At 38.0% G+C, this 144,179-nt stretch overlaps 3 protein-coding genes across 4 annotated transcripts in view; 2 read left to right on the forward strand and 1 right to left on the reverse strand.

Annotated features, from left to right (window-relative positions):
• Window positions 1-4,446, reverse strand: part of LOC139723205 (adipocyte plasma membrane-associated protein-like) — a 19,022-nt gene extending 14,576 nt beyond the window's left edge. For both annotated transcript variants that reach the window (XM_071634465.1, XM_071634464.1), the window contains exons 1-3: window positions 4,314-4,446; window positions 2,305-2,440; window positions 760-864 (exon numbers count right to left, since the gene is read on the reverse strand). In XM_071634465.1, the coding sequence (XP_071490566.1) occupies window positions 760-864; window positions 2,305-2,414 (215 nt within the window). In that variant the 5' untranslated portion in view covers window positions 2,415-2,440; window positions 4,314-4,446. The remainder of the gene's footprint in view (window positions 1-759; window positions 865-2,304; window positions 2,441-4,313) is intronic.
• A 3,139-nt stretch (window positions 4,447-7,585) lies between these two features.
• Window positions 7,586-17,093, forward strand: LOC139723206 (transmembrane emp24 domain-containing protein 10-like). Its single transcript, XM_071634466.1, has 5 exons — window positions 7,586-7,805; window positions 11,475-11,595; window positions 12,377-12,447; window positions 13,050-13,176; window positions 15,921-17,093. Exons 1-5 carry the CDS (start codon window positions 7,623-7,625, stop codon window positions 16,040-16,042), a joined length of 624 nt encoding a protein of 207 aa, XP_071490567.1. The 5' UTR covers window positions 7,586-7,622; the 3' UTR covers window positions 16,043-17,093.
• A 10,032-nt stretch (window positions 17,094-27,125) lies between these two features.
• Window positions 27,126-64,733, forward strand: LOC139723252 (serine/threonine-protein kinase Nek9-like). The gene is made up of 22 exons (XM_071634510.1): window positions 27,126-27,212; window positions 31,431-31,608; window positions 37,435-37,490; window positions 39,325-39,395; window positions 39,875-39,980; window positions 41,756-41,805; window positions 42,882-42,963; window positions 45,160-45,264; window positions 46,270-46,334; window positions 47,625-47,733; window positions 48,209-48,346; window positions 49,597-49,741; window positions 50,645-50,875; window positions 51,572-51,618; window positions 53,341-53,502; window positions 54,027-54,135; window positions 54,898-55,059; window positions 56,195-56,362; window positions 57,509-57,568; window positions 58,045-58,364; window positions 58,980-59,282; window positions 59,962-64,733. Exons 1-22 carry the CDS (start codon window positions 27,144-27,146, stop codon window positions 60,049-60,051), a joined length of 2,826 nt encoding a protein of 941 aa, XP_071490611.1. The 5' UTR covers window positions 27,126-27,143; the 3' UTR covers window positions 60,052-64,733.
• The last annotated feature ends 79,446 nt before the right edge of the window (window positions 64,734-144,179 follow it).

Below are 144,179 nucleotides of genomic sequence, written 5' to 3' on the forward strand. Positions count from 1 at the left end.
AAGGAAAGCAATGCTACATCAAGACATTACATTGTATTTTACCTTATAGATATAATCTTTTCAAATGGAAAATCGTAAGTGACAATTTATGTATATACATTTTGTTATGAAACAGAAACTTTTAGTCATGTTCTCTTGGAGTGTCCTAAAAGTGTCTATGTTTTGGAAAATATCACTGATTTTATTCAGGTCGCTTTTAGAGAAACAAGTTTATCAAATGAGAAACTATTGATTATTGGAGTGGAATCAAAGAGTCCAAATGCAATGAATATAAACAAAATATTGATAATATATGCCCAGTATGCAATCTATAAACAATGCATGATGCATTTATTTCAAGGTCATTCATAAATACAATAGTTTGAAAATATGGATTAGTTTTAGAAATTAAATACTGTTAAATAATGTTTCTGAGATTACACCAAACATGATGAGATCATTTAACCAATGAAGAATGTGTATTTGTCTGAGTATGTGCCCATTCAAATTTATTGTTTAAAAATTTCGCTTGATGTATAGTTTTGGAAATGAATGCAATAAAGTGCCTCTGTATAGGAACAAAAAAATAATTGCAATAAATTGTTATATATTTTGCTATGGTTTCTCTGCCTCTTCTCTAAACTTCGAACCGATAACTATAATCACTCTGCCTTCCACTCAGAGGATGGGGCATTGTCGTAAATGTATTCATGTGAGGTTGTGAGGGTCTGGTAATTGGTAATTCCTACCACATGACTTTTTTTTCGAGACTCTTCATACCTGAATGCTTCCGGGTCAACAGGTGAAGACTTGAGAGTAAGAAAGAAGACCAAGCTAAGACCAGCGATGGCTGACATGTAGAGCAACTTGTTGCAACATCCTGCTCTGCATGAGAATGTTAATCAGGGAACGGGTATTATAATTGTGACATTGAATGGTCTATATAAACTGCATGGTCGATGGTTGGCCATTAATATATGCAATCACGTGACTAATGCAGCGAGGATCAAAATCGTTATACGAGTACTATAACTGACATCACGTCAGGTAATTCAAACATTTGACTGGCTACCGACGGGGCTAGGATGAAAATATATATGTATTTGATGTGTATTTATGTAGAGCATAACATGTCTTGTCTATCATTGTAATAAAACACTTGAAAGTCCCTTATTGGGAGTCATATATCCCCCGACAATATACATATATATATATATATATATATATATATATATATAATTATATATATATTATCTCAGCGCTGCACGCTTCACAAAAAATATAACTCCCACGGTCAGGTCAGGTGTTACAATATACTCCTCTATAAAGGCAATAATTATCTGCATGATATTATACAGATATTACCTTTTTAGATGTGTGAAAGAACATTTGACATGTCTTGTCTATCATTGTAATAAAACACTTGAAAGTCCCTTATTGGGAGTTATATATCCCCCGACAATATATGTATATATATATATAATTCTCTCTCTCTCTCTCTCTCTCTCTCTCTATATATATATATATATATATATATATATATATATAATTATATATATATATATATATATAATTATATATATATATATATATATATATATATATATATATAATTATATATATATATATATATATATATATATATATATATATATATCAGCGCTGCACGCTTCAGAAAAAAATATAACTCCCGCGGTCATGTCAGGTGTTAAATACTCCTCTATAAAGGCAATATCTGCAGATGATCTTAAACAGATATGTTACCTTTGTAGATGTGTGAAAGAACATTTTGATATCCCGCGTGAGTGATATTTTCCCCGAGCGCTAAAGAAAGAGAAAATAATTGTCTCAAGGAAGAAACATAACTCCCAAGGGAGCTGTCAAGTCTGATACTAAAGGGTCTATCGATAGACAAGGTAATACTCTTTGTTTATTGTATGATCTACGTGAATACGAGTCTAATACTATATAGGGCCTATCGATAGACAAGGTAATACTCTTTGTTTATTGTATGATCTACATGAGTACACATCATTTCATCCTAACATCGTTGGCAGCTAGTCAAATTCTCGAATTATATTGCCTGACGTGACGTCACTTCCAGCAACATAAGTCACGTTATTGCATTGATATTATGACCAATCAACGTACCAGTATTTATGTAATATGGGACATTTATCACTATCATTAACTGTTATCATCGGCATTGTTCACTGGCATGTTGTATGTCTTTTAAAGTGATTATCCTCATCACGCTTATACTTTCTTGAATTATAAATTCCTAAAAGAAATAAACGTAGAACTATACTTCTGTGGAGGACTAACATGACGCCTGTACGTTGTCCTTTATCTTCACGGACGCTCTTCTCGACCTTCTGTTCCCCTCGTCCACCTTCCCGCCTTCCCCTGTGACGGGTCCCTTGTTGGCGTTGCATCTTGGTCCGGATGTGGGTCTATAACACTGAAAGATGATGAGAGCAATGAAAAGAGATAATACAATTTGTGATTTTAAACAAAATATGAACTTTCTGCAGGTATAATGTATCAATAGCTCTCTCCGCGAGCATGTGACATGTATGGGAAGGAAAATATGCATGAGGGGGGAAAAGCACTACATTAAAAACACTGACGTCACGGATGATTATGTTACAAAAAGTTTTCTTTATGTATAGATGACGACATAAGATAACCAAAAACATGGACCGAAATGGCCATTTTATTTCTTGCAATGATGATGATAATGATAATAATAATAATAATAATAATAATAATAATAATAATAATAATAATAATAAAACGAGTCTGCGTATATATCACAGTTCACTAGTTCATTTCTGATGTGATGTCGGGGCCCCGTTTGTGCGTTCGTGCGTGTGTATTAGTGCGTGGGGGAGGGGGGGGGGACTCCCACTAAGGCATACTTGTAAACTAAAAAGCCTTGGATTGGTATATTATCGGTCCTGGCAACTTCGTTTAGTTAAAAAACGGAAATCTTACATAATCAGATAAAAATACATTATCAGATTACTACAATAAATACCAAGGAGGAAATTAAGCGAAAAAGAGCTTTAAAAGCTTCGCAGCGAGTGGCCCTTTAAGTCCATGTTTCCGGTCCTCATTGTGACATGGTGGTACGGGCAGAATTGTATAAATTTGTTATCATAGTTACATTGCCACAAGAGGGGGCACTTGCCTTGTCCATGGTTCAATCCACTCACTTCGCATCGCAATCTGTACACAATATGCAGACGTCATTATCTATCATAAGACTATCATGACTATGATCTCCAATACGACTACATTATTACGATCAATTGATACCTGCATCAACTTCTAAATTTTTATTGGCGCGTACGAAATGGGATGTAGCCACCCCCCCCCCCCTAAAAAAAAAAAAAAATAAATAAATAAATAAACAGCGAGGATGAGCAAAATGATCTATACACGATGTGATTATAAAGACACCGGCCGAAGGAAACAATGACCATTCCCCACGTCAATTAAATTATGAAAAGTTGTCTAAAGATAGAAGCATTACAAACAAATACAAATACACGCATACACACAAATATTATTCATATACCTGTACAGTCATATCTGCCCTGTAGTGATCATCTGTCTATAACGACCACTTGCTGCTAGCGACAACATGGAAAAACTGCCCATAACGACGATATCTTTCAGAGATGCCATAATTATTACCCACTCACATTGTCCCCGGATATCTATTTTTCTTAATTTTTATTAAACATTTTCCGAATAGTCCATCCAAAGCGCGAAATTCAATTCAAGGCAAAATCCCTCGTCTGAGAGGGGGAGTACATGCATATATACAAGTATATACGATAATCATATTTACATGCACGTTACACAGACGCCTTCAGGTAGAGTAATTTGCTATACAAGCACATACATACGTCTCTGTAGTATATCAAGTGGTAATTCCAACCACAGTAAGGGCTATATGTCACGTGGACTTGCAACATTTTTAATGAGATTAGGGTGTCACGAGCTGTACACCTAGGGCACCAAAGCTAAAATATTACATACCAGACTTCAGACAGTAGGTGATAATTGCAGTAGGCCTAATGGGACTGGACTGTCGGGAGACTACGAAAGAGTTTATATTAGAACAGCATAGGTCCATGATTAGAACGACATTTGGTGTTATCCCATGCGATATACTCCGGCTGACAACATAACTATAGGCATAAAGTCTTTACCCACGACCAGATACTGATACACTACCATACAATATTAGCAGTGAAGCCTATTACTTACTTCTAAAAACCTAATTACTCAAGCATCACGAAGGTTGTTTTCATGCAGCTTACCTTGAGGCACTTCAGTGTTTCTACAATCTACTTCTGATCCTTGACGAGCAGCTAATTACAACCATGCTGCATATACCCAGGGAGGTACGTGAGTATATACTGCACCCTACTCAATGATATCATCGAGGGGCTATATCATTCTCGTTTGCTACTGCCGTTAACGGCTATAAATTGCTATGTCATTTTGCACACCGTTTAGGTCTCGGGAAAAGCAAATATTTGACATTGATAATCCATCCGTTTTTTGTTTGTTTTTTTTTTTTTAAAGCAGTATTTAAGGTGGCATGATCGCACGCCTTTGATACCTTTATCTGTTTATCATGCTTTGCTGCACACATTTATACACACACACGCACACACGCAAACACACACAGACACACGGCACACACTCAAACACACGCTCTGATCGATGTTGTTTATAGATTACTATAGTATTCATTCATTCATTCATCCATCCTTCCATTCATTCATTCATTCATTCATTCATTCATTCATTCATTCAATCGATCTCTTGCAATTATTTTTCTGAACCAGCAGAGTGCGTTCATCATCATAAGTAGAATTCAACATTTTTTTTGACCGCCACGTACAAATCAGTATATATCAACAAATGAATACATTATTCGAGGACAATTTGTGCACCATGCAAAGGAATATAAGGTGTCATCACTTTGGGGCCCCCTCTTACTTTAACCCGGAAGTACGTTAGTGGCACTAAAAAGAAATAGATAGAGACCTTGAAGTGTGAGCGCGGTAAGGTTATATGTTTTTTTCCGCTGAAGACCTTTTTTCTTCTTTTTTTTTCGCTTGTCAGCTGGAGAAACCCGGAATTGGAAGGGGAGAGATGAGCTGAGGACCTTTTTTTTTCTTGTTTGCTCATGAAACCCGGAAGTGGGCCCCCACACTTTTGAAAACGCTCTGCCGGCCCTGATCAATGTACATATTTTTAAAGCTTCAGCTATTATTAGGGATAACAATAATTCTGAAGAGAATACTAAAACATTAGGAAAATTCTTAGGATCGACAGAGAAAGAGCTCGGTTGAACAACTAATGAATATATTCTGTTTGTCATAGCGATGTAACGTTGTGATAAAAATCTCGATTTGATTATTCAAATAAATTCAATCAATATTCCAATCATTACTCATGGCCATCACCGTCATCATTATGATCATTGACATTGGAAATAGTATTTCCACAGACCTTATTGCACTTTCTATGACGTCGAAATATAAGATGTTCTTTCAGTCAATCGTGTTCCTGATTTTCTTTTCTGTTCATGATTATCTTGATCTCTATCTCCACTTTAATGTTCTTTTTAACGTCATTGTACAATGCTCTCTGCGCCTATTGTTGGCCATCATTGCTTGATCGTGACCTTTTCAGCTGCAGAGAGGTTTTAGCTTTTGAAGTTTATTTTCTCAGATTACGGTCTCCATTATCAATAGCTTGTCATAAAAGGTTACAAATGAACTTGTTAAAACAAAAGACTTATTGGTGTAAATGTACTGAATATATGAATAAAGGGGACGTGGATCCTTGAATCACGGAGTAGTGTAAGTTACGGAGCGGAGAAAAGCGCCCTCTATTATCCTGAGCCGTAAAGTATCAGTAAACGTTATGAGTTCCCCCTCAACGTAACGCCAAACTTTTAAGATATGAATACAGTAACCATATTAATTTGTTCTACATTATCATTCACTTTATATCAAGGCTTGCTTCATCTCCTCCGCTCCCTCCTGTTATCCTGGATGGCGTCGGCATCCCTGCAGTCAGTAAAGCAGGCAACCTTGGACAATCGTCATTATGATCATGATGTCAAATCACTAACACCTGTCAGTCGGCAAAATAATTCGGAAAGTTGGACAGATTCGGCAATACCCCAACAGAAAGTCTACTGAGCTTCTTGTGTACTTATTTAGTAATATCCTGTGTAGATAATTGTATACATTACAGTGTTCCATTATATGGTCTTCCCTAGATATATGTAAAACGGGTTCAAATAATTCAGAAAACATAAGGTTTATAGATGGTGCATGCTCTATATTATTATCGGGACTATAATACCGCTATAATGATATCCACCAATTTTTGAAAACTTCATTGGTTATCAGTTGAGAAACGTGGTTATGTCTAAAGCGCATAGAACAGCCTCCCTCCCTTTTAAATCGCAGAACATTACATCATCAGCTCCTCTCTGGAATTCACAACCTCTTAGGAAGACTATCTTCCCTTGATTCTTCCCCAGTAGGCTCTGAAAACAAATTGTTAGCCTATATTAAGACAGTAATAATTGCATATTTTTATGCCAAGTGGATAAGAATGAATGATGATTACATTATGCGCTTTATAATGCGAAACATTTTTATCATTATTATTTGAAGTTCACTCTGGGGATTTTTTTTCTCTTTCTCTCTGATTGCCGTCGAAGTAAGAGGTAGAGAGAGAGAAAAAGAAATAAGACAAGGTCTCACGGTAAAGAGATAGTATTGGCTTGTCTTGTTTCAAGTTAATGATACCACAGCGGTTGTCAGTGGTACCGATGCTCTTTGTTTGTGGGGTTTGTGTATTCACATAACGTCGCAAAACCCCAAATCTCCTGAAAAAGTGTCGTTTGTAATTGATCCAATAATGTAGGCCTATAATGTTCTACCAATCACTGTTTGTTTTCATTTTGCATTTTGCTTTGGCCCTACTGTATTTAGGCATCTATCTCAGTCATTTTACCTCTTACTTTACCCTCTGACATACAGTATTAATTTTGTACCGAATATTTTTTTTTTCAGTAAGCAATTATGGGTCTATCAAGGGCAGTTACAGATATCGAAGTCTGTCAACGGAGCTTTTTATTATGATAATAACTTTAGTGATGTTAGCGATGTCACGTTGCTACATGGTGATCATGGTGATGATGATGATGATTATGACGATGAGGACGATGATGCCGAGGATGATGCCAAGGAGTGACCGTCTAAAGTCATGGAGGTGAAATAAAGCTTCACATGGTGGTCGGTTAACCAGTTATGATAATATTGTGACCAGTATCGATATCCAGAGAACCTTTTTTTTTTTCCTCTCTAAAGAGATTTTTTCCTCTTAGCGCAGACTCGTAACAGATACCATACGATGCTACATTTTCCTGCTTCCTTTCTTCAGCTGCGTGCGATTGACCCGTCGATCGTGATCGCGGTGTGACCACTTGTCCACGCACGATACACACGCGCCTATTGCTTGTACGTGTATTGTGAATGCCACGTCTCAGTTGTACGTTGATTACTCGTACTTATCGCCGCGAATAAGGCACCATAATGATAGCCAATATAGGGTTATTTGCAGCTTTTCTCAGCCTTTTGGTTGTAGAATCCCATGGAATCTCATTCATGCTGTCACCTAATATCAGACGGTGTCTGAAAGAAGAGATTCACAAGGACATTTTGGTTACAGGGGACTACAGATTGTCAGACGCTCCTGGCCACAAAACGACTTTGCACGTAAGTAGACTATGGGGGTACGGTGTAAAGCGTGTAAGATTCTAATCTACTAGTATTTGTATCCTACATTCCTAGATTCCTACGGACGTTTGTAGTACAGTATCACGCAAGCTCACTAGTCTATACACAGCCTTGTAACGTAAACTCGTCGACGTATGAATTTATGGATGGACATGCATGTAGTGTACATTTGTAGTTGTATATTTACTTAGTGTTCAATACACCTATTCATTAAATTGGAGACACCTCGCTCGTCTCTATCAACAGCTGAGCTGAGCCTGAGAAGAGCGAGAGAGCAAGTTGTGGTAAAGTAAAATTACAAAAATGTATGATGAACATGATGAAACGACAAATAACTTAAGGTCTTTGACTTCGTGAAGATTATAGGATGTTGAAGAATGGTGTACAACAATTACAGCACACCTGGGCCACAGATAATCTGGCCAGGAGAAATAGAATCCGTCTGTTAAGCTACAGTGTACACTGTATCATTGCATAGAACATAATTACGTCTTGATGTTCTCTGTATCACATAACCAAGGCAAGGGTGCTAATACAAATGATCTAACTTTTTCTTGTACCACTTGCCAGTCAGTCAGGCAAGCAGATTTTCAAATTGTTGCAGAATACTAGTGTACTAGCCAGAACATGAATATTCCCTTACTCAAAATAAAAAAGAAAGTTCAAAAATAAAGCAAGCCACCCATAATTCGACCACAATGCTGTCCAAAATTCACACGCCCGCTACATTTAAAAGTGATCTAGAACATCTACAATGTATGCATTTACGTGTGGTTGAATTTTGGCATGGGAGGTCAAACCTTGGACAATTTGCTCGAAATTATGAGAAACTGATGTAGAAAATCATTGTAAGTCAAGGGCATAATGAAACACAATCGTTTGAATAAACAGCACACATTGAAGTAACAAATTGATTTGATGATCAAATGTTGGCATTGCATTGCATTGGGGCTTTCTTCAAGTAGAACCAAGTGTTTGAAAGTTGCTGATGAGTGAAATTTAGTGCATTGCATCACTAAACGGTCATTATCTTTGGGCTTCTGTGTGGTTGAATCTGGGAGTTTGTAGGAGGAGCGAAAAAGGTGACTTCAAGACTTTTTGCTTGCCCAGTTTTGGCATGTATTTTCTCTAATTGTTCCAAAACACTTGCCTGACTAATTTTCACTTGCCCCAAGCAATTGGGCAAGCACTTACGACGTATGTAGCACTTTGGTTTACCTTAAAGAATACTTCATCATGATTGATGTCTGAAAGAATGTAGGAAAATCTTGTGCAGTATATCATGATAATATGCCTTGATGAAAGAAAGTTTAGAAGAAAACTTCCACAAAAAAGTGATGCTATTATGGATAAGAGTCTACAGTGACAGATGGGTGAGTGCTGCATGGCCATGGAATACTATTAACCCGTTGAGGACGGGCTGATTTTGCTACAATGCGCATTTCCCAGAGACACTTGCCCAAGTATACTCGGGACTTGTCCTCAACTGGTTAATTATGTGGACCCACAACCAAGAGATAATGAAGGCACTCAAGAGGATCAGAATGCCAATACCATGTTAACTGAAAAGCCATCGTCTGAAGATCACATGATATTGCTTGTGTTTTGTCTATATTTGCCTGATTTTACAAGAGTAGTAGGAAAAAAAAGCATAGATTCTGATTTGTCTATTTCATTTGTATGTCCTTTTATTCAATCCATTCTAATTGTCCCCGCCGAACGAGTTCGAGCAGGGGACTATGAAACGGGCTCCGTACGTGTGTTTGTCTGTGTGTCCATCCGTCCGTCTGTGCGTCCGTGTGTGATCAAAATGTTCAATTTGCTACTTCTCTGTCATTTATGAGCCAATTTTGATTCTGTTTGCTTTATATGATAACACTACATGGGAGCTTTGAAACTTCTACACAGAATTTCAGTTGTGACCTTTGACCTTGACCTTTGACCTATATTGTACATTTTGCTTCAAAATGCTACTCCTTCGCCATTTCTAACCCGATTTCGATTCCGTTTGCTTTATGTGATGGCACTAGGTGAGGGCTTCAAAACTTCTACACAGAATTTTGACCTTTGACTTCTTTGACCTCTGACCTTGATTTTTGACCTATATTGTACATTTTGCTACAAAATGCTACTCCTTCGCCATTTCTTACCCGATTTCGATTCCGTTTGCTTTATGTGATGGCACTAGGTGAGGGCTTCAAAACTTTTACACAGAGTTTTGACCTTTGACTTCTTTGATCTTTGACCTTGATTTTTTACCTATATTGTACATTTTGCTTCAAAATGCTACTCCTTCGCCATTTCTAACCCGATTTCGATTCCGTTTGCTTTATGTGATGGCACTAGGTGAGGGCTTCAAAACTCCTACACAGAATTTTGACCTTTGACTTCTTTGACCTTTGACCTTGATTTTTGACCTATATTGTACATTTTGCTACAAAATGCTACTCCGCCATTTCTGACCCGATTTTGATTCCGTTTGCTTTATGTGATGGCACTAGGTGAGGGCTTCAAAACTTCTACGCAGAATTTTGACCTTTGACTTCTTTGACCTTTGACCTTGATTTTTGACCTATATTGTACATTGGCTACAAAATGCTACTCCTTCGCCATTTCTAACCCGATTTCGATTCCGTTTGCTTTATGTGATGGCACTAGATGAGGGCTTCAAAACTTCTACACAGAATTTTGACCTTTGACTTCTTAGACCTTTGACCTTGATTTTTTACCTATATTGTACATTTTGCCACTAAATGCTACTTCCGGCGGGGACATATGTTACGCACCGCTTAATTTCTACTTTTCCTTGTTTTGAACTGATTTTCATTCATTCCATAGGGGAAAGATTTCCAGCATGCCCCCCGCCCACTAATTTTGCCAAACCACTCTACACTTCTACCCTGCCCTTGTTAGCTAAATGCACAGATGCACGCTATCCCCCCACTAATACCCCACCACTAGCCAAATGTTGTGCATTTGTTCAAAGCTTACAAGCGGAGGATAGTGTAGAGTCAGTGGTGTGGCAAAATTGATGGGGGAGGGGTGTACATACATTTACACTCACTGTAAAGAAGTCTTTCCAAGGTGGAGTTTATTTTACCCCAAAACAGATATGTATACATGTCACATATTCTTCCTATCAGATTTCAGGCTGTTTCATAGCGTGTGGTAGGCGATGCGTTTCTAAGGCAATCTGCCAAATGCATTTGACTTGAGAGTCAGTTGTTATTCATAGACATGGATATTCCAGTCATGTACTTAGTATTACGACTGTACATGTATTAAAACACTTCATAGTATATTAGCAGGAAAGAATGTGAGGTATCGATGTGCAAATTGCATAATAGTAAGTACAGTTGTGTAATACTACTCTTCAAGCAGCAATGTCAGGATATTAGTTATGAACCTCATTATCTTGTCAGCTTGACTAGACTTACATGTAGCAGTTAACACTTGGGTTTAAATTGCAAATTAATTTAGGGGTAACCAACTAAGCTGCTTGTCTGATAACTGAGTCCATATGTACTACTAAATGATGTGTTTAACGAAAGCTCAAGGATTTTGTTGTGTTCATTGGAAAGGAAGTGAGAAAGTCCATACAGTCTTAATACAAAGTTTGTTGAACTTTTTTCAATGTCTTTATTTTAGGTCACTGATTCCAAGGGACATGTGCTTTTCACCAAGGAAGATGCAGAAGAGGGAAAGTTTGCCTTCACCACAGATGACTATGATACCTACGAAATATGCCTTATGACCAAGGTACCTGGAGGTAAGCTTGCATCACCTCATCTTGTATCAGCAACCAGTAACCTGTTCCATAATGAGTGATTAACACAGTCAACATAAATGCAAGCATTTCCAATGTATTGTTAATTCTTCTTACAATAGTCCTGAGTTTTTGTTGTGATTCTTGTTCATACAAATATTTCCTCTTTTGTGTTTGTTTGACTTCTGAAATCGAGCTTCACACACAATGTATAATTTGTAATCTACCAGTCTATGTACTGAGTATTTGGTTCAAATGTCTCAGTAATAGTATGTTAATTGTGGAATGTGATAGCATTGACAACCTGCTAAATATATGGCAGCTGAAACAAACTTGTATTCCTGTTTTTTTGTTGTTTGTTAGTACAATAATCTCATACACCAGCATAATTGCAGTTGGGTTGGGATGTTTCCTCGCAGTCTTGAGTCATAACCCTTTTCTGCTGTACATGAAGTCATACCTGACAACTGTTCCCATCTATTAGGGACATATCCTCACCACCATACAAACATTCAAAGGTCATGTGCAACCTTTGTAGGAACATTCTTCTTTCTTGGGGGGGGGGGGGGGGGAAGAAGCTTAATTCAACAATGTATTCCTGTTTTTATCAACACCTGCTAATATGGGAGATTTGTGAAAATTCCTATTTATTCCCAGTTATTCCTATTTGCTGAATTTTAGGATTTGCAGGTACAGTGTATGTGAGGTTGTTGCCTGCTTTAGACATTGTTTTATTTGTTCTGGGCTGATCTTCTCCATCTTGGTCTGTTCTCTTTATTTCAAGGGATGCGAGCTGCAGATCGTGAAGTCACGCTTGTCGTCAAACACGGTGTTGAGGCCAAGAGTTATGAGGATGTAAGTCCCAAGCATTATAAGAAGATAAAAACTGGTAGTAACAACCTTGTGTGGTTTGATTTGATTGTATTGATTCTTAATGATGGCAATGTTTGAGAGAATTGTACGGCATAGTGACTTACTATTCCGTCAGAAGATATCAACACTTGTCATACAGTCACAAACTGTGACAACTAAGTAGTACAGCCACATTGTGTGGGTGGGAGCAAAGTAGCCAATCAGAATATATCATAGAAAAAAACGAAATGTAGGAAACTGTGGTTTACAATGCTATGCTTCATGTAATGTTATCATTTTTAATGTAACAGCTAGTTTTGTAATAAATAGTGTTGTTTATTTAGATGTTTCTTTTACGTAACACATACACCAATAGCAGCAAAGTGCATAACTGACTGCCTGATGAAGCACAAAAGTGACCATTTTAACCTGACAATTATGCAATTCAGCCACTACACCATAAATTTAATGTATTCTTTTGAGTGAGTAAAGTGTTAACTGTCGGTCTATTGCTCTAGGTTTAAGTCTGAAGTACTATAGTAACATAAACATTTTCATGGCCATATTAATATATAATAATTCCTTCTGTTTGTGGTGGTTTCCAGTTGGCCAAATCTGAGAAGCTGAAACCAATGGAGATCGAGCTGAGAAGGCTAGAGGACTTGTCTGAGGCAATCGTCAATGACTTTGGATACATGAAGAAACGTGAAGAGGAGATGCGAGATACAAATGGTATGGAGTTACCACTTTTTGTTTTGTTGATATAAAATGTGAAATATTATCAATCACATTTCACTTTGCTAGAAACTAGCTTAAGTTTGAAGGCCTGGTCACACTGCCCAAAAGTTGCGTAAACGCATGAATCACACAAGAAATTTGGTTGTGCGTGCTTGTCCGTCGAGAATTTTCGCTGATTTACGCGATGAAAATCACTGATGAATTGCGCAAGAACTACAGAAAGATCATGCAAAAATCACTAACAAACCACACACTTTCAGCGCATAGGCACGCAAATGCCCCACATAGGGCGAATTTGTGGTTGTGCGCGACGACTGAGGTCCACGGAAAACCACGCATAGTCTGCGCATTATTACTATAATGAACTGCATATGAATCGCGCATAGACGCGATAGTGCAACACTTTCGCGAACGATCACTGAACTTCCACGCATATTTCGCACATTGTTCGCGTAAGGACTACGCAAACTACGCAAAAATTATGTAAAACAGCGCAATACTGCGTAAACTTTTACGCGAAGCCGAGTTTTGAGCTGCTCAAAACCTAAAGCGCCGATCCGGTGCACATTGGCGGACAACTACGAAGGTTCCACGTCAGACAAACTCATGAAATGCGCAAATCTCGCATGTATTGCGTAAGGCTCTAATTTTTGGGCAGTGTGACCGGGCCTTGAGAAACAAGTGGCAATGTATCTTTGTATCAAGGTTAGCTAATAATACCAATTATCATGTGTCCGTCATTTTATCCATACATGAGTGTATGTTTCCAGAGATTTTATTTGCACACAGTGTATGTGTCCTTTTTGCTTGCCCACCTGTCACTACTTTGCCCTGAGCTCTCAAATTTCCCTATTTCTGCAGGAGACTTCCTCCAAAGTAAAATGCCTCTTGCATGTCCTGAAAAATTGATATGAAGGCCTTCTTGATTTGAGAATTAGTCTTTCCTACATATTATACAGTGCACTCCCAGTTACAATGAAGTCCCTTGGACTCTCAGTTTTTATGCCTCCGCCACGTAGTGGTGCCGGAGGCATTATGTTTTCGGGTTGTCCGTCCGTCCGTCCGTACGTCCGTACGTACGTCTGTACGTCCGTACGTCCGTACGTACGTCCGTACGTACGTCCGTCCGCTTACGTTTACGCGATAACTTGAGTAATATTTACTGGAATTTTACCAAACTTGGTCCAAGTATGAAGTATGATGGGGCAATGATTTGATTAGATTTTAGGTGAAATCGGCTAAAGGTCAAAGGTCAAAGGTCAAGGTCAAATCATGAAATTTATCCGTTTACGCGATAACTCAAGACTGTATGGAGCAAATTTCACCAAACTTTGTTGGAGGATGATGTATGATGGGACAATTACTTGATTAGTTTTTCAGTGAAATCGGACAGAGGTCAAAGGTCAAAGATCAAGGTCAAATCCTAAAATTTATCTGTTTACGTGATAACTCAAAACTGGATGAAGCAGCTTTCACCAAACTTGGTCCAAGGATGATGTATGATGGGACAATTAGTTGAGTAGATTTTAGTGACATTGACAAGAGGTCAAAGGTCAAAAGGTCAAGGTCAAATGCTAAAAATGTTGCTATTTCCCCCATATCTATGCAGTGCCCGCAGTTATTTTCTTGAAACTTAGTGTAGACATGTACTACTGCATAAAGATTCTCCAGAGAGAGTTTCATGTCATAAGGTCAAAGGTCAAAAGGTCAAAGTTTAGGTGAAAATGTTGCAATATCACTTTTCTCACAAATGGTTCAATGTATCTTCATGGAACTTGGTACATATGCATGTACTGACTGGCAGGGATTATCTAGGGAATTTAGGGGTCATGGGTCAATAGTCAGGGGGTCAAAGGTCAAGGTCAACTCTTCAAAATGTTACTATTTCCCTCATATACTAGTATATGGAATGATTGCATTATTAGTTTTAAAATTTAATATATGTACATGTATTACTTAATGGAGATTCTCTTGGAAATTTCCAGCCAGAAGGTCAAAGGTCAAAGGTTAAGGGTCAAAGGTTAGGTTTAAATGAAAAAATATATATATTTTGTACTGTAATTACACTCTTTCTTCATACCTTGAAAATTATACTCAATGCATAAACTTATAATAAGGTCGGTCAGAAGTCAAGTAAAAATTTTCAATTCCCCAAATATGTGTACATATTGTACCTGCACTCTTTAATAGACAATTATAGCAAACCCAGTTCGTGGAAAGTGAACATTCAAGATATTTCTGATAAACCTGTTATTTCGATATTTTGCCAGTTATGTGAAACTGTCATCACACATTGTGAAGACATTGTACTATACACCTATTGGGAGAATCATGCATTATAGCGGAGGCATCAGTCGCCGTAGCGACATTTCTAGTTTTTCATTATATTGAAATTTCATGATAGGTGAACAGTAATGTACGTAAATGCATAGAGATGATTATCTTTTGACCTTAATTTTACATCATTGTATCGAGCATTCCATCATAACCGTGTTCGTTATTTAATGGGATTGCACTGTATACAGTACATGTATCATTAAAAAAAAATCACTTGATTTTTATGTTCATGTTTCCTGTGATTCATTAAGATTAGAATATATGTACTATGTATGCATATGAGTGTGTGCTACTTATCACATAAACTTGTTCCAAAATTACATTCACCCTCAGCGATTCAACTCTAAATTGCATATTTCCCCTTCATTCTTTTTTTCCCCCTCTCTCTCTCTCGCTTCCAGAATCAACAAATTCAAGAGTGTTATACTTCAGTATATTTTCTATGGTGTGTCTGATGAGCTTAGCAACATGGCAAGTCTTCTACCTGAGGCGCTACTTCAAATCAAAGAAGCTCATCGAGTAATTTCTACCTGTAGAGTGCCTTCATCTTCACAATAATCCTCTCCATTTAGTAATTTATGATAATCAAAAGTTGTGAATCATATAAGAAGTTAATGTCATAAAATCATAAGAAGCAGAAAACTGTTTATCAACACTGGTACCATTCATCTGATTTCATGCAAAAGTTTACTGCTTGGTGGCCGAGGGTACACATAAAATCATATGAATAGGTTTTAAATGAAATAGGTAAAAATAGGGTCTCCTCTCTTTTGTTCTTGTAAGAGCATCTGGTCTCCAGTAAGAAACGTCTACAGATATCTTCCAGTTCACATTCTTTGCTTGGTTGAAAACAGGCAAATTGAAAGTTGAACAGATCTTGTCAGTGTTTCTAAGTGAAAGCAAATACATTACAAGTGCTCTGGTGTTGAAAATTTGCAATGTCTTTTGCAGTCTCTTCTGGTGGTTGACATGTCTTCTGATGAGATAGATTACATGAGAAACTTTTCAAATTGTTACTTTTACTATTCTGTGATATTTGACTGCATGGATTAAAGATGTAGAGTGAATTATGAGATAGAATAATTTTTCAGAATCCCCCTCCCATTTGGTTGGTGTTGTGAATAGAAATATTAGTATGCCAAAATGTGAAAAGTAACTATGTTTCCAAGCCTCCATACAGAAAGGAGGAGAAAAAGAGAAATCTCTACATGCGTTGTTTCAAAGTGTGGAGTAAAGAATGATACTCATCACACACTTGACTAATCTTTGCCATTTCTTTGGTTATGAGAAACTTGCAAAAGGCAACATTTCTTTGACATTTTTGCATAGCGTAGATAGAAAAAGTTCTCTTTTTTTTTTTGTCATAAACATATTGGCACTCATAGATTGCAGATACACTTTGATACTGTTCAGAGTTGTTAGCTTCTACATCTGTATGTTAGATATCTCCATGTATTTTGCAATGTGTAATTATTCAAATTCATGAAATTCTTCAGTCGAGATGTTTCAATTGCAACTGATTGACAAATTGCCCTACATCGACGTAAATAAATAAGCACTGAATTGATCAGTGTTTTAGTAGCAGCCATGATAAAAAATCATGGGCGTACATACATACATTTTTTATCATGGCTGCTACTAAAACACTGATCAATTCAGTGCTTATTTACGTCGATGTAGGGCAATTTGTCAATCAGTTGCAATTGAAACATCTCGACTGAAGAATTTCATGAATTTGAATAACAAAGCAGTACCCGCTGCATGCTATAAGGATTAGAACCAACACTTGCTGTCGGGCGAAAGCTTGGTGGTCTAGTGGAGATGACGTCTGGTGATCAAGAGGTCGTAGGTTCGAATCCTGCTCGAGTATGTACGCCCATGATTTTTTTATCATGGCTGCTACTAAAACACTGATCAATTCAGTGCTTATTTACGTCGATGTAGGGCAATTTGTCAATCAGTTGCAAATGTGTAATTAGTCTGTGAATGTATGTGTACTGTGGTCACTATTGATGAGTGCATGGTGTTTTTCTAAATGATGTACACAGTACACTGCCAGTACCATAATGTACAGCATGCTATGATGAAGCTTTGGTTTGTATGGTGGCATTTGGCAATCATTGTTTCATTGCAGAGGTATTTTCCCAGATAGAAAATCTCCTGTGTCTTTTGGAGGAGGACAAGCTCATTCCTAAATCATCCAAAGCTTGTGGTAACTGTAATGTACCAATCTTTGTGACCCAAATGATGGTAGTAATCGGAAGACATGCAACCAAGAATATCTGTCAGTAACATAACCCAAGTATTTAAGTGCAATTTTGCCTCATTTCTACACATCTGACTGTACACTTAATCACTTTCTTGAAATATATCTGCCAGTGGTTAGTGCCGTAGATCAAAGGATTTCTTCATGATCTTTTCTACTTTTTTTTTTTAATTGGCTCGAAAGCAAAGGCACTGCAAAGTTTTGTTGTTTTTCAGAAAAAGAATCCGCACAGTGAAGTCTATGTAATCCACATCATGTGGTGTTAAAAAAAGAAGAAGAAGAAGAAGAAGAAGAAGAAGAAGAAAGAAAATTGAGTGCACAAATGTGTGGGCATTGTGCTGTAGCTACAATGTATCTATTGTAATTTCCTGGGGACTTCACACCAGGAGTGAATATGTTATGAATCCCATGTGATGTTGCACAAAGACTATCATGATTGATTATCATGATTAGATTAGAAATGATGTACAAGCAGCGGGCACTCATGTACATAGAAGTTACTGACCATAGCCATGTGCAAATGTCAAAGATGAGCTTGTTCATACAGGAGTTATCAGGTTTGTTTGTTTACCTTCCTTTATTTCCATGCATTCACTGTAGTGTGGAAGCAGGTGACCTGATACATTGTATTTTTCAAAGCCTTCTGGGGCACAAGATTGAAAATTTGATGTATTGATTGTTGTGTAAACAAGCAATTTATTTAACTTCTCATATTTCTTTTTCTTTCTTTCGCTGGGTCGTTTTTGGTTTGACTCTCATGAATTTGTAAATATTTGTAAGAGTTTTCAGAGTACAAGTGTATGTCACAGAAAGTGGTTACAGGAATTGATCAGAAATTTAGCAAAATTTTACTCGTTGTAACTTGTAACATTTCAGAAGTATGGGAATGTTTATTTATCATACATGTCTGTCTTAAGTGGAGTGAAGGCAGTTTGGGAATCTTATTTCAGTTTCCCAGAGAGCATGCATGATGCGTTATTGGAAGGTAGTATGGGTATGTGCAGAAATCGTAGAATCCTGGCATGTGGCAAAGTAGACATATCTATGTCGTAGGTAAGAGGCCTTTTTGGAACTGCATGACAGAAAGATAAAAATAAACCCCAAAAAGGTCAGCTAAGATGAGAGCAGGCTTGGTTTGCAATTACGGAGGTTGAAAGTTTTGCTCATTTACATCAGCAGATATGTAATTTACTGAAACAAGTGCAGACCTACCTTGTATTGATGCCAAAAGATTTCCAGAACATACCGGCATAAAATTCTGCTTCTGTAGACTTAATAACAAAGAGTTACACAATGTTTATGCCATATACTGATCACCAATCAATGATGTGAAAATGAAAGAAATGAATGTGAAGAATTAGAAAATGGTTTTCTCAAAGAGTGTGCAAATAAAGAATGTGTAAAGTGACACATTGCAAAAAAATGTGTCGATTAATTCCAGTGAGAGTTTGAACCTCTCAAAACTTCCATGCTTGAAGATACACATCAATGTATTTGTATGTGATGTGATTTTTGGTTGCAGCCAATTGTAGTGTTTTACACAGTGGGCTTGAGATGCATAATTTTATCCGTTTGACCCGCTATTGAGCAACACTCTTACAAGTCTGCTAGACAGCTGCATGTATGATGCGCTCCCCAAGGATTTAGATTTTAATAGTGTAGATATACTGTAAAAGCTGTTATTTTTGCGTACAGATACGTTTGTGAATGAGGAGGTCACAGACATTTTCGTGATTCGACACCGAGGCTATCGGAAGTGCACTCTTATCTAGCATGTAGCGATACTTTTGCGTGTTGTTGAATTCGCTACCCAGCAGTGATTTGTAAAATTTGCGAAAATTACACCCTCACAAAAATAACAGCTTTTAACTTAAGGGAATTAGTGAGTAGGTGAATGATCCATAGATGTCAGAACACATGATTAGGTCATAGGAAATGGTTGTCTCTAGAAGAGCCAGTCAGGAGTGTACTTTCAAGCTGCAGCCTGCATAGAAATTGGGACTTAACCAAATCAAACCATCCAGAGTTTGATGTAGAAATACGATTGAATCAGTAGGATTTAATACATGTAGCGTGTCCTTTTTACACGTTTTTTTTTTGTTTTTGCTTACTATTCTTTACTCTCTTTCTTGTCTTTTTGTCATTGTTACAAAACTACATGTATTGTCATGTCTTAATAAAGTTATGAGGTGATATTTGATCTCCTTTCCAAAAAACAAAAAACAAAAAACAAAAATTTGTGTTGTAATGGATATTTTTTATTGCTTTTTCACAGAGAGAGAGAGAAGGGGTGGATGTGAGACAGAGAGAAGGGGGAGATTTAACCCTAAAAAGACTTGGGGGGGGGGGGGCTGATTGAGCCCCCATCCCCCCCCCCCCCCCCATCCCCCAACATTTTTCACGATAAATCTGTAACGTAAAAATCTCAGACCAAAACTTTTGAGACCAAATTCATGACGCCCGGATACGCTGATCCGAAGTTCCGCAATACACTATTTCGTAAGTGCATGTCAGACCAAAAATTGCTCAAAAATGTGATTTCATGCACAAATGCAATGCAAATTCTGTTTCTAGCCAAATTTCATAAATATATCATTTTAATTTTACTGATTAATATCTATTCATTTTATGTTGTTTATGATCAGAATAGTGTTGCCGATGATTTCCATCAAAAAGATTTTTAAAAAGTCGAAAACAATGAAATACAATGTACATATAAAATTTTGATACCGCCATTTTTTAATGTACATTCATTAAGAATTCTAAAAAGAGGACCTACACCAAAAATGAGCAGTTTTGGACCTTTATTTACAGATTTACAGTCATTTTTTTTTTAAATTTCATGCATAAATTAGTATAATTGATTTATTAAAAATAAGTTTGAATAATTGTGAAATGATTACCTATTCAGTTTTGTAGATAACGTAGGTGACGCACGTGCCAAATTTCCTTGCGGTCAACGGCCAAGATCTTGGGGGGGGGGGGGGGGGGGAGGGTGACTGAATCGGCCCCTCCCCCTCCAATCTTGTTGGGCATCAAAATAGCCCAGTCTTTTTAGGGTTAAGGAGGAAGGGTGAAAAGTCGGGTATGCTCATAAAAAAGGGGGAAGTTTCCCCAAATACATGTGGAGTGAGTGAATGCAGCAGTATTGGTAAGTGAAGTGAACTTGGAGGAAAATCGGACAATCCGTTCAAAAGTTATGATTTTTTTTAAAGTTCAGTACTGCCATTGTTTAATGAGGCAACTTCAATACAGTAGTTTGTGATAAGACAGCAAAACAGTGATAATAGATAAAATCTATTTTTTTTTAAAGCATAATGGAAGAGCAATTGACTTACCTCTTTCAGAAAGCAGGGGGGATAATATCACCCTTTTGTCAGTGAAAAGCCAAATGAATATGTACTTTTCATTTTTTTTTTTTTACATCAAATATTGTGGAATTCCTTTTATATTTTCCTTTTATTGTTCTGCAGTGATGTCACAAACTCTTGTAGTCTTCTCATTCAGGGATGACGGCACACAAACTTAAAAATTAATATCTTTTTAACGGACTATCCAATTTTCCTCCCATTGTGTACTATGTACTGTACTAGTATTGCTGCATTATCCTATCCCGCATGTATATTTGGGGAAATTTCCCCTTTAATAGTCATATTCTGATGAATATGATCACATTTCAGCTTAATATAATTAGCTAACCATGTGAAAGTGCCTCTGTGACTGGAAAAGGAAAGTAATCTCATGAAGAAAAAACTGACAATGACATGATGACAATTTTTTGGGATTTAAAGGGAAAAATTGAGAACTTGATGTACCGGTATGAAGAAGAGGTCATGAATGGCAATTAAAAGATGAGAAAGTGCAAGTGGGTAAGAGAACATTGATCAAAGAAATACCTGACCAGCTTTAGTCGTACTATGATCATATGTTTTACCTGAAGACATATCAATGTTAAACTTTAAGCGTCGTCTTGAGAAAGCCTAGAACCTACACATACAGGTTGACAAAGATTTTCAGCTTATATGTATCTGCCATCAAGAGAAAATGCAATCAGTGTAGGTTTTGATTGTTGCAGTGTTCGTGACGACATGACTGCACCGTGTTGGAGTTTTGATGAATGATTGGAATTAATAAAAATTCATTGCATGATTATTTATCCTGGTTTCAACACAACTTTCTTTCCTAAAGATGTTGTGATAGGTCAACTCAATCTTATGATATGTAGAATATCTGTACAAAATTATGACTTAGGAGGCATGGAAGTGTAGGGCAGATTACAACTTTCTGAATGATAAAGATTGAAGAACATTTGGCAGAATTAAGACTGTGTGCAAACAAAGTTTGTATGGCCAGATTGTAGATTGGTGTAAATGCCACACCATCACCAAAACAAAGCAAATCAACAAACATTCAACAAGGAAACAAAAACTAATGAATAATTCATTGACTTATTTCATGATTACTTTCGATGGGTTCGCACACAATGGAAAAAAAAAATACAGAGAACAACAAAAAATACCCACAATACCACAAAACCATATATTTACCTGGTCTTTATTACGCTTGACCTTCTCGCATTACTGACACCTCTGCTACCCTGATTGTTATTTTTTTTTACAAATTGCATTCAAAATAATGTTGAGAGTGGTCTTATATTTTCAGACCTATCTGATCATTTGCCTATTTATTGTATAGACAAAGGAAAAGTAAGCATATCAAATGGTGAAAGAAGTATAAAAGCTAAGCGCGCAGTCAATGCTGAGAACATATTTATTTTCAAACAGAAGCTTTTAGAAGTTGACTGGCATGACCTATATAGGTTAAATAGTGCAAATGATTCATACGATTATTTTATTAATGTATTTGGTGATTTGTATGACAAATGCTTTCCTGTTGTTGAATCATGTGCCAAGAAGAGATGTAAGAAACCCTGGATCACACATAGTTTGCTTAGGTCCATTAGGAAGAAGCATAAGCTCTCTAAATTATTCATTAAACATCCAACCTGGATAAATAAGAATAATTATGTTGATTATAAGAATGAATTGACAAATGTGCGCTTTTCAAAGCAAAAATATTTTAGAAATCTATTCCATGATATAAAAGGGGATATCAAAAAACATGGTTCCATATAAACAAATTGATCGGAAAGGGGAAATGTCACAACCTTCCCTCAGAAATGTATAATGGTGATATTTCATGAAGTACAAATACGCAAAAGGCTGAACATTTCAATCAGTATTTTGCAGGAATTGCTGCTAAGATAAGTGAAAAGATCCCAAGTACATCCAATACTTTTCAGGATTATTTGAAACCTGCAAAAACAGCAAATCCTTATATTTTTGAAGCCCACTATATACTGCATCTGAAATAATAATGCTAGCTTTGTCACTAAAATCCTCTAAGTCATCAGGCTCTGATGATATAGCTCCTAGGGTTGTTAAAGAGTGTATTCAGCATTGCTGTCCCATTGTGTGACATATATGTAAATCTCTGTCGCAAGGAATAATTCCAGACAAGATGAAAATCGCCAAAGTAGTTCCTGTGTATAAGAAAAGTGATAATAGAAACATTGAAAACTACAGACCCATTGCCTTGCTGCCTGTATTTTCTAAATTGTTAGAAAAGATTGTATGCTCAACAGTAAATAATTATTTATCTGTCGAAGGCATTTTGATCCCCGAGCAATTTGGTTTTCGCAAAAATTCTTCTACCAGTATGGGTGTATTGCATTTAACTAACATTATTGCTCATGTACTTGATGAAGGGAAATTTTGTCTGGGCATTTTCTTAGATTTGTCCAAGGCATTTGACACCATTGACCAGCACCACATTCTTACAAGCAAACTTAAATCTTATGGTATTCGTGGAGTTCCTTTAGACTGGTTCAAAAGCTATCTGCAAAACCGAATGCAGTTTGTGGTTGTCAATGGGACCAAATCGCTTTCCACCCACATTGATTGTGGAGTGCCTCAAGGCTCAGTGCTAGGCCCACTATTATTTCTTATCTATATCCATGATATCATCAGTGCTACATCATTGTTTACTTACTCACTGTTTGCTGATGATACAAGTCTTCTGTCCTCCCACAAGGATGTGTGCAGTTTAATATCTTCAGCAAATGATGAACTTAATAAACTTTATCGTTGGTTTTGTTGTAATAAATTGTCACTTAATCTTCAGAAGACACAATGTGTTATTTTCAGAACAAGGAATAAGAGGATACCTTTAAACACCCCTTCTCCCATTATTGGTGGACATCAGGTAGCTACAAGCGAAAATGTATTATTCCTTGGTATTACTATCAATGAATTTCTGTCATGGAAGCAACACGTTCTAAATGTATGTTCCAAAGCTTCTTGGGGTGTTGGTGTGATGCATAAGCTGAAATTTATTGTTCCTAAAAGTGTCTTGACTACACTGTATAATAGCATCATAATGCCTCACTTGATGTATTGTAATGTTGCTTAGGGTAATACTTATAACAGCCATCTTCATAAATTGTTTATTGTACAAAAAAGAGCTATCAGGCTAATAACAAGCTCACACTTTACTAGGCCAAGTGCCCCCCCCCCAGTTCTTACAGCTGCGTTGTTTACCTCTAAACGAGTTAGTGTCTTTTAACTCATTGGCATTCATGTACAAGCTTCACATGTCCAGTTCTCCCTCCTTATTTTTGGATTTGTTTGTCAAAAAGTCAGTTGTTCATTCCCATAATACACGTCAGAAAAACCTTCTGCATCTACCTCATGTAGCTACCAGTATTGCCCTAAATTCTTTTCATGTGTCTTGCATAAAAGAATGGAACATGTTACCCTCAGATGTTAAAGATAGTACCATTTTTCCAGATTTAAAGTGTTGACTCGGAAGTATTTGCTTCATCGATATTCTCAGTCTCATTGATGCTGCTCCTTTTAAATTCTAGATTCATGACTTCATCTCATCGCTTTCCATTTGAGTAACATAGTCTATATATGCCAATTATGTTTTGCTTTAAAATTCCATAGGTAGTGTGTGTGTGTGTGTGTGTGTGTGTGCACTTAGAATCCATCCATGTTAAAGCCACTGTATAATTCTGGTTTATGGTAAAAATTAGAAACTCTCCTTTTGAAAGGGTCCTTACCTGTGGAGAAGTGAGGGTTCTGAGACCATACCACAAAGTTAAAAAAAAAAAATTGCTGCTCCCTCTTGTGGTCATATATCACTAGCCAATAAAATAAATTTTAAATTGACTCGAGGGGGGGGGGGGGCAATAAATTTGGTGTCATTTTTTTATTATTATTATTATTATTATTATTTTTTTTTTTTGGTCTCTGGGGTGTGGTTGCTGCGCTTCTTGAGGGATTCCACTAGAATTATTCTATGGCTTTAATATGTTTGTATATATATTAGTGAATTGTTATATTACATGTCTTAACTTGCCTTTTCAGGGGTCTTATTGTACAAGCTTGCTTTTCTAAGACCCCTCCACTTTGCATCTATAATGCATCTACATGCATTGTCAATTTATATTCAAATATTCTGCAAATTGTTTTAATCGCATATATTCAACAATGTATTCCTTGTTACATATTATTGTTCTTATGTAATTTTTGTATTGTGGAAACTTTGAATAAACTTGAAACTTGAACTTGAAACTTTATGTTGTTTTAATATGACATGACATCATCTGAATGCAAGTGGCTACAACTGATTGACATTTTATGAGCACATATGTGTCTGTGCAAGAAATATTTGTTCGTAAGATTTGATATTAACTTCATTTTTTTTATCATTTCATAGCATGATCTAGTAGTATATCACTCGTATGGTATGGCATGGTTATTCGCACTTGCTTAGGAAATTTTGCACTTCTGCGGCGTAGTGGGTCCTTTTAACGATACCATAGTACAGGGTTGCAGCTTATGATAACTTGGCTACTAAGTTCAAAGTGCGGGCTGCCTGTCTGATAACGTACGCATACACACACTCATCATCAACCTTCCGTTCGTACATTGTACCGTACATTCGATCAAGATACACACAAACGTAACGTGGATCGGAAGACCAACAAACACACCAGTCACCACATCACTTTCCTCTTCGATCGAAACAACAAACGGATGAGAAGCAGCGGTGACCAGTTGTTGTAGTAAATAGGGGAAAAACAGGCGAGGCCAACAACCTGGGCTCTCTTTTAGCTGTGGAGTTGTCTTTCTGCAAAGTGACAGCTGGGGTACACGGCGACGGTCAGCTAGTTAGCTAGAGACTGCTCATGCTCTCCTCCATCGCATCGTCCTACTGTTTGTAGTGATCCGTAGAAGACACAGTGACAAGTGCCGTTGTTTTCAACTTCATTCCTCAGTGTCATGGGCATGGCATCACCTATTTTTTGTGTGACAGCTGGCTAACTGAAACACTCGGTCCTGGCGTCGACCCTAGGCTCGAGTTAAAAGGCCGAGTCGAGTTTAGCAAGCGCTGAAGCAAGTTTCAGACCCCGGAACGCTAGCGAGAACGAGCTAACGTTACACCATCGCATCGTGGCATCGCCATCGCCATCGGGCATCGCAGCGGGCAAGATTTGACTCCTCTCCCAGCTCCCCGCACGCCCGTTGCGTAACAACAAGGAGATTAATGACAAGTGCTTAGTGTTGTGTGACAAACTGTTGTTCACAGACAGTCATACGTTGACGGGCGATTATTTCAGTGGCATGCATGGCACATTTGACCCTAATGAGGAGACTGACGGTATTCAAGCTGGCAGTATAATTTACCACTCACTTGAAAATATATTGTACTGAACAGAGATTGCTTAGAAAGCAGCTAGAATCTATCTACGTGTACATATAGGCCTATGTACACAGTAGTCTGTAAAATGCGTCTGCATCTGCATGTTGGATGGATGGATTTTTTACTTATCACTTTGTAAGAAGAGTTAACTACAAGTACAACGTTATCGTACGACTGTTTTGATCTGGAGAGTTGACATTTGATATTCCGGACACTATGTGACATTCACATGGTCACATGGAGAATACCAACCAATGTGATCATGAACATATAGGCTTGCTGCGTATGACTGTTGTCTAATCGTGTACCTTGTGTTCACAACCCTCAAATCACAAATGAATACTTGAGCAAAATGTGGTTAGAACTCTAGGTCTTTTTGAACTCTAAAAACTCAATCTTATTCTTCAGTTACAATCTTGGGCATATGCTGTAGGATACAGTGACAGTGAGCAAAATCTGAACTTGCACATTGCATCTGGACTCGTAACTTTTAGACTGTCAACACAGAGAGATTTAAAATAGGCAGCTGAAGACGGGGAGTGTGGCGTTATCCACTACAAACATGATCAACGATACCATTCAAGAAGAAATGTACACACCTGTTCGTGTCCTTGGCAAAGGAGCCTTTGGTGAAGCTGTGCTCTACAGAAAGACAGAGGTAAGTTATGCAAGGAGGCCTCTTTTTTTTTTTTTAACTCTTTAATTTTCAGGTATGTATTAGCCATAGTCTAATGAGAACATGAGAACAGAAGAGCTGATGGATATCCTTCGACCTTCAGAGAGTACCAAGCTGCATCAGTCTCAGCAGTATTAAGACCTTAAGAGGACACAGTCAAAAGTTCTGAATTCCTATGTGTGATGTACTCTTTTGATACTTTCTTGCCTTTCAGCCTTCCCTCTCTCCAGACTCTGTGACCAGATGGAACTCCTTGCCCAGGCCAGCAAGTGGGCTGTAGCTGTGTAGCTCTTGGTCTATTCCAAGGAAGTGTACAGCACATCCAACTTAACATTCAGGGGCAGATCCAGGAATTTCAGAAGGGGGGGGGGGGATGGAGGTCATGTGCCCCCTTTCAATCTTTTAATCTTTATTTCTTTAATTTTAACAAAAAAATAAAATAATGCACTAGTGTTAAGCTTTTCTTCACGACAATACACATACTGCTGTGCAACAATTTCATATACACTGGCATGGTTAAATGCATGGAAAACATGGTGTGTTCATACGTACACACGTTACAATGTACATGTACATGTAAGGATACAACGATGATACATCCAATTGTACATTTAAGCAATGCACACAAAGTTGGATTACCTGTCTATAGTGGCCATCTGTCTATACCGGCCACATTTTCCGTCTCCCTTGGGTGGCGGCTATAGACAGGTTTGGCTGTATATTGTATAATGTATTGGAGTAAAAGAGTATTCACCAGTTTGTTTGTTTTTACAAAGATTAATTGTTCCACATGGGACACTGCATCACTGAATCCACCCTGCAGCTTCAGCCTGGTTCAACCTCTTGATGAAGATGCTATTGAAACACTTACATCCTGCTTCTTAATCCCCTGTTATGAGTTTAGTGCTGAAAATTTTCTGTCAAATGTGATTTAAAAGCGTGTCTTTGGTGAATGCATAATCAGATACGTGAATGTGCAAGCACTCTGAGCTTGTTAGTGATTTGCAAGTGTGCACACAAGTTTAAGCATGATGTGAAGGCTTAGAACTGTACACTTTGTATATGAAACCATGTAACTTGGTTGTGTTATAGTATGTGAAGTACTCAATTTCTGTTGTTATTTGTAATAGCAATCCAGTTGTGAATTTGGAGACGTCCAGTTTGTGAATTAGGAAAAAAGGCCTTACCCTCAATCGTCCTGATTAAGCAGTGGTGACTGCACTACACTTTAGTTTTACATCCACGGGTGGATGTGGTTATGGTTTGACCTTTTATTATTGTTTCCTGCTGCATGCCTCTCTTCTGCCCCATTCAAATTTGGTCAGCTTTGCCACTTGCTACATGATTACTTATTATACCTGGAGATTAGGCTTAACTTCAGATTTCCATGCATATGTGTGATAAATGTACACTATTTTTTTCTCTCTCACTTCATTCTAGTTGCAACTTTTTATCACTTTTTTTTTAGTATTGCACAAGCACTAAAGGACTTTGACTGAAGTATATGTATACTGATTTTATGTTTTGATTTGTTGTTGGTGTGTGTGATGTGTGTGTGTGGTGTGTGCATGTACACTTGTACATGCCAGAAAAGCCACTTGATTACCCACAAGGAACTCTTGTGTAATGCAACCTGCTAGTACATATTGTACATCAAAGTTGTCAAGTTCCTCATTCAACAAGATTTTAACATCCCTAGTCCCGTATTCTCTTGTCTAGATTGCAATTCGATGTTTCTACATGTACTGTATTATTATGTTTACAAGTGTATTATATGGGTCAGTCAAATACCAGTCTGATATCAGATAAGCATGATCACCTACAAAGTGTAATACAAAGGACCATTCTGTGCATTCTCCTCTCCGTTGTGCCGAACATTCCAGAATTGTCATGGGAGAACATCTGTGCATTAAAACAAGTGGGAAATGGCATTACACTATTGATCAATGATAATTTTATCATAATACTGTAGACATGGCTGATGTAGTACACTAATGTACTCTGTAGTTGCTTATAAGGTAGGATGAAGCATCCTCTTTTATTTGAACACTGTTACAATGTATTTCTTAAAGTTTTTATTTTGTTTGCACAATTTTTCAAAAGTTTCTTTTAAATAATTGCTAAATCACAACTGATTCTGAATTTGGCACCACAATTCAGAAGATTGAAGTGTCTGTTCCTCTCTGAAATTCACATTCCTTTCATTCAGCTTCAATTTGTTTTTCTGTTCTTTGCAGATTTTATGAATATAGTCAGTCCTGTGGATCTGTTAACCTTTCTGCAGGACAGAAGTATATAAAGTGAAGTTTGAAGTCACTAATTAAATGATAGAAAGATGATGCAGCCAAGTCCCCCAGGACTAGTTGAGTTAATATGCTGAACAGTATGTCTGCAGATGTTGTTTGTAGCATCAGAACATCTAGCAGGGGTTATTCTTCCAGTGCATACAGTGTACAAAGCAATAATATGGCACAGCAGTAGGATACGTCATTGCTATCATAGCATTTCAATAGTGTTAGGGTACAGTTATATTGTAACTGTTTGACAGAAAATCTTCAAACTTGACAGTTTTTTATTTTAGGTTGTTTGACACGGGGCAGGATTTGTCCCCCCCCCCCAAAAAAAAAAAAAAAAAAAATAATAATAATAATAACAATAATTAATAAATAAATAAATTAATTAATTAATTAAAAAAATGAATAGATAAAAAATGTGGACAGGAACACATTTCTTGTATGGAAGTTTTGATAGAAAAGAATTTGGATACTTATGTTTCTGTACTTGTCCATTTTATTATATGCAGAAATTAATGTCTTTTGAATATTTCGTAAATCCACAGAGCATGAATGTTGAAGCATGGTTTACTAAGTTTTTGGAGCTCTTTAGCTTTCTAGAAGACATGTAATGCAATCGTCTCAGGGTAGGCTTACACTGCTGCTAAGTTCCTCATTTTGGGGATAGATCAGAACTGCAGACATGAATTGCCTTCACAATAAGTGACACATACAAGTGTAGACAATGCCCTGCATTTAACAGGAAATCTGATATGAATGGATCACATTAAATTTGTCTCTGACAAAGATCTGCCACATATTGTGAGGCAGTCTTTGAAGAAACTGCAATGAATGACTTGTGGCATCTTGTAACAATGGACTGCTTCCTTCAAATTCCCTCTGGCTTCAAATATCACTTTCTGTCCAAGATGTGAAGTGTCCAAGCATGTGTACCGGTCATAGCTATTTCCTGCCTTGCCTGTTCTCAAATGCCAGAAATGTCCAGCGCAGCACTGACCTGATGTGAACAAGATGAAATAGAGAGTCGCACAGTGGTGTATGCATGTATGTACAATGTAAGCTGCTGAGGGTTGCCATGAGCAAATTGATAAGGCCTAGACGTGTGATACATTGTATATCAAAGTTAGTTTTGAGTAAACCTTGTTCAAACCATAATTTGGGGCCTAGACGTGTGATGCAGGCGATGCAGACGATGCAGGCCTAGATGATATTAAAGGCCTTGACATGTAATGCATTGTATATCAAAGTTAGTTTTGAGTAAACCTTGTTCATACCATAATTTGTCATAATCCCTGTACTCTCAAAAGCAATGTGTCACTGATTCTGTTTTGCTTCAAGAGGTGTAATCTCTTCCCAGCAAGATCCATAGGGCATTAATCAAATGGAAAGTCCATATGGATATCTCAAATGGTCACTTGTAAGAGACATTGTTAGAAAGGGTAACACAACATTTGCTCCTGCGACAATTGTTCCAGTCTTATTTTCTCCGAGGACTTTGGGTTAGTGTAAGGGAAAACTGGGTACAATTGTATTTACTGGTCCGGCCTGTCTGTTGGACCAGTGGAAAAAATGGGTGAGTGTGTAGCCCTCATTTTAGATTTATCTTGATGTGAGGATTAGGATTAGAGTTAGGGTTATCCTTGTGGGTAGAATTTGTGTTGGGCTGACCATGCAGATTTCATGGGAACAATTGTCGCAGGAGCAAATGTCATGAAATTGTAAGAAAGATGTTACAGTGTTCAATTCAATGTATACATGTACTTTTCCACGGTGGCACTTTTTTATTTCAATATGTTTAATTATTTTGTTCACTATCCTTTTTTTTACACATATTGTTATTTGTTCAGTAAGATATATATTTCCAGAATCGATTGAATGACAAAAGATATGTTTCCAAATACTGCAGGACAATTCACTGGTGGTGTGGAAGGAGGTCAATCTGACGCGCTGCTCCGAGAAGGTGAGGTACGATGCCCAGAATGAGATCGAAATCCTCTCGATGCTGAACCACGCCAACATCATCTCCTACTTCAACCACTTCCTTGACGAGCAGTCACTCTTCATTGAGATGGAGTATGCAAATGGTGAGGCACAACAAGGTCAAGTTTTCGCAAAGCTGTCGTGGAACGAGAAAGTTAACATGCTCATTAAGATAGTTAACATATAGTTATCCTATAAATGTTATACTTTCTGTTTTTGTTAGAAGACATTGTGTATGATGTACTAATTATCAATATATTCATCATGTAATGAATTGTTCACTTTATCATTTTTCTTTTATTAGCACTAGAATATCTTGTTGATAACTATGGAACAGTAACCATGGTAACACATTACTGCACAGTTAAAGAAAAAAAAAAAGACTTTTGTAACTACCTGAACTTCAAGGGGCCAGACTTGAATATGTTACTATTATACTTCTTGTTAATATGTTTAAAACTTTAGTATGTTTTGCTTTGTTTTATATGTTTATCCGGGACCCCTTTTTTACAAGCTCTGCTTCTTTTGGGGTCCCAAACCATTCATTATTCTTAATGCTGTATCCTTTTGTAAAATGTCAAATGTTTAATGAATTGGTTAGATAAACTTGAACTTGAACTTGAACTTGACTAATAGATTAACATTCATGCTATTTTCTGGTTCCTTATTATCCTTTAATTTTTCCATGTGACTGCATATTTGTCAACAAGTAAAATAATTATGATATTTCATTTAGATGATGAATTCAAATTCAAATTCAAATTCAAATTCAAATTTAACAAGTCATGGCAGTACCCAGCTTGAATATTTCATGCATGATGCAGCCTCAAATATTGTGCTACAGTATTTGCCTGATAATTGCTCGTTGGTTCCACACAATTGGTTGTTAATTTGGTTAACCGCCCACGCAGACAAAACACTGTAACCTCATACTCAACTATGTGACTATGGCAGTGATGATGCATAGATCATAAGACATAAGAGGCAAGGAGGGGAAATCTGTACGAACTTTGACTTTTCTGTGCTCATTTCTTGATGTCTCATTGCAAGACCTCTTAGACTGTTGTCTCTTGTTGGACTGAAATGGTATATTGAATTTCCTGTTATTTTCTTAGAATCTTCTTGTTGAGACAGCATACTTTCACCTGATATAGAGTAACAAATTTCTCTTGAAAAATGCTGTACAACCAGGGAGGAGGAACCACCTCTCTGGTGCAACCATAATTTTAATTTTGTGATGTGATTGCACTATGAGTCATTTCAAAGCTATAATTAGCAGCATGATTCAGAATTGATGAGTATTATAGCTGCTTTCTACTGGTACAGCAATCTCAATTTCGTGGCTATGGTATGTGGAATGTAGATTTCTCTTTCTTTTCCAACTTATGAATACTGTTGGACAAGAAATAGATAGGCTGTTGATGCACAAGTATTGGCTCTACTGTCTCTACTCTTGGCATACTTTTGCTTCTTTTTTTTTTATTGATATTAGATAGTGATGTTTGCAGAGTATTACCTACATTGTAAATATTCTTAGTTATAAAAGGGTTTTGCTTTACATTGAAGTCCTTGTCTTCATACAAATGTTAAGAATCTTTTAGAGTATTTTTGTTAGTTCTTTTGCAGCACAGTTGTCAAATGTAACTTGTCAATTGAGTATCAGTCACAGTCACATTGCCTCTTTTGTGATGATGTCACTGAAGGACACTGCATCTCAAATGACAATTGCACAGCTGAATAATCAGATGGCTATCGTTATGTCCAGGTTTGCCTTAATTCATTTAAAGACTACTTGTACAAACTGTAACTGCTCCTTTGTTTTGTGACATTGACAGTGTTTGTAACTTAATGGAATGTCACAATTCATGATCTGAACTTAAAATCAAATGGTATTTGTGTGGGGAATATTCATCTGTAGGCAGAGTGGTCCTTTGGTGTTAATTTAGGCATGATGCAGTTGAGAATTGATACAGCAAGTTATGTTCTGAGTTAAAACCCCATCCGATGATGCTAACTTACTACTATTCAAATTACACATTTATAGTGCCTGATCGCCTCCAGATATGACCTTTTGTGTACAGTATAATATGCATTGCTCATCTGAAGTCTGTACTATGTAAAGTCATGGCAGGATGTTGGTGTGACCCAAGGGATGGAGAATACAACAGTAGCTGCCAGCAAGGAACGTTTTCCTGGAAAGCAAGATGTTATTCACATTGTGTGCTGACATAAAAGATTATATATGTCTGTTGGATACTGTAGCATTTGCATACTTGCATTGCTATCGATGTTGAGTGGACAAGAGTTTTGAATGGAAGGTTAGAAGTAAAAGGCTGTTCAATAATGTCAGTTACTTCTACAATCTTAACTTCCTTCTGCATTTCAATCGACGAGCTATTCTTGTGTTATACATTGTCCAAACCAAAACTGTCTGTCAAGAGTTTTTATTATTGGGAAGTTGGTGTCACTCAACATAATGGCCACAGCACTGTGCACACCAGAAAAGAATGGTAACTGGAGATGCTTGATAATGTAATCAATCTTCACTTTGGATATGAGTCATAGAATTGTGTTTGCTTGATCTGGATGTCTGGAAAGTTTACCATTAAATTTCGGCTGAAGGACTTTTTTTTTTTCCAATAATCATTGTCTTGGACTTTCTCATCAGGTAACACGGTGGATGTCACCAGTCACATTTTATTTCAAATTGCTTGTGTCCTGTGGAGACGTTTTCCTTGATTGGAGTTTAAATGAGTGAAATAAGACTGAGGACAGAAGAGAGTTTGTTATGTATGCTCTCAATCAGTAATATTGGCATTCAGACAAGAGAATATAAAGTGAAAAGAAATTTGATTAAGACTGAATAGTAATTGAGGTATAGAGATGATGATGTCAACATTAACTTAGGCTTAAGTATGTTGTCATTTTTGGATACAATGTAAATCTGAACTGATTGATGAGGTAGCACAGTATTCTTGTTTCAGGATATGTAGACAACCATTACACCAACTGCAAATTGCTATGTTTTGTAGGATCTCTATGCATGGAGGTTAAAACCATTTTATGTGTTGTTATGTAGTTTTAATCGTAATTTAAAGGAAACCACACCCCTCATGTCAAGTTACTTTTAAAGCTGAAAGTTTGAAACATCTCATTGAATCAGTGAAAATGTGCACAAAATTCAGCAAAAAAATAAAGTTTTTAAGAAAAATTAAAGGGTACAACTACTTGAAATCCAACAATCACCAGCAGACATATTTAGTCAACATTTGCAAGGAGTACGACTTTAGTGGTGACTCTCCATTTGTTTCCATACATTTTTTTTTTCTGCTAAATTTCTGCTTTTCTTGCAATCAAGATAAACTTCTTTTTGGAATCAAGATGAAGAAAAAGTAAGAAAGTAAAAACTTGAAGACCATTATATGATATCAATCGGTAACATATGAATTGTGTTAATGTTAATGGTAGAGGTAATGGGTGAAGACATTGGGTCATGTTATAGTGAGGCTACATACTAATCAGGGCTTACAGGGCTACAGGGAGGTGATATAAAAGGAGTGGAATCTCTTTGCAATTTGTGCAAATTTATGTATACATAATCTATCAAATAGGTTCTTTAACCCATTAGTTACAAAATCACCCATCTTGTTACTCCCTAGAATACCTGAAACCACCTGTCTGCTTTTTTATAGTTTGATGCCTTACTATTTTTATTGTTTTTATATAGAATCTATAATTATGTAATTTTAAAGAGGTCAGAGGTCAACAAAAGTATGTCAGAATTACTTGTGTGACAAGCCAGTCTCTTGGTAAAGTCTTAATAGCCTTTCATATCTTTAAACATTAATTATAATAGACATGCAGTGAGCTATTTTACATAATTTAGAAAGTTATTGAAATGAGAGTAATATTGCTGCACCTTCTAGGGAACAATGGGCCATTATAATATTATATATAGAATCTTCAGTTGCTAAAGGGTTAACATTCCTCTGACTTTAATGTTCCCAAGCTGCTCTTCCACAGATTTGGGGTATGGTAACCAAAGAAGTGATTCTTAATTTTCAAAATTGCAAGCCTCATTTCAGAGGAAATGTTGAATTCCTGTGTGGAATTTGGTAGTAATGTTGTACAAAATACATCCCTGCAAGTTTTTCTCTAGAGAAATTTCCTTGTTAGTAACACCCCAGAACAAAGGGGGGGGGGGGGGATGAAGAAGATATATCATATATCAGTATCTCATTAAAAAAAAAAAAAAGGTTATCATTTAATCATCTTGCACTTGTTTGTGCATAATTTTGTTCACTGCAATTGTAGGGTTATTGTATCTTAATCTTTCAGATTAACAAAAAATGTTGTTTTATTTCTGTGTATTTAGTAGCAATTTTACAGTTAAAGAAGTGCAGTTTTTTTTACTGATAGGATTACTGATATAGATACTGTCTTAAGATGTCTTGTTCTTTGCATACTAAATGTCTGCTGAGCACTAGAAATATTAAAAGGGACAATGAACTGCTGCTTGCTATTAAAGTTTGTTGTGATTTAGGAATAAAACGTACAAAAGAAGTGCTTATCTTTCATCAAAGCAATTTATTAACACAGTCTGCAGTAGAGTACCTAACTTCTTTTAGGCACAGAGCATGGATACAAAGGAGAGATTTTGGTTTTTTCTCCTTCTATTCAACACCTCCCTAATGTCTGCATTAGATTTTTGCAGATGGTATAAATTCCTCAACTTTATTCTACACTTCTACGGTCATGTCAACATCAGAATTATGAAATCATGTGCACTATCATGCCATGTTTGGTTGCACTGGCAGTTACAAAAGGAAATGCAAAGAATGTTTTGCATTCACACAGCTATGAAAATGGGAGCTGGCATGAGCCAAAATTTGACTCGTGCCATTCAAATGTCATGTGCCATTATCAGATGAAAATCAAACAAGAGTCAGCCAGTTTTATGACATATTCATGTGATTTGTGGTTCTTTCCCATTCGCATGATGAGGAGAGGCTGAGATTGACTGTGATTCTGCTGGTAAAATAGATATTGAATGAATCAGGAGTTACTGTATCAGAAGGCCTCGGGGAAATGTTTAAGACAAACACTAGCTGTCATGAGAATACTTGTAGTTGAAATGTTTTCATAAACTTAATGAAGCGTTGCAATCAGTGTGTGTGATGCTTACAAATTATAGGAGGTGTAACTTTGACTGGATTTACACAATGTGTATGAATTACACTGTAAATTGGTAATACCCTGATTGGACATTATGTACAAAGTGTATTTATATGTGTTCAACACCTCATATTCTTTTGCAAATGGAGCCGAATACATCTTTATGGCAGCTACAATATATGGCTGTTTCGCGCTTGAAAGATTGATAGTTGGTGTGTGCGTGACATTCTTTAATAATTTTCCAAATTCATTGTATATCAAAGAGGCAGAGATGAAGGATCCTCTGAACTATTGCAGTCTTTGTGGTCAATCTGAAATCTTGTCCATGTCAACTCCCAGAGGCTCGCCTACATACATTAGATGGATTTATCACATTTTCAACACATCCATTACAGTATACTGTAAAACACAATATTTTTTGCGGCATGAAATTTTCGCAAATTGGAGCCGACGGCCTCTTTCGCGGCATGAATTATTTATCAGTTGCCTCTACTATTCAGTGCATATACTGTAGTGTAGACAAGAACTTTCGCATGCATTTTAATTTCACGAATCTTAGCTCTCGCGAAATTCGCGAAATTAAAATGCACGTGAACATTCCTCATTTTACAGTGTATAGGAGAAAAAGTGATTCAGTGTGGTGTGGTGATCAACTAGCTGTGTTGTCACTATCAATTCACTGTGGTAGATGCAATTACTATGCTATTTATTGACGCATTCACAACACAACCTGTGTTTGTCTTATTGTATTCCAGGAGGCACTCTCTATGAGAAAATAGTCCACCAGGACGGGGTGTTGTTTGAAGAAAAGGTAATGTACCACCATAAAAAAATATACTGTAGGCCTACAAATGAACATCATTTGGGACAAAAGCAAAGGTGTGATCCTTTGTCATTTGCATTTTAGATACTTTTTTTTACTCATTTTGTATGAGATGAGGTTTAGATTTTAAGCTGTTGTGAAACCTGGAATCCTCCCTTTTTGTAGGCATCTTTGATGTGATAACTGGATATTTAATTTCGTATGTGAGTCATATAATTGAAATAGTAATAAGTCTACAATTGAAATTAGGCCCCTCCTTTCCTCTTATGAAGCACACATTGGAAGGAAGATAAGAGACCCACTGAATACATACAGTGGTTCTAGGACCTAGTGAAGGAGTTTACCATATCAAATGTCCACAATGATGGTAGTTCTAATACCTAGAGAAACCACTGACTGAACATGCTCTGATTTGCACAGCAGTTTGATTCGGTACCATCTGTGCAGTCTGTCTTGTCATTAAAGGTTCGCAGCAGTGCAAGTAATGCAAGCATTAGTAGCCACAGGGGTGTATGAGCAACAGGGAAGCCACAGAGCCCATTCAATTTCTTTCTTTTAAAAGAAAAGGAAATTTCAAAAGAAGTAAGAAGTTACATGAATTTTGTAAGGTGAGGAGGGCATAGATAAATTCAGTAACAAGTTCACATGATATGCATGCTTATACAACAAAGAATTAGATTGTTTTAGAGAATCTGAAAGCTTGCCCAAGGCTTGCTTGACAATCATGTATTCAAATGGAGTTACTTGTAATGAAATGCACTGAGTGTTTGCTAGTCGATGGAAAAGGTTGTTTAATACTTGGTCCTTAGAGGGAAAATGTCTTTAAATTTGAAAGCATTGATAAACTGTCACATTGAGCAATTGCTGGTAAACAAGGGAAACAATGAGCTATCTATTCCCCAATGATGTAATCTGTGTTTGTTTGTTTTTATGTTTGTCTGTTCATTTGTTGGTTTGTTTCCAGGAGAAATGCTTACTAGATTAATGAGGCAGTAAATTTATTTATTTTTGAGTGGAGCAAAGTTTGGATAAAGGAATAATTGAGTTGAAGTATAAGGGCTTTCGGTTATGAAATGAGAATATGTTTACATTGCATCGCAGAGAGCATTTAATCACTGATTAGAAAAAGGCTGAGTAGTTGTGTTACTCTCTCAGAGGTGTTGCAATTCATGAACAATGTTTGTAGCTTCAGAATAGTGTAAAATGTTTTTGCTGAAATTCAGGGTGTAAAGAAATGGTAAAAATGCTGTTCAACTAACGTTCAAGTAGAATGTGTAAAGTTAAAAGACTACCTTATAGTCACTTGTTGGTCATGCATTGTTCAGTGCATGTCAGTAGTGGTTGCCTTTCAGAACTCTACACAAAAGCAACAAAAAGTCTCTATGAAAGTGTGTTAAAAATACAAAAAGAGCAAAATATTTCATTCTTTAACCAGGTCACTGGACGTCAGTTCTTTGCGTGGGAGCCAGCTTTTTCTGTGTTTATTTAAAATTTCTGTTTAGGTGACTTACAACAATATTGTTTTGAAATAGAATTGTCTTTTGACAAAGTGGTGTTTGTGCTATCTTATGTTTCTGTTTATGGTGCCATTAAGTTTTTTCTCCCTGTGTAAACATTCAGTGTCCAGTGGAACAATCCTTGGGCAGAGACTACAGTTTAAAGAAGAAATTAAAGAAAAATGAAGGTTGATTTCCTGAAAATATATGTATGACATCTTTTGTCTGTTCTTCAGTGGAAAACTTTTAAATTCAGTTTTCATTGTTGTCACTGACTTTACATGTTTCAATATTCCTTCTCTGTTGTTGTTTTTTTCCACCACTAGGACGTCATATGGTATTTGTTCCAGACCGTTTCTGCTGTTGCATACATTCATGAAATAGACATCCTTCACAGGTGATTAGTTGGAACAAACTTGATTCTCTTTATGCTTTATTTTATGCTTAGACCAATTGGTATATGAAAGAATATGCCCTTATCCCCTCAATTTATCCTTTGTATTCCTGTATTCCTTCTTCATACAGTTATACAGTCAAATGCAAATCCTACTTGCTCACGTTCAAACCCAAAAATGCTATTCCTTCAGTATATTCGTATTATGGATGTCCATTTAGGGGACTTTGAAAATTTGTACTTTTTTCATTCTTCTTGTACAATTGCATTTGCATAATAAGGGCATTCCATTCCTCCTCCCCCCCCCCCCCCAAAAAAAAAAAAAAAAAAAAAAGAGAGAGAGAGAGAGAGAGAAATAAATGAATAGAAATTCTGCATAAAGTCCAATACCTACATGGTGATAATATCACTCAAAAAATGTTAGTCTCTCGTTTTTTCTTTATTTGACTTAGATAATTTTTTTTTTTGGTGATTTTCAACAGAGACATCAAAACCTTGAATATATTCCTCACGAAATCGGGCCTGGTTAAGCTCGGCGACTTTGGCATCTCGAAAGTGATGGGAAGCAACACTGAGATGGCGGAAACGGTAAGTGGTTTGTCCGGCAATGGAGGCAATCTGTATCACCGGCCAGGAGGGTCTAATTCACCCCTAGCTCGTCCTTGTGACTCAGCATCAAACTGTTGGGTTGATCCTCCCGAGGGATGCCCCTACAAGACTTCTGTGAAGGGATGCATATATCCTGTTGCTTATTGGCTGGGATTTTTTTTTTCTTATGCCAGTGTTAAGTGATTACTAAACCAACTTGAGATGGTAATTCTAACCAAGGGAGAGACAAACAGACCGACAGACACACAGATAGATGTATGGAGATGAAAACTGTTATTTGATATGACCACCAACCAAAACTCCATTGTTCAAATTTCTTGTGACACTGAACTTATGTTGTAGATATCTTCTTTGATTATTCATCGTAATGAACACAAAAACAGTTGTAGATCTGATTTGGTGCAGACTTGTGTTAAGATATCCCATAGGGAATCAGTGATATGTCTGTACGGATTATTCTTCAGTAGAATGGCTGACCTTGTGTTGCTATTTATGAAATATGCACATTTAATAGACATATTTTAGTGCCTATATCATTAAATTTATCATCTCTACTTTGAAGTAGTAGAAGGACCATAGTGTTCAAGGTTTGGGTTTATCCTTCCTTTATATATGTGCATCATCTACTCATTTTACCACAGTAAACTGAGAACGACCCAGTAAAGCCAGACATGTGTTTGTGCCATCATGCCAAAAATTAACTGATGAGATTCACTGAGTCATGAGGTCAGAGGTTAAGGGTGAGGAAAAGTTCTGACATAGCATGCTTCACTGCAATAAATCCAGTAGCAATGATAGGATATCATCAAATGTGGCACAGGCATTAAATGCGACAAAATCAATTACCCAGAGGAGTTCAGATGCTGGAAGATGTTTTGAAGACCAGTTTCATCAGTTCATTATTTGTTTTATATTTCGATAGAAGTCAGTTTGAGATTACAGCCTATCAGGACATACCACATTGTGAACATTTGAAGACATTCAACCTTTTACTTCAAAAGATGGCCCATGAGAGATGAATTATGGCAATGAAATATTAGCATTGTCATAGTAAGGTCAAGGGTCAAAGGTCAAGGAGAAGCAGGTGGTAGACTTTGTCCTCATTAGCCCTTTACATGGCAGAAACTTGACACCATTACAGGCATGGTCATATGTGTCAAACTAGTCTGCTAACAAGGAGCAGGATGGATTGAGACAAATCACATCACATGATAATGTCGGGTCTAACGAGTTTGTTATAAGTATTAAAGTAAAGGATTATTTCTGCTCAAATTTGTTGCTTACCAATTTATCATCACCATATTTGCTAGGAAATTAGCCATGTTTGCATATGAACAGTACCCCGGAGTTCTGACAAGCTTATTTGCAAGAGAAAAACTTTTTTTTTCCAGCTGAAGATCTTATTTTCATGACATTCAAAGTTCACCTTTGAGTGAGTGTGCTAATTCGTGGGAGCTCGCTTGGAACTACAAAGTGATATGTCATTCTAAGCACCCGTAATTCAGAGATATCATGTGATAATGCCTACCTTTTCCACTTCTGCTACAAAACGTAATGTTACGACGATCTCCAGTAGACACAGATTGTCTTTGTTGGCAGAAAAATGTCGCTGTTATCATGTATTAACCACATTTCCTATTTTGCGGGTCTTACCAGCAAAATCATGTTGTTGACTTACTGCTTAATATGGTATAACACTTTTGTTAGAGTCTTTTTCATTACATTTCTTGTCATTCTGGCATATCTTGTTTCAGATTGTCGGAACACCTTTCTATATGTCCCCAGAGCTGGTCAAAGGACAACAGTAAGTAACCACTGCTATTGCACAACCACTATGCAATGGCAGACCTTACCAATGAATTATTTGAAGAGTGATTAGCAAAAAGTGAAGTGTGTAGCAGCTCATAACCACAAAGGGTATTCAAAATTATGAATTTAACATTTCACCTACGTCCACTGACAGAAAAGTGAAAATCAAGGTTGTATGTATATTGATTGCTGGAAAGGAGCCATGTAAATACTGTATGTTTATTTGATTTTGTTTCCCAATGTAGATTTGTGACATGATTGATAAAGGAATACTGATACTCCAAGATGATTCATTTCAGTCAGAGGAATTAATTTACACGTGACAGCAAATGTGAATTACAACCAGCAGAAAGTGACATACTGTAATACATGTGTAGTAAGGTCTGACAATTGTAGACTATCTGTAGAAAATATCACTGAGAGAGCATTGAGTCCAAGAAACATTCATGTTCAATTAGCTGTACAACATGAGAGTGACAGGCCAAGGTAGGCAGGCTGTAGCGTGAACACATTAGTTGGGATGAATATTCATGAGCTCACCAGCATGGGCGTGTCCCACTGACTGCAGCCTGAAATCTGCCTCGAGTTTCAGCGTCCACATTATTTCCTTCGAGTGCAGTAGGGAATGAATATACATGAGCTCCCCACACATGGGAAGTGTTCCTCTTACTATGTATATCCCGAGTCCTGCAACAACTTGTAGCATCTCCCTCCAGTATCTGCTGCATGTACAGTGAGATTGTCTAATCTGAGTGTTTCAGGAAGCAAGTGACCAAAATTGACTGAAAACATGTGATACATCCTTATATTTATTAAAAGACATTTGATTTGCGATGAATAACTTGATTTACATAGTTTATATCAGACATGCAGAGTAACATAATGTGCTTGATTGGAAGGTTGTCTGTGACATTTTACGACCTTTTAAAAGTATAAAGTACTGCTCATCGAGTTATATCCTCAGTCGCAACAGTCCTTCCGTTTCATTTCCTTTTTTATATTGTATGCCAGAATCAATCATTCATTTATTCATTCATGTCTTCTTTACTTACTGTGCTTATGTACTTTCAGGTACAATGCAAAAAATGACATTTGGGCTGTCGGCTGTGTGCTCTACGAACTCCTCACCCTTCGGAGGGTGTTCGAGGCATCGGTAACGCTACGCTTTCATCTCCTCGTCTCAAATCGTATTCTCTTTTGAAAAAAATAAAAGGGAGAACAGTGTAAAGTGTTGTCCCAGCAGGAAGCTGGGATGAGGTGCATGTATTACTGAGTTGTCAACAGGAAATAGATGCTGGCAGTCATGTTGTACGTCAATGAATCACATGATCGCCCTGGGCAGATCTGGCCCTTTTGAAATCATTTTTGGTTGTAAATGCTACTGCACTGACTGGTTTGGGTTTGGATGATGAAAGGGGGTCTCTGTTCCCGAGATATAAATCATGGGCTTGTGTATTTAGAGACAAGGGCCATGTTGTCGGCCAGGAACACCCTACTTCATTGGGTCTTTGCCCTATACTTACTAGTGCTGATGGGCCAGTTGAGAGCAGTTTCTGCCAAACTAGGGCTATTTCTGCTTCAACACATATTTCTCTTCCAGTATGATTGAATTGTAGATGCTGACCATGATTTTGTATCTCCGTCCAAATCTTAATAAGAGAAATTCAGGTTACTGATTAAATTTTGCTACTTATTTGTAGAAGAATCATTTCTGCATATAATTGTATTTTTTTATTGAATTCCAGTGTAGGTTCAGAACATGATTTGGGAACTACATTCCTAATGTTAGAAAAATCAATTCAAATGTACAAATGAATTTCTCCATTTATTTGAAGCATAATTTGCTTATTATTTTTGTATGCCCTGATGTGGGATGCTGGCCAATGTTTGTGATAACAAATTCTCCCTCAGAATAAAAAAAAAAGAAGAGTGAAAAAAGATTATATTTGTCGTATGAGATTGTGGAGTAATCATGAACTATTGATTATTTGTGTTAAGTACATGGATGATAAGGAAACAATGAAAACTTGTAACCGGGCAAACCACTGGACCATGGCTGTAAGTCTCTGAAGGGCTAGGCAATCAGGATACAGTGCCTTGTCGTAGGGCAGCACTGTGGATAGGAAACACAAACTGGAGACCTAAATGCTTCTTAATCTGAGATCTCCGCCCTGGAACCACAGCAGTCCTTCATGGAAAATTAGGTTAATGTCTTTTGCAGCCCAATGGAAACGTTGCAAAACAACCTTTCTGTAATGTATGGGAGTTTACTTTAATATCTCTTGGAAAAATGCTCCTGAAGAAAACACCCTTTGAATAGTAAAGCTTCCACAATGATAACAGCAAAGCAGGCATCACACTGTCCCGAAATTTAGCAAAGATGGACACATGATATAGGAAATTTCCAAATTTGGCTCTGATTGTATAAACATTGGGCTATTCATGAGGGCATCTTAAAGCCATCGTATGAGGCCGGTGGACTTTCTCAGGCAGCTCACAGATGGTCGTACTTGCTTTGGCTATTGATCAGCTTTTAACCAGGTTCAGGACCAACTTTGAACGAAATTGAAATTTTCATTTTTGTATAGCCATCCTGTGCCAATTTTGGGACAGTGTTATGTCAGCCTAATAGAAAGTCAAAAGTTCAGGGGGGTATTTCATGAGCCGTTTTGTCGGACAAATTTGTCAGACAAATTTACTCACAACCTATCAGATGTAAGGATTTCAGCAGCTTACAACAGTTTGTCAGAAAAATATATCAGACAAAATACTTCATGAAATGCCCTCACCCCAGGTTTCAACAACAGTGCTCAAATTTGTAGATGGACCCCCCACCCCACCGCCACCCCCACCCCCGAAAAAAAAACAACAGCCCACTATTAGATTGCCAGTCATCTGTTGTTCTACTTGCTCATATCTGTGGTGGTTGTATAAACAGTATTAATTGCTGTGCAGTGATGTTTTTTTATTGTTTCTTTATTCTTAAAGCTTTGTTTCTTTGTTGCTTACTCCTTGTATTTCATTATTTATGAGAATTTATGTCTACTCCATATCATCCTTTCAGAAGAAAGAAATACTCTGTCCTTCCAGATATAATTTTACTGCTGCAATCACACCAGAGCATTTTAATCACGTATTAAATAGGAGCTGTGCCAAACAACAACCTGACACTTTTCATCATAACCCACAGAGCTTTGCCAATAGGCTTCTATAGATAGCTTTTTAGCGAACATTTTAAATGTTTTTGTAATAACCTTGGGATGTCTATTTGTGGTAACTACAAATCCAATCTGTGCATACTGTAGCTTCTCTAATCATGATCAACTTTGTGTATTGCACTCTCATTCAGAACCAGCTGAAAGTCGTGTGGGGCATCGTTCAGAAAGACATTGGAGAAATAGATGAAAAGTACAGCGCAGATATGTATAGCCTCGTCTCTGAGCTCCTATCAAAGGTAAGATCTTATACTGTATTGTTTGTCATAAAGCTAAGACAAAGTTTTCAGAAGGGCTCAAAATTTGCATTTCACCATTTCGAATTTATGTGCCGTAAATCGGAAAGCTCTATTGAGAAACTTGTTTGACTGATGTGATTTGCATTACATCCCTCGTACCTCTTTGGGTAATATTTCACATTTTCGTCGTTGCCGTACTGAAGTCATGTTATTATCCGGTTAACACAGAAATTTTCATGGTACATTGATTTTCACATATTTCGCACTGCTTTTGGCTAGCGCGAATTCTAAAATCTGCAAAAATATCATCACAATTTTATCTGCACGTTTTACATGGGTTGACAATTGCGCATCATGAATTCAAGCACCCGCGAATATGTTTTTGAGCTGCCCAGTGCGAGAAATTAATCGCGCAAAAATATTGACGTTCACAGTAGTGTTATTTCACACATTTCTCATGCATATGTGTACGTTTTAGAGCAAAAACTAAGTTCTGCAGGCATACAGCTGTATGAGAATTATGCTTTACCTTTAAACTATAGTGGGCATCCCATCCCTTGGCTTCCCCCAGACTGCCATGTGCTTTCAATTCTGAAACAAAAAAATGTCATGCCATGAAGGATCTCAGTGCTGAGTGTGGGATGAGTGTTTCATTCATTCATTTGAGAATCGGTTTTTGACAAGTGGTGTACCGAGGATTCTCAGTCTAATGCATTGAAGTATGGATAGATGTTAGTGTGTAATATTCACATCAGAACTCATAGATTGGTCCAAGTTTCATGACTCAATGAGATATTAGAAGTTGTTTAAAGTGAAACAGAAGCAAGTTTTTATCAATGGCTGTGCGTTGAACAGTATACTCTTTCCATGATGGCGTTATTGTATGCTCGTGATGAGTTTTACCTAGTCATGTAATATCCTGTTGCCCTGTGTGCAATATTACCTGATGTTGATATGTTGTCATTCTTTCAATTAATATTTTGCCATTTTTCTCTCTATTCTTAGGATCCAGAAAAGAGACCAACAGCTGCTGAGATTATGGAGAAACCTCTTTTGAAAGATAAAAGAGCGTAAGAGAGAGTGATGATGTATTCTTTCCAGGTTTTGGTTTGTAACAATTATTGTCCTGTATTGTGTATCTGAAATTAGTAATTATCCCTTTTTTTTAATCCCTTCGAGAAAACAGCTAAAGAACGTCAAGTGTGCCTTGTCCCATTTTAGAACATGCAATCAGTTGCAAAGCGGGAGTTACACATGTTATGGGAAGTGAAAATACTCTCGCACCTGACTGGGCCTTTTCATCAACGAATAGAAACACTCCCTGTCGCAAACAGGAATGATCACTCTACTGCATATATAAGAAATTATTCAAAATTGAAAGTCCAAATTCGAAATTCAGATCATGACCATGAACTTTGCTATCTATCAGTTTCTGCAGAGCAATCAGCAATACGATTTATACTGAAAGTAAAATAGAAAACTGTACATTACTAGACTTTTCAACCTGTTCTATTTTTGATGTGACCTTGCAATAGACCTTCGGTAAGTTTTACTTGCCTGGAAGTGAAATTAAAGGAAATGTATTGACGTTCTTGGTTTTTGTGTATGCGAAGCAGCTCAGTGTGCAGCTGTCTTCATCAAACTATTAGAAATGCGCATGTAATCCTATCAAAGTACGCCAGTATGCATACACTTTGTGAAAATCAGCTCTCTTTATTGAAGATATGATTGATGGTCACGTTAGTTGTGATAATGATGAAGATCCCCCAGTAAAAGACATGAGTGGGAAACAAATGATTGGTTCACATATCAAGTGATTGATGAGCTGTCGACCAGTTTAAACCATAATTCTGCCCCATCTCACTCTCACATCATCTCCCACAAGGAACAGTTGCAAAGTTTAAATGCAAAAACTGATTTATCCATTTCTATCAACATAGAGATACGTGGGATTAAAGCTGCCAGAAAACAAAGAAAATAATTAAATTAGATATTTACGTATGTAATAACTTCAATTTCATCTTCAAAGATATTTCTTAACATGCAATGAATACGGTTTCATCGAAAAGATTTGATTTTTCTCTATTTGATGGTGACCTGACCTAAAAAACTTTAAAAATTGCATACTCATGTACATCTGTATTGAGGGAATTCTTGTATCGAGTTGTTTTTATTGAGACTGATTGACAAATTTCCCTACATCGATGTAAATCAGTTGCATTTATCTGTTTTTGCATTCAAATTGTTCTTTGAAGTTGATCATTATGTATTTGACATTTGTCATATCATTTATTGCTACTAAGTAGCCAGCATCATTTTGATAATGATTTGTGTCAACTCTGTGTTAATCTTCGCTGCAGAGAGAGGGCGCGAAAGGTGTGGGAACTGAACGGCGTTGTCCGCAAGGCCAAGAGTCAAAGCAGTTTCCACTCGGAAACAGTACCTGTGGTCACCTTCAGGAACAGAGAGGTAAGAACACTGGAAGTGGGAATGCTGCCACATTGTTGCAACATTGGTAGCAAGCAAAGAATTACAGATTCATTCAAATTGTATGGACAAGATTAGTGTATCACATCTTTGAAAGTAGACCAGAAGACACAAACAGCGGCTTCAAACTGCTTTTTTGTGATTCAATGATCAATTTATCCAAAGTAGTAATTGTCTGTGTCATGTAGATAAAGAAGGTTTTGTATTATTGGTATGTGTTCATATTCATTATATTCATGATATTGTCACCATCTGTTTTCACAGTGGCTTTATAGACAAAGATATATACAGCCTTTTTTTGCTGAGAGAGTTTAAAGGAAGCAGACAAGGATTAATGTGTGCCCTTTATCACTTATCTGAAGATGAGGTAATTATTCAAGATTAGATTATCATGCCCTCTTGTGAAGAAGTATATCTTATTAGGAATATTGTGCCTACCCTTGGACGCGTGTTACAGGTGTACTACTGGGGTGGCGGTCGCCTGACGCCCCTCAAGCTGGAGGCATTCAAAGACGGTAACAGCGCCCTGCAGGTCTCAGCGGGACACGCCCACTTTGCTGCCGTCACCGTGGAGAAGGAGCTCTTCACGTGGGCGGTGAGTCCTCATTAAGTTTAAAGCATAAACATAGTACTCAGAAGGACGCAAAAATTCATCTTCCATCATTTGGAATTTGCTTGCAGTATATCGAATGGGCCTACAAAAAAACTTACTTGGCTGATGCGATTTGCCAGGATACTGAGCTGTTTTGGAGCATCTGAGATCAAACGAGTGAAATAGTAAACGTTGGTGTACCTGACTTAATCACCTTCCCCTCTCAGTAGTGGGTATGTAGAACCTGACCAGTACGTGATGAACAAATCATGCCCTACCAATAGTGCTGAATCGCATGCAGCTGACAAGCAGCGTATAGTTCACTCTCCTGTGCTATGGATACTGCTGTGGCCCAATATATTGAAATTTATGTAATCAAATATAAAACTTCAGGTAGCAACCACAATCAGGTATAAGCTCTGAGATTGTAGTACTTCTAGCGAACCTTTTTGGCTAATATTTCGCATTTTCGTAGGTACCCAACTTAAATTGTGTTATTACAGCATTATTTCACACATTTCTCTTGCACTTGTGAACATTTTAGAGCAAAAAGCGACACTTCTGCAGGTATTTGAGAACTGTGTTTTCACTTTAAGTTGTACTCTAAGAGGGGGATTCATAAATTGGTGCACAAAGTCGCAAAATGCTGGTAGTAGTCAACTTTTGTCTGATCATGACTCAGCAGAGCAATCGTTGCTCTCTGTAATGGAGAAAAGGTCATCTGTCTGCTGTATGGGTTTTATGTGAACATGAATTTTTATTTGAAGTGGCATCGTTTATATATCCTTGTGGAATACAGTCTGCCAGGTATAAAAAGAGAGAGATTTGTTTCAGTATTGTCAATATGAAATGTTCGCGAATACAGATAGAAGACTGTGATGGTATCATTTTGACTGTTATCGTACCCATTCTTTTTCATGTTTTTATCTCTGAGGAAAGGGGGGGGGGGGGGGAAGCATTGGTGAAAGTGCCCAGGGATGAGTCATAATATCCAGGGTTAGAACAGACAAAGTGCCTGCTCATTATTATTGACCTTGTCTTGTAAACTGAACAGGGTTATCTATTTCTGTGTACTGTGGCAGTAATTCTTTGTTGTAATGTGTCCTATGCACAACTTTGAAAGGCCTCCTCTTCTTTTTGAAATTAAAACTAAGCTATTTACATTGTTGTTATTGTTGTAACTTGATATAACTTGGCATGTTTTGTTTAGTTTGGTTATTCAGAATTTATGTGTTCATTCATTATGGTTCTAGAATGTCCATGGTGGGCAGGAGATGGTTGGTCAGCTTGGCCACGGGGACACGGCCTGCTACAAGAATCCCCGGAAGGTGGAGGCACTCCAAGGCATTCCTATCAAGGCTGTCTCATGTGGAGAGGAGTTCACGGCATGTGTGACCGGTCAGTTTACCATGTGGTCATTTTGTTTTTTCATTGAGAGTTCAAAGGTTGTTATCATTCATTTTGCTGTACTGCCTGATCAGGTGTAGTCACAACCATTACAGATGTCCAGAAAAATTCACCGCTGATGATATGGACAGCATAATCCTCCTCATTTTCAGTCTTCGTGCAAGACTGCTAGAGGGGGTTTCATTGTTTCCCAATATGGTCAAATTTGTTGGGGGGGATTTAAAGAATACCAATAAAACTCCTGGCAAATTAAGGTGAGGTGCAGAGACTCCAACTCTCCCATTTTCGACGGGAGATCTCCCGCCGAAAGCCCAGTTTTGCAAAATCTCCCGTTCTCCCGTTTGAGATTTGATTTCTCCCGCCCTGGCTCTGTGTCTCCCGGTGGAACCCTTATTGCTATCGTACCTTGAAAAAATAAGCCTTAGATAGCACCAGAGAACATCTATATTCTAGAACCCTAGGAACTTCGCACTTCGCACACATCAACTTGGAGTCTCCCGTTTGCTGGGGGTTTCGGGCAGGAGAATCTCCAGATCAGAAGGTCCTTGGGGTTGGAGTCTCTGGAGGTGCAAGTACATGAAGATGATGAAGAGGCTCTTCAATTTGGTAGCTGGGACAACATTGTATAACAATGGAATCTGTGGGATTAGCCCTCTAATAATTCACTTTTCAGTGATGTAAGAAAATGTTTATAGCACATGTCAGAAATGGAAATTAGATTATAGTAACTCTCTCTTTATTTATCTTCAGAATTATTATTCTACCCTCTGTTCAGCTACTTAAACATCGACAGAGTGTTCAGGAAACCTTTGACTAAATAATCATGTAACTACCAGTGTGATCAGTTAATATAATATTTTGCCAAATGCTCATGTCCCAATCATTTGCTTCCAGACGAAGGCCAGGTCTACACATTTGGCTCTGACTACTATGGCTGCCTGGGGCGGGGAGAGGACTACGAAGCCGACGACGACGATGATGGCGATGACGAGGATGGGGTCAACCGTCCGATCCTGGTCACCTTCTTCGACCAGAAGCCTGTGCAAAAGATCTCCTGTGGCGATAACCACATTCTGGCCCTGACCCAGGACAGGGAGGTGTACTCCTGGGGATGTGGAGAGTTTGGTAAGTCAACCTGTGCTTCCTTGCCTTGGACCTGAGCCACACCTCAAAGCCCCCTGTACCTACACCTTGAAGTCTGTGTGTCCCTTTTACAACCCTGAAAATTAGATTCTGTTTATAAGCTGGTATATTGTAGAGATCGGCGATTGAAACCTTTCCTCAGAATAATAAAACGTGAAACTTCTTTATGATCGAGGGGAAAATGCTGCAGAGTTTGCGTGATTTCACTCGGGTCCCAAAGAAATTCCAACCAATATATTTTGGTACAAAAGGGGAGCGTAGTCTCAAGTGACATGGGGTTAGTTTCTCATTTCTTTGTTAAAAACTGTGGTGTAGTACCTTAAGATTGTATACACAATGTTAGGAGACTTTACTCTTCAACCATGCAAAATTTGGTGACATTTTCGAAAGGGATATACAACCTCTCAACAGGAACAAAAATGTCACGAAAGACCTTCCAATCAACCACATTTCTCCTGTGACATTTACCATATATTTACACAGGGGCCATCGTTGCCATTTGTTCTGTCCTTGTTTCTTTTTGCATTTTTTATTTATTTATGGCATATCGATGTGATTTCTGATGGTTTTTGTAAGTGCTGATTTTGGTATTTGGTGCTCTGAATGTGGGAAGCCTTTTAATAACGATGTTTTGAGGATGAAGATAGAGTGCGCATCTCATGGTTTGCTCGAATACAGGACGCCTTGGCCTTGGCAATGAAGATGACTACAGACTACCTCAAAAAGTGAGTAGAGGTAGAAGTTCTTGTAACAGTAGTAGTAGTAGTAGTAATAATAATAATAATAATAATAATAATGATAATAGTTGCAGTAATGATAATAGTAGTAGTAGTAGTAGTAGCAGTAGCAGTAGTAGTAGTAGTAGTAGTAGTAGTAATAGTAATAGTAGTAGTAGGAGGTCAATACTACTTATAGTATAGTGTACCAATAGAAAAGAAAATAATTTAGAAGAGTTTTAGAATTAAATATTGCATTATTGTTCTTTCTGAGTTTTTTTTCAACTTTCCATCAAGTATTTATGAAGTCAGGTAGAATATAAAGATTAAATGGAAAAAAAAAAGATTAAAGGCATTATTTACCTTTTGAAATGAAACACAAACCAAGCTTTAGTGCTTCGAAATAGTTCTAAAATGTGAGATAGGGATAGAGACAACAAATGTAAAATTTAATCAGGATAATCAATGTTCAGTATTGTTAAATATACAAATTGTGAACAATAGTTATAATAGAATTATTTCTAGAATAAACTGTCTACAGTTATGGTTTATTGAGAAAAATCATGATATCTCCATATATTTCAGGGGTGGTATTCTGAGGTGGTAATTAAGTCTGTAATTAACTTCGTGATTAAGTCGTGAAGTTAATAGGCCCTTAATCATGGGCAAAATCGGTATTCTGAGGACGTAATTAAGGTATGATTAAGTCCCCTGTAATTATCTTAGGTCCCTCCCATCTAATTGTTATTCCATCCAATCAGACGCGTTGTTAGAAGCCAAAATGATGATTACACGCGCAAATATGCCCTCAATGTGCACTCCTCCACGCCCCCTGTAATTACAACCCAAGAGCTCCGTGCGCACACTCCGGTATTTGATTACAACCCCTCACCTACGCACGCGAAGATCTTAACCTCTTTGCTCACATAATGACAAAATTCCTCGAAGATCGGCTATATTTCATTTTTTCTCTGAATTCTACGGATACCACGATAACAACATTCAACCGCTCCTCGGTTACCGAAGACGGTAAGCATCGTTGTGGCAGAGAAAACACGATGTATTGCGTGATATCGGAGTAGTTAATGACACTCTTTGGTATCATTAAGTTTTCCATTAACTTCCATACTTAATTACACCCTCAGAATACCGATTCATAATCAATTCTGTGATTAAGTCCTCTCAGAGGTGCACGCGCATTGATACGCGCAAACGCGTAGGTCCTTCCCGCCAAAACGCTTGTTGCTATGGTAGTTGATATACCCCCTACTTTATCATGCTCTCAGAATACCAATTCGGTAATTAAGTGCTAATCAGACACTTAATAAGCTCTCAGAATACGGCCCCAGGTTTTATTGCAAAATTTGTATATGGTAGGATATTTTGTGATACAACTGACCTACACATATGCATCAAATATAACTCAGACTTTTTTTAAAATCACTGCTCCCAATGGTAAACAGGACCTTTAAATGAAATAAAGAAAAAAGTTGCTGCAGAAAGTTAATATGAAAGTTATCTATAGTAGAATATGCCGGAGGAACAAGTGAAAGTGTATGATGTTCTACAAGCTAGGTGTTCTACCTATATCTTGTCATCTTTCAACAGTTATAAAATAGTTGGGTTTCCAAGCATTTCACAGAGGCTTCAGTATTCACTATGAGGCTTGATTAGAATGGTTTAGAGAGGTGCAAGTCAAGCTGACAGTGTTCATTTTTTTCTTCTGCTTAGGTGGAGTTTCAGGGCAAGAAGGTCATAAGATCGGTATGTGCCGGGTCAGAGGGTTCTTTCTTCCTGACCAATGATGGCAAGGTCTACGCCTGTGGCAGCAACGAGCACAACAGACTGGGCTTCAACACGGTCACTGCAGGCCTGAGGAAGAGGATTGTGAAGGTATGTGGTCAAGACAGCGTGTGAGTGGTGACTGGATTATCTGGATGTACTGGACATAATTTGTTGTATTGCATCATGTTTATTTCTGAGGCCATTATCCTCGTCAAGCATCTGCTTGCAATAATGATCTCTTGCATATCTATTGCACTTAGACTTGCTTTATGGTCTAGATATTTGGATATGTAAAGAGCTATGAAAGCTGGTTTGTCGTCAGTAACAAGTGCAGAGAAAGTTACAAGGTCAATTTGAAAGGGCTCCCACATTCCTCCCTCTGGGTTATTAGGGTCACATTGAAGGACCAAGGTATAATTATGCTCCATCAATCATTTTGGACTGTTGGTTCATTTCAGTTCTAGGGAGAGGAAGTTACTAGACAGAATTAAAGATTTACTAGACCTGTTTTGAATTAGGAACTGTTTTCATATCATGAACTCCACTGAAATGAACATGACATTTTCAGTGGGCCATGGTATATACTTGTTGGCAAAGTGAATGCATGCAGATGTTGATTTCTCCTATTTCAGGAATGCTATGATATTCCCTACAAAGACGTACCAACACTGGTCAAGCCACTCAACAGGTACAACATTCTGGATGTGTCAGCTGGACACACACACTCTGCAGCCATAGATAGTGAGTATTCTCTTGCTCTCTGACATTGCCAAGAATCAAGCATCTAACATTTCAGCAAAGATTTGCTTCTCATTCCTTCAGGAAGATATTCATTTTTATTTCAGCTGGAAAAAAACAACAAACATATATATATTATTGAGTACACAGCGAGTGTTCTTTTTAAAATCAGGTGAGTGCAACAACCTTCCTTTAACCCCTTGTGTACTTTGAGTGCTTGTTGGCTCAGAAAACCTCATAGCATTACGCACACTGTCCAAAGTCCCTTGCGTGGACAGGGTATAAAGGGGATATTAAATATGTTGGTGTAGAGTTAGCTCACATGACATGTCTTTTGATGTTACTTCATATAAAGCCAAACTTGGCTTGAATTGTTAGTCTATTTTCCATGCCTTTGAGCAATGCATAAACAATGCTTTCCTTCCAAAAGTTGATCCAAGTGGTAATGGCTAGACTTGTGATGGTTGTTTAATGATTATAATAATCTGTTATGTCATAGTTACCTTTTTTTTTTTTGTTAAAGAAGCAGTCACTCTAAGATCATCCTTCAAAATATCATGATTACAGGTAGCTACACAATTTTCAGATATTAACTGCCATCAAAATGAAATTGGCAAAATTCAAGCATGTAAACAAATAGATATGCAAACCAAAATTTGGAGATACCGTGTCTCCTGTCCCTTTCATTTGTATCAGAAAGAGAAGATGATTAGGTTATATTGAGTAGGTTCCTAAGGCATGGCTTTGTTTGTGTTGTCCATTCAGGCTTTGGACGGCTGATCACGTTTGGCTCCAACCAGTATGGCCAGCTGGGTGTGGGAGACTGCAAAGGTCGCTCCGGGGTCTGTGAGGTCAAAGGTGAACTGCATGGCAAACACATTCTGACTGTGAGCTGTGGGGATGGCTTCACCATCGTGGCTACTACAGGTGAGTGTAGGCAGGGTGAAGGATGTGACGTGATAACAACGTCTTGTTTACATAGGATACTGTTAAAGTGGAAATTTTCATGATCAGAGGGGTAAAGCAAATCTTGTGTTTTGCTTTGTGGAATCAAAGATATAAAATACTATTACATGTTATATGTGAAAAATTGCACTGTTTTATTTTTGCGATAGTTTCATATAAAGCAAAATGTGTAAAAAATGTCCTCACTTTTCAACCTTTACAGTAGTCTCTTCAAAGCAAGCCCTGTTTGCCCAGATTATCATGCAATTATCATTGCCAGGTACTTTATTTATGTGCTTTGGGTCAAGAGGGACATTGTGAGTATGGGGAGCGGGAAATGCATGAATGCTTGGAAATGTACACACGTCTCGTCGGGAAATGTACATATCTCTTGTTTTCAATGTGACGCTATTGCGTCTCATAATGTCTTAGTATTTTTTACCATTTTTTGGTCATTGTAGCGGCAAATCTTTTATGAAGCCATTGCTCAGGGCCTACCACAAGAGAAGTGTTTATGAGCCAAGGCATGTTGCAGCCTGTTCTAAATCATGACAAAGTAATGCATTATGTTAATCAAAATCAGGGATCCACAAAAAACATTTCTTGCCAGTTTTTCACTGGGATCTCTTGTAAAGGGTAAATGTCATGTTGTCAGAACTATCAATGTCTTCACAGACATGCCTTTCTGTACAGAAGTAGAAAAAAGAATTTTGACAGTGATCTGCCACCACTCTTAGCTTGTGAGTCCATTTTCAGAGACTCCAATTATTCTGCTTTCAGTGGGGGATCACCCACAATTAGGCCATTTTCCCAAAATCTCATGCTCTCCCGCTTGACTTTGGATTTTTCTCCCGCCCAATTTTAGTTTTGTCATAGATGTTCATACTAAGGCTGAGGTAGTGCCAAAGAGCAAGTATAACCCCAGCCTCCCTGGACCCCAGCCACAAGGGACTTTGTGCTTGTGATGTGTACTATGCACATGTTTGCGCGATCGGAATTTCGAGTTTGTTAGGGGTCTAGGTGGGAGAATCTCCTATTAAAAAGATGCTTGGGGGTTTCCGTCTCTGCAATGTGTGTCCTGCATTTTCTCAATGCTTTCTTATCTGTGATCCCACAGACAATCTAATATTCTCCTTCGGGAATGTGGATAGCGGCCGACTGGGCCACGGCGAGGAGCTGACCGCCACAGTGAGAAAGAAGTCAGCCACCCCGCGTCCAGTCTTCGGCTCCCTCCACATGGTGTCTGGTCTGTCCTGCAGACATTGGCACACAGTGATCATAGTAGGTGAGTGTCGGTCATCTCTCTTACTGTGGCTAGCTGAACGGTGACCATATCATTTGATTTACATTTCATTCTGTACTACCATTTTTAGTTGTGTTTTTGTCATTACATTTCAACACTATTTATTTCATTTTATATAACTTGCGTTAAATTTGATTCCATTCCTGTATATGCCAAATATTTTGCGAGGTTTTTATTTTCATGAATTTTGACATGCGAAAATAATGACTCTGATCCCGATATGCATGTGACGTATAAAAAATTCCCTGTTCAGTGCAGTACTCCACAATTGCGAATTTAACCATGAAATCGTCGAGAAGTCCCGATTCACGAAAATGTAGACTCACTAAATATATGGCGTATACAGTATTCAATACAAATCTTGTGAAATAGTGTCCTTTTTCAACAAGTTCAACATATTGAAAGTTGTTATTATCCATCTGTATTATGCTCTCAGCTGAGATTCAGTATGACACTTATATAAGATGTAGATGGCTATCATTTGATAATCAGATGCGCCATGTTATGTTTCATATGTGTTTGTATCATCACTAGACTTTGTGTTAGCAGATGCCATAGAATGTGTATGCACTGTGCAACAATTACACTCATTGCTGTCCATGCAAATGGAAATGATTTCCTGTTGCCAATTTCAACCCTAGGGCCTGAATTCACGAAGGTGGTACAAATGAAACCATGGTTTAAACCATGGACAAAAGCCATGGAGCGCCAAGTGTCGCATGGAATATTAAGAAATCAGTCATTTCGTCGATGAAATGATTATTTTGTAACGAAATGACAACATTTTGTAACTGAATGAACATTTTGTCCACAAAATGATAAGTTCGTTAACGAAATGGTAATTTTGTCGACGAAATTACCAATTTCGTAACGAAATATTCCATGCGACACTTGGCGCTCCGTGATTTTTGTCCATAGTTTAAACCATGGTTTCATTTGTACCACCTTTGTGAATTCAGGCCTATGTGTGCTTTGAGTGCTGATTGATACACTAAATCCTATGGTGTTTTACACACTGTCCAAAGTCCATGGCACAGAAAGGGTTAAAATTCCTCATATCTCTCTCTCTCTCTCTCTCTCCCCTACTCTTCCCAATTCTCTCTGTCTTCCTCTTTTCACACTCAACAGAGAAAGTTCTCCGGTCCAAAACCTTTCGTTCGCCACGCATTGACAGCACGTCTAGCAAAGGTGAGTGCCCAGAATAGTTTTCACCCGTGACATATGCCAGAGAGTTGTGTGCCTAGTGCCCAGATGCCTGACATTACAGCAATGATATGACAGCCCTAGCAAATACCTCCCATTGTTAACCTGCCAAAGTGAGCAGTTGACTGAATCATGACCATGGCATGTGAGGGATTAATCCAATACCAGCACTGCACAACTTGCTCTGCATTAAGTGAATAAAGCATTGTCACAATTGTATATTAACTTGACTAAAGTTTTGTTGTTGTTTTTCAGGTGACCATTTAACTTATTACTAGTGAACTTTAGAGACGTAAGTGCAATTATGTTTTTTTAACAATTGCAGAAAACAGCGTTCAAAACTCTCAGTGACTTTAAGTGCTCGCATGTCAGAGCTAGATCTTCTGCCACCTGTATAACCTCATAAGTGAGCAGATTAGAATATTTAAAGTTTACTTTGGGGCTTTCATTCATGGCTACAGTCAGTTCTCAGGTGAGTCAGGACAGCGTTTTTGCGGAGAGTTTCGACGCAGCCAACAAGAACATGGCAGACAAAGCATCAGAGAAGTCGACAGGTGGGTACGATGAGAGGGAATCGGACGCGGCCGTGGACGGAGGCGCGGCGTTTGCGTCGCGGGACGAGGGCATACACACGCACGAGCTGGGCGAAAACACCAACGGAGGCGAGTCCGTGGGCAGAGATGGTTACAATGGCTCGACGGGACGCGGGGATGGAGCCAGCGAGGGGCGGAAGGCGATGAACGGAGTGGAGGAGAGCACTGTACCACCCTGGTTGGTGGATGTGAGTATCACACGTCTTTTCATATCTGAGTATACTCGTGCAGGTGTCTATGGGAAATGCGTGTTTTAGCAAAATCAGTCTGTCCTCAACGCGTTAACAGGGGGCTGTAACATTCCTTTGTCCACAGGCATACAAAAGTGTTTTCATGAGCTGCTACTAGAAAAGGGTTCAAGTGGGAATGCACCAAGAATTTTCCTACATCATAGGCATTAACTATCTTTATAAGATAGTGGGATATGCACTGACATAGTTTGTAGATATTCTGTCATGTTAAATTTTGATGTCACTGAAAAATGATGAACCTTTGCTTAAGCAGTACCAATGCAATTGTGTTTTGATTTTTGTAAATGTTATCTTTTGATATGGAAATGAATGAATGAATGAAATTGGTGTTAAACTTTTGATTTCAATACAAGATATTTACCTCCAGAATTTTCAGCTGTCAACCCTACAGCTTTCATCAGCGAAATGACCTGTCTTTACCTTCATCATTTTTAACAAGTTTAACACCAATTTCAGTTGAATTTTCAATACAGATGAGCTTCTACTCCAGTATTACACTTGTATATAACAGTATCTCTTCCAATGTCACCCTATGTCCCATTCCTTTCTCAGGAACTTGAGAAGGCGGAGTTCATTCCCATGCCCTCAATATCAGGCTCAACACAGAGCAGTGACTCCGGTCCGCCCGAAGCACCCGAGCAACCCCCACCTGCTGCCAAACCGACCGTGGCCTTGCTGGACCGGGACGGCACGGGATGCTCGGACAGCGGCTTCCAGCGGCCCCACTTTGTGCCCCCCTTGAGCTTTGCTGCCCTCTCGCAGTCCAGCGACTCCTTCCACATGGCGCTGGCCAAGGACACGGAAGTGGAGGCCCTCAAGGATCGCGTGACGCTCCTGGAGCAGGAGAATGCCAAAGTGAGAAAAAAACTTTTCAAAGTTTTAAATTCATGCAGTTTCACAGTGCACAGTTTTACTATTTCACATTTTGAGAGTTTATTTATTACCAGTGTTACAGATTCGGAGTTACATTTTTCAGAGTTTCAACCTTAATTTCTTCCACATTCATTTGAGAAAGGCAATAATTAAGTCGTGACCATATATCTGCAGATTTGCAAAAAAATGCAGGTCTTCATGTAGTACCATATCTTGATATGGCTTAATTGATTCCACAGTAGCAGCTACAAATTTTGGTAGATGACATCAGCAATGATCAAATGCATAGATGGGTATTATTATTTCGTGCATCAAAACATTGTTGGGGTTACATTAAATTAAGATTACAGTGTATGAAGACTGCAGGGATAGATGAAGCAGCAAAGTGTACGTGGTTTTATTGATTCTTTGATGAGAGAAAAGATTGAAAGATTGTTGATTTAAAATGAGTAGATTAATAGTCTTGATTTCATTGTTCCCTTAAGTAAGGTATACATGGTCATTGTGATCTGTGTAATAATAATTAAAGTGTTGATGTAAATAGACACTGGTCCCAAATCACATTGATATTTTATACCAGATATGACTACATGGTCTCTTGCTGGAGTTTTTTTTTATAGATTTTTTGTCATCTTCTGTTGCTCCTTTCTCCTCTGTGCAGTTGAAGAACATTGTTGGCGACCAGCAAGCTCGCCTGACCCAACTCGAGAGGAGATTGAGTCAGTTGGAGGAGGGAAGGGGAGGAAACTAGGCACTTTAAGCATCTCAGCAGGGCGAGGATCAAATGCAACTGCATCATCATCATCATCACTAATTGTCATGGCAACGGCTCTTCGCTCTACCGGACTCTCTTTCCTGCCACCGTATTAGTGGTGATCCTACCTCTGTCACCACACAGTGCCACAAAGACGGGAAGGAGATGAAGCAGATACTTCCTCTGTGTGATTGCCCTTGTGATACCAGACACCTGTGGATGCCGATTGTGGCAGCACTGAAGTCATTTTGAGATGCCAAAGGATTTGCGTGCATGTCAAGGATGTGCTTAACCCCTTACGTGCCAGGCACTTTGGACGGTGCATACAGCATTATGAAGTTTTCTGTGCTCATCGGCACTCAAATCACGCAGAGGGTTTTAAGTGAGATCTCTGCACTCGTGTACACAGTGATCAGATTGACACCTGTGAAAAAGTGGACCTCTGTGATGTAGTAAAGGCTACCATAGAGAATTCTTCAATGTTGTCTGTAGGAGCAGGTTCTACACTACAGTGAAGGAATTCTCCTGGCTCGTATCATCGGTATTTGCATGAAGCAGGTTGCCCAAGTCCTCTCAAAGGCTCAATGAGGTATCAAAGGGAGCTAAAAAGTGACCTGGATGCCTGAAGTGAAGGGGTTGGTCAAATGTTCTTCCAACCGGTGAAAAGGCCTGCTGCTTTTGTGTCAATTATTCTGTGTTCTCGTATTCCACAAGAAGACAAACAGAGCATAAAATGAATCGGACTGCATTCCCATTTTTCCCCTCCAGTCTTTCTCTTTCTTTCTTACATACTGTTTTGTTTTTTGTGAAAAGTGTTGCCTTGGAATGAGAACAATAAAAATGTTTACGACTACTTTTCTCTTTTCTCTTCGTAATCAGTGGGCATTCGTCATTCTCTGTTTTTCACAATGGAAATGAGAAAACGCAGTGCCTTGAATACATAGGGTATTCTCAATTCTTCAAGGCCAATCTTTGATGTTGTGTGATGCATTCTGTTCAGTGTTTGGAATCTTTATAGAGTGAAAGACATTATCAGATAGTAGAAATCAGAACACTGATGAAATTTGCAACATTTGCAGATAGCGCTGCTTGAGACTGGAAAGAATAGACACATGTTCATTGCATAGTTTACGGAGTGCAAAAGCTCTTCTTTGCTGCCAAGACTCACATTGTGTCCGTAATCTGGGAAACAGTCGATGATGTAATACCTTTGGAAAAGTGCAGAATACCGGTGTATTTTATGTAAGTCGTTAGACTGGAAATATGCAATTCCTTTTGTGATGTAATGCCCATTTGTCTTTCATTCATGGCAGAAATTTGCAATGACCAAGGCATAACATGTTTAGATGTTCCAAAAAAGAAATTAAAACAAATAAACATAAAAAAAGAAATGAAGGAAGGCAAAAAAAAAAAAAAAATAAAGTAAAATAAAAATAAATCTAACATGACTTTAGGTTAAGCTTATTCCAGATTTTTATGCTGATGAGTGCATGTGATGGTAGGACACCAAAACCTGGACAGATTTTTTGACAAAAACCCTGATGGCAGCAGAGTGGATGGTAACAAAATCCATGTTAAATGAAATCGAGAGATGATTAAGCTGAGGGGTGAAGATATGAGGTATGTACAGAGGGCAGACAAATTGATGAAAACTAGTACCTCAAAATCAGTGTTTTCCTGAAGCATGTAGATGACATGGCACTTAAGGGCAGTACCCAGACCAAGCTTAGAAGTGGTATTCTGAAAATCTTCTTAAGTTTCTTCCTAAGTCAGAAACTTAGGAAGTGCCTAGGAAAGACAGAATTGGTATTCTGAAATTTCTTCCTAGGAACTTCTTAATGCACATTAGGCCATCCTTATCCCTGCCCATGTCCTACGAAATTCCGTATCAGAAGGAGCCAACCAAATGACAGTGGCATATTACTGTGACGTAGGGTCAAATACACGTGTGCGTGGCATGTCCCCTTTCTCACGCCCATTTCGCGCATCAAAGTACATGTTGAGCGCAGTGAATGACAAGCTCGCCTGTCACAATGTTTTGCAGCTTGCTATTCTTAACAACGTACTTAGGACAGGGGTGGGGCTTTCCTAAATATTTTCCTAAAATTCTTTCCTAAGTGCATTTTAGAATACCAATTTCTTCCTAAGTCAGAAATTTGCATACTCCCGCCCCCTTCCTAATTTTCTTCCTAAGTTCAGGAAAAATCAAACTGAGAAACAGACTTAGGAAGAAACTTTGGAAGATTTTCGGAATATCACTTAGGAAAAAATCCTGACTTAGGAAGAAATTTCTTCCTAGGAAGGATTTCAGAATACCACCCTAGGTGTTGAAGTGGGAAGTCATTGGTGAGTGGTCAAATGCCTTGACCAGTCGGGTGCAAGCTTCCACCTTTTTTTTTTTTGCCCAGCACTGCTACCATTATCCCATTATTCATAGCGTTGGCAACATATGGACTCACATCCTGCAAGGGTACTTGAAACACTTGATGCGATAGGAAGAAATCAAGGTGAAGAACAGCTTGATCATCTGTACTGAGTTAACAACAGTGATAGTGATGATGATAACAAAATAGATGATGGTGGTAATGATGACAACAGTTATGATGTTCATTATGGTGATGTTAATGATCATTATGACTACTATAATTGCTACCATATCAATCTGCTTGCTTTCTTTTCCATGTGCTCTAGCTATTCAAGGCTGCATGCTTGTGCATCATGGCCCATGGCTAGTCCCAAATGTGTGAATTTTTGCAGGACAAGCTTAAACACGATGCAGCTGCACTACCAAGTGATCTAGAGTCAGTTTGTTTTGTTGTCTATTTGTTCTTACTTTGCTCTCCTCAAAGATTCTTTCATTTTGTGTTTAGGAAAGCATCTGTGTTGTTTTTGTGTTCTTGGAAATCATTAAGACTTCCATATGATTGGGATAGTTATTTGGGGAGTTCATTTGGACTCCTCTTCTATATCACATGTACACAGTATATCACATGTATATCATGTGTACCGCAGTATATTATTATGCCTAAAAAGATTCATGACATGGTTGCATTTTCACCAATGTTACTAATCTATCAACTTAAAAAAGACAAAGTCGTCATATTCAACTGAAATAGGGAATGTATTTACAAGGCTGTAGCATGTTTCATTGCCAATCAATCCTAGTTTGCCAGACTTCATCATCACCTCTTCTGCCTGTTGCACTTAATGAAATGCACCTTTGGACCATTTGAAATGTGCACTTTGTCAAGATGGATAAGATTACACGCAGCTTGATTTGCTCTAAGCTCTCTTTTGTAGTTTTAGTGCACTTTGTTCTACTGATTTGGTCGTGTTAATGATAAGAAGAATATTCCAAGAAGTAGATCAAAGGACTTTGGAGGTTTTCTTTTATCTTTTAATGATGGCATTTATTGGGGACTACTGAATATGACCTACCTTTGAAGAATGTTGCAAACATCCTGATATTGTGATTATCAAAGACTCCTACAAGCCAAAGCTATCTTCACTCAGCAAAAATAACAAGTATTGTGATTGAATGTATGGCTCAATCAAAGATGTGCAAATTCTTTAATGTTTCTTTTTAAATCAAAACATCCAGAATAGATGGAGTGGTTGTGTGCTTTGATCAATTATGGCTTGGTGCATCAACACAACTCCAGTGTCTATTTGTGAAACACATAATGGGCAGCCATCTGGACGTTTTGGAGTGTTTGAGTGTATTTTATGCACTCATTGTCCATGAAGGCCCCATCATAAATGTAAGGGTGTGGGACTGTGGATGGGATGTGAGAATATCCCAATTATCATGAGTTGGGTATTAGAGGAAAGAATGGCAACATTTTTCACTTGCAACATGAAAAACAGAGAAGGTAAAGGCAATCTTTTTTTTTTCATTTACAAATTCTCCCATTAATAAACCCTTCTCATATATTCAGTTACACATTGTACATTGATGTGATGCCACAGATTTGACCGCATACTAAAATTACAGGTGTGTTTTTAACAGTCATCACAGTCAATACATTGTTCCCACGCACCATGTGGTGTAAGAAGGGAGCATCACATACAATCTTCAGCTGAGAGCCAAAAGGGCGTTTTCACCGAGTAAAGTAAATGGAGTATTAAAGTGCTCTTGTAGTGCATAACTGACATATTCTGTGCCTTGGGATAAAACTGAATGAAGCTCAGCCGGCATTGTGAGAAACTACTCTGGACGTTCTGATACAGAGCTAGTAAACTGTTGTCAAGACTGTTGGCAAAAGTGATTACTTGAGATAATTTCCCACAACATGACAACTTTTTTACTACTTGAATATATTTTGTATGGTGGAAGAGTAACCATTCTTCATTGCCTGTGTATCAACTATCCAATACAAGAAATGTAAATTAATACCTCTTCAGACAAGATTGCTTATGTCAATATTTCTGAAATGTGTGCAAGGTATTTGCAGTGTGAAATATTAAAGAAAAAAGAATGTATGAGCTGAGGGAGGGATGGTTTACATTGCATTCAAGTGTCACAGCTCATATCATTTTTCACCTTAAAGATGGATTCTGCCATTTCAAGCCTTTAAAGGTAGAAGTGCTCTTCAGGTACCTTCTTACGTTACACCATTGTGCTCCTTGATAACAAAAACATGTAAAAATATCACTGAAGAAGTGTTTACCTTGAGGCTGATATGAAAAATTGATGCTACTGGTGTTAGTGCACTTCACCAGTGACGACATCATTATGTGTGAGCATGTTCACATGTGTGCACATGCACACACACAGACATTCACACGCGCACACACTCACATGCACAAAGACACCATGGCACGGAGAGACATCTCCGAAGGTTTGGATCTCGAAGCAGATGATATATTTATATCTCCCTGTGTGCGTTAGCTTCTCTCGGAGCCCCTTCGTTTGCGCTTTGCTGTGTTGACACACTTTCCGAGGGTAATTGATATTCCAAGTCAAATACAATTAAGTGTCACCAAGCCAAACCTGTTTGTACCGGGATAAATCTACATATTTGATCAGCCCTTGCCACCCCACCCCCATATCTCTTTCTCTGTTCTTTCTTCCCCCCCCCCCCCCTTATCTCTTTTCTCACCCCCTACACCATCCACCTAACCCCTCCATGTGGGAAGTTTACCAGTGAAAGCTGTTATTCATCTCTTAAATTCCCTGACTCGATTAAAGGAGGAGTTGCTCTGAGATATGCCCCTCCTCCACTAAAGGCAGTGTTTAGTGTTCAGCTTTAAGCCATGTTTTTGCATTGTGTAGAGACTTGTAGAAAGTATCATCATTAATGTTTTATTTTGCATGTGAAATGAGCTATTTGTTTTGCTTTGCTGTGTATCATGCGCTCGTTCTGTAGTCTTGCCTTATTAATGTGTGTATTGAAGTCTAGGTCTGTCAGCTGAGTAGCAGAAAGGCATTAACTCTGTTGACATTGGATTAATGACCATCTGCTTGTCAGCTGCCAATTGCGTGTGAGCATTACTTTCATTTCCTCTATCTCTCCCTCTGTCTATATATATCTATCTTTGTCTATCTATATGTCTTCATTTTATCAGGGTTATGAATGGTATGCTATTTGTATTGAGTATCATTCATCAAACAGATAAACGTGCAATTCTTGTAATATCTGACGACAACAGTAAAGAAATGAAGCAATGTTTTGTAGGGGATGTTTTAAGTGGCACTTCATGTTACTTTCTAAAAGTTGAATACCGCACCTGTATACGTGAACTTTGATATCATGTACAGAAATTACACATGCCAAGACAGAGATTGTGTGTTGATGTAAATATTCATTAGGAGAGATTAAAACGCGCCAGTAAAAGAGAAATGTCATAGTGGTGTGGTCATTCAGAAAAATTTGTCAATTCTCAAAACAGAGACCGTAAGTCGCATGTTGCTTAGTGCCACAAAAGGTGTTTTCAATAGTTTTGTGTGCATTAGAAGTGTTTATCTAGATTACAGAGCATAGGAAGAAATAGTGTTTTTTTGCATACCCCATTACACAAGGAGCAGCCTGGAAACAGATCTAATTCGAGAGTGCATGGGGTTATGATGATGATCACACATGAGCAGTCACACACTGGTCAAGTTAATGTGTCTCAATCTATTGTCGCAGAGAATGTATTATCACACATTGAGAGGTTGAAGTAGTCCATCATCATTATCGTTTTCAATCAATTGACATCATCATCTTTATTGTGAAAGTTATACAATGCCCCCATTTTAGCAATACCTTATCTATCATCTTTATCTAACAGTGATAACTAGCCAAAATGACTTTAAGTCAAATAACAATTTTCCAGGAATTCACCCCCAGTAAGCAGCAGGCTTCTCAGCTCTTCTGTCAACACAATGATCGTGCAGCGATGTTGACTCAAGGCAGAAAATTTACTTTTCTCGCCAACCTGTGCATGTGCACACAGAGTTGATGTTAATTTCACTGGATTTCCCACCATGGCAGTACCAGACGAAAGGTAGTTGAAGTATCACACCTTACTCCTTCTCATGCCATATGGTAGGGGCCGTGTGTGTGAAATACTTCAGCCACTATTTGTACAATTAATGATTATGATGATGATGATCATATTGAAAAGATGATGAAGATGATGAGAAGAAGAACGAGAAGAAACAAGAAAAGGGGAAAAGGACGAGGAGGAGAAGGAGAAACATACAGTCAAACCTGTCTACAGTGGTCACCCCAAGGGAGACAAAAAAAGTGGCCATTGTAGACAGGTGGCCGCTATAGACAAGGTCGTTAACATGGCTTTTTCTCTTGGGGGAAATTGTGTTAAGTGGTCACATAGGGCAGGTGGTCATTATAGACAGGTTTGACTGTATAAGAAGGACCATCAGCAAGATTTTCACAAGCTTCTCAATGCGTGGTCACAGGATATTCTTCACGACCACAATCACACTCTGTAGATTGCACTTAACACACACACACGCATTGCTTTCTGCATGTGCCTCTTTCTAACAATCGCATGCAAGCAATCTGTGAAATCAGAAGACTTGTGATCAAAGGAATCCCACATGTTCTTGACTCAATGTAACCATGCTGCATAGGAGATACAAATTGCAGTTAGTCCTTGCAAGTGTCTAGGCACCTAGGCTGGATGTATGAGGCCATTTCTTTCAGTTTCTCACTTTTTTTTGTTGATGCGACATGATGAAAAATTGTACTTTCTTTTTCTCTCTCGCTCTCTCAGTCTCTGAATGTCACTTTGCGAAGATGATTCAAATATTCAGATGACTCAGTGTAATGAATCATCATATTGTAGCCTTCATTTGTTTATGAAAATGATTGATTGCTTTCGTTAATTCAATGTTAGAGGAGACTGCTTACAGTGACTGTCTTTACCAGCAGAACACTGCTGCCTTTTTTTGTTAAGAGTGGTGGCTCTTGTTTGCAAGCTCTCTGTATTCCTTGGGTTTCTGTATACTAGTAGATATCAAGTTTGCCGTTAGCTTCGTGACAAGGCCCTATGTCTGAGGTGTAGATCTGATGCTTTGGTGCGGCTTGAAGGAGACTAATTTGTAAGATGGAGGGATAAAATGAACAGGCGAGTAGCTTTGTGCTGTTTACCCTTGGCACACAGCTCTGCCCATTGCAAGCTGGCCAGGAATCAATTTGGTCACACGATGTTGGATATAAACTTGAATAAGGCTGCCTTGTCAAGAGACTAATTTGACATTAATATTGGAATATTTCAAATTAAGACTTGCACTGCCATTACTTTTGGCATGGCTTTTTTTTTTTTACCGTATATATTTCTTGTTAATTTCTTCCGTAAATACATCCTTGGTTTTTATATGATTTCGTAGATTTTTTTTTGATTTTTTTTTTTTTTTTTTTGGGGGGGGGGAATTTTCCTTTGTGAATATATGCAGCTGCAGTGTTGGTTACTATATCATAAAAACATTTGCTTGGAAAACTTTATGTCCATGTCATAGTATGAAAGTGGATGACATTTTAATAGTGTAAGGCATATTAGTGGACTCCCATTATAACAAAGTTCTCAGGACCAGCAGTTTTCTTTCGTTATATCAAAATTGTGTTATAACCAAACAAATAAACAATAAAAAAAAAAAAAAACGTAGAGCCGATAGTTTTGCAACATGAACTTTTATTTCGTTGTAACCGGAATTTCGTTATAACCATGTTCGTTGTAACGGGAGTGCACTGTATTGGATAAAGTGAGCCTATTTTATTCAGGCACCCTGGATGAAATTTTGCAGTATCTTGGGAGAGATATATCCTTCTTGGCATCCCCCTTCCCGAAAATTCTACAACATTTTTCTTTTTAAAAAACAACAACAACAAACTCTGAAACAAACATGCTCTTTGAAGAGTATTCCTATAAATGAGGCAATATTCTTCCAGAAGTATCCCATTTAAGTGTCAGATTGTAAGCTGAGAGAAAACAGATGGCATTACTTCATGAGGAAGAAAGGGAATAGTTTGTCCTGTCAAAGCAATTTATGAAATGTTTGAAATGTTTTCTGGAATGCTTTTACACTCCGATTTTTACAATTGTACACAATGCTGATTGCTACAGATATCCCTGCTGAGTGCAAATATCTGTTTGTTTGTTTGTTTTCTCACAGCGGTAAATATTCTGATGTACAAAGCTTTTCCTGTAAAAGGGGGAGAATGGCATGTATCCAAGAACTATTCTGTTTTCATGAGTGCAGGTAATCATATATTACACAGAAACTTCAAAATGTGAGAGTACAGAATGAAAATTTTTGTTGACAATATGTCATTTTCTATGTAGTATTTTCATGTCTTGTAGTGAAGAGATTTCTCCTGTCTAAATAAATTATTTTTAGAACTGTATCTCTTCAGTGTTTCAGTGTTATTTTGTCAAGTTTGTGTGTCGTTGAGTGTGTATGGTATATTCCATTCTATTGGGAAAATGTTGGATAAATCCACTCATCATTTAGCTTGTGTAAAAAAAAAAGGTGCTTCTTTGGAGTGGATACTGCTGCGTATGTGTGAATTTGCACTGGCTGTAGGGTGTGTGTGTGTGTGTGTATGTGTGCGTGTGCGTGCGTGTGTGCGTATAAAACAATGGTATGCTGTGGGCAATTTTATAAACAAGTACAGTAATGTATCACAAAATGAAATGCAGCTGTTCATTGTGACCATTTACAAATCATATGCAGAAGGACTACACATGGTGTACAGTGGTATTTGATTGCCGTGGTAGGAAAATCTAACCACATGCAAAGATTGTGTACTTTCAAGTGCAAGTTACCTGTTGTAAGCAGACTAAAAAAGCAAACAGAATGGTGAAAATGTGTTTAACATTCTACAAAGGCAGGAAAATCTACACACTGTGGTAGCCACACCCACAAATGCAATTGACATGAAGTGCTGCTATCAGTACCTCGTGTATTCCCTGTACAATTATCATTTGACGAAGTTCTCCATTTTAATGAATGGATTAAAAAAAAAGACGGAAATAAGTTATATGCTTTGCTTCAAATCTTCTTTTTTTTCTAAGTGTATGATTACACTATATTTATCATTATCAGTCTTTTGTCTCCAGACAAGTCATTAGCAGAAATGTTAGTCACATACGAAGAATACCGCCATCCTGTGGTAAAAATTGGAGTCTTCTAGCGGTCCGAATGAACGGTAACAAGCGGTGACATTTTTTCTCTTTTTTTTTTTCAATCACAGACTACAAATTTTACTATGACCAACAATCAATACGAAGAGAAGTAGGATTGCGAAGGTGTATGTTTCCCTCTCTCCCTCCCCCCCCCCCTCTCTCTATCTATCTATCTATCTATCTATCTATCTATCTATCCATCTATCTATCAATCAATCTATTTGTCTTTCTGTCTGTCTATCTTTACCTGTATATATTTATATGTATTGTGGTTCGGGAAGATAATATGGCATACATTTTCAAAGATGCGTAGGCCTATATCCCGCCCCTTTCCGGCTGTGGTTAAGCAGTGGGGAAAAACCAACAACAACATCAAAATAGTGAACTGGTCTAAACCTCCTAGGATCAGCGCGATGAGGGAAATGAAAGGAGAGGGCTATAACCTATTCGGGATGCTTTCAATTGATTTCGCACCCATCATTGCGAACAGGAGGTTTATCTCTATGAGAGGAGGTCAGCTTAATTCACTAGCAATATTTTCCCCGTTTCTTTTTCTCGTTACCTTCTTATTAATCGGGATTTTAGTGTGATTTGCCGTTTACTTCCTCTCACCTTCTTCAGCTTTCCTACTCTCTCTTCCTCCCTCCCTTTCTCTCCCCCTCTTTCCCTCTCTCTCTCTCGCTTTCTTTCTTTATCTCCCTTTCTCTCTCCCCTCTCTCATTTTTTTTTCTCTCTCTCACAAGATAACCTAGTTCCGGGCCTGCTAACAACATGACACACATTTTCAAAGATGCGACAATATCGATCCACTTACGCAAGATCAGATTGTTGCCTTTCGGTCTTCACGAGGGAGATGGAGAGAGAGAGGGAGGAAAAAAAGATGGAGACGGGAGAGAGAGAAATAAAGTAAGAGTAAGAAAGAGAGGGAGAGAGATTAAGTCACAACCTGCTCACACCCTTAGCCGCTGCATTGATTTATTATTTTCGATGTGATGTGACGTGATATTTCTAGGTCAACCTATAGCCGTCCGTGGAAAGCGACGTATGAGATAGGAGAAGAAAAGAAACCGTGCCGCGCACACATAAAAGAAAGGGAAGCGGACCTGGACGGAACGTAATCAAAACAGACCGATGTTTTCTTTGCGTTAATGAAGCGGACATGCGATGACATTATTCATTTCATTCCTGTCTTTTCTGCTATTCTTTCTTTCTTTCTTCTTTCTTCGTCTTGCATTTAGCCATGACTTCTTTAACTTCTCGTATAGAGTGATCGTAACACCCGATGACGCAATTTGGACAGATTCAACGAGGTCTTTTGATGAAATTTCCTTTTCTCCATCCCTCGCCTCTTCCTCCCCCTCCTCCTATATGGATGCATTATAGTGATGGGTTTTACACAACGAAGCCTTGCTCAATTCCCCACAGCAACCGAAAGATGCTTAACAATAAATCATCCGAAGTTACCCCTCCTTTATCACCTTTCCAAGCAATAATTTGTCCACAGTAACTTTATCCTAAATGAACTATCACGCTATGCCGAGATATAACGACATAAGGAAAATTTCAGTTCCAGATCTCCTTCGATTACTTATTTTTGTCATTCATTGTCTTCCTTGTTTCACTATACCTATATAATTTGCTTAGGCCAGTAGGTCGTACACTGTTTTTTATTTCTCTCTGATTGTCTGCATATTCTAATCTTGTGTCTTCCGGGTATATATCTTTTCTGTTTTCATCTTTACATTCAATCCTTCATTGTCGTTGCTGTCCTTTCCGATCTATAACCTCTGCCCTTTTCAGAGTGTTGGATATAGCACTAATGTTTTTGTTTTCCCGCCAAATATGAGCCTTAATAGTCTACCACAACACGTCGCCAAAAACAATGACACCGTCGCCTGCTGCAGTCGAGTCTGGAATATGAAGGCCCCAGTGCTCAGCTTTCATCCCCTTCTGAGATTGTGAGTTCCATACTTGAATCTGACGCATGACGAGACGTTGTGTGAAAATAATATATTTTGTTTTGGGTGTTATATATTTTTTTTTTCTCTCTCTCTCACTCCCTCTTATGGAGATTGCAGAAAGTCTAAACTTGCAATAACACGGAAATCGTGGCTGTCTCTGTTTCGTGGCGACGTGTCATTTAACGTCTGGCTTTCGAGTGTCGTAAAAAAAAACAATGGAAAAAAAGCTTATTCTTCTTACTATCATCAGCAACAGGAAATCTATACCAAGGCAGGATGCTGTAATAAAAAGTTCGCTCAGAGTTGCGTGGTTTGGATTTTGCAGTTGCATTTTTTGTTCAGTTATCTTCCTTTAAAAGGATACTGTAATGTTTTGCTCAAGCAGAAAACGGTATTGTTTATGTTATAAATTTATGTGTGCTTCCGAAGTGGTTCCTGGAAACGTTGGAGACGATAATTTTGAGACTTTTCATCCGGGATATCAAACTGTGAATTCGCCAAATGCGTGAACTCATTGTTGAGGTATTAGAGCCTAGTTCCTGAATAAACAGATAATTGTTGATCATCAAGGCATCCATTTCGCTTTTCATTTTCTTTTTTTTTTAATGGATTCATCCATGTGTTTATTTGTTTACTTTAAAGGTATATGAACTGTCAAGGATAGGCCTACGTCAGAGCGGTATAGAGGGCAAAAAATAATACAGACAACTTTGCTGCTTTGTTACAAAAACTTCGACATATATATATGCAACAAGCATAACGAAAAAAAGACGTAACGTCGTCGGAAGATAGTCATGCTCCATATTCTTACACTATACGTTTTCTCTTGTGACAAAAGTTCTTACGTCGTACGGTTGTACGACTACAACGGAAAACACACACACACACAAACACACACACACACACACACACACACACACACACACACACACACACACACACACACACACACACACGCACGCACACACATACCACACACATTTTCCAAGGGTTAGTCATTACAACTTACAACCTGTCTGTTCATAATATCAGTTATTTCGAGGTGTTGGTCCCAAGTGTCATAGGCTAACTAACGCACCCCCCCCCCCCCTCTCTCTCTCTAGTATTTCGCAATTTTTCTAACTGTTTTTATGCCGAAACCCTTGTCAAAAGCTCTGGTTATGAATGCCGGTTGTTATACGAATCACTTCAGACTAGAAGGACTCTCACAAAATGACATGATCAAAGTTAACACAATATGTTGTGTTAGGTATTTTCCCTTTTCTCTAAGTGTTTTGAGCGGCGAAAAGACAAGATTTCAGTTACGATTACAAAATACAGATGGCAATTACCATTTATTATATGCAATGATCATTAATCCTGGGCCAACATTCAACGAATTTGTTAAAATTACAGGTGATGAGGTGATGTATATTCCAGTTCAAAAATAATCCGGAAATAAACGACCAGTGAAAAGGCCACTGGATACGTAATCGTTACCTGCATGGGATCGAAAATATGACTACTGATGTTCCACAGGCGGAGCAGGCTAAAATAAGGATTATTTTTGTGAAGAAAAACATTAAGAGTATTCTAATATCAGTCTAGCATTGTCTAAGATATTCTATATCATTGTCACTGTGGCATCACAGTTTTAATTCAATGGCGTGAAATCAAAGTCTTGTTACATCTAGACAAAGCCTTTGACAAAGAATAAAATGACATCTCTCTACATAATTCAATAATAGTATTGTATTGTATTGTATTGTATTGTATTGTATTGTATTGTATTGTATTGTATTGTATTGTATTGTATTGTATTGTAATTGTATTATATTGTATTGTATTTATTTTCCGTCATTAAAAAGACATAAAAAGATATATTACATAAAATAGACCTTCAACGGAGGCATGACCCTACATACTAAGCGCTGCTATCGATCGTAACAGCGCTGTTTTACAGAGGGGTTCCTTACATGAGAAATATAAACAAACATCAGTATGCAGTTACATATTGAGAAGATAATACAAACATACAGAGAAATATTTCAGATGAGAATTATATAGGCCTGCAGTTATAAGCTTCGGTGATGAATAAATATACAACTATTACAATTATTCAAGTACAACAAATATATATATATATATTGGAATTTATGTATATTCAACAGAGAAAGAAAATGAATGAGGAATATACATCTACATGTTGCATAACAATAATCACATAAAATCAGAAATACAATTTTCTAATCTCTTTAAAATACATCTGGACTTGAGGTTAATTTCAAGGCATAAGGCTGTGTTGTGAAAAAAAAAAAGGATAGCGGATTAGATTGTAGACCAAATCGAATAATAATGATAATGATATACCACATGATATACTAAAAAATGAAATAATATACGTATTCTGTTCATGAATACACCAGAGGTGAACCACAGCTGCGACCTACTTTAAAGAACCTTAATTGTCATAAATCTACCAGCATACCGAAACATTCATAAAGTCTGACGTCATAACTCGTATGGTTGCAGAAGCGGATATTTTGACAAAAACAACCGCTACATAATAGGACTAGTTTTTTCTTTTCTTTTTTTTTTTTTTTTTTGCCGGTTGTGAAATTTGATCATTTCCCTTTGTGATTCTCTTTAAATTCATTTTGAGGGTCTTTTTTTTTTAAACTGATCTGCGACTTTGTGCCATTGTCTAAACATACCGCAGCGAATGTATATTTTCATATCCTTTACATACCCATAAATCACTTCCCATAAAATTTAATTTTCTGTTTTGGAACTGTTTCGATCCCTTCATAGTCTCTTTTATCTATCTATCACGTGTGATACATGCGGACCTTTTAGAAAACAAAGTCAAGCCGAAAAAAAAAAATGTTGTAGTTAATGTCTTACGTGTCCAACGTTTGTGCTAGATAATACTATAGTTCACACACCTCGTGCAGTGCCATGTATATTCTTGGACTGAATGGCCTATAGTGTATAGTTTAAGTAGTCCGTGTGGTCGGTTTGTCTCGCGCAGTTCTTGAATACACTATAGTCACTTGGTGCACAAGTTAACTTTAGGCAATGGTTTAAATCAACGATCGAGGCGCAGCCGGGTGGATTTTACATCGTTGCATTATAAATAGCAAGTTTTGAGCACTCATTTTTGTGTATCAATCATTGTTTTCATTAAAAAAGGCGCATAAAGATAATCAAATGGGGATATTAAACAATGTTATGATTATTTTTTAATCATTCGTCCTGTAACATGCAGAGCATATATTGAAACGCATATATTTTTTTTTCGTTACCGTGAAATATATATATGTATATATATATATATATATATATATACACATATATATATATATATATATATATATATATATACAGTAGACCTCGCCTAAGTCGACATCGCATAAGTCGACAACTCGCTTAAGTCGACACAATAAAAAAGTCCCGATTTTTGCCTTTGTTATTCCTTGAAAATGTCCTCGTCTTAACTCGCGTAAGTCGACCTGATTTTTCAGTGCCAACTGAGCTGAAATACGTGTAAATTCCCTCGCCTAAGTCGACATAATTTTTCGCTCAAAATCTTATCGCCATTCTCTGAAAAAGAATTGTTTTCCCGCTCCGATTCGCTGCGTTTCTACTCGGTAATTCGCTAGTGTACGGCGCGGTAGCGTTCGCGCCATGCGTCCATTCAAAGGACATGCACTCATTTACACAGGAGCATGTACCCAAGACGGTTCTTTACCCTTTTCTCCCTCTCGTTTTTCTCAAAACGCACAAATTTTGTACACTTATTGTATGTCCCATTAGGTATTCATTATCCGAACATGAAATAGGTGTTTTTGTAAATCCGAATATTCTAACGTTGATTATACCGAAGCGGTATTAAAACCAGGGCCCTTTCTAAAAAGATTTATTACAATGCAACTAATAATGCAACTCAAAAAATCAAATGCAGGTGTATCAAATCACACGCAACTTTTGCATTTAAACGCAAGTGCGTTGCTGAAAAGACTTGTGTTTGATAACCATATGAAACTAGAAAATAATTGTTACGAACCTGAAACTCAATTGCGTTTAAACGCAACTCTAAAAATCAAATGCAAGTCCATCAAATCACACGCAACGATGTATTTAAACGCAAGAGCGTTGCACAGAAGACTTGCGGTTTTTGTACGAAACTAGAAACTGCGTTTAAATAAATCTCTAAACATCTACGGAAGTGCGTTATTGTTGAAAAGACTTGCATTACTTTTTTCATTTCGTAAGCAAAATTAGAAATTAAATGCAACTCTGAAAATCAAACGCAAGTCCATCAAATCACATGGCACGCTGAAAAGACTTGCGTTTGATAATCACACGAAACTAGAAAATTGTAGGAAACTTAAACTCAATTGCGTTTAAACGCAACACTAAAAATCAAATGCAAGTCCATCAAATCGCACGGAACGCTGAAAGACTTGCAATTGATAATCATACGAAACTAGGACATTGTAGGGAACTTTTTTAAACTCAATTGCGTTTAAACGCAACTCTAAAAATCAAATGCAAGTCCATCATATCACACGTAACGCTGTATTTAAACGCAAGTGCGTTGCAGAGAAGACTTGCGGTTTTTGTACGAAACTATAAGAAACTGTGTTTAAACGCATCTCTAAACATCTACGGAAGTGTGTTATTGTTTAAAAGACTTGCATCATTTTTTATTTCGTAAACAAAATTACAAATTAAATGCAACTCTAAAAATCAAATGGAAATCCATCATCACACGGAACGCTGAAAGACTTGCGTTTGATAATCACACGATACTAAAAAATTGTAGGGAACTTTTTTTAACTCAATTGCGTTTAAACGCAACTCTAAAAATCAAATGCAAGTCCATCAAAATCACGTAACGCTGTATTCAAACGTATAAGAGCGTTGCAGAGAAGACGCGGTTTTTGTACGAAACTATTAGAAATTGCGTTTAAACACATCTCTAAACATCTACGGAAGTGTGTTATTGTTTAAAAGACTTATCGTAAACAAAATTAAAAATTAAACGCAATTCTGAAAATCAAATACAAGTCCATCAAATCACACGGAACGCTGAAAAGACTTGCGTTTGATAATAACACAAAACTAGAAAATTGTATGAATTTTAAACTCAATTGCGTTTAAACGCAACTCTAAAAATCAAAATAATGCAAGTCCGTCAAATTACAAGCAACGCTCTTTTTAAAACGCAAGAGCGTTGCAGAAAAGACTTGCGGTTCTTGTCCGAAACTAGAAACTGCGTTTAAACGCATAAAAATGTACGGAAGTGCGCTATTGTTGAAAAGGCTCGCATTAGTTTTTATTTCGTAACGGAACTTTCGCCGTGACCGAACTTGGTCTGCACTTGCAGGGGAAAGACATCGCAACATTTACACGTTTCAAACTACCGAAACGCATGCTGCTTCACAAAATGTCAATGAAAAAAAAAAGATGATAACGAATTATTGTTAAAGTTCGCTGTGCCGAACTTTTAAATCTCGGTCCAAAGTTAAATTAGTCCGACAATGGTAGAGGTTTGTTTTTACGAAGGTTATAGTAGTCTGAAAGATGTCGTTTTCGGATGAACAAACTTTTTTCTTCTTTTTATTTCAGACAGGCCCGCGCCGTACAGAGCGGTAATGTTGCGAATCGGAGCGCGAGAACAATATTTTCAGAGTATGGCAATACAAATTTAAGCAGAACAAATATGGCGACTTAGGGAAGGAAATCACACATATTTCAATTCAGTCGGCACTGAAAAATAATCTCGACAGAATCATGCGAAATCACACGCATATCTTCCTAGCAACGCACTTGAATTTAAATTGCAAAGTTTAATGCAATCTTGGGGAATTTGCCTTTGATATTTCAAATCAAGTTTAAAACGTTAAGTGTCTAGAAACGGGCCTAGGTTTCCGATCCCGCTCTCTCAAAATCTCTCTAGAAATTTGGGAATTGTGCGTTGTCGTTACTAACCCGCGCAAGATTTATGCATGAACTAAAACATTATTGTTGCTCATGTCAGTAGGCATGTTTTGGCGGCAAAAGGAGTAAGATATGGGTAGCGATCCGCATCGTGATCCAAATCTTACTCTGTACAGGGGAAATTAATTTTCATTTATAAGTCGACAAAATGTCGACTTACGCGTAAGTCGACATTCGCGTAAGTCGACGTGTTTTGCTCAGTCCCAATTATGTCGACTTACGCGAGGTTGACTGTATATATATATATATATATATATATATATATATATATATATTAATATAATTTTACGGACTCATTCATGGCTCAGTTTTCCTGCACACAATTTATGTCATAATGGGACAAGCAATAAAATAGATGAATGTTTATAGGCCCTACTTAGTTTGTCGGTACACCTATCTTGTCGTCTTATTAAGTGTCATGTGCAGGTCGTGAATCCGTGGGAGTTCGTTGGTCTTGTTTCCTTTTTTTTTCTTACGTATAGGCATTTATTACCTGCATGTAATAGTCAATATACGTATGCATCTAAAATATGCATCTTAAAGTTTATCCACTGCACCATTAAGTGACTACACTACCTATAGCTTCCGCCTGACAGTCCGTATTGGTTTTTATTCCTTATACCAGCGGGTAGACCTATACTGCGTATTTATTCAAATTAGTGAATTCTTGAGTCAAATTGGTTGATTTTTTTTTTCGATTTAAAACTCTAACAAGGATTCACAACTTTGAATAAGTGTAGGTGTTTTTCTGGGAATATATCTCACGAAGCTTTTGGTTCTCATGTTAGATCGATATGTCATCTCCCCTGTATGACTACGATTTACTTAACGCTGGTTTTATTTCTTACAACGATTGGCAAAGTACGAGTAGTTTGAAAGCGGAATATTTCAGAATGACAACATAACTACCTGAAGCTTAATGTAAGTGTTGTGTCAATATGCACACAATGATATGAGGAGACTTTACGTAAGCAGTAATTATTCATCTGTGAGCACACATGTCTATTTCGCAATTCGTGGAAAAATAGCGGAAGTTAATAATCTGTATTTGCACTATCGTGCAGCATCGCATATATTGGTTTGTTGCGAGATATTTATCAAACAAAGTGTGGGAGAAACATGAAGGGAGAGAGAGAGAGAGAGATGGAGAGAGAGGGAGCGAGCGGAGAGACCCAATCAAGGGCAAAGTTATTTTGTGGCGTGATTTTGATACCTAATATCGAAAGCTCGCTTGCGACACCCACTGACTGGGAAATCCCAAATCAAGTCAGCAATGGATTAAAGGTCGTTTTTTCTCGTAAAAGTGAGGGGAAAACGAATAAGATAACGGAGAAGAAGACAGTGAAACAAAGGAAAGAAGGAATAAGAAGAGGACGATGATGATAAAGAGGAGGAGGAGGAGGAATATAAACAGGAGGAGGAGGGGAAGAATAGAGGGGGTAGGAGGATCGAAAGAGAGAATGAGAAGATGAAGGAGATGAAGAAGATGAAAGAAGAGCAAGAAAAAAGAGAAAGGTTGAGGAGGAGGAGGAGGGGGAAAGAAGAAGAAGTAGAAAAATCCCTTAATCCGAGGAAAATGAGTCTGAGGAGCAGAAAACAAGGGAGGGGATATATTATAAAGAAAGAGGATATGGAAAAGTGAAAAGGGTAGAGGACGGATTGGTATAGGATTATAAATAAAGAAAATGATTGTGAGGGGATTGAGCAGGAAGAGAGAAGGGATGGGGGAATGATCGAAGAATGAAAATTGAAAGAAAATGATTCTAGGTCATGATTGTTCTCGAAAAAGAGAACGAAAGAGAAAATTGGAAAGCCGCTTAAAGGGACTGTACAGTACTGGTTGAGGTGGGGATTCATGTTTCGAACATTCCTAAGTGAGATAATGAGAAACCTCTCATGAAATATGAAAGAGCATGTAATTTTAAGTAGGGTTCAACGTTTATTTGATGAAAATTAGTTTTCACATGGCTGAGATACCCAAAAAGTGATAATAATAAAAGGCGATTGGCCATGCCTTATATTAGGATCTTTTTGTTTCACCCTGTTTTTGGATATCTCAGCCATTTCAAAACCGAATTTCATCAAATAAACTTTTGATACCCCTTAGAGTTGCATGCTCTTTGACATCTCATAGAGTGGTTTCTGAATATCTCGCAAAACATTAAAAGCTAAATCCTAACCTCAACCAGAACTGTACACACCCTTTAAAGGCACGTTTTCTTCCCCCATGTCACTACTATATAGGCGTAGTCAATGATAATGGGCTCGAGAAACCAATTCTCAATTTAACTGCAACGTAACTTCTCTACCAAAATGTTGCGCGAATTGAGGAAGGAAATGAAACTGAAGAGGAAAAGAGGGGGAAAAGATGAATAACGAATATAATGATAATAACATTATGCGTCACTGGTGGTGGTGATTATGACGAAGACATGCGACAAGAACAAGAGCAACAACAACAAAAACAACAACAAAAACAAAAATCTAGAGCAATTCGAAGGCTGCCCTCAGTAGTCAGGGATGCATACTTTGCTTCTCACTCAATCGCTGTGTATATAGCTGCTGTAAATAAATGACCTTTATTTACATTAAGATGAAGCTCTTCGATCTTGACCATTACATGGGCAAAGAATTGACCTTCAACCCTCTCTGCAGATATTTTCTAATTCACTCTTATCCACTTCGCCAAAGTAACATACTTATTGAAATTTACGGTCAGAAATGGCATTCAAGCTAAGTTTTGGTAACCTTTGACCGTTCATTCCTGCCATTTCAAGCAACCATTGTTTGTTCATTCCCATCCTTCTTAACCGGTGGTTTTACCACTGAACATGTTTAGCTGATGACGGTTATTTCATGCTGAAGAAATGACTAGATGGTTACAATCTGTTATTGAAAGTAAAGTGAACACTGACGTTGACCTTTGACTTCTCTCATTGATGGAAATAGTTGCCAATCTATGTTAACCCTTCCTAGCAAATAATATTTCCACTGAGCATTCCGAGATGACGTCATAGCTGAAAATGCAATTTAATCAAAGTTCAGTGACCTCTGACCTTTGACCTCGATTAACCTTCTATAAAATCAGCGTATCTGGGCCTGGTACAATGTTCCAAGAAATTATATTGACCGTTTTTTTCTTAAACATTGATAACGAGATTTGAGTGGAACGGATGGACAACCCGAAAACATGACGCCTGCCATCACCACCCATCGGCGTGGAGTCATAAGGAGAACACATCGTTGACACATATTACTGATAGATGAAAATCGGCTGAACGGATAACCTGCAAAGGTTGCAACCTTTTAAAGAGGACACATGTCGGAGATTATCAGGATGAACGTCGTATGCAAAATGTCACTTGAGTTCACGGGAGCGACTTTATATGGCGAATCCATCGTTGCAATATCATCCTCAATCCCGATCCTCTCCAGAGCAGAGGCGGTTTGAAGCACGGCTGTGATGGCACTGGGACTACCGGAAACTAGGGCATGTTTCATAAAGAGTTACGATTGATCTTACGCTCGATTTATTGAGCGTAACTCAGCGAATCGAGCGTAAGATCAATCCTGATCGTAAGTCTGTTTCGGAAAGATGCTTACACTTGATTTAAAACACAGATATTGATAGGTTGATAATTCTTTTTTGAATCGCGTCAATCGTAAGATAAATCTTACGAGCGAAACATGCCCTATATAGTATATTATTAATAGGTATGATAATTTTTGTAATACTTTTTTTTTTCAAAGGCAGCTTGAAATGGACGTGACACTATATGATCTTGTATTTATCTTAAAAAGAAAAAAGAAAAAAGTGATATGGGAGAAGATCCTAAACTTCTGTTATTAGTGTACTCATGAATCAATCCATAATTACACAGATTGAGGCAGAACGTTTCAAGCAATGAAATGAAAGGATTAAGATTTTGAATTACTAAACATGAAAGTATGCCACAGAAAACCAGTCGAGTTGTTGCAATATTTTGAAGCATGCTGGGCAAACATTAACGAGAATATGTAACAAAGTGGGCAGCAGAATTTTGGATTTGTTGTATACGAGTAAGCTGGTTATCTATTACCAATTATAGAATTATCAACACGACACATCATAAGAATGTTATCTAATTTGGCTGATCTCATAGCTAGCGAGAATATACTCACCACTATGGCATCAGTGAAATGTCCCCATTATTTGGTGTGTCTGGGGATAAGCGAAACGAAACGATGTAACAGGAAATGAAAGCACTCATGTTTTATTTATCGACACAGAGTGCGTCTCGGCGCCATTTTCTTTTTCAGATATACTGGAATAATAGGATCATACTCCGAGTCTAAGTTGGGTAATATGCCTTTCATTTGAGCGAATATGATAAATCCAATGAGATTGGATAAATCACAGCTAGACACGCCGATGAAACGTTACATACCCCCCTCTCTCTCATTGGCATGCTTGCAGGTGTTTTTTTTAATCATCGATTGTAAACATATCAGGGTGAAGATCTGCGTAGGTTCTTGCCTTGAAAAGATCAGGGAATATACGCCGATATAGATCATCATTGAGCATTCAGTAACAATGCCTTTTCCGCCTCTAGAGCTATTATTAATCATTTCTACTGAGAAGACGAAGTCCCTGCAGAAGGTCGTTACTATTGTACATGGTACACTTTCCATCCATGACGCAGAACTTTTGAAATGACTATGTATAGCTGCAGCGCGGAAAGGGGATTCAGCGCTCGTTGAACTATAAGATGAGCGATGCACACAAATTAGCATTATTGGTGAGACACCAAACGTCGTTAATTATGCATGGGGTGTGGCCGACATCAGTATCTAATATTGTCATTATCGATTGCGCCACAGTGCTCGCAAGTGGCAATACTGAGATTTTAGGTTGGCCTAGATATTACTGTCCACTTTGAATGCCTACATCAAAATATTTTACCTTGTTCGCTTGTTGTTGTTTTGTAGTTCTGTGCTTCTTTTATTTATCTATCAATCTTTCAGATACTCACTTATTTCTGCATGTACTTACAGTATTTAGTGTGTCATGTATATCTACCTGTTATTCGTTCATTCCTTCATTAATTCCTTCATTAATTTCTTTATCTATTTCGATTTCTATGGTAGCTACCGCATATTACTATGCTGTGCCAGTAGGCCCTTGCATATTCAATGACTCCCGCTACCACGCATTGAAAAAGTCTTTGAAGTACAAAGCCCAGAGAAGTAGGTTTTTGTTTGTTTGTTTTGTTTTGTTTTTTTGCAGCCTCTTTTAGCATTTTCAATAAGCAATCAATCAAACAAACGTAAGACAGTAATTCTTCGTTGTTGTATTTGTATTACTTCCAGTGCTCAACAAAAAAATAGTTTATCCCCCACGCCATGGTGCATTCTGTTTCAAAGTGACAACAAAGATAACCACCATCTTCTGGTGGTTGCACTGAATATTGCTGTGAGGTGTAGTTTGGGGAAGGGCAGGGGGGCAAAGTTGCACCTCTTGGCAGCACCCGTCCCACTTTAACCCCCTTGCATGCGCACACAGGGTAGCGAATCCGATATCCGTCGTCGAAGCATCGGAAGTGAAGCCACACTCCGCTCACTCTGCTCAACACAATTTGGCAGAAATCCGAGCGGCTATCATCCGGACTGATCGCCGATGCCAGCCGCCGTCGCCATGACGTCGTAAGTGGGTCAAGCGAGTGAAACTCGACGAGGAACTTCCTCCAGCCTCTTGTTTGGATACGGCGGGAGGGATGAGGGGGGCCCCGCTGATAATATACAAGGACCAACCTCCATCATCATTAGCGCTCCTCAAATCCTGCGCGTCGCATCTCCTGTCACTCCTCCGTTAGTTGATCCTCTTTCTCTTTTTTTTCTTCTCTCTTTCTCCTTGTTTTTAGGGAGTTTTTTCCCCCTTTTTTGTTCCAAATCTGAGCTATGTTCTCAGTCCGCCTTGTGACAGTCGTTGCTTTCTGCCTCGATGTCCTTCCCTTTCCCTCTTCATACTAGGTTAGAGTTTGATAAATTTGGTTATCTTTCCGCCTGTCTTACGTCATTATGTCCTCCCTCTCTCCTCCTCCATCTCTCTTTTTCTTCGTTCTCTTTCTGGTGTTGAGTTTCTATAATCTAGTTATTGTCGTTGCGTCTCTCACAGCAATCTTTGTTTCCCCCCCCCCCCCCTCTCTCTCTCTCTCTCTTTTGGTTTCTCTCTTATTGTGTTTTGTCTTTAAAATCTAGTTATTACTCTTCTGCCTTTCTCACTACATTCCTAATCACTCTCTCCCTCTCTCTCCCTCCCTCTCTCTCTCTCTCTCTCTCTCTCTCTCTCTCTCTCTCTCTAACTTATTCTAGAGTAGTATATAATAGATCGAGTTATCTTCTCTCCCAGTATCATTATATCCTTAGTCCGCTCTCTCTTTCCCTCACCCTTTCTGTTTAGGGTTTATCAAATATTCTCTGTCTGTCTCACGCCATTCTATCATCTTCTCTATCTCGCCCTTTCTCCTTCTCCTGCATTCGATGTATTCATCTCGAGATGCTAAGAGGACATTCTTGCCCCTCGCCACGCTTTGATTCTTTAACAATCCGTGATATATCCCCACTCCACACGGTGTGAGAAACCAGGTCGACCGTGCTAAACACACACACACACACACACACACACACACACACACACACACACACACACGCACACACACATACACTTTTCCTGCCTTCTTCCTCTCTCCAAACCTTTTTGCCAACGGGAGGAGATAATTATGAAGATTCCTTTCCCTCCTCCCTATATACACCACAGTGGCCTCTTCCTCCTCCCCAGCCAGCCTGGATACCCGTGGCCTGGTTTCTGACAGCTAATCGGCCCTCTGCCTGTAGTCGTGAGCGAGTTTTAGGATGAGGGATGCCCGCCCGCCTGCCCAGCTTCGAGGTATTACTTATCGGGAATGCAGAAATAATAATAATAGTGTGGCGAGCACGTGATTATACTGGTTCGACTGTCCCATGTAAGCATCAGGGTCCAGTCCGCGAACCATCCCCCCCTACACACACACCCTGTACACACCCAGTTACACACACACACATACACACACACACACACACACATACACACACACACACACACACACACACACACATACACACACACACACACACACACACACACACACACGCCAACACGACCTAGATACCACCATCAACACCACCTAGTTTTTCTAGATAATAATTATGACTACCCCTCTTTAAAAGCATTTCTTTATAGTATGACGTTGAAATGTCATGCAAAATCATTACCACACAGTACTGTAAATTGACTGAATTAACAGGTTTTACAGAGGAGGAATGTTGTTTCAAACGGGTTCTAATGAGCGTTATCCCATTTTAGCATTCGAGCATCCATTTTCATTCATACAATGGATACAATAGATGCCGTACTGTTTACATAATATTGAGGTTAATCCTGTGAAAAACAACTAAAATAATAAGAATGTTATGGGACATGTTTAGTCATAACTTCAAGAATATTCCTTCTTATGCAACAGGTGAGGTATCATTGGAAATGCTTTATTTTGCTCTACTGTATATGTGGTGGTGGACTTGCATTGATGAAAAATGGCGCTTAGCCCCTTCTGCAATCATACTCGTGATGTATTTATGTTACTGAGTATGTCGCTGGCAATGGTATAATATTTAATGACACTACGTAATGTATATATATATATGTACACACACACACACACACACACACACACACACACACACACACACATATATATATATATATATATATATATATATATATACATATATATCATGTGTGTGTGTGTGTGTGTGTGTGTGTAAATTTATGTAACAACTATTGCCTCTATGACATAGATTAGGTCCTTGGCAACCACATTTTCTCAGGATTGTAAACGTGGCTGTACTCAGCACAACATTAGCTTTCTGCTGCTTCCTTTAAAGGGGAAACAATTTATTAATGTCCATCACACGTATGGCTACATTGTTTAACCCTGCATGCTATATACAAAGTTGATATCGGAATCTATCTCAAAGGCCTCACTTGGAGCTCTGTTTATCATACGCATTTATGAAATCCACACTAAAAAAGAAACATGTCTCAACTTTATCACGAAGAATAAATAGTGCGATGTAAGTGTGTTTTTGTAGTTTTGGCATTGGGTCAAGGAAAAGAATAGAGGTATCAAAGTTTAAATGTAATTTGAAGAAAAAAAATCTCTCGTAAAAGTGAGGACACTTTTACTTATCTTAATAGCAATACGAATGCTGCATCCCCACAACTCAATCTGTGAAGTGTAGCAATGTCACGACATAGTATCTAAAGTGAATACCTCTTTATTTAATGAAAACCGTCATGCAATAGTCCTGTACCCTTATAATGTGAAATGCTTTCAAAATAATGCTAGTTAAAAAGCTTATATGCTTAATTACGCATTGGTGGTTATAACGTCACGTTCGCGTAAGCGAACGCTTGCTCTACTAACATGAACTTTAATCTGCGGGTTGGGGGTTCTGTACCGCATCAGCAATTAGCCAGATTATTTTGCTTTAACCCATTTTTATGAGGGCAAGATTATTAGTTTGCAGGCCCAGATTACCAAACTGCTTAAAATGTATGAAACATTTTCCCCCTAGGAGCTGGAAAGGAGCTGCATATGCTACTTACATGTAACTGTTGCTTGTACATGACATCCTATTTACGTGTACTGGTTGTTTTTATGTCTGAAAGGTCTCGAGGAACCTAGCATTTGTTAGGAATAACTTTCTTCTTTGTGTGTATGTCTGTGAAGACAAAGTTGATTGTATCAGCAAATCCGGTTATTCTTCTGTAAAACTTTTATTACGTCTTTGTAATTTTTGTTTATAACGCTGAGTGGCAGTGTTTTCCTTCAAAGTTTAATAGTCTTGAATTTCACCGATCGTAAATGAAATGCAGGAAACACAATATACACACATATACACATACATACACTTTTTGTAAATTCTTTATTCGAATTTCGTTCAATTTCATATCACAAAATTCATTTTCACAGAAACAAAAACAAAACATGCAAAGACAAACTGCATTATACACACATACTAAATATACATGCATACACACACACTTACACACCCACGCGCACTACACATACACACACACACACATTTACAGACACACACACATAGGCCTACATGCATTTTAAGATTCAGGTAGCTGTCACGTACTCATAAATATAGGACCTACAAGCGTGATCCTGGTGTTGAAACAAAAACATAACATGAACATTCTGAAGTCATTCGTAGTCCGCTCCACGCGGTGTTTGGGGAACTCGGCGTGTGCGTTATACGCAAATCCCCCGTTGACAGAGTACTTCCCCCTACCGTACATGGTGCGACGTGCGAAACATGCGTCGAGAGGGAGCACATAAGGTGTGCATCTCGCCTTGAGTGACGGTTTGCTTTTAGAGAAAACAGAAGGGGAGTCTCACAAAATGATAGCAGGTGTGTACCTGATGAATATAATGAACACGACAAGGTGCCGAGTGGTCAATTACTGTCCATTTGCCAGCCATTTCCCCGTCCCTTCACGCGCCACGACACGATGGGGCTACGTGACGAACTTCGTTGGGCCAGAAACTAATCGTTCGTAATCGAATCTTGCCCCCAAACATCAAGATGCATTTGTCATTTCTCCGCCGGAAAATTCTTCTTTATTTCTTCCTCCTCCCTTGAAATTCAGGGAAAGAACGACGAACAAGTCCATGAAGACTGCTGTTCCTAGCTTTCATAAAAATTTATCAACATTGGCAAGAGGTATACGAAAAATATGCCTTTCTGGGAAGTCATTATTTTGTGTGACCATGCCAGACTAAGAGAGCATTCAGATAGATAAATAAATCTATTGCTTTTTCGTCTACACTTCTACCATGAAGCATTCAATTCATAGCTGTGCTTCATTAAACTCCTCACTGAATTACTGTAAGATCTTCAATGTTACACCAAAGGCCGAAAATCGCTCTTCAAAATGAAGTGTATACACATTCTATGTCTTTGTTACATTAGATCAGTCCTGTATAATTATGATTGAAGTCCAATTAAATACATTGTATAAAATCTTAACACGCCACTTAAAGCTCAATGTATGAGCAACGGAAGTGACATCGTCATTACATGATTGTATAATAGGCTTCATCTGTCTATGACATTAAAACATAGAATGGTATATAAAACACCCACACGCACACGCACACACACGCGTCTTGAGTTACACATAGCCAATGGTCGAGTATCAAATCGATGATACTGATGACGTGTAAGGTCCAGCGTACTTTCTCACAATGAAAGAAAAAAAACCAAGAAAAATAATTCGATTTGATCCTTTAAAGGAGAGATGTAGAATACATTGCTGACCCCAAACCTGGAATTCTGCTCCATTGTCTTTTTTCAGTCGACAAAAAATAATCCCCGTTTCGTCCTATAGCCTTGTTTGTTTCTTATTCGTTCACTTCTATTGATTCGTTATTGCTGTATAGACGTGCCCTTTGAGTCAAGCTATTGTTGTTATAGACCAGAAATGTACTTTTCCCGCTCCGTTAACTGCAATACGTAATATCATGACGTCAGCCATTACGATAGAGTACGCAGATAAAGTATGTATTGTGACAATTATTTTCGCTCTACTTAACTCTCCCCAGTCTTTCTTCTTCCCTCACAGATACAAAGAAATAATAGCGAAGTGCTTTCCACACTGTTTTACCTAGATTGTTATCTTCCCAGTGATATTTTTCAATCATATCGATGATGTTGTAAGCTAAAATCCTTGTGTGAAATTTGTTGACTGTATATATTACTCTGAATTAACAATGCACACACTGTAGTAAACATTTATTGTGTGGTTCACAATGTCCCTGATTGTGTTGTCGTGTAAAGACAGGACAGCCCTTAGATTTGACCTTTGATATTTTGTTGTTTGTTTGTTTGTTTTTCTTACATGGCTCCAATAATGGTTTATCTGTAAGCAGTCAAGCAGGAAGTAAAAAAAAAAACGCTCGGGAATGACATGACGGAAAAATGTTTAGTCTCTGTTAGCAGCTGTTAACAGATTGAAGAAAAGAATAAGAAAACACGTCGATTGGAAGATACTCAGGATAAAGTGAAACAAAATGATCTGACTGAAATATGGTAGATGTATTGGGATTGTGAATGCAAAAGACTGTCGTCAAATAAGCATATATAGATTGAGTATACGACAGCCTTGAAAGAAAAAAAGGCAAAACATATGTGTATATCATGTAGGCCTATACTTATCTTTAAAAAAAAAGCCAGATTGTCAGCTATTCTTGACAACTGAAATTGGAAACCTGCTATTCTGCAAGCTTCAGCTTTAGCTAGGTTTCATTACCATCATTACTATCATAAGGACCATTCAAGTACAATTTTTACAATATCTATATATTTTTTTTGTGAGATTAAAAACATATGCACGTTATGTATTTTGCGTTACCCAAATATAGTTTATTCTTGAGAAATATTTAAAAATCAACTGAAATTGAAATTGAAACTACAACCGGTGTGTCCAATCAAACCTATAGTTCGAACCTACAGAATATACAATAATAATAATAAATGCATGTATATAGCCACAACAGATTCGTGCTCTTAACAAAATGCACGGCGACAGTTCATATCAGGAACGGAGGGTGGTTATTGTACCTATCTTTAATCAAAATTGGAAACAAAAACTGCTTCGTGAGGCATACCACTCATAGCTATCATGTTCTCAGCAATCCAATATTACCAGTGGTTGCATGCCTCGTGATAGTAAAGGACCTACAAAGAGAATACGTTACCTCGCCAAAGCAGCAATGATGATTACAAATACAGTCATTATTTATTAATTGTTTATTCACCGAACGATTGGCAACAGTATGTGGCTATAGCGTTTACTCCACCGATGCCTATATTCCATACTCTGCTCACATTGTCAGTCCCACGTGTGAATTCATCAGCAAATTCCCTCAACCCCAACTCCAAAACCACCCCCCCCCCCCCCCCCCGGCACCAATCGGTCATCATCCTGCCTAAACTATAGTCAGGGCATCGGTGTCCTGGCAGCAAAGGGTCATTCTACTTTCGTTCAATTCGGACATTTTTTTTTTCTTTTTATGCCTTTTGTGATCGAGCGCTATTATTACCGCTATTCCATCAGGCGGCTTTGGTCTCTGCTCTCTTGCCGCCCTTTCCCGCCCGACCGACCGATATGATGATCAATGACAGGCAGGCATGCATACCGCAGGTAAAGAGGATCTACACAAACAAATCCGGTCAATTTATTTTATGACAACGAACTTCATATATATATATATATATATATATATGTGTGTGTGTGTGTGTGTGTGCGCGCGCGCGCGTGTATATATATATATATATATATATATATATATAAATGAATATATATATATATATATATATATATGTGTGTGTGTGTGTGTGTGTGTATGTAAATACATATTATATACAAAGGTGTATTTGTGTATGCGTGAGATTTTTGCACATGCAAAGGCCTACATACATAGATTATACTTACATTTGCTTTTACGTAGGTTTCATTGTATTTCTCTAGCATATTTACTTAGATACGAATTTTCATAGATTGACGCCATGTTCTCTCTGTTTGTAAGATTTTATTGTGCTTCCAAGCTAGATATCTTATCATGCATCATTCTGTTTTGTATATCTGGTGTATTTTTTTCATAGAGAAATATGAAAATAAAAGGAAACGAAGTGATATGTAAAAATGAAATGATAACGATACTAAACGACAATCATATTGAGCAGCTTCTAATAATGACATATACTCTACTGCGCATTGCAAGATAGCATTCATGACATACATTTATTATAGTTCAAACTATACAGATAGGCATAACATTTTTAAGAAGATAAGTCTTAACTTGGTTTTAACCAGATTCTTTTGTGTCCAAGGAGTTTGATGAGCTGTCTGGGGTGTACCCACATACACTCGAAATATATAATGATATGTATATCATATGTACACCGAAATAATGATAGGTGTATATGTTTATATACAATGTATACATATCTCTTCATGAGTTTTATACATGTGATACATATGTTAGAATATATGTATCACATAAAATCATGAATATATATATATATATGTAATTATTATAATATACTATGATTATGTAGACATGTATACACCTATATCATCCATCTCTCACCTCCCTCTTCCTCCATCTATTTCTCTGTCCCCCCCCCCCCCTCCCTCACCTTCTCTCTTTCTCCATCACTTTACGCACATTAAACTCTCGCCTCGCGTTTATTCACGTTTGAATGACTCAATTAGATAAAGTGGCAGATATTCACCAACTCTGCAACCCACTGTGTGATTTGCGCGGTGCCCGCAATACGGGTCACCAAAAGCGTCAGTGGACGGCGAACTCTATACCATCGTCCATCTTGAGAGCGAATTATTATTATGCAGGGCGTAGACGTGGCGTGACGTAGCTAAGAGCTCCTCTGTACGTGGTTTCCTTTGATTTTTTGTATCTTCTTTTTTTTCATCATATACTACGTTTTATATTAAAGCAGTCAATATATTGGATTCAGAACTATAACAAAATAAATGAAATTACAGTTGCTCTGGCATTGTCCAGGAGGCAACGGATAGGTTGTATTCAAGTTGTTGCCGTAGTAGCTGTTATCATCGTTACTTACAGTATTTGAAAAATAAAAGAAGAATGACACACAAAAAAAAAAACATTTAGGAGCGATATTACCTTAGAGGAGATATACAAAGCAAATGGTGAAAGAGTGAAACAGAAGCAACATGTTATTGCATACAAGTGTTAGTAAAATTGCACCAGCACTGAGAGAGATATGACCATTGATTTCGAATGTCAGTAGAACTACTATAACCTGATGTCCCCTACATGCACAAAAAAAAGGTTCTGCAGGTCACGTGATAGTTTTTACGCTATATCCTCATCGCGCACAGAGTGACCCTCACCATTGTGTGTTCTACACGTTCTACCCTGCATATTTCCCGAGGGAAACGACTCGCGTCCATCATCACCTCACTCGAGATACACCAAGGACACGTGATTTGCCAAATGAGATAATTTGCCTTAAATGAGGTAGAAATGTCATGGTCACAAGACCAGGAAAGCTGTCCATCTTGGCTCCTATACGATTTTTTTTTTGTTGGAGACACATAGTTAAAGGAAATATGATATATTCTAATGTTTCTGACCGACATCTCGGCCCACCTATAGAGCTTCGTGGTCCACCGGTCGCGAAGCACGGCTATCATAGCCACTGTGATAGCCTGTCACCTAAGATTCATATGGTTTATACAAGCAAGGCAATTTTAGCTGCCCAGGCAGGATTATATCAAAATACTTCCATGAAAGCAAATGCAATCATTTCTGTCATTACCTCTTTAGAAATGTTTATCCCACTGCTACATTACCAAACAAGAAAAATGCAGCATGCGCTTGAATTGAACTAATCATGGATGGAAAAAAACACCCCCAAATTCTTTATGATGACCCTCCTCCTCCCCCCCCCCCCCATATCACTAAGCAGGATATAATGTGACGAATGTATGTTGACATGAATACCGTACAGACTAATGGTTTCGATTGTACAGAAGCGCATAGATGACTTTGTATTCTACTTCCGAACAGCTGTACAAAAAGAGAAAATTAGAAGAACACAACACGAGACCGCAGGGGATCATCTTTTTTCTTGTTTCTTCTTCTTCTTCTTTTTCTTGCCAGTAGTACTCCGTATAACAGCTTGAATTAGGATGGTCATACATCTCCCTGTCTCTTTCCCATAGTTTTCCCCCTGACTCAAATTCAATAATCGCCCCAGGTCTGGGCATAAATCGGCTTTCTTTACGCGCAATAAGCGTACAGCAGGGCTTTCATATCTTCAGAAGACATCGTTCGATTTCGCTCCTTAACGCGGTTAGAGAGAGAGAGCGTGCGAGAAAAAGGGTAGAGAATGATAAGGCTAGAGAAAGACGGAGATTTGAACTAGTTCACGCGGCAAAAATCCTCTCGCACACGATCACAGTTCTCCAGGCAAAGTCTGATCGAAGGCCTTCTCCTTTATCGACAGATGAAAATGCTATTAGGTCACAAATAATAGATTGGAGAAGATTAGGGAAAAAATGGAGTAATGCGATCGAAAACGCGCGGCACTAGTGAGGGGCCGTGATCGGTGCTTCGCGCGCTAAGGACACGAGTGGATAAACACACAGTACTGTAAATACCACACACACACGTGTACGGAACTGGCGCCACTCAGGGTAGCGGTTAGCCTAACTGCGACTACCCTGGTAAGGTACTACAGACAACCTTGGTGGAGTAGCCGATAATGGGTACGGTCGTGCTATCCACACAACTCAGCTCATCATCATGTGCTCCTGCTGCTAGCCAAGCCGACCCGCTGACGAAGTTGTTACAAAATATTCTGATTCTTTTTTTCCCTGCGATCACCTCGTTGCGGCGTCATTCGAGTTCGGGAAGTACGTGACATGGGGAAGTCACGTGATATTTTGCTCTCCCCCCTTCCCATATAACAAATTACTCTTATTCCTTCGAAGAAGTATATCTACGTTAATTTGATGTGCAAAATCTACAAGACAATGCTAGACTTCTTTCTTAAGTACACATTTTCAACAATGGGGCCAAAGTGGGGGAAGATCATGCGTAAAGTGTATCATGCAGGGTTTGTGTGTGTATGTGTGTGTGTGTTTTGTATGTGTGCATGTATGCGTGTACATATTGATTAAAATTATATCATTATGTAATTTAATGTTTCTGGTGCGTTGTGCTAAAAGATGATGATCAAATTACACCCATACGTGCTCTCTAAAGGTAAACGTACTTAACTGTATAGCTAATCTGTTAAGTCTTTCGCTCTGATTCCCGACAGACTAGACCCCTCTGTTACGTCACCATTCCTTAGAACATTAGTCCCATTTTCCTCTCCGTTTAAGTCCTTCGGGACCAGTATCTCTAAACACCATCCATACTCATTGAAACCATAACTAGTTTTGCGAATAGTTACAGCCAGACTGAATGTGCTACCAAAAGACTTGAGTCTCAGTTATAGGATGCTGCCATACGAGGGGAGGGATGATGGGCCTCATCAAGCTTTCGAAATTTAATTCTATATTTTGTATTATACACAGCAATAAAGACACCCCCTCCCCCTAATCAAAGTGGCGTAACTTTTGAACGAAACAATTTAAAGCAAAATGATTTGGGAGAGGTATTTCTATTCTTATTGGCTAACTACTGTGTGAGAATGGAAGTGATCTGTATATATATGTATAAATGTGTGTGTATGTGTGTGTGCGTGTGTGTGTGTGTGTTTGTGTGTGGGCATATATATATATATATATATATATATATATATATATAATGTACAACATTATTTTTACATTTTCAAGTAGTAAGGGGCTCCCCCAGAAGCCATGAAACTACACAGACAAGTACAACATACATGAGCAAGAAACAGTCGAACAAAACATGCTTTTTGGGGCAGATATCCCTATGCTTAGCAACCCATTGCACTAGGCTTCACATACAAAGCCAAGTATAGAGCTGCACTTTTGGGGCTCGGGTCAGATTTGAAAGCTTGACCTCGAGATATTATTACATACCGAATGATTTACCAAAAACAATATAAATCTATCTGTCAGTCCACCTATCTATCCATCTACCTATGTATTCGTCTCTCTTTCTGTTTTTCTGTCTGTCTGTCTGTCTGTCTGTCTCTCGCTTATGTATGTATGATAAATCGTTTCCTTGCTATCACATTCTCTTACAAATTGAAGGCCCCGTATTGTTGTTGTCGTTGGTTACTTTTTGGTTAAGACGCGAGAAAGTTGTGCAGGCAACGCGGGCTTCGCGGCTGCAATCACTTTGTATATCTTTTTTTTATGTGGAATGCTGACTACATTTTATCGGCACTTTTGAGATGTTCCGTAGAACCCTGCGGGCAGGTGTTGCCTTTAAATGCAATGCGCCTTATGATCTTTTAAGATCTCAATTAAAGTACCCCTTTTCTCCCCCTACGGATATTGCAAAACCTGTACACTCCATCATCCCTAATATTGTTGACGGACCCATGTGGGTCCACCTATCACCCGACATACTTTTCTGCGCACACAGAGAGTGATTGGTTGGTCTTCAGACGTCATAAACAAGCACTCATGCGGAAGCATGACCAGACCACGATCGCCACGTATGAGGGGGTCAATGACACAGGCTATGTACAAACAAAATAACGCCTAACAAGAGAAGAGAACAAGCCAACTAGTGAGCCATGTTGACGGAGAGAGTTACTTAGAGAGAAGGAGGGATGGAGTGCAAAAGAGAGGGAGGAAAGGAGCAGGGTTCTCGCCCGCCGGCTTCACCGAGCAGGCAGGCACATTGCGGAAACACCACCTGCCGCGTACCACATACCAGCCCGTGTTGGGCACATCAGAGAGAACAGTGAACCCCAGCCATCGGGATGAACGAACTCTAACACGACGCCCAATTATCCTTGGACAAAAATATGCCCAGCGCCCCGTTTTGGCCTCTCCTAATACTAGAATTTCTTCGAGCAGAGTGTCAATGAAGGCTGAACCTTAGTGTTGACATGCTCTGAGTGAACAGTTGCCTTTTTCCAGTGTGAAACACTTCTATTTCCGTAGCTCACGTTCACGTCTCCATTAAATGGAAACTAAAGCCCAAATATCGATGTTGACAGAATGAAAGCAGCAATATATAGAACACATTAGTAAAATTTTGAGAAAATATTCACCAATCGATTCAAAAGTTATGATTTGTTTAAATATTTGGAGCAGCCTTCTCTGGATAAAAAGATAACTACAATTAATGACGTCATTTTGGACACCTATATATAGAAAATATAGGGAGAATTCCACAACATCTCATTTTTCATGAAAAGTACACATTCCATCGACCTGCTACTCACATTGTTCATTGAAATGTTACTGCCCTGCTTTCTGAAAGACTTAAGTCAAGTGCTCTGTCACTATGCTAGCAAAGTGTCAGTATGTTTAATTTTCTTTGCATTTTCTATATTTTGCTGTCCATAATGACTTCATGAAGTGTAGTAGTTTCCTTGCAAACTGAGCACAGTCATGCAGGTTAAGAAAATGACAGTCACTTCTATATATTTCATTTCATCTCATTTATTCATTTTCATTTTCAACAAAGAATATGGATGTAGGCCTACGATACATACCATGGTATTGTATATAAAGCAATATTCGGAATATATCAAAATGTATAGGCCTAATTATGTATAATCGCACAACATGTTGCAATGCCAAGGTGCATGATATTTGCTAAATATAGTGATTATGGCATGGCAGTATCAAACCAAAAGGAAAGACGTTTTGGAAGTTAGGGGCATCATGTAAGATATAATTAACGTGTGTTTCATAACGTAGTGGACACATTTTAGTATAGGAAAGTTGGGTAGTCTTGTTTCATCCCTATACTGTGCAATGGTAATGTATAATCAATATCGAGGACGTTAAACCGTGTATGAAACAAAATTATGACAACCATTATACATTATTTTTCCAGAGCAAAGCGGCCCTATGTTATGTTACCAGTGAATATTCAAGTGGAGGTTTACAGGAGACTTCCGAATGATTTTCAGACTTTTGTCATTGAAGGACTATGAATTGATTAAAGTGGGTACACTGTTTCAGAATTTATGGTGTTTGGGATGAGGGATAAGAAGGTTTTCAAAGTTTATAACAAATCACCACGAACGAGGATGATGACAGTAGCAGCTTCACATGAGACGGCATGATTGGGTGCTCAAGGAAGCAGAACAAAAGAAGAAAGCATGCATGCATAGATATTACACAGGTGAACTTGTTGAGCAAGTGGTACTGTATTGGATTTACATTACTACATGACTGGAATATGTGATCCTCGCTCCTATGTCATCACCCTTGTTCAGTACAATGTTTTTGGTTTTTAGAGTAGTGGCTTATCCGCTCAAGGACAACAAAAAATTCCACAAGACTATACATTGCACTTACTATGTACTACATGATGTGAAATTATATAAATCGTCTCGAATGTTCCTTTAATGTGTAATGAGTTTGTTTGGCTCATTCTCGACGAGATTTTGATCTGCTCATTCTGTTGACGATACACATCAAACATTTATACTTGTATTTTTTTTTTCATTTTGACACAGGGACGAGTCATGCGTTCGTAAAGCAGAATGAGCTGAGTGGATGATTATCGTTTGGTAATTTATGCTATACCAGTTACCTGCAAGTCGTCGATGTCAGTCATCCTTTGTAGATAGATAGATAGATAGATAGATAGATAGATAGATAGATAGATAGATAGATAGATAAATAAATAAATAGATAGATAGATACAGATAGATAGATGGATCGATAGATATACAAAGATATATTGATACAGATGTGTAGATATAGATAGATAGATAGATAGATAGATAGATAGATAGATAGATAGATATAGATAGGTGGATAGATGGATTACATTATACCGATAGATACATGTAGTTAGATGGATAGATATATAAACAGATAGATAGATAGAAAGATATATAGAGAGATAGATAGATAGATAAATCAAATAGATAGATAAATAGAACTGTAGGTGGCGTCTTTTCGTGGAAAAGTTGTGTGAGATCTTGGCGGGTTTATTGTTAATCCTTCAGACTTGGGACCTCTCCATGCTTCAGTCATATCCAGAAATCATAGACTTGATTTCGCCTCTTGCCAGACAAGGAGACATGATAAAATACTACATTGGGAGGTGACAACAATGGCACATTGGCCTCACTGGGGGCCTCGAACCCGTGACCTATTGATTTTAAGTCATGCAACAGCGCCACTGACTGAGTCATATCGGTTACGAGGACCAATGGATAAAAAGATTATGTCGCTCGGAGCTCTTCTTTCATTAAACCGCATGCTAATGGCGTCGATTTCTCCTTGAAACACATTCATTTCTGCCCACGTAATGGACATAATTACGCTCCGAGTCGCGCTTGGTGTTGCTGTTTTCCTTCACAAGGTCATTTTGCACGACAGTAATATGATTTGTGCATGATTGTACTTGTAACGACCTTTATCTTCCACGACAGACATCTTGGCTGTAGGGAATCGACCTTTTGTCGAACACCCACCGTTTTTTTCTTTTGAAATTACTGTATTCTGATGAATTTTCATTAATTTCATTTATGTATTTTACAGTTATCATCTCCTCTTGTTTAAAAAACACCTCATGACGATGATGATGATTATATAGGAAAGATAATTTTGGAAAAATCATTTACAGTGATGATAATGGTGATAATGATAATAATCACACTGATATGAATGAAATAATCAGAATATTAGTATGAGTTATAGACCTTTAATGAAATGATTCTCAGAAGTTAACAATGAATAGGTGCATCATATTCTTTTTATTTTGAAAAAAAAAAACATATTACACCTGTTGCCAATCATCGCTATATCCTTCTCTCCTACGAAATAAGACAAACTTTATCCTTTTTTCCCGTCTTGCCTGAAGAAGAAGCCACATAACAGTTGGGATTTTGAGGCTTTATTCGTCTGTTGTCCCGATCGCTAACACAAACATTGTATCTATTATTAGAATGGTTAATTTGGTGAAAATTTGCAAAATCGTAGCCCGAATGTTGAAATACATTGCAATGACATATAAATACCTCCAAATTAAACAGAACACATTGAGCTGTCATACAAAACATCCACATAAGAAATCACAATTCAATATGAATATATTGCACAAAAGAATACTACCACTGTAACATATTTTAACAAAAATACAGAAGTATGAATATTGGAAGGAGCTGTAGGTTTGAGTAAGTTTTAGTCTAGACTGGAAAAAATAGTCTGATACATAAATCTTTTGGTTTGATCTAGAGTAGATCTGAAACTAATCGTAGGAAGAAATAATAAATCCATTGGGGACTTGATGACCTTCTAATAGTATCGGAAAATGAAACGTCTACACGTAAAGGCTCCTCGTGGACTATTGTGGTATCAGTACAGGAGGTTGACAGAAAAATGAATTACGTAATCATTTCTCGTCATCAAACCACTGATGTAGTCTGTTAGAGAAGACAGAGCTGTGGAATTCATGGACTTCTAAGAATGCATATACTCATGAGAGATACGACCTTTGACGACCTTTCGAAATCAAGAAAAACAATATCAGCGTAGGCAAGTTTATACCCGTGTGCTCAAATTCTCCTCACCTGTACATAATTACGAGTCAATGCATTTCAATATTTAAAATTAACATGGCATGCATTACTTGTTGCTACGTCGGGTAAGGCTCTGTCAAGCTTTATGGTTGCGTGGAAAATTCTTTCGTTGTAAAGAAATTTTATGTTTAGAATCCCAATATACTTGTTAGGAAACTGGTCTATGCCTCATATAGGTCACCCCGACGGTCATTTGAAATCAAATGAATTTGTATGTTCTGGCACAAATTCTAAGGCAGCGTAAGGTATAAAAACAACACATATCATGAATATCGTTCCCTTGATCAGACATAATGTCGATATATTGACACAAAATAGGTTATTGGCTCCATACTTACTGCTGTTCGCAACAAAATGTAATTTGGAATACATGATTGGACTTAAGTTGATCAGTGAATTGAAAGGCAAAATTACTTTCCCTTGTGTGTGTTTCATTTCATTTGATTTTCAGAGGATAGCGTCACAGGAGGATATCGCTAGAAATTACCCTTACCCTTTCTCTCCTACGTACACACTCACTCTTTTCAGCCATTATTGTTGTGCCAATGTCCATCATCGCGAAATTAGTGTTATCTAAAGGGTATAGATTAGTACATGGGCGAATGAAGAGTGAAGAAAAAATATCATTATGCCATGAATAACCATTTTTATGCGTGACCCCAATCAGGTAAGGAAAAAAAAATGATGCCTACTCCCTTTGAATTATGCAGCCTCCCATTAGCGAGGCTGGAGATGACGCGAGAAGGGGATAACAGCATTGTGAGGTGCATAGAGAGCGCAGGAAATATAACGTCAGACGTGTGAAGATAAAACGATTCATGATTATGATATATTAATGACACCGATATTCGAATAAAGTTTGTGATATCATAATATTATTAAACTACAATGAAGAAAACAACGCGAGGTTACACACGGTACTTCTGTCTCTCCACTCGCTCCCTGTAGAAAAAAAAGACGTATTACCTTCAAGATTATTCCCCTTATTTACCGTATACATTGCTCACATTAATTTTACCTCTGTCTCTCCACAAAATACTCTTCAACTATCTCCGCTCATCAGCATTCTTACTAACGCATTTTTACAGACATCTCGCATCAAACACAAGGGGGGTTCTTTTTCATACATAGGCCCCAAACTTTGGAATACTCTTCCAATATCTCTCCAACAAGCACCTTGTATTGGTGCTTTCAAATTGAACCTTAGTACTTACCTTTTTGATTTACATTGGCAATTGTGTGTGCATATATTATGTAGGCATATGTATATAATTATCTGTTTGTGAGTCCGTTTGCTTGCTTGTTCTTATGTTCCATGTTCCATGTTTATTATTATCCTATTCATTTCTGCTTCCATAGCATCATAAGCACCATGAGTCTTCTTAGACAGAATAAGGCCTTATTCTGTCCCAATGTATGTAAATTGGTCTGAATGTCATGTTGCTGTCTACATTCCGTTTGATTGGCCTTTTATTTTTATTTCTATTTTGCCTTATTCTGTTCAAACGCATGCAAATTGGTTGCTTTTCTGCTTTTGTGTTTACGTCCCATCAAGCCCTTGAAAAAGACTGGTAACTCAGTAGAAAGCTTGGGAGAATAAAAGGCCATAGTGAACATTATACTGCAACGTCTGCGAGTCATTTCTCCGTCACACAGTCATGTACATAAAGATAATGCAGCACCCACAACGTACGAGGCCAAGCCCACTTAACCTTATATATATATATATATATATATATATATATATATATATATCTTGGAATTTTCCACGTGTTGGACCTCGAATGTTGTAATAAGAAGAATGAGTCTCAAATACGCCATCTGAAAATTTTGTGAATAAAAACCTTTTTGTTGGATCTACAGATGGCGTATTTGAGACTCATTCTTGTTTTATGTATACATGTATATATGTGTGTGTGTGTGCTTGTGTTTGACTATTAGGATATATATATATATATATATATATATATATATATATATATATATGGATGTCACCTTAGACAATAAATGGTTATAAGGAGACACTATAGACCTTAAGGATACAAATTTGTGTCTCCTGCGCGTTTTCAATATTTTATCACATGTAATTGAATTGAACTGAATTGAATTGAATTGAATTGAATTGAAAAGGTATTTTATTGAGCAATATCCATCGCAGGCAGAATTGTACACATTGTACACGAGGGACCTTTGATACATAAGAAATATGCACGAGATAGTAAATATACAAATATAAAATGACGAGTGAAAAAAAATCAATGCTTTACTGCTTAAAACGCTTAGTACACATAATTTTCCATGTAATGAGTACTCTCTCTCTCTCTTGAATTGTATCCAGTGTTATATATAGACTCATATACATATATAATATATGTATATATACACACACACATACACACACACACAAATATGAATATATATATATATAACTGAGCGGGAATAAGAGAGAGATATCATGTCTATCAATCATGATAACTGCTGACATTCACAGGACCTACACATTAAGTTATTCCTTTTCCTGAATCCCTAACGAAGCAACATGTTGAAAAAAAGGTATACGTAATTGATGTGTCGTCATGTGATAGCCTTTCATAATCATAAAAACCATACGTTCATTGATTTTAGATCTCAATTTAACAAAATAACGATATGAATCGTAATAATTATTCAACTTAACAACAACAACATCAACAAATCATCTAATCTTTGGGGGATTATGGGGGGATCATGTCATCCACTGTGCCTCAGTGACAGCTGCAGATTAGTTTTACGTAAAGTGGTTCTAGTTTATGATCACATCCATTACCAATATTCCAACAAACAAACAAAAAAACCAAACATGTTGTTCCTTTGTCTTTCTGATGCATGTACCACCAAGAGCTATCGAAACGCTTAATATTCTTCACTTCATGAAAGTTTCTATTAAAAATTGATTGCTTTCAGTAGATCTGTGCAGTTGATATCCTGTCATCTAATACAAAAACCGATTTAGCTTATTATAAAACTGAAAATGAGAATGCTGACATTTTCGTTATTCGAAAATGCAGAGGTCGTGGGAACACCACCCAGGCATTCGGTTTCGGAGCGATTCACGTCCGTCCCGCCGGAATTGCAAATCACACGTGCGTACATGCGTGTACTCTCTTTCATAAGCCGCCCCAAACCGAAAACTCAGCAATCCCCAATTACTACCGTCTGCAAGCTGTTCGGTTTTCGTGCATACACTGTGTGCTCTCGTGGCGTGGTGCCAAGACAAAGCGCTGTCGTCACGCAAACCTAACCGTTCCTACACATTACTACGGCTTCTTCTCCGCGGTTTAGCACGCGAGGGATAGGGGAGCGCTCGATAATATATATTTCCTCTGAATAGCAAATTTGATTTCGTGCTGTTTTTGTGTCTCTTCTCCTATTTGTGACAATAATATCAATGTATTAAAAGAAAGTTTAATTGTATCACGTTTGATATCTACGGTTGTCGGTGCTTCTCCTTGATCAAATTCTTACAAAAGACTTTAATATCAAGTGGATATATCGCAGAAAACCTGCGTTACAACTGGCATTACTCAGCGTTTATGCTAAATAAGGACAAAGCCTCACAGAGAGCTGTATTGTTCTGCAAATGAGGTTGATGATAATTGAATCGCACACCGTCACAAACTAGAGGACAGTCCATAAAACACGGACGAACAAGGCTACGATTATGACGTTTGTCAAATTTACCTGTTCATTAGCTTTGTTCTTGCTAGGAATTTAATTTCGATAAAAGGGGATACAAATTGGGAGGTCGGACATAGCATTTCATCAGCCAGACACGTTTGCCTGTGTTGGCTCTTCACCCCGGAAGGGCGGCGGATGATGGTTTGTGTGCTACGGTCTCAAACACGCCGCGATCGCAGCTGCCATGTCTCAAATACACTTCCACCCACCTCACGCCGCACCACACTGTGCGTGCGTGCGTGCGTGGTGTGATCGACTGTGCGAACTTGTGTCATTAAGTCAAGCACTTGCATCTGTGATAGTGCGAGATTGATTGGGTAAACTTCACGCCGGTAGGATGAGGGGAGAAAAAATAAAGGACATGAAGAAAATTTGAATAAAGTCACGTTTCTGCCCTCCACGATCGGATAGAGTAATGTGGAAGTTGAAAACCCGATATTTCATATCTTCTTCTTTTATTTTGTTGTCTTTACTTTTTTATGAGAAGGTGATCGGTGATCGAAAGTGTCATTATTTATTCGACTTCAAATTGGAAGTCTTTGTCACCGTGAGAAAGACAGAGAGAATGCTCATGTACAAGAAAGAGGGACCGGGATTATTAGCATAATTATGATCAATGCATACATACAATATATATGTGTGTGTGTGTGAGTGCGTGTGTGTGTGTGTCTGTGACAATGAAGACATCAGATATCGCGCGATGCCAGCTGGGTAGTAGGAGCTTTCGACCTTATAGGTCTTCCTCAGCTTTATTGTTTGTGTATACAAACATGGATGGAATAGATGACTTGAACATAACAAACCATATGGAATAATGAACATAATGAATTGAGTGTGATTACAACAAGAAACTAACGACTTCAAGACATGATTACAATGTATTTGCCACATACTATACGCGCGCGCACACACACACACACACACATGCATATGATATATTATGCGTAGTATAATAACAAAATGATGTAATAATATAATACATTATGGTATTACCATTTTGGGATACATGCATATTCGTAACAAATATATAAATACATAAACACACAGTATATACACATACCCCCAACACACATACAATATATATTACATCATACGTGAGTATGTGTGTGTGTGTTTGTAGATGTGTTTAAATCTGTGTAATAGATTTTGAAAAAAAATAGAGATTTAGTCCGATGTGCTACTAGATTAAAAGGTATTAGAAGACCCTAATTCAGATTCTTGTAACGGCAAAGGCGTATCATACTTGGCAAAATCATGCATTTGCACACTGAGCTTCCGGAAGTTTGTGTTTATGTGAATAATCACTAACTTGGGATAAATAACTTCACTGAAACATCATACCAGTATATATACAATGTCATGTAGTATCAACTTTGCATGGAAAACTGTGTCATAGTGTCAGTCAGCATTGTACATCGACAGCCTCTGACGCACGAGAGTTGGGGTGTCTCGATGCTATTCTTTAACATCTACACAAGATAGCACTGAATGTATATAAAATACGGGGGCTGTTCTGTATACGCCAGGTGGAATTTACTTTCTGCGTCCATTGTTTGTGAACAATCTCTTGGCCTTTCTTGTTCTCGCTTGCTTGGCCTCGAATCTTGTTTCCATCACTGTTCAAGCGAGAGTGACGCACACGAGATGTGATGAATTGCATCGAGATGAATTCACTCTGTATATAGTGCGAACTGTGTGAAATGTGTATATTTTTGGTGACTTTTTCTTGCCCGGCAAAATGTCGTGTTTCTGCTGCGCTGAACTCGGTCTGACCTATACCTTCCACAACATCATGCGGAGAGTTATTGTAATTCATCATCAACTGAATATGCAGTCAAACGTGAAAAAACATTCTTTCATAGGCAGCTATCAAGAGCAAAATATCATATTATTCTGCTCCATTTGTTTCCTAACGTAAATCGTATCAATGTTGTTATTATTTTTTTTTTTTGCATTTTAAGATTGAGTGTACTCTATCTGTGGTGTCACATTGATACAGGTCTAACTTCCAATGCCGTCGAATACGTGACGAGAGGAAATGTGCAGTGAAGCCTGAACCGAGAATCCAATTACTTAGCCCAACTCGCTGGTGCTGTTTTTTGTTCGCCGCTACGCGTTCCATGGAGCCAGCAAAGCAACATTACTCGTTGAATAATTACGTCGTAATATGCCACTATATCATTAACAGAAACCCATTGCAGCGGGCCATCAACGAACGAATCGGGTCAAGTTTAATTACCAGGTCAGCGTAGAGTCGCATCCAGGGTAGCGCTAAGAGTCCTAGGTCAGTGATTAACGCATGCACCAAGGGTCCTCAATTCTCCTCCTCTTCTTCTTTCTCTCTCTATCTCTTGCCCACTCTCGCTCCTTTTTTCGATCTTCTTATCTCTCATTATTCCACTCTTGCGGTCTCTTATTAAGGCCGCTGGGTCGAGCCCACCCGTACGTGACTAATGATCCGATAGCAGCACGAAACCCTTTGCCCGCTCTCTTCGGTTTGGGTTTCGATTAAAACTTGATCGGTTGACACAATCGCCGATCGAGCAAAACACACTCTATATCTACTGGTTCTCCGGACAGCACGCGTATTTACCATTTCAACACACAAAGCTAGCCTGAGTATCGCTCTCGACTACACCAGCTGCCTGATTTCTATTCATGTCCCATGCGTTTGTTGTAAATCATTCGCAATAGCGTCAAACTTACAACTAATCTCATCATCCCTAATATATATATATATAAATCACGTTAAGAACGTTCCAGAATGAGAACACGCTAAACAATGAGGCTCTTTATCATAAACCTCGATTGGAAAAATAGGATAATCACAGAATGAAATAGTGTTTCTATTGACACACATTGTAAACAGACATTGCAAACAGAGGCATTGTAATCAGTGTTTTTACCATTCTTGTGTGAATGCCTGTCAACAAGTAAATAAAGATAATGTAGCCACATTTTCAAGGTGGTTTGAGAAGTCATTTAACCTCCCTGGTCACATCAAGGTATCAAGCCGTCCAGCTATATTCCAATAGACTCCCCCTCCCCCTTCTCAGTGATTTGCTATCGATATCGATCGTGATATTTCACTGCTTTTACAGTCAAGTTTTTTGTTTGTTATGCTTATAACAAGTACTATGTTGTAATTCCTATCACTGTCCGATATCTCTTGACTGTTTTATGCATGTGCACATATTCCCCTATAGGCCTACAATATTCGTCTAAGACGTCTTAGACGATATCTCAGTCTGCCCCACCCCTCCATCTGATTCTCTATCACTCTCTCCTATACACAAATATAATTTAATTCTATCTGCTCCGTCTGTTCTGCACAGTTTGCCATCAGGCCTCTATACACGGTGTCCTCAGCGTTTTTTGAAAGGAGCTAGTTAGCAGTTAGCGGCTCTCCGCTTTACGTTGCCCGGACACGTGATTCGCGAGCGTGTCTTTCCCAGCATGCCACGACAAAGGAAGAATGACCTGCATGCCGTATATCTAATACACGTGAATATATTGCCATAATACTTTAGCGGCCTTGGCTGTTTTGACACCGTATCAAACGTTATTTGTGTTAGCCGCAATCAAAATGATAACGCGGGATGTCCAGGGGATATCTCAATCATTCTGATGCTGCATGCGCTGGAATAAGAACCTCATAGGTTTTCTTTTTTTCTTGTTCTTCTTGAGGATCAACTCTTGTTGCGAGAAGCTATATAAAGCGATGAGGCATGGGCTGTATGCGATAGCCAGTCCCGAATTAACTCCCCATGGTTTCACAGCGAGCTGCCGTCGACTTAACTTAGGGTCGTGGCTGTCTCTGGTACTGTTCAAGATTAAAAAGGTGAAAATAACCAAAGGTTAAATTTAGACGGACTACAGGGCAATATGACTAGAATTGGGCCAGACGCCAGTATAATATTTTCCTTTTAACGTATACCAGCCTACTTGCTAATAACGGCATTTTTTCATTGCATAAGTGTTTGAAGGTAAAATGGCGCTTGGATGTCAAAGGGACGTTCTTTAATGGGACGTGTGCGCGCACATGATGTGTGTTCATAGGCCTACTAGTATGTCCCGGGTGCATTGTGTTCGTGATTTGTGTAGTAAGTATTTGCTGTAGTGTGTTTGACAGAGCGAATGAGACGAAAAAAAACCCATAAAAAGGTGATAAAACAGCATAAGACGAAGAATTACGGCAATACCTTTAGAAGCGCAGGGCAAGTAAAACAAAAGATAGAACAAGAATATAAAACACTATGATAGAAGCTAAGGCTGTTGCTCCAAATCAATTATTAGAGATTAAATACTGAATTTCATTCCAACCAGTTAAGCAGGTCCTTGCATATAATACCGAACTTTATGTGATCCAGGAGTATAGCAATGCTGAAGTGCAAGTGGTGGTGATGAGCTAGGAGGAAGATCATCACTACGATTATCATCTGCGTATATTGTCATTGTGGATATGATTATTCATGTTAAATAGTTCTCGCATCATAATCGTTATCGTTAAGAAAAAAAAAAGAGCAGGCATACACTTTGTCTTAAGATGCAGCGAGTAGAGACTCATGAAGTGAAAAAAAAACAGAGGAAAAAAGTCAGTTTGCCATTTACACAGTGATGTCTTGTCTTATCAAACTGTAATATTCCATATCATTCGAGCGATTTCCGTGATGTGAATTGAGCGTTGAATGGACATTGTCTCAAGAGTATAAAGAAACATGACAACGCTCAACGCTCTCTAGAGTTTTTGAAAATCACGCTCCGGATTTACTATACATAATATGATTTTCAGGGTCGTGGAATCGCCGATCGAGATCCCATGTTCCAATAAGCAGGAGCGGACCACGCCTTTAAGGTCACTGTGTCCGGGCAAAGTGTTGGCGGGTCTCCACGTCACTCCTTCATCCCAATGACTGTGGGAGGGGGATGCTCTAATTGACTCGGGGCCGGCTGAAATTACCCGCTCTACCAATAAGCCGCCGAAGGGAATTATCATCCAACCGGGCTGGGTTAATGGACGCGCATTGTGCGTCATTGATGCGAATAACATCCCGAAATGATACTTAGAAGGAAAAAAAGAGAGAAAGAAAACAACATCATTATTATCATCAAAGGAAACAGGCGATTCGCGTACAGACGAGAATAGAGTGTTCATTACACCCATCTGTTGTAGAGGCTAACATTACGTCAAAATTGCACCCTTTGAAGACCATAAACAATTCAACTTCATCAAAACCTAATTTCCAGATTTTTATCGTGCCACTCATACAATATCACGTGATTTTACGACCTCGTAAACATTTTTCTTATACATGTCTATAGTTTCTTTATTTTGACCTGTCGTGTAACATTATGAGTTGTTTTTCTCGTATAACTACCTTGATTTTACCGATACATATATACCAGCATATGAAATCATTGGTATCTTTTTTTTAACCTCAAGGAATGACTTAAGAAAAACCTATATTTATAAGTGAGAACAAAGTGGTATATGTATATTCGATAACTCACAAACTCAGCCTGTGCTGCCAACGTTCTGCATATTGTTTGACATATTTTGTTGTCTACGTATTTCCCTCAGATAGTGTGTTCCTTATGTGTAATAAGATGTGCGTTTCGTTACCTAGAAATAAAGTAGCATACTTCCCGAAATTTGCCCTTATTTCCTTCCTGCGTCACTGCATTTCGGAAAGCAGTTTGCAGCTTATATTTTCAGGCCTTTTAATAGTGATCGAGTGAAACAGACTACCTAAAACCCATGTATAGCGAAGACCAATAGGGTCAATTTCTGCGCTCTCTCTGTATGTTTCAAGAGCTGCATAAAACTTGGCAAACAAATCGAAGGTCAGCATTGCCCGTTTTATGATTATTTTACTGCGCAGTCTGGCAACCTGAAGGTGTAGTGTGTATGTGTATGTGTGTGTGTTTGTGTGTGTATGTGAGAGTAAAAGAGAATGTGTGTGAGAGGGAGAGGGATATAGATATAGTAGATAGAGAGATTATCAAGAGCAAAAATAAAAAAAAAGGAAGGAAAGAGAGAACGTCCAGGTATATTTGCCAATACATACGTAAGTCCTCTGACTTGATTATGTAAAATCAAGGAACATCTGGGTAAAACTGCATCAAATCGTGTTACATTGACCTGCTATTCACATTACCTAAATTTGACCGCCAGGTGTTCAGGTTTGATGTTGAGGTTAGCTTCAGAGCTTTTTGTTTTTGTTTTTGTTTTAGTTTTTTTAAACACAGGATATGCAGCACAGAGCACCTGTGCGATGACATCATGCGTGTGAACGAAAATTTCAGACTGACATTTTGCGAGTCCCCACTTCTGGCCCTCGCTCTGAACACTTCTGAGTGCAAAATGACCTACTTTGAGCTGTACCGGCGAGTGTAAATGACTTGTGTACTAGTATTATGTGTATCTATGCGTTGTTATGCGTACACTATTTTTGTGTGTGTGTGGTTGTATGTGTGGGTAGTAGTAGTAGTAGCAGTAGTAGTAGTAGAAGTATATAGTAAAGTAGGTAGTTTTGTGTAGGTACTAAAGTAGGTAGTTCTGGGTAGTTTTGGGTAGTTATAGTAAAGTAGTACATGGTCAGAAATGGTAGTTTAGGTCAGCTATAGAGAGAATTGTTTTGGGGGATGGGTTTTATTTTAGACATAATATACTTCCATTTTTTCTTCAGTAATTACTGTACTATTACCATTTTATTTGTTATATTGAAACATGAAAATGTATGATAAAAATATTTCAGTTATCTTTAAAAGAATTATTCTCCTACGTTGTACAGTAATACCAAAGTGAATTGATGTTTCTTGTATTGTATTTGATTGGAAATGAATTAATATTATTTAAAAGAGTAAGTGTGTGTGTGTGTGTGTGTGTGTGTGTGTGTGTGCGTGTGTGTGTGTGCAATGACGTGCATATGTGTGAGTGTATAGTGGAGGGGGCTTCAGATGTATTTGATTCGACCCGATAACTACACATATTTTACTCCTAGTGAAGTTGCTGCAATCATCTGCCATTGTCCATCCTTGTCGACTCATTTTGTTGGACAGTGCAAATTTTAAGTTATAGAAGTCGTAGGTAAAAATGACTGTATATATATTATAACAGTAATGAAAATAATACCCAGCGCGTTCATTTCCACTTCTTAATCAAATCATCTACACATTATAGCATGAATCATTGTTGTATTCACTCGCGGAAAAGCTCTATAAAGCATGATATTCCTCTTTACAGGTAACTCCATCTCTTTCATCACCCTCGGCATTGATACGCACCCATTATTTTGTACACCTGAGTGAAGAGGGACAAAGTGATGGAGAAAACGTCGTTTCCAAGGATCGTTAAACATTTTGCAGGCAATATTACTCGTTATTCATCTCATCACTCTTATGTTCTGATGTAATGGGTTAGTATCACGTAATGCATCTCTGTAGATCACTCTTTTCCATCTCTTTGTTTATTCTTTATTCCTATTGCAAAGTATGCATGGCTTTCCCGTTGAATAAGATTAGCCGCGCATATACTTTTTCATTATTACATGTTATATTATAATGACTTGCACTTTTTTTTTCTAAAATTGCTTAACAATGTGAGTTGACAAAATGTATACTTTGTATGTAAAAATGTATTACTCTTTGTGTGATGGAAATAAAGTATAATTGAATTGAATTAATTACCGGTGTGTATATCAAGTATCAAGCATAATACATAAACCATATTATAACAGAGAGAGACAGAGAGACAGACAGACAGAGTGAGACAGACAGACACACACAGGCACTCATTAATACACTGCATTACGTAAGCATACAATGATATTATGTGTATGTATCATTATTTAGCAATCATGCATTTCTAATTGCTTCGCACTGTGCTCTTCTCACAAACTCTGCATAATTGCCTTTCAAAATCACAAACTCACTGCGTTTTTCCCCTCAATCTGTCACCATCCGTCAAGATGGTATTTTCCTCAGCTTTTCTCATTTTTCCCTTTTTTTTCTCTCTCTCTTTTAAGATATCATCCTCCATGCTTCCCCACAAGGACAAAAACAAAGAAAGAAATAGGGTCCGAAGGGTTCAGAAGGTCGCCGGGCGCCCGAGTGATTTTTAATTGTTACCTAGCCATGTGGAAGCATGAACCACAGTCCCGAGCAATAACGCTTGTTAGCGAGCCGAGGGGAGGTCCTTTCTCCCGGAGGTGGTGGGGGCGTTGTTTTTCGAGGAAAAGAGCGTCTTCAATTTAGCTCGTGTGTCCGACAGCATCGAATTCAAATGCGAGGCAGAAGACATCAGCATTTAGCGCTTGCAGGTTAACGACGATCTAGATGGTCGTCGTTAGCTTTAATCCAAGTCTGTCAGATTATTCATCACATCGCAGTTTATTTCTAGGTATGGTCACTAAATATTTAACATAGGTTATTCTCAGATTGAGCAAACTACAACAATTGAAGAAAAATAAAATTCAATCAACAAAATAGCAACATTAGGCAGGGACACCGAGTGATAAGGAGTAAAAGTAGACTTAAAATGTACGGACGTGTCTAAGTCGACGAGCAAGTACATGTACTATAATATGAGAAATCAGTTCTGCTCACAGTCTTGAAGCAAGACTAGAGAGGTGACGGTTTGAAGGAGGCAAAAACTAAATCAGAGATTATAGCTTGCTTCCTCGGGACTGATTATACTCTCTTCGGGGTTTGAATAATAGAAACCCCGCTGCCACACATTTTCACCAAACTTAATTACGTTCTATTTTTCCAAGTGAAAGGGGTTTCATTCATTAGCAAAAGGGACTCGGGGCCCGAACGAAACGAGTCTCTAAGTCAGCACAAAGTAAATTAACACTGTTCTTTTTGCGTTTTCTTGTATACATCCAACCACAGGTTGGCGGCGTTAGGGTAATCCGTTTAGAGCAGACTTTACAATGACACCCCCAGATTGATACAACATTGTTACAGAGGAATAAATAAACACATTATAATGTGTCTGCCTACTGGTAAAAAGCTGACGTACTGGGGTGAAAAAGGGTTTTCCTTTAATACAACACGCATGTGCATATTACTAGGAGTATTGCATGTTCGTTAGTTTGTGGAGATGACGTGTATATAACATATGGACTATGGGGAACACTTCTCGTACTATGGTTTCTTAGTGATGAAGTTTCCTTGTAATGATTGTTTATATTTGGTCGTTTGTGTTTATAGGCCATATTTACATGATGTGCACTCACCTTCATCACGTAGTTTACACTGCAATTCTCGTGGTCATCTTCACAACTTTGAAATATTCTTCTCGTGTCCATACTTGATATATAATTTTATACACACACACACACACACACACCCACCTACACACACACATATATATATTATGTGTGTGTATGTATGTGTGTGTGTGTGTATGTGAGTAATGATCTGAAGAAGACCATTTGAATATGGGAATTAATGAATGTACACTCAGCAAAAAAAAAAAGAAACTAAACACTTTTTCCAGTTAATATTTTGCATTGAAGATTTAGATAAAAATCAATGTGTCATATACCATATCGTAGATTATTTCATTGGCTATCAACCTGGTAGGTTTATACTAAGGGAAATTTTACGTATGAGCGAACACATTTGTTTTTGTCCTCCAAGGCAGAAAAGTAAACATTGCAGAATTGGACATATTGAAATTCATTTGCAAATGCCCTCCAAGATAGCAATGATAACAAAAGACCAATTTAAAGCAATGAAAGACATATAGAAAAACAGCAGAAATAAGTTTCCGTTTCCTTGTTTCCCTTTATATTCAAAACAAAAACATAGTGGGGAAACTGAAGTGGAATATAAGCATTTTCCATGAATTCAAACTTTGAAGGACAAGTCCACCTTCATATACATAAGGATTGAGAGAATGCAGCAATATTAGTAGAACACATCAGTGAGAGTTTGAGGAAAATTGGACAATCCGTTCAAAAGTTACGAATATTTTAAGTATCTGCGCAGTTACTGCTGGAAGAGAAGACTACTACAGTGTATGATGTCACATGCGTACAACTACAGAAGGAAAATAAAAAGAGAATTTCACAAAACTTTACTTTTTGAATAAAGTGCACAGTTCTTCGACTTGCTACTGACGTATGTTAAGGGTAATATTATTCCCCCTGCCTTCTGAAAGAGAGAAGTCGAGTGTTCTTTTGTTATGGGAGAAAAATGGAAATATGTTGAATTTTCTTTATTCTTTCTTTATATCGTTGTACTCCTGTGACATCACAAGCTATAGTCTTTTCATCCAGCCGTGACTGAGCAGAAACTTCAAAAATTCATTTTTAACGGATTGTCCGATTTTGCTCAAACTCTCACTGTTGTGTTCTACTGATATTGCTGCATTCACTCAACCCACATGTCTATGAAGGTGAACTTGTCCTTTAAATGACATAGGGAGTAAGCCGTAAAGGTGATAAAATCGACAGAATTTCTTCATTTTACCTTTTAATTAAGGAATTTAGGAATGCACGAGACAAATTCAAGATCAAGATATTATTTCAAATTTTCTTAATTTGAAATAATCAAACAATCCGTCAGATTGTCACAGCTATGACTGTTTGATCGTATGTGATCACTATGTCTCTTATTTCAATTCAGATTCCTCAAGTTTGGCTGTACAGGGTGTCCCAGAAAAAAGAGATGTACTTTTAAAATCGCCCTTCCCTAAAATACATCTATTACTGAAGTCTTGGGAAATGTTTATACATAATGGTGAGAAAAAAATGTTTATTCTATCATTTATGATACCAAAAGTCCAAGAGCATTTCACGCTTGGGTGAACACTGCCTATACTTTTGTAAACGACATAATTTTCACGTCCTTTATGAGAGTGGGCAGTGCTCACTCAAGCATAAAACATTTCTGACGATTTGGTTGCATAAAATGCTATAGCAGAGACTTTCAGCTATACATATCTATAAGAACATTTCCAAAATTCGATAGATGTTTTATTTTTGGGGTCATCTTAAAAATGTATCGTTTTATTTGGAACACCCTGCAGAACATTCATCGTCCCTCGCCATCCTCCAACATTTCAGAGTTAGGAGATTAGTTTCCATGCTACTCTTTCAAGATTAATAAAGATCTAGTCGAAGCACATTACAAAAACAAGATGCCCCTTCACAGCTTCTGACACTATACATCATTTCAGCTGCACCCGTTACATATCAATCAACAGTTTTACCCCTTCTATTCTTTCACTTTTATTTCCAACAGAATTATGAAAGTTACTATACTTCATCAAAACAATGTAATGAAGCTATATACTATCAATATATTACATCCAAATCAAACTCGTCGTATGAAAGCATAAGGTGTCCTGTATTGTTTCCCTCAGTTAAAGTGCATATGACAGTTTACGATATGTTTTCATTTCAATTACAATGATCATATTTCCAATCATTACAATAATCATGCAGTTATTGATGTTAGTCTTAGACAGTTCCCATTATCGTATAGAGATATGATAACTTGCATGCAAAGTTCATTTACAATCATATACAACTTTTTATTTTATTTTTAATTCTCATCGAAAATGTAGAAATATGCAGATATAGAATAAAATCGAGATTAAATACAGGTAAGATTCCAATCAATCACTTCTGGTAATCATTGTACTGTTAAGAGTGTTTAGGATTGATATGATTGTATTCATTTTATTCCAATATTCGTCGGGTTATGATATTTACTTTGTAACTAAATGTTACTATTATTTCTAGTTCATTTTCTGTGCGAATGCTTTATAACATTTATGAAAATACTGTTTATCTCTAGTTTCAGTTGGCATATGGTTTGTCGTAATGGCATCTTACTATATGAATTTTATATTTTGTAACGAAAGGCCCCTTCCTGATCGCTTTCTACTCAAATCGGTGAGTTATCCCTCCCCCCCCCAAAAAAAAAAAAAATATATATATATGCATATATATAAAACGGAAATAGGTAAACAGAAACAGGATAATATCTAGAACACCAGCAGTGATTAAATCCACATAACATGACTAATGCGGATAAATGCCACAACTGGGATATCATCAAAACCAAATTATAGCTCTAGGACAGGAGAAATAACACACTCCCTAGGCCCCTTTCCCCCTAAGCCCTCTTTTTCAATTGAAATAATATTAATATGTAATGATTTGACTCAATCTTGCCGAGTTGATTGTTACTCCATCTTCTTCGTTAAAACTCCATAACAGCGCAAAATAGCATATTCATCCTAATTCCTGTTTGGAAAAAAGGGCGAATTCGGCCAAGGGCTGGCACAATAGGTATACGATATCTGTATATCCATACTGTTTGTTGTGTCTTATCAACAAATATCAATACTCGAACATGTTCAATGATCTCTATATTTGATTTCTATAAGCTTTGTTTTTGCAGTTCCTTTATTTTTCACATGTTCTTGAGAATTGTCTTTTAATATACTATGACACACTTTCTAGTCATGATCCACTTTATATCATATTTTATATCTTGCTTGTTTCTTTGTTTGTTTGTTTGCTTGTTTGTTTGTTTGTTTTGCTTAGTATACATATAATATAGCTGTGAAGCGAAATATGACAATAAACGTGCTGGAACTGTTCATTGCGTCTCGAGTGTAAGACCAGTCGAGTTTCAATAATTCAATTCAGTTATAATTTTACATAACAAAGCATTCACCTTGAATGCGTTCAAACAATAATCTATACAATCAACAATAATAAATCAAACCAAAAACATACTCAGCGGGAAGATCAGACATCTTATATCTATACACAAACTTATACGATATACACGCTCAGACATAACCTCCTACATCCTCCCCAGTTCTAAGGTTTCCGCTCACACCCTTATCCTACACTTCAATAAACTATTCCGACATTTCAATTAATTTACATACTCCCCCTTCATTACATGAAAATATGATTTCCTTATCATAAATGTCATTTTCTCCTCTTCAATAATGTCTATTATTCTTTCTGAATTGTGTTAAAGGATGGTATAAAATGCCTGTACTTCTTGACGTGAAATAATCCATTTCAGCAAAATGATCAAAGATTATGGACAAACTTCATTCTCATACTCCCGGCCAGCCCTATACAAAAATGCCTGCCCTGTGCATATCTCGGATTTCCACAAGATCGTAATGTGATATCACACCTTTCCACGTATCTTTAACTGCCGGACGTTGCAAAGATACATATTCATAAGTTTCTATTTCTTGGTTACTATTTGCTTCAAAACCCAATTTTCAAAGATGTTCTTCAGTATAGATAATTCCATGTGATAACTTAAATTGAAAATCTCTGTGTTTACTGAGAGGAGAGTTGTAGATCTTGGTATAACATATTATATTTCCTTATATTTTTTCTTCTATGTACTCAAATCATTCTGACCATCTTTTCTCTTGAAATCATACAATTTTTGCTAATTGTTGATAAAAAAAAAATCCGTGAATTTGTGTCTCTTGTCTTTTTTTCCCATAAAGTCTTCGATTCTAAGATCTTCCATTCTACACATATACGGATACAGTTTACACACACACACACGCACACACACACACACACTAAGAAGAGATCATGCACAAAATAAGAACATGCATTTATACACAAACTTAAAAAAGTCTCTCATGCACATTGTTACAAAGACAATCATTATCACGCACGTATATACACACATTCACGTAGACATGCACGTCAATAGTCGCAAACATGCGTACATAATGGCGCCGCACAGGCAGACAATCGATGATACCGAACTACGCCTCTAATGCTAGCCATTCTTGAACATCGTTACTATTATGGCAGCCATAAAAGACATTAAGAAAGGGTAATGAAAACATTTTGAAAGACTCATCGGAGTCCTCCATCACTGTGCCTAACTAAACGTAAAAATCGTGCGTCAGTGTTCTGGAGAACAAAGATCATAATGACATCACAAAATCCGCGGCCCCGTAAGCACCCTATCAAACTCGACGCAGCACGAATCGTCCTGTAGATCTTTTTTTTTTTTCTCTCTCTCTTCTTCCTTGTTTGTCTCGAAAAGATCCGTTTCCTATAACTTGAGGACTATTGATGCCGAAGAGACACAAACGAGATTATTACGTGAAAAAAAAAACAAGAACAGACACACACACACACACACACACACACACACACACACACACTCACAAACAAAAACCCGAGCCCAATCTTTCCAAGAAGGCATTTGCTCCGCCTTTAAAGGATAAAGATGTATAGACAATTGACATAGCCGGTGATCCCTTTGCATTGGTCGATAAGTGCACGGGGAGCGATTGGTCGTGCAGACCGATTCTACTCTTTCGTGTCAAATAACGTAACACTATCTGTCATGCCAAGGTTTTTTTTCATCCCTCCTTCGTGTAAGGCAATCTAACGGAAGGAGCAGAAACACAATATTGACATTTAATTTTCTAAAATCAACCCCACGGTGGCGGTTCGTGCTGGGGAGAGATGAGGGGCTTGTTGTTACAACATCGCCCCGGCCGGCCCGCGCAGCTTTCGCCGCTGATTAGAATCTCGCCCATTTATCCTCGCTTACGCTTACTGTTTAGCTCCAAATGGATGCTGTTTCAAACTCTCTGAATTTCAACAAGATCCAATGACGTTGATAATTGAGGGAATGGAGAGAGAGAGAGAATATTGCTGAGGGGAGGGAAAAGAGCGGAGAGCTGACACGCCTTAGATTTAGATCGCATGTGTTATAGAGGAGTAAAATAAGAATTATTATTTGACAAGCAAGAATTAAAGCGAATGCTGGAAGTAGGCTCAGGTAATTGTATCCTTTCCATCTCTGTCCCCGATTCTATTTCCTGGCGACACAAAATGTATGCTTTCGCTTCTGTGTGACTGGTAAATAACTATCGTTTGCCCGTGTTGGCAGGCGTCACTTTGAAAGCGGAGCCAAGCCTTTACGCAGAAGGCATGTCACTGTCAATGGCAGGGTAAGTTGAGCGATCTTTCAAGAGCACGGTCATGAAACACTGCTTTGTTTTAAAGAAAAAAAAAAGGCTATAAGGCATTGTACGGTGGCGCCATAACGGGAATATCAAGGGCGGGGCTCTATACTAAGAGTCGAGATGAGGTGTTAAGAAAACTTATTGTCCTGAATAGGACATTTTACCCACTATATTATGTCCCTGCGATATGATACTGACCTATAAAGTAAAAAGATAATAGTAATGATAATAACAATAATAATAACAGTAAATAACACTAATATAGCGCTTAATACTGACGTTTTTAAGCGCATTAATTCAGAAGAAATATCAAATTAGAATACAGCATTTTACAGCATTTAAACTTATCAACACTTTCAGCATTTCGGATATAAATAATAATACGAGTAATCATAATGCATTTTACCACTTAAACTGAGTGCTCAGAGGGCACGCAAAATCTCTCACGCAGTAAAAGAGAGAAAAAGAAATAGAGGAAAGAAAGAAAGAAAGAAGGTATGAAATGAGTATTAATGGGTATCTGACAATGGCGGGGGCATGCCAGAGGGAGGACACACACTGAAAGATAAAATCCTGTCGATGAAGAGGCTACCTTGGACGAGGAAAACCATGTCAGTTTCAGATTATGATAATGGTGGCCACGAATATAACCACTAATCATAACAATAAATGGCAATGCTAATGGAATTACATCCGCTGATAAATCATTACTAAAACGGCAGTGGCATGCAGCAATTTAATAAAGAGTTTTCACTTTCAAACAAGAATTTAATTTGAGGGACGAGGTGAATATTATTTATTTTTTCCTCCCGTTCCCCTTTCTTCTTTCTTTCTCACTTGTAACAGATCTTCACAAACATACGCACACAAACACACAAACACACACACACACACACACACACACACACACACACACACACACACACACACGTAATCAAATATTCATAAAATGAGCTTGTGTCCTTGACATGATTCAGTAAATGTTCCACGATTAACAAGTAGAAATCTACACTAGATCAGGTAGGATTTCTTTCCCTCTCTCTCTCTCCCCGACTCTACCAACAGATACAGACAGACAGACACACAGACAGAGGGAGAGATAGAGATATGCAAGGTTACTTGATTATCACTATAATGTATTACATGCATATATGTTATTCATTCTCTGCCTTATATTTCCTTGACGAGATTCGATAACAATGTTCCTTGCTGTACACACACTGAAGGACAAGCGTGGACTCTCAAGGTTTACTATAATGCAATGTAAAATCGACACTTGTTCGCTCTTGAACTTTGCGTCAACTTCAGTAATTGCATCCCTGTTCTCTTTTTGATAAGTGATGGTAGATTTAAGTACCTAGTAAAATTGTGGCCGTCGATTCTATTGAAGTGTCTTGCGGGATTTGTGTCTGCCGAGGCCGTCGTCTTACAGGTATATTCAATAATTAGTGACAAAAAAAAATAATAATAATCCCTGCATCATGTAATAATCGGTTTGTTTACGTTTTCTTCATTATCTTTTTATGATTTAAGTATAACTTAGAAGCTGCATGCTTTTAGCGCAGACTCTCGCGAGGATCTTTTTCGGCTGGAATTTTCATTCGTACAAGAATTTCTCATGCAGAACAAGAAAAAAAAAAGGAGAAGAAAATAGACGGCTTTTGATATTCAGCGATCGAGAGAGCTTTTTCACTCGCAAACAGTTGACAAGGGAGAGACGGTATAACATAGAACTTATCCACAGACTCCTGTCACAGTGGAGGTGGGAGGTGGGATTTTTAGATTGGGACTGGACATGACTAAATTGCTACATAATAAGTATCCTCGATAGAAAACCTCCTGCTCGGTATTTTGTCCAACCGTGAACGGCTCGGCGTGCGACGTCGCCATGCTGTCGCCTTCACACCACCAGGACTATGCCCAGACTTCGGCATCGTTGTCTAACACTCCCAGACCTTTAGGAGGCTTACAACTTTATACCCGAGAAAGGCGTGTACGAGAGCCTACACTTCAACCCCAGATCGCTTAGCCAACATAAGAGTAAAATCTCGCACGCAACGTGTAACATCGTCCCTTTGCTCGCGACTATGGAAAACACACACACACACTCATACACGCATAGATAAACAAGCAGAAAAAGAAATGAAAACAAAAATATTTTCCGAGAACACGGTCTCGGAGAGGAGAAAAAGTTGTTTGCCATCAAACGGCTACACACTGCCTGCTTTTCCGGGAAGTATGAATGCTTGAGGATGTGTCCCAGTCTCCCCACACGTTAAAGCTGCCCGCCGCTTGTTCGGCCTTCGATTTATTTAAACGTCAGAACCACGGTTCATGTTACCCGCTGTCGCACGCAAAGGATACGGTTCCTATAGATTGCATTTTCAGACTCGGGAAAAAGTGCCCACGTTTGCCCTTCATTGTATTCTGCCTTTCGCTGTGATTCCCTGATGTTGCCCTTTTGTCGTTATTTTCAAGCTAAAAATCGGTGGGCATTATTTTTTGATAGCAATGTTATACATACACAAGCACACACATACACACACACACACACACACATACACACACACACACACACACACACACACACACAAGCAGCCCCCCCCCCAAAAAAAAAAATGCAACTTTGATTACTGAATCGTATTTCCGTCTACGTAAAAATCACACAATGCATCTAAGCGAGAGAAAAAAAATGCATAGATGAGTCTGACAATATACATAATTTTCCAATCTATGGTAATACCTTGGCGCCTCGCTAAAATGTCAATCCTATCTTCAGATTATTGTCACAGAAGTCTCACTTTGAGAAACATAAATAACAGCTAGCCTCTATGGGCTTGAAAGCAAGCGATAACGAGGTAATTATTTGATAAGGATTTGGACCCTGTTAAATGTTTTTGTACTGATGACGGGTTTCATAAGTTTTGTTAATATAACGTTATTGTCAGTTTTGTCTGTTGCAAACACAGTGATTATGTAATCAGAGGAAGATGTGAAATCATTTAGGCTCCCCTTTCCCAAGCGAAATTCAACATTTTATGATTTCAAGTTACTTTCTTGTTAATGCATTGATAACAAGTCTCCAAGCGTTTAAAACATTCTATTATAATGGCTGAATCATCGACAATTATAAATCATGAATTATTGCCCGTGGGTATTGATCTTGGCTCAGGAAGAGAAATTTTAAACTGATGGAGTCATACTTTCAACCGAATAGCAGGGCATTTTTTTAACAATAATAATAATGCGGTCTTATTTACCCATAAGGGTAGGCTCTTCAGTGTTGTCACTGCTCTACCAGAGGGCCCTGCCATTTTAAATCCATAGTTCTCATTTCTCTGTTCTCATTTGAACATGCATGGAGTAACGACATTTATTGCAATCTTTGCGTACTTATGCCTAATACACTGTGCCAAAATTGCTGTGGGAAACTCGAACAAAATTGCCTCGAAATGTTCTTATCCGTCAAAGTGCAAACCCAGCAGTGATTGTTTGAGCGTTTGGGTTTGTGGGTATAGTGTTTATATTCTTTGTACTCCTGTAACTGCACAAGTGTACTGTTACGAGATATAGTACAGTGCCCCGCCTTAACTCTTCGATTGAGACAAATCAAAAAAGTTGACGAAAGCGCGGTAAATGAAGCCTAATTCCTTCCAAATAAAACGTTCAGTACCGGTGTGATAAGATCCGGGACTCGGGAACTAGCTGTCGTTAGGTGCAGAAGAAAAAAACAAACAAAAACGACGCGTTTAAAGATGTCTGTCGAACTGTACAAACCTTCAACCGTTGAGTCTGCAAGTCTTGTGCTATACGGGGACAAAATCACGCTGTTGACGTAAGCCCCAGAATGCACTGGGATAACAAAGAGCTTTTGCGCGTGCCTGAGTGATCGGCGCGATCTACGGTAGACGTAGAGTAATTCGCTTCACTTTACTTCCCTGGAACCGACCGCCATCCCCTCGGGCTTATATTTGACGGAACTTCCCGATGAATAAGCACTCTGTCAGTTCTTATTACTGTCTGGAAACCCTGCTGATAAATTGAACCGCGGAAATGAGATTTAGGGCTTACCTTCAGTCGATATACTGTACACAAAGAATATAGCATAGTTGTAAAGCCCCACCAAATTTCAGTTGGCACGGCGTTATTGATGTAAATGCGCATTCTAAAAAGCATTTTGCGTGGAAGCAAAAAGCAGATGTACATAATCTAAATCGATCAAGCACCCTAGGACTCTCGCTCAACAGCAAAATGAGTCTTCATAATTCTGATCTCAGGGCAATATCATCTCCTGCTTCTTCCAAACGCAGCGCCATGCAGGAATATAACAAAATATCTGCTTGTCAGGCAGGGACGGTTTGCAGATGATAAAACTGCGTTAAGAGTGAAGCCGTATGCCCTTTTTGCTGGGGTTTTATTCCTCCTGGAATGTTTAAAACAATATTCTGTCATCCAGCTTCATAATGCTTCTCGAAATACATGGAGTAATAACAGTCATTTCCATGAAAGTGATGCTACCTTTATCCTAGAAAAGTGATTTCTTAAGCCGTTTCCTGCTCTCAGCAATGATAATAACCAATCTCTCTCTCCTTCTCTCTCTCTCTCTTCTTTTCCCTAAGCGCTGCACGGGGTTCACACTTTGTGAACAACAACGAAACTATAGAACACAAACAACACTACTTTTATTATTGCAGGTAAAGTAAAAACAGATACTGAACAGGGCGTACGTATCGAACATATTATATCACATCAGTATACGCAATAGTTCAGCAAACATGGATATACCACAAATACGGACACATACATACACACACACACACACACATGTACACACACTCGCACACACACATGCACACACACCCACGCACACAAGAAAACAAATATACACTAAAAGGAATCATACACCGAAGAATATGAAAGTATAGCATCTAACGAGTTAAACAGACATGCATTAATATCAGTATAGTATGTTACACACAATATACATACACACAATAAATTATGCATGTTTATGTGTAAGATAGTTGTGTGCGTGCCTTGTGTTTACGAGCAAGCAGTGAATACAGCACACTCTATGATAATGAAATGACAACAACGAGCAACAAAGTCAAACATAAATATCGTATCGATACCAAACTCATGTACACGAAGATAAACATTTTAAAGATCACATTACAAATATGTTCCATGTACGGTCTACGTTATCTACTGCCAATTCGTTGGGATGCGTTTTACAAATTAAGTATAAAATTTATGATCAACCTCTTCAGTCATACATAACGTTAGCATCTTAGTATTGGTAAAGCTGGATATAATAACTATATACTGAATTAGTAATTAACAGAGAAAAAAAAGTTTATCCAAAGCCAATGTCTTTGCAATATGAGGGTGTGAGGGTAATGAAGCAGACTCTACAGAGAAGCCTATGCGGCTATACATTGACGTTGTAGTATCTACGGTGTGATACATGTCCGTCTTTCTCATAAAATCTAAAGCTTTATGCTGAAAATCAAAGTCCATAATGGTACTATGTTCGTTCTATTTTCCTTGTAATTGCCGTATCAATTTTCCGTTAATAAGTTTGTTGTTGGTTGGTTTGATACTAGCTGTGTATCGCTATAACGTCATTGGTGTGTGCTTTAGAGCCAAATTCTTGTTGTTGTTGTTGTTGTTTTTTGTGTGTATTTGTGTGTCATGCATTATCTTAATCAGTTTTGCGACAACAGCCTTTTTTACCACTCACTACATGACGTTACTCAGGTAAGAGTAAGAAATTACCCTCAACACGTTTCCCCTTAAGGTTAAGCCTATTATTCACTTCGACACTACATCACCCTATAGTACCAGACTGTCGGAAGCCGGACAGTCAACTTCCATGTCAGACATCACGTCGATCTCTCCCTCTCTCTTAATACACACTTCCTCTTTTCTACCTACAGTCCTTTTTAGGACTCCTAATCAAGAAAGAATACTCTCTAGTCTTTACTGTCTACTTCTACTTCTACCTCTCCTCTCTTCTCACATTTTCTCCTTCTCTGTCTTTCCACTACTTGGCATTTATGTTCCTCTTTCATTTTTTCCTCTTTCCTTCCCTCCACTGTAGGAAATTTGGTTGTGAGGATGAAGGTAAAATAAAAGAAAGATCAGTGTCTGTGGATTAAGTGCTTATTATCGTTTAGGTTGCGTGTGCGAGAGTCGTTAACCGAGGTTCTATCTTCTTTTTTTTTCTTAAAACTACGTGGATTGACATTTGTATCGATGATTTACAAACAGAGGCAAAATATTTCCCTTTTCAGATGTTTTATTATAAAGATAAACTGCAAACCAAACAGATTTGGCAATATTACACGTAATAAATTGTGATGAAGCTACATGACAAGATAGAGTCTAGATTAAAAATTCTTTGTGTGGATCGACAGAAAAGTGACACTTGCATACTTGACAGGCATGAAGTAATCATGATACACACGGTGAAGTTAATGTCCAAATGAATGACATTCCTGTTGTGATGTACCTGAACTATAATGTCGTTAACGAAGAGAATAGGAGGAGCAATAAACATGGCCATTTGGTACTGAACACCATCTAATAACTGGCTGCCGAGAATTTCATTTATATCTCGTCTAGGACTAAATCTTATTCACCCTCACAACACACATATTACAACAACACTTTCCACTTTTACTTCTTCTCTTTCCATCTCTTCTTCTCTTCTCGTTTTCGTCTTCTCTTTCCTCTCCAATTTTCCTCTCTGATACCGACACATATCTTTTCAGGGCTACACACACCCCATGGTTAACTGCAAATTCTACATCTTCCTAAGTTTATTCCGCCATACAAACTGCATCGTTCAAGGGACATCTAGCATTCCTCTTGTTTTATCGATTTTCAGCTTGTTCAGTAAAGGTCGTAAAAAAACCGGAGCTGCATACATATCTGATTTCCCTGATTAAATACCACAAAATAATCATGATATATAGATAGCTTAAACCAGTCAAATATGCTGGAAGTTTTTTCCGGGATTACAAGGAAAGGAAACAATACGTCGTATTTACTGTGAATACGATACAAAATTGGCTTCATTTATCCAGGGCAGTCCTGTTAGTGTTGTGTACAGGTGCTCTTCTAGAGGGCCCTAGCTGCCAGTTTTATTACCCGAATATTACCAGGTACCCTTTTTATACACCTGGGTCAAGAGGGGGTAAAGTGTAGGCAAAATATTTTGCCCGAGGACGAAGGAATCGAAATGATAAGCTACCTTGCGCTTTGTAGCACTGCTCTGCGTGAAACTATTGATTTGAGACGCGATACCATTCCACTATATAGAAATCTTTTTGGTTTGATGTCGGTAAACAATAATTATCGCAGCCTAACTTCATGCAACAATGATGATATAGTGCATTCTGTACTAATCCACTGTGCCATTACAGTTGCCGAGTCAAACGCTGATAAAAAAACCCAACAACAATAAGCAACCCTACCCTCAAATTTGTGAGAATAAAATTCAGATCAATCAATTCAATAAGTGCAATTTGATTAATTAAAGGAAATATAGAGTGGGGTGAATTATGTGCTTGGGCCTTAATGACATGATGGCGTTCTCTGCGGCGCTTTTATAGGGTCTCACTCACCTCCATCGGCGAGCTGTTAAATCTCTCTGTTAAGGTTCTAGCCCGAACGACTCCCAGAGCCTGTTCAATCAACTTGATGTTCTAATTAAAGAGAGAGAGCGAAATAGATAAGTAGATAAAGAGAGAAAGGGAGAGAAAGAGAGAGAGGGGGAGAGAGAGGGAGATTGGGAAAGGAAATCGGAAACAAGAAGTAGGACAGCTTCGGTGTCCGGGCGTGTTGTTAATGTCGAAGCGCCAATTTGGCAACAAATTTATCTTGATTATGGTCACGTATTAACAATCCGTGCCGGCTTACGATGTGGGGCTTCATGTCGAAATTGAGATTTTTTTTTCATAGAATGCACAGGCTTATCTGGTTTATGTTAGATTTAAAGAGCATAGCACTCCTCCTTTCAAAGCTACGGGCAAAAAGTGGCAAAATGCCGCTTACTCCATAGTGTACTTGAATTTGTCTGATTAATGAAAAAGAAACCTCGAAATGAATTGTGTCACCAGCGGACATTTCAGTGTATTTCACGCACGACTTTTCCGCATATCCTCATAGACCGAAATTCGTTGTCGTTATTATCATAAAGAGAAAAATAACGTCTTCGAAAAGTGCTGAAGAAACCGTGATCAAGAGCGCAGACAAAACCAGACTAAGTCGTGAAGCGGAAGATGCATATATGCATTTCATCTCTCACCTATCTATGTCTATCTATCTATCTATCTATCTGTCTATCTCTATCTATCTATCTCTAGATCTATCTATCTTTCTATATCGATCTATATATACACTGACGAAGGCCCGAGGTGGGCCGAAAATGTTGTATATAATATATATATATATATATATATATATATATATATATATATATATATATATATGTATGTATATGCTATTACACTCCAGAGACACTGCATGTCAGCGCTTATACGTAGGTGCCTCTGTACAAATCACGATCTTGCGTAGATTTCCCCTGGGCCTCGAACCTACACCAAGCTATCCAGCAATTTTCAAGGCCACTGTATGAGCGTAGTTTGAGGAAACCAGAATATATCATATAGTCCCATCTTGAAATGAGTTTATGTATAATTAGAAAAAAAAAGTAAAAACATCCGCAAAGGTGGGTAAATGGGTCTGGTGGGATATAGAGACCCTCAAGGGTTTAAATTCTATATGACCTTGGTCCCCAGCACATCTGCAGGATTGTTATTCTATTGCACATCGTCATATCATTTAAACATCACCATGCAACACTATCAAATCTACTGTCGAATTATTTATGAATGCATTTCGCTGTCGAATGATGTTGTCTCGAAAAAGGCGTACCATGAAGCTTAGCATCACCAATCGCACAACCTTCATAGGTAGTATGATTAGATTTAACGACTGAGCGTATGACATTGTGAATGTATGTCATTTTATTTTGGTCTTGTTTTCACTCTTTTTCTTTATTGCCTGATGGCTGTCTCCCATTTTCTATCCTCTGTATACCCTCGACAATCCCCCCTGTATTACACATTTTGAGGGTTCCATGTCTCTATCATTATTGTTATATAAGTTGAAAGTTGATGTCCCTGTCTGAAACAGATGTTCATCGTAACTTAAACCATGCAAGACATGGCAAAAGTAAGATTCTTATTATACCAAGCTAATCTATAACAACCAGAATACAACAACAGCATTAAGGACCAAATCTTTAAGTTATAGGGCGTCAATGAGAAAACCGATATTGTAAGAAGAAAAAAATGAAATCTGTAAGATTCTTGCACTCTCCATGAGTGTGCAAATTTCATTATACCTTAATTCATCAATTCGTAATTATTTTTCGTATATGTGAATGGACAACATTATTGTAATGATAATATGTTCTCATATCCTAGTTTTTAAAGTCTTGATAGTTATTCAGCATCTAAATATTCCGTCATGTAAATTGAAAACAAAACGAAAACAACCAATGAAATGGAATCAACCAAACAGTAAGTCAATTATATTAATACAAAAACCCCATAGATGTCACTGGTTGGAAATAAAGTTTCACTTAGGCACTGATGATATCGCGTGCTACTTATTATATGCAGACTTGGAATATTGCTGGGAATATTCAAAAGGCTTACTGGCAAGATAGCGAGTTCCTCCATCGTGCATCCGTGAGAGGGAGAGAGAGAGAGAAAAAAAAGCGTAATCTACCTTAAGAAGCTTTATCGCGACATAGCATGGATGAGAATCCCCGGGTTAGGCTTCATTAAGCGAGTTCCTCAACACATTCAGGACCACTCTCGTAAAGCGTCATAGCTGTTTGGCAAGAAAATCCTGCCTCGGGGTATGAAAGGGTTAAAGCGCCAATCTTTTCCCAGGGAAGAATTCGGCACACTCTCATTCATTCCAGGCACCAGTGGAAGAGCGGGGGGGGGGGGGGGGGGGGGGTAGCAATAGTCTAGACGTGGCGACTCAAACTGCCTCACCTCAGCTGTCTCGATTTTACTACATAATGCAATTTCTCTGTGTCTTCGTGTCAATAATTATGCATGCAAGGAAAGTAATGCGCTGCAATGTGTTGTCTCATGTTTAGTCTTAACGAAGGCTGAAAAGAAAGTTTTCAAGCTGCTCGGATATAATGAAATAAATCAATATTGGGTGCAGCATGCCCGGTGTGCCGGTGCATCGGCTCGGCTGCGGGAAGGGTGAATGAACGGACGGCGAATGGGAGGCATTTTCGGGGCAATGCCGTGGTTTCGCGATTAAATCTCGAGGAGCGGGACAAGCGCGGCAAACCGATTTCCCCCAAGTATTGCGCTCTCTCCTCTCTTTTCCTTACCCCCCCCCCCCCTCCCCTCCACCCCCCCCCCCTCTTATTCCTCTCTTCATTCCCTCGTCATTTCATCACACGGCTGATGACTTACACGGGCAATCTTTAATAACGATCTGACAACCCCACCCTCGTACTCATCCAGCTTTCCACCGTCTAGCTCGTCTCCAATTTAGCCTCGAACGTATGACAATGAAATGATCGATAGTGCTGTATTTCCATCGAGGCCCTATTGGAGGAAAAAAGGAATGAAACGTAACCCATCCTTACACTTAAGGGGTGAGGGGATACAGAAACTACACACTCTGATATAATTTACGACATGCATGCCCCGCTGGAATTTTTGTAAGCACTCAAGATGATTTTGCATTCCGCATCGTATGAAATGTGATCACAATTGAACCAATAAACATTTTTATTTTATCATTATTTGAATTACAGAATAACGCACTTGTATTTTCAGGATCATAACTCATCATTGTGATGAGTTGTTAGTTTGCATCCAAGTCGCATATTGGTTTGTTTTATTTTATTCTTTTATTTTTCGCGAAATGTGATAACAAAATGACAAGGTGTACGAGCAGACTTTGTGAGACTAATAACTTGAGAATAGTATATTCGTGACGTTGAGTTCGTCTACATTTTAGTGACATGATAAATGTAGCGGTGAGTGGTATTGTACACTATCATTTCGCAAACACATATTTATCTATATCACAGACGCACGCACACACCTATTATTATTAACTATTATCATTATTATTATCATTATTATTCTTATTATCATTATCATTATTATTATTATTATTATTATTATCATTATCATTATTATTATCATCATTATACATAATCTTATGTATGTATGCGCGTGCACGCAAAAGAAAATGATGGGAGACGGCCTCAGACTATAATGGCTTTCTTTGCAGTCTCAACAATTTAAGAGAGAGGACATGTGAGATTTTGCCTCGATTTACAGGTCCATAAATCATACACATGATATGCCAAAGAAAGTTTCCAAATGTTATGGAATTCTTATGCACGCCTATTGACTCCCTCGCTATTTGTCTATCGATATTTCTATAGTAAATCAAGACCGTTTTTTATGACTGTAAGCTATAGCCTTTGAAAGGAATGCATTTGCAACTATACTTCGTGACGGACTAACAAAAAAGATAAGTAGGTGTTAAATCCACCATTATTGATGAGTTTATCAGTCGTTTGATTTGTTGCACAAGAACGTCGATAGAGATTTAACCGATTGCAGTGAGAATAGCTCTGGACTGTATACAATCACGTGTTATACAGTTACCATTACTTTGTACAATTTCAATAATTTTCATTACACACACACGCAGGCACGCACGTGTAAATAAAGTATATTGACAGCCAAACTTGCACAGATACGTGGCTGTGATGTTAGGTTGCATATATATATATATATATATATATATATATATATATGCATATATATATATATATATATATATATATATATTGACAGCAAAACTTGCACAGATTCGTGGCTGTGATGTTGGGTTGCATATATATATATATATATATTAATACATAATACACACACACACATGCATATGGTTATATAGGCCTACATCTGCAGTTGTAATGTAATGTAATTACGTGTATTATACATTTCTATTTCCATCGGAATGATTCAGAACAATAAGCAAAATCTTGACTGTTAACCGATAATACATAACATCGATACAGTAAAACAAAGGAGGTCGAAGGGGGTCGAACATGATGCTTGTTGAAGAGACAAAAAAAAAAAAGATATGTCCCTCGGGTCTCGGCTTCGAATATAGCACATGGAAATTTGGTGTCTCCAAAAAATAGAGACCAACAACAGTTTACTCATGTGCATGAAAAAGACACCACTCAACATCTCGCCCAAAGCGGAGTACAAACCCGGCGAAGTGATCTGCCTAGAAGATGCACCAGAAAATGGGGGTGAATGATCCCGATCCCTCGCAGCTGCATAGCTCATTGTCAATTGGAGAAAACAGGCACAAAGTGCTATATACGGAGCTTGAGAAGAAGAAGAATTAGCAGCGTTCGGCAAGTCTCGATCAACCCTTTCTACCTTAAAACTTCTATTGCCTGAAATCAATAGCGGCGCCAGACATTCAACAGGGCATTGTGTATAGTCCAAACTCTTCACAGACAGACAGACCGACAGACAGACAGACAGACAGACAGACAGACAGACAGACAGACACAGACAGACAGACGCACACACACACACGCACACACGCACACGCACACACACACACGCACACACACACACACACACACACACTCGCTCACTCTCAAACCACAGAGTTAGCTCCATGCTCAGACAAACACTTCACCCTGTCTTGATTTCTCCTTATCTGCCTTTCTGTAATGGATCTATCCTCATCTCGATGTGCTCTTCAAAGCCCAGACATTTACTCAATCATCTGTATAAAAATGTTTACGAAATTGGTCAATATGACCTTGCAATTCAGGCACAGAAATTAAATGATGTTATATGATTGTTTGATTTTTCTGTCTCTTTCACATCAATAAATCATGTGAAATAATTCATACTAGCTTGCGTGTGACCTACAAAACACTTGCCGTACGTGAGCCCTGTGAAAATTAAGCTTTAGATGAAACTATCCTTGGTTTTCTATTTGCAGTTTTAAAATGTTTTCGCACTTATGCCATTACTGTTTACCGTGGTTGCGAATCTGTGCGCGTCAATCGTTCATTAAGACACGTTCGCTACACACTTTAGGTGGAACTAGTGTGGCGCCGCAGTAGAGAAACCCAAGAGACAGATAGAGATAAAAGAAAGAGAGGGAGGGAGAGATAGACCCAGGGAGACACACACACATAATATACACACAGATTGAGAGACAGTACTGAAGAGACTAAGGATGAGTCATCTTCTAACTTTGGAATGCTGCTATATGAGACAGAGCTACGCCCACGTAATCCGGAGCCACGTGGCAGGGGGTTTCCCTCCGCTCACCCCGCCATCAGCTAGAGAACCCATCTCTTCATTAGCATTCTGCGATGGTAATATGCGACGACTCTCTCTCCTTCGCTTCCATTCCAAAAAGCATCATTACAGCAGGGACCTATACCAGCGCTACCCGGCTACGGACAAGTAGATCCTAGTACGACACTCGTGCTTTATTAGCGTGCGTAATTAAATGCTCAGTGCCTTGTTGCGTAAACAAGTGAAGTAGTCCACACACGACGTGCATTCATGGTATGAAAGCGCAGGCCTGTCGTTATCTCTGCGAGAGACGACGAGAAGATAATGGGGTTCTCTGGGGAGAATGACCAGAGAGAAGGCATTATCAAATTTAGGCAGAAATGCCATCCTCCATACCAAGTAAAATTATTGAAGTATCTTTTTCTCTCTTTTTTTTTGGACAAAGAAGAAGAAGAAGATAGAAATCTACAGGCTCCTTGATCAGATTGCGCGATTTTCATCAGTTTCCGTTTCTCGTCGTTTAGAGCTCAGAAATATCAGTGTGCAATCATTGTGATGAATGTAATATGGTACAAAAATTGCACTATTATAACAAACAATCTCAAACCTTTAAAAAAAGCAAAACAAAAGAAGAAAACTCTCACAGCATTCTACACTTAAAATATAGAAATAGTAAATTTCCACAATGCATAGTGAAAAACAAAATCCTGCGTTTGAGCATGAACCCTATAGGGTCCATGGTTTGAGCGTTCGTCTGATTAACATAAAGGTCTCCCCAGCTTTCCTGACAGTTGAGGAGATATACGGAAGGCACCATCATCTTGGGCAAAGAGTGTGTATTGACCAAATGGAGTGTGTTTTGTGCATGTGTTTTGATTAAAGCTACATAAAAGAAAGAAGAAACTACATAAAACTACATAAAAGAAAGAAAATTTTGTTGGAGATGGAAAATGAATCAATTAATGAATGGATAAATGAATGAATGAATGAATGAATGAATGAATGAATGAATGAATGAATGAACAGAAAGATTGGAAAAAAGAAGAAAAGAAGGAAAGAGAAAGTGTGAGAAGAGAATGAACATTCTTACGCTGCAGCAAGAAATATTAGTGATGGATGTTTGTCTTCAAAAACCGTGGAGTGATTAACTGCTTTTCTCTGTGCTTGGGTAAGGTGCCAAAAGCATTTATCAAAGTGCTTCTTTTGCGTCACGTCCATAATTTTTTTTTAACGCTAAAACACGGAGATTAGTCTATTAGAGTACGCGGGAGACTGTGGAGAACTACAATCATTGCTCAATGCAGGCATTTGTTTGTGTAGTGTAAGCATCAAAACTTTAGTATCCGTGTGCGTTATTGTTTTGTACATGTGTAAGTGTTTGTGTGTAATATGTTGACGTTAGTGAAAATCGAATATACTAACACGTGAAGAACAATAGGCAATCGTAATGCTATATTTACAACCTTTGACTGCATACGCGGATGAATGCAAGTTTGTTTGACAAGAATTGGATATGATAATATTGTTCTCATTGATTCGTGGAAGAAAGACTTGGCTAACAACTTTATCATACATTATTGAAATTATCATTTTTCTTAATGACAGCCTTGAACATCATTATTTGATTAACACTGATCTGATTGTTCCGACTGCCCGACCCATCATATGTACTGATTTTTTTTTTTAAAGATCAATTATAGAACTATACATATAGAACTAAATATTGGTACATACTCGGCTCGGCTCCAACAATTTGTCCTCCAGGCGCCGTTTTGTTAATTGCACCCACGTGTAAGTCAATATCGCTGTATACCGTCGAGGTAATGCATTGTATCTTAAATAATCTGTCGAACATCGATGGAATGTATACAAGCCTGACCTTTGCTTACACATCTGACATATCTACCATACCAGCAATCATATCCAGGCTTCTCTCTCTCCCTCTCTCTCTTTCTGTCTATCGCTTGTCCTCCCTCCTACACACACACACACACACACATACACACACACACACACACATACACAGATATATATATATATATATATATATATATATATGATATATATTATGTTATATATAATTACATTAATGTAGCTAATAAAGAATGTTGAACAACAACGAATTTTGTTGTTGTTGTTCAACATTCTTTGTTATGTCAGTAAACAATGTAACATGCAAAGTCTATGTTGTCAGCTGGAATAAGCAGGAGACACAAGGCACAGACACTCTCACTCACACACACACACACACACACACACACACACAAATAAATAACAAACTCATGTCACAGTATCGTCAAAAGACAGAATCTACAGAATAACATCTGAATACACGCGTATATACCTTTACATTATAGTGACATAAAATATATGGATATAGATATATAACATATTTATGTATATGTGTGTGTGTGCGTGTGTGTGTGTGTGTGTGTGTGTGTGTCTGTGTGTCTGTGTGCGTGTGTGAGTATGTGAGTGTGTTTAGAAGCCTTGATATCAGGAATTAAATAGACCTGATTAAATTTGGATTTCAGTCTGTGAAGCACACTTGACATTTTTTTTCTACCCAGGTTGGGGACTAAGTCAAGTAATCCTGAGCTGTGTGTTCACGCAGAAATACGCCATGACTTATCGCGACTGTGATAGCACAATCCAGTGACTTGTAAAATCCACAAGCTGAAAGCATTTTTGATATAATGGTTGGTGAGCGTGGAGGATGGAGGATTCGCCTCAAGGACAGTTTCGAAATTAGCTTTACGCGGAAAGCTCATATTGGCAAGGCATTTCAATAAATTTACTCTGACCTCCTCGGCGATCGATCTCTGAAATGGCTGTCGTACACTTGGATGCTTTTTAAAACCAGCATAGACAGGGTTTTGCTTTTCCCATTTGGTTAGTCTGACTTTCAGGGGGTTTTATTACTTTCTGTCCTCATATTTAACCAGTGGGAATGTGGAGAACCTTGCCAAATTTGCATGAGTCAAACTATAGCTCTTAGATAGGAATAATTTCTTGAAATAATTAGTGTAAGGAATATAGGCCTATATAACATAGTCTGATTTATAAGAATTTGGAAGTAGTCGAGGTGTTGTTTTTGCATCCTTTGGAACTGCCTCATTTTTATTTTGTCTTGATTCCGGGGCTGGTATAAATTGTACAGTTGCAGTTCTGCATAACAGAAATAACCATACCACTTAATTTGCTTTGAGTCAGACTATTTTCGATCACCGCTGGGGTGCCCCAGCATCGCTGGGGGAGATGGTCGGAACTCTCAAGTACGTTGACCCCCATGTGCCTGGCTAAGGGTTTCTCCCGGGTGCTGAGCTGCAGCGGAGTCACTTCTCACGATGAAATGTCGTGTCCGGGGGCATACCAGAGCCAGTAGATCATATTAGATTGGAGATTGCAGCGTTCTTTACCACGTGCATGCCATCAACCGATCTAAAAAGGCCCTCTCTATGCGTTGCGTGTCCGTCCGAATTAGATTATCGGCATCAAGACAACGTTAAGCTCTTCCCGCCGAGGAAAAGTGCAGGCGGGTCGGACAGTGACATGTATTTCGCCCGTCAGCATGCATGGAACTCCGCTTGCTCCTGCCTGGCTTGTTAAACGACATGCTTTGAAGGGAGAAATCATGAATGCATGAACCATTTTCAGCACGATTTTCCAACATGAAGCTGCCGGCAGAAGCCGTGTAATTGAAACGTTGACAGAAACTGTGTCCCTCCCCCCCCCCCAAAAAAAAAGAAAAAAACCAACAACAATAACAACAACAACAAAATAAAAACACACAAACAAGTACGTTGTAAATTAACGAGCGACATGCACTAGTTCCTTGATTGCTTTGAAACATAACGTCGATTAGATTATGTATCACAGCCCATCCGTCGGTTTAATCGACGCTTAAGAGCTATACCTGTATGAAAAACAAAAGCTGCAGTAAATTTGACAGGACAACGACCTGAAAGGGAAAATGGCTTCAGAGAGAAAGCGAGGTAAAGAGAGAGAGAGAGAGGGAGAGAGAGAAGGGAGATGGAGAGGGAGGGAGGGAACTGGCGTCCATTGTTCTGGACACACCTGGGCAGATTATGACGACATAAGATGGCTGATAAGCAATGTAACCCATCCAGGTCCCAGCAAGCCGCCAACAAATTCTCGCGAAAACTGCAGATCGTGAAACTCTTATCACAACAGATCTATCATTAAGCGTCTCCCGACAATTTTACAGGGCCTCTACTTCATTCGCGTTTACATTTCATAATAGCAATTTCGAATTATATTCTCAAAATGATGTGTACAAAAGACGCACCAGACCGATTGCCAATAGTTTGTATAAATGCCTCTCGCGGAAACTGCCTGGTTTATGACCGTGGGCTATCAGTCAAAAAGTCCCTGGTTCGTGTCCCCTGGCTGCAGTGGTTACGCCCCTCGGCAAGGCACTCAATTCTCATACCTTTAGTCCTTCGGTAATGGGGACGTCTAGCCGTGGGTGCTTGCTCACAATTTATTATCGTTCATTGCTCCTTTTCAAGCCACAACAAAAAACAACAAGACATAGTTGCATTCATTCCATATCCCCGTCTTTCCTCTTGGATACCATTACAAGAGATGATTAGTAGGGGCCACATCAGAACCGGAGGGATACGGGGGGGGGGGGGGCAGTCCCCCCCCCCCTTCACACTGAGAGAAAATAGGTTCGACTTTGCACCTTTAAAGTGCTGACTAATGTCACACTGGTAGCACTTTTACGGGTGCAACTCTGTACATTTCAGACATTTTTCAAAATGCATTTCTTAATCAGCCTAATTCCACGTCATCTAAATGTGTTCTTAATTTTTTGTGAAGGAAACTTGAAACATATTAGCACGACATACGACATGCACTCCTAGTACATGCTGTACGCGAATAGGATGCGAAATTATCAAGACATGCATTTAGAATACCTAGTTTTCTTCTGTATGTAACCATGTATCAATAATCATCGAATGAATTATACTTTCCAACCACACTGTCTTCTTCATCATAAGAATCTTGATAACATACATGCTTCTTACTTCATTGTCGTTTTACTAAAATCAAATCACAAATTTCGTTCTGACTAGCTGAATACAACAAAAGACAAACAAACGAACAAACATTTGCTGAATTTCATAGTAAAGTGGATCAGTTGAAAATAGTTTCATATAATACAATGATAACACACACTTCCGAATTATGATTACGCTCTAGCTTCTCTGATAAAAATGCCTCAAGTGGAATTAGCCATTAAATGATATGCATTTTACACCCCCATACGATATAGATATTGTACAAGTTGAGAGATATTTTCCCCTTATAGATAGGCTTTCTTGTCTCTGTCATTCTGTGGTTATCTTCACTTATTTTACATTTATATGTTTACATTACCCTATAAATCATCACACGAAAATCAAAACGGTTAACCAAGAATCACATTATAGTCCACATAAACCTAGTGTTTTAACATCTACAGTAGCTAAGTGGTCAAAATGACAATAGCATAATTTTGTACTCTGGGATTCTTGTAGATCAATGTTTACAGTTTTGCATCGACTCATTGTGACTCAAATTGTGATTGTAATGTATAAAATCAATGTGCAATAAGTATTTCCAAAGGGCTCTAACTGATGCCAGGTAAAAAGGTCAGGCGTAAATATACCATAGTAACAGTGTAAAACGAAAAGTTGTTATAGCGTGCGAAATGTCGGAAATACAAATGTCAGAAGTTATGACACAAGAAGTGAACATGTAAGAGGGGGAAAAGAACAAAAAATGTCAAGGGTAAAATGTCAGAGATATACAGGTCAGGGGTAAAGGGTCAGAGGTAAACATGTCAGAGGTATACATGTCAGGGGTAAAGGGTCAGAGGTAAAATTGTCAGAGGTATACATGTCAGGGGCAAAGGGTAAGAGGTGAACATGTCAGAGGTAAACATGTCAGGGGTAAAGGGTCAGAGGTAAAGGGTCAGAGGTAAAAATGTCAGAGATATACATGTCAGGGATAAAGGGTCAGAGGTAAACATCAGAAGTAAGTATGTTGGAGTGAAAGTGTCAGACTTAGCTAAAGTCACAGGCAAAACTGCCAAAGATAAAAATGCAAAAGGTAAAAATTTCAGAGCTAAAAGCGCTGGCGGTATTATATTTTTGTGTTTGTTTATATCAGCTTAATTCTATGTCAATTACTGTGCCCATGCCAGTGGATAGTGTTTGGCGATATATCTCTCAGCTCTACACGACAATTTCCGAGGTCACTTTTTCCTCATCACGCGTTGGTCTCCTGTATTTCTGTTGTGATTATAGAGTTGCTTAATTTGTCTCTTGAACGGCAGGTACATGACTATTGTGATTCTTAAGTTTGCATATGCATGAAATTACACTTGCTCGTCTTCATTTTGCATAATCATGGAAAAATGTTGTGTACTTGAATTAATCAATTACCTGTTTCAACTGTTGGATTCATATCGTACTCAATTGACTTTGTGTTATGTATGAAAAAGGAATGCAGATATGAAATCAATCAATTTCGGATTATACCTCTTCTATATACGTCTCTCGCTGTTTCTCCTGTCTACGTCTTTGTTACATTTTGTGTGCCTGTATACGTGTGTGTGTGTGTGTGTGTGTGCGCGCTTCTGTGTGCCTTATATCTATTTCTTCACTTTTCTCCTATGTAATTCAGTGAATGACACATATATATCTCTACAGGCTATGTAACATAGGCCCCTCTTTTCCAATAACGCATTGATGTTGAACAAATAGTCTCAGATATACATTATGCACTTGCTCATTTTCTTTGTTTGTATACTTCAAAAAAAAATGTATGTTTAAAGCATTTTTTGGCATTACATCGACTTGTTGCAGTTGTTATATCGGAAACAAATTTGATATTCTGAATAAAATTAGAATATATATATATAATATATATATATATGGAATTGAATCGAGGCATGAATGTCAGAATGAAAGTCATAATAATGATTTGAATAATTAAGAATATCAGTTCATATATTATAATGTAATGCAATTCCGTATAAGATATATAAAGTACATTGTAATAGATTTTAATGTCTTTACAGGCCTGTTACAGCTTATATCATGACATAGTGTCCTATGGTTTCATTTTTGGGAGCTGCATCTGCATGGATGTCTTAATTAATCGTCTTTGTTTAGAAGAAACTTCTCCGATTTATCTATTCTGTACCCCCAGCAAAGCATCTGTTCTATTTTTAGTGATTTACAGTATTGGAATATCTTCATAAACTATACTCTGTTATGTGTCAGATTGGGTAAACATAATGTGCTATTCCATATTTACTATGATTATCATACATACCTGAAACTTACTTGAAAGTCAAATTTTGGCAAAAGAAAAACAAATCACAAAACAAACCGTTTACAAACAAAAACAACGAAATAATAGCCCTAAAACTAGAAGCACAACAAATAGAAGGGATCAATGATATAGTCACCGTACAGGTCTAAGAATTTGGAATTCCTTGCCCTGTAGCATGGAAGAGAATTATTCAATTTTCGAAATTCTGTGAATAGTTTACATAATTATATAGGATCTGTTTACTCTATTTCGCCCGTGGTGTAAATATATAGTGCGTACAGATGCAACAGACTTTTACCTCACCCATTATTCAACAAAAAGAGTATACGGTGGGAATAATTCCGCTCACATTGAAGCTCTATACAATGTTTACAGAATCATATTTGAGTGCATATCCCCCTCCTATGTATAAATCATTTCTTTTTCTCTCGCGATGTATCATTTAAGGAGGAAAGGGTAATGAATTACAACTGAACAGTAATTTTCATCACGTTGCAGCGGTAAGGTACTGAGGCATCGTCTACACCAAGGTCGTTGCTCTCGAGATAAACTTATATAGCACGCGCTCTCCTCTTTCGATTTGAGAAAGCTTGGCGAAAAGCTTTATCCGGTTGTTTACTTGACGACGGCATGCGCGGAAGACATTACGTATAGGTATATAATCTCAGAAAAAAAAAATAACACGACTAAAGAAAGTACGCCAAAGGAAAAAAAATCCCCATCACAATCTTAAGTTTCGTCTCGCTTGGAACTGCTTTGTGATCATCCGTTCCACCATAACATTATACAGATGAAATTGCATTGTGGTTATCAAGTTACATTCTTAAAGAAATCAAAAAGAAAAAGAGGAACAAGGTAGATTCAAACATCGCAAGTAAAAAATAAAAATAAATAAAAAAGGGAAGAGCGTGAGATAAAATACATGTATTGAATTACGAGATTTGTTTTGACCGCGATGCGGTGCCACACGGGCTTTTGTTTTACGATCTTTTATCTGTTAAGCTAAGAAAAAAACAACCAAAGCTGAAATGTAAACGCAAAAACAGTATATAATTGTCTGTGTCTGTTTTTTAATCGTTTTGCTTATTCATTATTGGAGGCTAATTTCATGACATGAATATAGTTGTGTATACCTCTATTCTGTGTTCCGCTTTACAATCTTTACAACAAAAGTAGAAAACACCGCAAAAGCCTAACCATGATTCTTTGTAGTTATCGTAATCCGATATTAGTCGTTTTCACTCGATTACAACAGTCCCACAAGAACAGTGTCACGTTTACTGCACATTATGATAATCCAAATTAATAATCCTTCATTTATACGATTTACTGTATTTCATCATTTTCTGCACTTCAGTGAAAAGGGCTCACTTTCCAGATATCAAAAATTGTAACAAAGGCATGATATTGGCATAAGCAAATACACACACCATAAGTCAGTGGAATGCGTGCATAACAAACGGACGGAACAGGTTATTAATATAATGAATGTAAAGTTTACCAAAATGTTAATGAATAACCATTCTATTGCACGATGAAGATATACTATGATAACGAAGAAAATCAATCAGTCAATCAATCAGTTTGTTTTGGTGCATTCTGCTGTTGTATAAGATGACAGTCTAGTTATCATGATTATAATTGATTTATAATCATGAAGCAAAGGGGCAAATCAGTATCTGTTTGATGATTCTAATCAAGATAAATTTATCAGGGTCAATTGGTTGTTATTCTACATCGAGAAATTAAAGAGGAAAAACCAGTCCAAAAATAAGTTAGTCTAATTTAAAAAAAAAGAGTAAAATCATACGAGTTCAACGGTAAAAATTGGACTAAAATCGGATAAAAAATAACGAAGTTATGACATTTTGAAGTTTTGCTAATTTCTGCAAAACAGTTCTTGTACAGTGGATATGAATATGCCAATGAGAGCTGACATGTCATAACCTCACAATTTTCCATTGATCGTGTACAAAAAAAAATGACGGAAATTCAATGTCGCTGTCATTGAAGTCTGAAACATGATGTTATTCCTGGTTGAATAACTTAACACAGAAGAGTGATCAGTTAGATATATCAGGATATGAGCCTCGGGCATAATTGCGTTTGAATGAAAAACTGAAATTTTGATATTTTATGTACAAACTATATGGCAAGTTGTGAGGAGATATGACATGCTCACTTTGCCATTTGCATATTCATATTGACTGTTCAAGAACTGTTTCCTCAAAAATTGGCGAAACTTCAAAATGTCATATTAATTTTTTATTTCTTACAATTTCGATCAAGATTTTACCGTTGAACTCGTAATATTTTACTCTTTCTTGTCAGACTAACTTATATTTGGACTGGATTTCCCCTCTAAGATGAGAGTTGGAAATCGCGATTGCTTGCTGTGATCAGCGATATTCCGGGGCGAGGTTCTCATCATTATAGGACCATAAACACTACCATCAAATTTCTTGGAAGATAATGATATGTCTTTGATTAATTTTGATTACGAAAAGAGAAATAATAAATGAATAAATAAGATAGATAGACAGATAAATAAATAAATAGATGAATGAATAAATAAGCAAGTAAGGAAGTATATAAATGAATAAATAAATAAAATGCAAATGCCATTAAAATTGCGACTTGGTATATCTATAGAAATATCTTCATCTCAATTTCAGTTCAAGTCACGTTCAGTTGTATTCATATTTGTTTTCCATTGAACATACAAACTTTAATAAAATACTTTTTTTTCGAAATCAATAAGGCGTACTACTAGTACATTCAAACATAACTAACATTTTACGTGTACAATACAGACTAATAACTGACTGGGAAAAAAATACATGTTGGTATGAAGCTGTTCGGGGTAAAGTAACAAGCATGGATCTGACTGAATTGTGGTAAAATGTATTGTGGGATAAGAATGCAGAATTTTTTCGTTAAATAAGCTGATAACTTGAAGATACAACCTGAAAAAAAAAAGAAGATGAAGAAGAAGAAGAAAAAAATAAGGGTATATTAGTCTCATGCGGGTCGTCTATAGTCTTTGGGGATCTTGGGTTAGAAAGTAAACTGAAATTGACACTCTTATCGGCGTCAGATTGGAGATGGAAATATGATTGAAGTAATAAAATCAATGTCATTAACACGATAGCACACAATGTTAAGGGCCCACTGATCTCTATTGTAGATCAGTGATGGTATAGGAGGGAAGAGGTCGCTGTGTAACGACTTCAACGATGAGGGCGTTCTGTAAGGCGCCAGTGTTTGAACAAAATTAATGAACGAATACCAGACCTGTTCAGCACAACAAAAACGAACTACTATGCCGTTATCATTCTTTCAGGAAATTCTGAATTAATCTGAAGTGGAAAGCGACGATTGTTGATCGTCTAAATGGTGAAAGGGACAATGCATTCTGAGCAGATGTTGAACTCTCTCAAACACACATGCAGTGGTAACGGTGTTTGTCATAGTACAGCAGTGTAGCAGTTGGGTTTCGCATTCATGTATCATATTTCTACATTTTTAAGACTGAAGCCAATGCGGCAACCACAAAGTTTTGTCACGATTTGTCTAAGGCATACCCAACACAGAACTACTTGATTAATGCGATCTGAATTTCACACATAATCACAAATGTCGACAGGAAGTTAATTGCATTGGTCGTCACCACTTGAAAAAATGAAAGAAAGAAAAAAAAAAGGAGCAGGAGGGAGCGAAAGGGAGGGAGGGACGGGGATATCGATACATTTTAATTCACTTTGACATTGCCTTTTGATTTGATTGCCCAAAAACTCGTATAATTTTAAATCTTATTCGTGTTAATGGGTATATTCTCAATTTGAAGGTAACAGTGAATATTATATATTATCAAGAAGATGTTGCTGATATACATGACGTTGCAGCATTTTTGTTTATCATAATATCAATTACCCTTATGTTACCAGAAAAGGAAATAGATATCGTTGAGATAATAGGACATGTAATGGAATGTTGGTACTAGTGTAGCAGTAGTTGTAGCAGAAGTAGTAGTAGTAGTAGTAGTAGAAGCAGTAGTAGTAGTAGTAGTAGTAGTAGTATAGGAATTTAGTAGTAAACTTATAGTAGTAGTAGTAGCAGTGGTAGTGGTACTATTATTGTAGTATAGTAGTAGATGTAGTATAGCAGTAGTAGTAGTAGATAGTAGTAGTAGTAGTAGTAGTAGTAGTAGTAGTAGTAGTATAAGTAGTACTATAGTGGTGACAGTAAAAGCAGTTAAACATATAGCATAAAGCAGTATTATTTTTATAACATAGTCATTAGTGATTTACTGGACAAGTGCATGGTAAAATTTCGCGCTCGGTGGGGTAAAGTAAATATCGCATGATTTTAATTTCGTGGAATCAAGACATTAATTACTGGAACATACGGCAAGTAAAAATATTCGCGTGCTTTTATTTTCGGGCTAGTATCTGGTTGCGCGAAATGCGCCCCTGAAATTTTGCACTTTTCCAGTATAGGCCTATACCTTTTTTATACGTACCAGATTACTTATAACTTGATATTCGTATTTATAGATATGAGAATTGTTTGTTGGAAACTGTATGATACAAGCGAAGCAATAGGCCTATACACATATCTCAATAAAGGGTACATTTACCCTCTACTCGAGAAGAAAGAAACAAAAAGAGAAGCTGTAATGACAGCCATTGTTTTGACTGCAGTATACAGCCACATATAGGCCTATAACGCTCTGAGTACAGAAAGTCCGTATTAAATTTTGTCTTTGTGTTTTTTTCTAATTCTTGGATTGTTCGGTTTTTATTTTCACTAAAAAGGCGAATAGGTATACCAGGGTCCCATTGCATAAAACTAAACATGACAGAATAATCAGCAAGTTGATTGTGGTCACTCTCACGGGAGAAGAACTTTACAATCACTGGTAATTCTGCAAATGGCAACATTATTAATTAGCCGATCAAAGCAAAAAAAAAAAAAAAAAAAAAATCAGTAATGGCTAATTAATCAATTGCAGAGTTACCATGAATTGTAAAGTTACTATAATTTCATGCAGCCATGTCCGGAAAAAGAATCGAGTCTCCAAACGAAAAAGGGTGAACTTTTCATCTCTCACAAAATTAAGACATAGCAAAAAATAAACGAGCGAAGTCAACCTGTAAGGGAGTCCATGTTTGATACACATATCGTTCTGCGGGTCTATCAACATTGGGAGATCAGCGCGCAAGATCAGTGAAAAAAATGATAGGAGCACGTAAATACGTAATAAAATGCCTGCATCGGAGAACCCAGTATAATGACTCCAGGCAGTGGAAAAAAAAAGGAAAAAAAGAAAAGTGTTGATTGTCAGAGTTGCATGTAGAATATGCACGACTGCATGTTTGATTGCCAGGAAGTAGTCGATCTTGGCACCCAATGGCGACCTTTGAATGATCGTCTTGGTCACTTTAGCGCAATTTGCCTTTGTCATTTTGCTTGAGTTTATTCAACTTCTACTATTTTCTTCTTTTTAAAAAAATACTAAATTGTACTCTTATTAGAAAAGTCCATATGGAGTGAAATTGCGTTGTGAGTTCCTGTCACGTCGCTTGCTCAGAAATCCTCGGCGCATACAGATGGGTGATGCAGTGTTTTTTCTCGACGCTGAATTTAGAGCAAACATTTTCTCGGATGATAAAGACACTCAGTCGTGGCGAGTGGTTTGTGCGGCACGGAGACGAACGCAACACG

This window comes from Diadema antillarum, unplaced genomic scaffold (assembly GCF_040938485.1).
Source record: "Diadema antillarum isolate AM-2024a unplaced genomic scaffold, OU_Dant_1.0 scf00000183, whole genome shotgun sequence".
Taxonomy (NCBI): domain Eukaryota; kingdom Metazoa; phylum Echinodermata; class Echinoidea; order Diadematoida; family Diadematidae; genus Diadema; species Diadema antillarum.

What these genes read in the sequence shown, in the direction of transcription:
- LOC139723206 (XM_071634466.1), top strand. Translation starts at nt 7,623, where the DNA reads ATGATAGCCAATATAGGGTTATTTGCAGCTTTTCTCAGCCTTTTGGTT. An exon ending in GCCACAAAACGACTTTGCAC is followed by an intron (nt 7,806 to 11,474) that starts GTAAGTAGACTA and finishes TCTTTATTTTAG; the next exon opens with GTCACTGATTCCAAGGGACA. An exon ending in AGGCCAAGAGTTATGAGGAT is followed by an intron (nt 12,448 to 13,049) that starts GTAAGTCCCAAG and finishes GGTGGTTTCCAG; the next exon opens with TTGGCCAAATCTGAGAAGCT.
- LOC139723252 (XM_071634510.1), top strand. Translation starts at nt 27,144, where the DNA reads ATGTACACACCTGTTCGTGTCCTTGGCAAAGGAGCCTTTGGTGAAGCT. An exon ending in TGAGATGGAGTATGCAAATG is followed by an intron (nt 31,609 to 37,434) that starts GTGAGGCACAAC and finishes ATTGTATTCCAG; the next exon opens with GAGGCACTCTCTATGAGAAA. An exon ending in GGGTGTTGTTTGAAGAAAAG is followed by an intron (nt 37,491 to 39,324) that starts GTAATGTACCAC and finishes TTCCACCACTAG; the next exon opens with GACGTCATATGGTATTTGTT.